The sequence below is a fragment of the Falco rusticolus genome, chromosome 12 (genome assembly GCF_015220075.1).
Source record: "Falco rusticolus isolate bFalRus1 chromosome 12, bFalRus1.pri, whole genome shotgun sequence".
Classification (NCBI taxonomy): domain Eukaryota; kingdom Metazoa; phylum Chordata; class Aves; order Falconiformes; family Falconidae; genus Falco; species Falco rusticolus.
Genome location: NC_051198.1, coordinates 9,168,835 through 9,312,201, shown reverse-complemented (window position 1 = coordinate 9,312,201; position 143,367 = coordinate 9,168,835). Strand labels below are relative to the sequence as shown.

General features: G+C 43.0%; 3 protein-coding genes across 5 annotated transcripts; 2 read left to right on the top strand and 1 right to left on the bottom strand.

Annotated features, from left to right (window-relative positions):
* The first annotated feature begins 27,330 nt into the window (after positions 1-27,330).
* Positions 27,331-55,353, top strand: SRD5A2 (steroid 5 alpha-reductase 2). The gene is made up of 5 exons (XM_037406001.1): positions 27,331-27,650; positions 49,639-49,802; positions 52,230-52,331; positions 53,348-53,498; positions 54,069-55,353. Exons 1-5 carry the CDS (start codon positions 27,367-27,369, stop codon positions 54,133-54,135), a joined length of 768 nt encoding a protein of 255 aa, XP_037261898.1. The 5' UTR covers positions 27,331-27,366; the 3' UTR covers positions 54,136-55,353.
* A 21,221-nt stretch (positions 55,354-76,574) lies between these two features.
* On the top strand, positions 76,575-119,158 carry AHCTF1 (AT-hook containing transcription factor 1). 3 transcript variants are annotated; one of them, XM_037405233.1, is made up of 36 exons: positions 76,575-76,661; positions 81,067-81,193; positions 82,290-82,543; positions 86,703-86,883; positions 87,441-87,648; positions 88,704-88,820; positions 89,121-89,205; positions 89,763-89,913; positions 91,070-91,202; positions 91,295-91,476; positions 91,912-91,973; positions 92,965-93,093; positions 94,975-95,065; positions 95,153-95,242; positions 95,405-95,545; positions 96,300-96,404; positions 97,148-97,241; positions 98,491-98,614; positions 98,728-98,784; positions 99,940-100,086; positions 100,833-101,020; positions 101,192-101,336; positions 101,429-101,560; positions 102,748-102,895; positions 102,976-103,126; positions 103,646-103,753; positions 104,236-104,431; positions 105,713-105,910; positions 107,183-107,612; positions 109,325-109,427; positions 110,328-110,434; positions 111,619-111,803; positions 113,852-115,667; positions 116,433-116,566; positions 117,026-117,132; positions 117,772-119,158. In XM_037405233.1, exons 2-36 carry the CDS (start codon positions 81,073-81,075, stop codon positions 117,953-117,955), a joined length of 6,804 nt encoding a protein of 2,267 aa, XP_037261130.1. In that variant the 5' UTR covers positions 76,575-76,661; positions 81,067-81,072; the 3' UTR covers positions 117,956-119,158. The 3 variants fall into 3 exon arrangements, with proteins under 3 accessions (XP_037261130.1, XP_037261129.1, XP_037261131.1); XM_037405232.1 differs by lacking the exon at positions 76,575-76,661 and adding an exon at positions 76,668-76,801; XM_037405234.1 differs by lacking the exon at positions 76,575-76,661 and adding an exon at positions 77,419-77,538.
* A 6,872-nt stretch (positions 119,159-126,030) lies between these two features.
* LOC119156395 (prokineticin receptor 2) lies at positions 126,031-134,672 on the bottom strand. The gene is made up of 3 exons (XM_037406081.1): positions 134,513-134,672; positions 132,328-132,986; positions 126,031-128,363 (listed from the first exon to the last, which is right to left on the bottom strand). Exons 2-3 carry the CDS (start codon positions 132,822-132,824, stop codon positions 127,667-127,669), a joined length of 1,194 nt encoding a protein of 397 aa, XP_037261978.1. The 5' UTR covers positions 132,825-132,986; positions 134,513-134,672; the 3' UTR covers positions 126,031-127,666.
* Between the last annotated feature and the right edge of the window lie 8,695 nt (positions 134,673-143,367).

The following is a 143,367-nucleotide window of genomic DNA, read 5'->3' as shown; positions in this document are numbered from 1 at the left end:
CAATTCTGCGACTAGTACTATGCCGCATGTGCCAGGCCAGTCAGTGTGGTCCTCACCTTATACACATTTTAGAAATCAGGACCGTGATGTCTATTTGTCAGTCAAACCTCCCCCGATTTGGCTGCACTGGATCTGTTTCAGATGTGCTGCTGGGCACTAGTTAGTATTCGCATCGCGGCATCTGATGCTTACCTGTGGTGCCTCTAGCTATAGAAAGGAACCCTTTCCCAGGGGCAGCGCTCACAGTCAGGCTCATCAGCATAGGGGCCTGATGTTCATAGCACCGCAGGGCATTTTTAGGCTCAGTTCATTCCTGTAGTTGAAGCCTTTGAAATCTTTGGAAAAACTGCCCCCAAACAAGGTATAGGTAAAGGAGAAGCTGCCCAAGTAACAGCTGAACTTCTGTCTTAAGCATTCCACACTGACAGGAACTATTTCAGATAGGCTATAAGTAGCACTTCATAGAAATAATGGTTTTCCCATGACAACAGGATTTTTGTACTATCCTTAAGCTTTGCAAGACTTGACATACAGATGGGGAAAGCAACAGGAAAGTAACAGAGCAACCAGAGCCCTCCGTACTCATCCGTCTTACTCCTAATTCTAAAAGGAGTAGTCGAGACTTGTTTTCTCTTCCCTCCCCGTTTCTTCCTTCGTGTAGAGAAAGTGAGTTGACTGAGCCAGTCTGATCGTGGAGCAGCTAGGAAAAAAAAGGGGAAAGTTCATAAAAACTGAATGCATGCTTCTCTCCCTTATAGAAAAGAAATGGATTCAGAGAGTTACATATTCATGATTCTAAATGTGAGAAAATAACCAGTTCTCTGACCTGGGAAGCTCATTCCCCCTCTACCAATATTTCAGCCAGGAAGGCAGGTCTGTACCCTGCTGTTTGCCGTTATGTTTGTGTGTTACTTAGCTGGAAGGCTTGTGTCTTACGCTGTGACTATAGGGGAATCAAGCTTTCAGCCACAGAAACAAATTCTGAGGCTTGAACCCAAGCTCAGCTATTGTCAGTACAAAGTAACATTCAATTAACCTAGAAACTTCCTGAGGAGTTTGAGCAACAAATGATCAAAGATGATGTCTCTCCCCCATTTTGTTGGTCTGGTTTAACTCCCTACAGAGGGATGTTTTGCACTTTGAGCGTGGAGTGTGGATGTCCTTCTTTGAAGTTGTTTTCAAGTGCTTTTGGCAAAGCTGGTAAGAAGTGTGATGTTTTCTATCTCCTTCTCTTTGCAATAAAATTACCAGCTGCAGAGGCCAAAGCTTTTCCTTGAGAACTGCAGAAGAGTGCAAAAGGCTGCTCCTCTGGCAGGTGCTGAACCTCTTCCTGATAAACCTTCTCTGCTTTTATACTGGACTTTTTAGAAGCCAGTTGCAGAAGCTCAAGCACAGCAAGTGCTGGATCAAAGGACATGTTGCCCAAGGGGTCTGCAGTGAGCTGGGGCCAGGAACCGGGACCAGAGCTGAGCCTAAGCTGTGGTTTTGACGTTTTGCTGTTGGCAGCACTTTCAGCCCCAGCCAAACCTGAAAGGTTGCTGAGCTGGAGCTTTTGAAGCTCAGCGCCCTGCTTAGCACACTGTTCCCAGAGTGAAAGACAACAGGTTTTAAATGGCATTGTGAGTGCCGTATATTTTTACTGAGTTAGTTCTCTGTTTCCTGATCCAGAAGGAAGGAGCAGCAGCAGGGAGAAAAGACAAGACACCCTCTTCAGCGGTGGCACAGACTAATGAAAGTGATTAAAGTCACACTGCAGCCATGACCTTAGAGGACCTGCAGCAAAGACACAGCTCTTGATTCAGTCCTGAGCAGTGCACATGGTTCGATAGGTAACTATTTAAGCAGTACTCCATACAAGGGATCGTAATGTATTCAATCCAGCCTTCCAGCAGGAAGAGAGAAGAGAAAGGCACATACAAACCCTACAATAATGACTTAAATATTTTTTTAAAAAAAATATGCAAGTAAAAATGAATAAACCGTTCAGTAAGAAATTAAAAGGAAACTGGGGATAATATGCTTATAGGCATCACAGAGGTTGCTTAAGGACAGAATTTTAGAAGTTGAGAGTAAATGTGTTTCTCTAATGAATAAAACCTCTTAAAACCTCCTGATAGGCCAAAGAAGTCAGTGTGGTTAAACAGCAGAAGCTAAAAAAAAGTTTACCAAAAAAAAAAAAAAGAAAAAGAGATAGGTTATTTCAAGCAAGGTATAAAACATGACATCTGTCAACTTAAATGTGAAAACAAAAAAAAGTTGGACCAGATAAAAATTTTAAAGAGCAAGTCACTAAAGGCAAAAACTAATATTAAATGTTTTTAAACACATCAGAGGCGGGAAATTGTTAGATTATGTAATAAAAGCTCCTCTGCACACCCACAAAGGGGCACAGAGATAGGGGGTCCATCCAACACGCTGCCCGGCTCCCGCAGCCCATCACAGGGGCCAGCAGCCCACCAAAGGCCCATCTCCACGTGCCAGAGGAGCGCAGAGGCACAAGCGGAACACAGGGTAAGGATCCCGAAGGAAAGGATACCCCATCCAGGCCCCTCCCAGGCCCGTCCCAGGAAGGCCACAGCCTGTGTCCAGTCTTGACACCATCACAAGGTGTCATCGGAAGCAGCTCTCCAGATCTGCTCTGAGAGTCACTGCTTGGAGCTGTAGCACACACTATGAGGTGCTGGGGAAGTGTGGTTTGGAATGGCTTGTGACTTATTACGAGATGTTTAGAAGAGGAACCAGAGGTGGGAAAAGGCAGGGATTTAGGTGACTTGGGGTGCTCTGTATGCAGGTACCTTACTGGGAACACCTTTGCAGCCTCTCTACTGGTTTGACCTGGGGCATGGAGCTGTGGCAGCCTCACTTCTCTTGAGCGGTCAGATCCAGCAGGACGGATTTTCCTCTAGCAGAAACCAGCCAGAGGTCTGTGGGACTGATACGATATCATGGAGTAAAAGGAGCAAGCAAGACAGGTAACAGGCTGTGTCAATAAGGTTAGCAGAAAAGCTCTGGTGTCCACTGCATTGGAATTTAGCCTTTCTTTATGGCAAAAAAACTTCCTAAAACTAAAGAATGAATAAATGAGACTTCAGAGATCGTAATATGAATAATGGCTGGCTGGCAGGGCCAGAGGGTGTTCACACCAGAGTTCTGAATATAGCTAGAACTCAGATATAAAGTCGTGAAACTACTACTTGGATATATAATCCATCCTGACATAATACCTCAGCTGTGGTGCCACAGGAATGGAAGATGACAGATGTGACACTGATTTTTAATTCAGGAAACAGATCAGCAATCCTGATTTCCAATCAGGGACATGGCACAGGCTACGACTAGAAGTAGTCACAGAGCTAAATGGGGGGTGTTGGGAAAGGTCCCACGCTGTGTCGAGAAAAGTCATGATGTGTTGGATTTCTTTGAAGCTTTTCAAAAATAATGAAATTGCCAGGAGGTTAGAAAGAAGATAATTTTATGTATTAAAAACTGGTTGAATAACAGAAAACAAAGTTTTCTCAATGGGGAAAGGTCATTAGTGGAATGCCTCAGGAATTGGTGGTAGGGCCTGTGCTCTTCAGCATATACACAAACAACCAGAAGTGTGTGAGGAGTGAGGCAGCCCAGTTTGGTGATTGTAGGAGCTATTCACATGCACTATGCCTATTTGAGTTCAGTCCAGGTTTTCAAGGCACATAATGATTTACAAGCAGATCCTTAACAGTAAAAATGCGCAAAGCACTAAAAAATTCAAGGCATAACTGAAATATAACCCGGGTGCAAAACAAATAGCAGCTACAATCTGGATTTATAAATAGTCTCATCTACATCATTTTCAAGTAAATCATATACAAACCTGATTTTAGTACTATAAATCAGTATTATAAAGAATGCTTGCTGTAAGTTATCCTGTCTCTTTAAACTGGGGACAGTTGGCCACACAGGCTGGCTGAAATCCGCTATCAGATGTTATCTTAGCTTAAACTGGACAACTTCACAGGCTCCTAGAAATAAATGCTGTAAAGGGACTTTTGAGAACAGTCAGTCCACTGCCCTAAGGCGACGTCATGTGTACTTGAGCCTTTCATGACAGTCATGTTTCAAAGACCTGCAGCACGGGAGAACCCAAAGGCTACACTTTGTAACCCTTAATATCGTAATGTTCCCTTTAATGCTTATCTTGAATACCCTTTGCAATAACTTCAGCCTATTATTTTGCATTGTGAATATGGGAAACAGGTTATTCCTTTCCTTTGTACAGCAACCTTATACGTATTTAAGGACATAAAAGATCTTCCTGACTTCTTCAGTTGTCTTTTCCTTTGGCCTGAAAACTCTGCTCATTCAATCTTTCTTCTTAAATCATATTTTCTAGATCACTAGTCATTTATGATGCTCTTCTCTTGACTTTCTCCATCTGCAGGGATGTAAGCCAAACCAGCACAGGCAATATTCCAGCTGAGTTGTTACCAAGCTCTGAGTAGAGCAGAATGGTCATTTCTTATGTCTTGCAGTCTATAGCCTTGCTTTTACAAGAACAATATTTGCTTTATTGCCACCAGAACAACACTGTAGATACGGGTTCAGCTTCTTCAATCAGCTTATTAATCCTCTCACATTGTTTTCTGGAGAATGCTTCATAGCATTCCCAGCTACGATTTGTGACTCTAGAGTCCTATGTACTTTTGGTTCATTACCTAGTGGCAGAGCAAACCTAGAAGAGATTCCAAAGAAACCACCTCTGTATGTTTTACATTTTAGTAGCGGACCACCAGCAGCTACTGTAGTCATGTGTGCAACCAGTTGTGTACTGACCCTATGGTTTTGTGTAGAACAGTGATTTTGAAATTATTGTGTTTAGGCTTTGATCTGGAGTACCTTTAAGGGGTTTCTGAAATGTAGCAAAGGGAAATACGCATATTTTCAGTAATTAAATTTTACTATGAAGGACTGTGGGCTTCCTCATGGATCTATATTAGAAAACCATTCATCTAAACCATGCTTCCCTAAATTATAATGAGAATATCAAATGAAACAGCACTAAGGAGGGTCTGGCTAGAATCATGGAATGTGGAAATTCTTGTTTTTTCCCTTTACACAAGACATGCTATCCCTGTTACAGAAGGAAAGCAAACTGGCTTAACATTATATACTTGACAAACCTATCTTAGCCGACACTTGTCTTCTTTGTCTACCACATACAGTTTGTTCAATTCTTTCTATCGAGACTTTTTCAGTGAAAATTTCCTTTGGTCAGTTGATAATTTCCCATCTCCATTCTACATTTGTTAAAGTTTTCCACTACATTTTCCATTTTCTCATCCTCAGGCCACCTTGTTTTCCCTCTGTGGGTTTGCAGAGGTTGCATCATTCTGAGATTACTTTCACCAGGTCTTTGGGATCTCAGGCTGAAGTTTATCAGCCCTAGTCCACTTGAAAACATCTGGATTATCTAAATTATCTGTATAATTTCTAACTTATACTTTGCCTGTTTTAGAGTGAAAACTTTCTCCTTTGCAGCTGACACTAATTTTTTCAGATACCTGCTTCAGATACTTTCACTCATGCAGATGCAGCTTAAAAATGAGAAGGCCAGAAAGGCGATTTCACAATATTCGTAACCAAGACTCAGCTAAAAAGAGATGATAATCAGTGAGGGCCAAGCCCTGTCACATTTCCTAGTTATTATACAATAACGAACACAGGAGACAAATGCAGCCTTTACTCCAAAAGCACCTGGAATACAGGAATCAACCCTCTATCCTCATAACCAAAATACATCCACCATCAACAGAAATCAACCCAGTGGAAGAACCACGTGTGATTTAGGCAAAAGTTGCGTGCTCCAGAGAGAAAACCCAACTGAGAACAAAAGAGGAATGATGAGGTTTCATAGCCAAGCTACACAGTTTGCAGTCTATTTGCCAAATTCTTCAACTAAAACATGACAGCCAGAGAAGGAACAAAACCCTTCACCGCTTCATTCCCTAGAGGTTCCTCTATCTTGCCTTAAGCCTCAGGATAAAGGCCTGGTGATAACTAAGTGGCAAAACATTTCCCCAAGTCTCTTTCATAAGGCCTGAAAAAAGACACTAACAGATCTTGTGAAACTCAAGTGGCAAACCACTAGCGCTGGTGCCATCCTGGGAACATAGCTGCTTGAGTCAAGGGTCAATGTGGAGAGAGTCAACTCCAATCCGATCCTTTCAGGTCCAAAGCTGAGATAATGTGAGGATCTTGAAGAAATCTGGTGAGTCACCAGTGGATACAGTTCTGCGAAATGTAGGTCCACAAAGAATGGATCCCCTAAGGCCCGTGACACTGCCAATTGCCTTCTGTGTCCCACACTTTAGCCCAGAGCAAGGCAGAAGGGAGCTGGTGCAGAAATCTGGGGGGCTCAGGAGCCAAGCCCAGACCATCTGACCCAAACTTTGTCACCCCACACCTCCTATAAGATTTTTTTTTTTTGCTATTTTGTACTTTTGGTAGTGTCTAAGGTTAGTTACATCAGAAAGGGGTTTTGTTAGCTCTGTGGATCCCAGAACTTTTCCCACAAGATGGCAAAGATCCAGGGCTGTCTAGTCCATGTGTTGCTTGCAGAAAATTAATATTCTCTTTCCTACTTCCCAGCACTGCTTAAATTGAGGAAAAGCCATCCCTCAAAGTGAATCCATCTCTTGAAGAGAAAACCCAGCAGTACCACAATTCCATGTTTTCTATAATGTGACTCTTAGAAGGTCATGGGTGGAAAAGGTTTAAAAGAAGTCATGAGCTATGAAGTATAATTTCAAACTCTGATCTACAGCTCTGTTAGAGTCAATAAAGATAGAAAATAAATTATCTATCCTTGCATTAAAACCTGTCCAATGGGCCACAAAGAGATTGGCACTAAAACACTGAGTTATACTGTCTTTCCTCCGTGTGGAGATGTCACCAAACATCAGCCAAGACTAAATCACTGAGCAGAGAGGATGCAGTTCCAAATGTTTTCCATGTAACATCTAGTTAAGAGTGTCTCAAATCAGTCCCCCAGAATAAAAGGTCGGTCATTAAACAATTTGCCAAAAGAACAAATTATCCCTATGGAAAAACCATAAACATTAATTAAAGAAAAGATTATGTTGATCAAAAGAGGAACTCAAAACACCAATAAACAACCTGGAATAACTTCCTGAACAGAAATCAAATCAAACCGGAGCTGCAAGCTCTGCACCACAACTAAGAAAAACTCCCTTTCCCTACTCAGTAAACCTGTCAGTGTAACTGTCTTTACCCAGCTGCACCTCTGGCACAAAACATACATCTATCATCTCTTGGAACATGCCCTATGAAAAGAGGCGTCTCTCTGAGAAGACATATCTGCAGAGACCCACACTTTGAATTATTCAGAAGACACTTTGTACAGAGACTAAAAAGGAGCCAGCTGCCAAGCCTCAGACAAGCTGCTGAAACTAAACCAGCTGATAGTCACTAATCCCCAGCATCACCACTGGTCCGACTCACACAGCAACTACCGTTCTCTTTTAGCCTATATCATTTCCAGTTGCCAGGCTTCAGGTGTAGAGACATGTCCCACAATTCATTGGTTGGACAAGCAAAACAAGGTGAAATCCAGAAACAAGTATCACCCCTATCCCATCTACAGATCCATCCAAAAAATTAACAGCATATCCTCCTCAGTGCATGGTGAGACCAAAAGCATCCCTGATTCCCTGCTCCCAGGCTTGGAGCTGTAACCCTCTGCCAAGATAGCTGTCACTCAGACAGCTCACAACTCATACAGAAATTAGACACGGAGTGGATACATGTGGAGAATATTTCATTCACATTAATCACAAGAGAAGTGTCTAAAGCAGCATCCTTGGGCTTTGTTGAGGGCTAAGTGGGGCTTTATGATACAGCAAGGTCTCCATCGTAGCTCTGGCTGTGCCTGCTGTCTCAGACTTACAGACAGGGACAAGACCTGCTGTGGGGACATCACAGCTAGGGATACCTCTGTGTGTGATTTCCTAGGATATTAAAGTGGCTAAGGCATCCTTTGTTGCACCTGCCTTGCATCCTCTTTTTACTCTGTTATCCTGGAGGAAATAAGTGATGAGATGTGAGCTCCCGTGCATAGGTGGATCTCCAAGAAATGAGACTAGGCAAGAAGGGCACGGAGTGACCTGTGCCACTAGTTTCAGTACCTGGGAGGTACTGAATATAGGGTTTCACATCGTTAGGAAAGGCTGAAATTGGTGACGAGCTATAACTGCACTCCATCTGCCTGGAGACACATGGGCCCTCACTTAGAGCTCCTCAGCATGGCAGATGGGTACTGACCCAGGTTCAGGCAGCCTGAGATGAAGATAGTGCATCTGTCTGGAGATGGAGATGAACTGCAGTCAGTTCTTTGGAATCCCATGTGTGATAGAAGACCTGTTGCTGAGATGATTCAGCTGTGAACAAATTCTGAGCTGCTAATGAAGAAAGGAATTCAACAGCAAGATGAATTCTTGTATTTTGAATCTTGTTTTCATTCTAATTTAGGATGAAAAGACAACATTTAAATGAATAAAGAAAATCTAGAATAAAAATTTGGAAGGAAAGAGAAAAATATATCCAGACATAGAAACCACCTTATAACAGCATTTCTGACATTACAAACATTGCAATGTAACAATGAAAGGGAAATGAGAAGGCTGAAAATAAATGGAGAGAGCTGGGTTGCAATCTCCCGTTTTAATTTTAAGTCATTCCAGTGTTATTCTTTTGAAATTTTGCATCAGAATTGATACATTCCCATTAAAAAAAATGAAATTTCAGTGAAATTAATTTTCCATCTCTTTTGAAAATAGTGGAGGAAATCACAGCCTTTAGTTAGTAATAAGTGATAACAAAGAGTTCTTACCAATCTGGCCATCAAACTTGCATTTAAAAATATTGCGTGGATAAACCAAACTCTTTGGAAGTAATTGATTTTCATTGAGCAAATTCCTGTTCTTGCCAGCTGAAGCCATAATTTGGGTCAGATGTCTGGGCAATTCACAGCTAGGAATAGATGAAGGATTGTTAAGATCTGCTTTGAAACACATGATGGGGTGAATTTCAATTGTCAAAATTCTTGTAAAGTTGAAACAGGGTAGGTTCCTGCTGACTAGATATTCATGAAAAACAGCTAGCAGCAGCAGAATGGAAAAAAATATTGGCAAAATGCAAACCAGGGAACATAACAAAAGCCTGAACAGGAAGCCCAGTCCTTGAGTAACATTTTGACACCCGGAGTATGAACCTATCTTCAGTGGGATCTGTTGTCCCCACATTGCAGGCCATGGGCGCTTTCAGAGCAGCCAGGGTTTTACTTTGTAATGCACCAGGAACGTGTCATTGTTCCTTGAAGCAGCACTGTTCCCATGCTAAAAAGAGAGACATGACTTGTTAGAGACAGTCTGGAGCCTGCAAATGAGAGACGTACAGCCTTTGTCGGAATATGCGATGACAGCTGAGTGTTGCTTGATTTCGGACTTGTCTGGGATTTTACAAGGCACCTCGAGTGGTTAGGTACCCGCTTCCCACTGGCATCCATTGGGACTATGGTGTGTTGCTTTCCTGCTCTCCTTTCAACATTTTTAATAGTGATGACCAGAAAGAGCCAGTTCTTTTTTTTTCTTGGGGGTTGGGGGGGGGAACCTGTTTCCTTCTGACATGGGAAGGAATATTGACTTTAAAATATTCTTATCAAAGGTGGGTAAAGCCACATGGGTCTAGGACAGTTTGGCTGCCAGGATGCCCTAGATCCAGGAGTCCCCAGTGTCTGCTGGTCAGCGTGGAGGGCTGTGGTCAGTTCGTTATCCCGTGTCTGTCCCTGCGCCTCTGGCCTGGGCAGCCCTGGGACCCCACGTCCCCCTGGAAAGGCCACGCACTGAGAGGCTCACGGGGAGGGAGTCAGCAGGGTTCCACAGGAGCCAGCACGTTGTAGTTACATGTATTTCATGAGTCAGTACTCCACACAACAGAAATACAAAGCTGAAGTACACCAGTGCATCCTCCCACATAGGTATTCCTGCTGAACTCAGGGCAGGCTTTCTCAGAGTTTTCTAAGAATCTGAAAGAAAATACTTTTAAAAGCACTGTGATTTCAGAAACAAACAAAAGAGGTAAGGTTATCCTGCATTTAATGTCTGCTAGAGCTAGGAAGCCTTCCCAAACCTTACTTCAGCATCCTACTGTACACATCACAGAAGTTACTGCAATTAGAAAAATCAAACTTCTGTGTGGAGAAGGAGTTTGTTTAACATTTGACTTGTAACACTGACTGTTATATGCCAGTCTCTCAAGAAATGACAATTTCTTTGACACTTTTCAAATGAGTGAAGAGCATGGAAAACTACGAAAGGAAACACTTTTCAGTGCCTACTGACAGTGCTATGGTAAGGAAAAAAAAAAGTCTTCACAAACCTGAAGTAAACCCAGGTTTATTTTTCCAAAGTAAAACTCACTATTACTAGCCACTGTTACACAAAGCAAAGAAATTCTGCTCTGAAATGGCATTTAAATTTAAAACACATTTGAAATGTGAAATAAAACGTATTTAGATTATTTTTTTGGCACAATGACAGCCCTGGTTTTCATCCAGCTCTTATTATCTTGTGAACATTTCTGCTGCAACATTCCTTTGCTGCTAAATCTGCTTTTCCTTCTTCCATAAAGAAAAATGTAAGAATGTGGTGATGCTTCAACTGATTGTGCTGCTGGCAGAAATGGAAATTCAGTGACACCATGGCTGAATGTATGTATAACTTGGCCCTTAGGAAACGAAGACAAAGCTTTGAATGTAATTGTGCTAACAAACAAAACACAACAGGTGCTTAGATCTACTACCATTTGTTCTGATTAAGTTTTGCACCATGAAAGAGAAAATGATCATTTGCCAACTGATCCACATTTTAAAATTCATAAATCAATGGTAATACTTTTATCCCTACTATGTCTAGTGTACTTTTGTCACCTCTCAAAAGCTCATAATATAAAATTAACAGCCTATACTAGCTGAAGTTATTCAATACAATAACATCTTATAGAATAGGCTGCTGTGTTTCTAAAACTTGGTTTTGGTAATGTAGAATTAATTTTCAATGTCAACTTTTATGTTTCTTTTTTACACAAAATTCTGGGTCAGAAACTGTTGTTAAAGAACATACCTGAGAATGTTATCTCGGCTGTTCAAGCAAACAAAACCACACACCTATATAAAATATCTTCTTATCTTTCACTGTTAGATTCAAAGTAAAAAAATTCAATTTTTTTTATCTAAAAAGAAAGGTGCAGAACGAGATGGAGATAATAAGATGGAGTGTATGAAAGCACAAAAAAGGTGTTAAGACTGAAATCAAGAGAACAGGAAATGTCATACAGCAGCCAGCCTCAGACAGAGCTGTACAACTAATTGCTTAGTGGCTTTTCTTTTTCAATAAAACAAAACCTAGGCAAAATATAATTATTTTTTTTTAAATTTGAATGATATATTAGTTATGCTTTGTAGGTTTTAGCAGCTTTAGTACTCAATACTATTTCTTCAGATTTTAAATGAAAACATTATTTTCAAATGCGTAATTGATTTATATTGACTATTTTTCCCCTTCATTTGCTTCTCTTTTGTTGAAATGTTGAACTGAACCTGAAAACATGTTTCCATATTTCTCTCCCTGAATTGCTTTAAGTGACATGGTCTACAAAGTACTGGAGTAGTCTCTGGTGCCAAGTTGTTTCAAAACTTCTTTGGTTGCATAAATATTGCATCCCCCCCACTTTCCACAGCCCCATATTTTAGACATTAAATGTTATGTTAATAGTACTGTTATTTTGAGAACACTGATTTTATCTGTTCTCAGGGTGACTGGCTTTTCAGTAAGTGGAAATCTGAGAAAACATATCTTCTGAGCTACAGTACCAGCGTTTGAAGAATGACCATGAATTCTGGAAGAGGGAAAGAAGAATGGAAACTCGTCAGGGCATGGCTTGAAGCATTTGAGAAATTTCTGCCTTGTGTTACCAATGCATATTGTGTTTCAGAAGTTTCTAAAGGCAAATGCCTACTCAGTGGGTGGCAGAGTAGCAGAAAGCTCTTTCTAGCAGAGTGCAGGAGAGAAGGAGAGGTGACTGCTGAGTTTCTCTGTCAGCTGGGCAAGCGTGTAGAGACACTTATCTTCAAAAGCAGGGTTCAGGGGCACTAAATGTGACCTGGTACTTCTTCGCGCATCAATTTACAAAAAGCTTCCAACCTCTAATGAACGTTAATAGATTATTATGGCACATTATCAATTTTAAAGCTGCTGTACATGTGTTATTAATATGCTATGGTATTTATAATTGAACATGACCTCCTGTGACATTAAAAATTTGACTGTCTGTCCCAAAAGACATCCACATGTTTTATGAAGGATGAGTGTGCTTCACTAAACCTTTTAACCAAGAACATGTGCTCAATAAACAAAAAGCCTTTATTGATTTCATAAATAGCAAGACAATGTCAACCCTGAGCCAAGCAAACTATTGCACAGCTTACTGAAGTGCTATGGTACGTGTGTAATGGAGAATGGTAGTTACATGCCAGGGGGACCATTACTGGTCTCCTTGTCTTGGGGCTGGGACCAGTGAGACAGCTGTCTCTCCTCTCAGCTCTACATGGGATTGCAAAGGATTCCCTGCATGGGAACAACAGCTATGGAGGAACAGGAGCAAAAAGGTGCTGCAATTGTGTTCTGCATCTTCCTTCACACCCTTTTCCTTGCAGAGTCACTGCATAGATATTTTCTTGACGGCTTTTCAATCATCCTCCAGTCCTTTTGGTTCTCATCCTGTGGCGTGTGTCTTGTCTTCCCATCTTTTAGTCATGTTTGCCATCTCCTGGGAATGACTCATGAGATCAACAAGCATTTCTATATAGGCCATGCTCAGGCAGGGGTTACCAGAACAGAGAAACCACATAGTTACATGGCATAACAATGTTAGACAACTGCCAGCATAGCTAAAATGTTATTTTCCCTTAATTTTTTTCAGTTTTGGAATTTAATTTCTTTTTGCTTTTGCCATTGTGGGGAGTGCCTGAAAATGGAAAGGCATTTTTCCAGTTAAATCTCCTGGCAAACTTCTTGTACCATTGTTATGTGTCCTAATTTAACACTCCTTTGTCAGATGAGTTCTACTGGAGACGTTCTAATGATGGTGATTAGACGATATTATCCTTATTTTTTTGTACAGACTTAATGCTCTTCACTGGTTTTGTCACAGCACCTGCTGTATTTCAGGAGCGGGTTTTTTTCCCACATAGGGTTTATATGCTTTTGATATATTTCAGCATTCTACGATTGCTGGGAGGAAGCCAATGGGGAGGCACATCTCCATGGAAAGACCCCTCAACAAGTTGTTATGATAGAGCCTGATCATCCGTAAGTTCCTCCGTGAGCTCTTTGGTATATGCCAGTAACATTCTGAGAAAACTGGGACATTCAGCCCAGGCTGCGCCAGAACAATGTGGTTAGGCTGGCCAAGCCTAGCACAAACTAAGGCCTTGCGGGATGGCAGAGGCAGGAATAACCGCAGCAGCAGTTGCTCAAGCTTGGATATACATCAACATGACATTTTTACATATTTTGCTTTAAAATAACTCTTAAGAAAGCAGCAAAGTTCTTTCCAATTATTTTGAGAAAAAATATGGGTTAAGTTGGAAAAAAAGGGATAGTATCAATAAAAGGTTTTGTGGCTGGTTGTTTGTTTTCTTAAAAAAAAATATTTCCCTACAGGAAAAAATAATCCACAGTTACTCCTGTGTTCCTTTTCAGTTGCCTATAATGTTTTGGCAGTATCTCTTCTCCATCCAAATGTTCACGTTATAACATAGATGAAGAAAACTGATTTGCCTAAGTAAAGTAAGATAAGCATACTGGAAAAGGGGATAAATAGACTCAGCTTGTTTCCACTGTTCCAGAAGCCATGGATAAGCAGCACCAACAATAATACCTCTGCTTAAGGTTGCTGACACTTTACTATTTTCTTCCTTCCTGTATTTTCCCTTCTTGGTGTCTGCCTAAGACTGGCTAAAAGAAAAGGTGAAATGTTCGGCACTTCTGGGGACATCACTCATATGGGAAAACCAACACATTTCCCTCTGGTTTTAGGAAAACAAAAATATTTTAGCTAAAATATGGTAATTTACAGTAAAATCATTCAAAAATTCAATCTGAAGAAGATATGAGCCTTTCTGAGGATGAGGTGAAGGGAAAACAAGTGTCTTTTCCCTCATAGAAAATTCTTAAAACTTGTTTGTTAAATGGAAAAAAAACCTCCATGTTTTACAGCTGGCAGTTTTCACTTGGCAGTGATTTATCCTGGTGCCAATCCCCACTGAAATATAGTGAGATGTGTCCCAGTTTCACACGTTAGATGACTTGTATGCTTTTTGGAAACTTTTCAAAATTTTCCAGCTAATTCTCCAAGCACCTGCCTGTCATGAGTACGGCCCAGTGCCTCCCAGCAGGCTGAACGTATTTGGTCTCCACTAAATGGCCAAACAGCCTCCATGAAAACTGTAGGATTTTTCTCAGCCTTCTCATGGAGTTTCCTGAACACCTTTGTTGTGTGACAGCAGTGTGGGTGCCTCCATCCCTCCTCAGCAGGCAGCAGGTCAACACGAAAAGGAACCTGCTACTTGTAACATCAGTTCCATCAACTCAAGCGACAAAGGCACCTTCATTTACCATGGCTTAATTGTGCTGATTGCCTTTGTGGCAGCTCAGTTAGTTCCACACAAAAATGTTTGTCTTTTTCCAGTGTTCAGGCTAGAATGTGATGTTTAAACCATGTCTTTTTCCCAAAGGCTTCCAATCGCAGCGTTTGATTCCAGAGTAATGAACTGATTCCAGTTCATGTTCTGTCCCGTGTGCAGATCAGTTCTCATTCAGTTCTTCGTGCAACCAGCAGCTATCTATTAGCTACATGCATCAACTAAACTACAGCTGACATACATAGTCAGGCAGCTGGCTGGTGACTGAACAGCCAGTCTGTGCCTGTCCAAGAAAGGTGGATGTTTCTCTGTCCAGTTCTGTCTTACAGCAAGGAAAAGGCATGGTTTCGTACTGAGTAAACGCAGCAAGCCCACCAGTCAGTCAGCCACTCGCCTGGTAACAGTGAACAATTAGATACATTCAACAGGACTGGTGGGATTTATATTAAAAGCATCGTGTAGAAACACATATTTACAATTCCATATATGTTGAATTGCCTGCATATTTGTAAAAATACATGCTACTTTGATATACAATACAGGAATTCAGAACGTATTCCTAAGAGAACTTAAAATTTGTCCCAGATTGTTCCTGGATGTGCACTAGTTTAAGTGCTCATTTTAGTTTTAGATATTTAATTTTAGTCCATTTGAATTCATATCCCACTTGTTATTACAATCAGACATTTTTGGAGTTTCTATAAAGCTGTAAGTAAGCATTTGCTAAGTTTTAAAAGCCTCTGAGTTCTGTACGCTTGCCAATATATAGAACTTCTAAGTTACGGGATTTGGCATATGGCTTAATGCAGGCAAGGTTGCTTCTCTCCTGTCAATGACACTAAGTGAAAATGTTCTCAGTTTGTTCTTCTTCTTTATGCAGGTCAGCACTTCAGCTATAGTCGTCCTCTAGTTCCGCCAGAATCATGTTGATCTTATTCTAATTCTCCTAATGAAGGCTAGAAACTGTGATTTTAGCTGTAGTTAATGATAACAACACTTCTAACTTGAATAAACATATGTGGCTCTCCAGGAGAATGGCAAATGCCACATTTCTGAAACGGAGCCTAGATTCAAGTACTCCCAAATAGCAAGTCCCTGACTCCAGCTATGGAGGAGATACAACTTGAAGAAGATCTTGCCAGAATACCCCCCAGAAGAGGTCATGTCCTTTCTCTTCCCATAGCCCATGCCAAGTCTCAGTGTGCTTTTGAGCTGTGTCGATTTTGGACCAGGCTTGTAAGCTCACTGTGAGGGATAGGGACGTGATGGAGGAAAGCCACAGATCCTGTCACTGTGACCCAAGAGGAGGCTTGGCAGCAAGGGCCTCCCTGCTCTGCTCTGGCGTTCAGGCTCAGCCAAGCCTCTGGGGATAGCTGTTGGCAATCCTGTTTTGCACAGGAGGAAATCCGCTTACAGGGAACAATGTGACTTTAAAGCTACTACTGCAGAGATGCAATTTTTGGTTCACATGCTTCCTCCCTCCTGTTCCTTTCACTCGCCCCACCTTTGCTACATGTCCTTGGGGTTTAGTGAAAGGAATCGGGCAGTGAACGTTACCCAGGGCTCTGCAACACGGCTGCCCAGAGTATGGAATGGCGATGCTGAGTAGAAGGGCCCCTGCAAGAGCTGGGACAGTCTGTGGTTCCCAAATGGACAGCAGGATGGGTGGCATCACTGGGCACCCTCATAAGACACATCAGGAGCACATTAAATAAAATAACAATCTAAACAGTCAGTGTAAGCTTGACACATCCCTTAGCCAATCCTTTAGGCAGGCGTGCTCAGCAGCTCTAGAAAGGAAGCAACCAGAAAGCAATCAAAGGCTTGAATTACTGAACACAGAGATTTCTCCTTCCTGTACAGCAGTCAGAGCAGCTTGGCAAAACAGAGGCAAACACTATCACAGCCCCTCCGTTACCGCTTCTTGTATACCAGGCTTACAAGGACACAAAAGGGAAATGCTGAAACAGAAGAACAACTAAAGCTGCTTACTATGTAAATAAGAAAAACGACAAACTATTCCTAAAAGACTAAGGCCAGGGGTAAAATAAAAGAATTGCGTTTCAATAGCAGAGTCATAAAATCAGTGTGGCCCATGTTTTTTAAGGCTGTGCCAGGAATACGTCAGCCTCACAGACGATGAAGTCAGAGATGCTTGACCACCAGTACCAATAGCAAGTAGCTCGTAGTATCGTAGTATTCAAAAAACTCATAGTCCTGAACACGCTAGCCTTCTTACAAACCAGGGAACTATGACTTACTAGAGTGGTATAATTGACATTTCACAAACCAGGGACTGAGGGAAAAAGTGACAGAATAACTTGCTCAAAACTACTTGGGGAGCTTCTGGCAGATCTAAGAAGTGAATGTAGATCTCCCAAGTGCTGGATAAAATGCTGAACCACTCTTTCTCCTGCTAAACTGCTATTGTCTGCTCAAGCGTATACTTAGGGCAACAGCAAAGTCTGAAGAAACAATATGAGGAAACACATGCCCCCAGGGTCTCCTCTCGTATGGTACTGATTAAATCTAATACAAAATGGTAGCCAATGACTAGTATAATATTGCCTTGAATTCTAAGGAAAGGCCACATCCAACCTTTCTTCATGTATGATGAATTTACAGGGGCAGGGAGGAAGCACGTAGCAAACAGAGATTAAGTGCATGCTAAACAGATGGTATGCTGATTAAAATATGAAAATGACAGATATGTAAATTTCAAAAAGCCATAGTGTTTGGTGCTAGTTTACAGTTAAGAAAACAGTCCTTTCGGCTGCATCATGTAACTGGTAACCCTGTACTGAGCACCCCATACCAGTTACTTCACACATTCTGCTTGAATCCACAAACATATTTAATCATATGTTCAGTACACAGATGCTCTGGCCCTACATCACACACCTTTCCTTCCTCACATTTACCCCCTGCAGACCTAGCAGCCACTGCTCTCTGCTCAGTCCACGACCAACCCTCCCTGGGTCTCCCCTCCAGTTCCTGCTGGCACTTCAGGTACTGGACAGTAGTTCTTTAGCTGTAATAACAGAAATCTAATTGCATTTCCAGATCTTTGTATAAAAGTAACACAAGAGTCTGGGTGCCTTTTATTATCCAGATGGTGGGTTACCGTAACTGCCAGACACAATTGATTCTTATTCTGCATGATACTTTCATGAGGGTCTACCCATTGCTTATATTGACAGAAGTGAAAGTTAGTAGGAATTGGCAAATAGTGATTCTCCAGCCAGGCTTTGAGAAGTCACAACACAAGCGACATGTGGTGTCCTGTTACTAGATCAGTGCCAAATAGTAAATGAGCAAAATTAAAACAAACTGTGAGGATAAGAAAACACACCAATAAACAACCAGAGGCCTAATCAAGGATATCAGCTTCCAGCAGGCCAAGTCAAATGAGACTGTTTTTCCAGCCTCTGCATTACACAGTCTTTACTGTCACCACTGCCTTATTTAAACACACTCCATTATTTACAAGCAGTAAATAATCATAAGCATGGAACAATCCACTTGAATACTCAATCACATAAACTTTCTTAAAAATTCTAATATCGTATTACCTTTACTGTTGCTGCGACTCTAACTGAACCACCTAATGCAGTATGTGAGAAGCTGAACTCCACAGGCTAGGCTGGTAAGCGCACGTGCTGCTAGTTCCCTTGGTGGCTTTGTGCCTCTGCTCACTTTCTCCATCTTCTGCTGGAGAAACTCATCCATGCTCCATGTGACAGGTGGAGTTGGCTGGGTACTGTTAGCACATCACACTGCTCTGGAGTGCACTTCATTTCTAGGCTGTATCCTGACTTCTTCAATGGCCACAAAAGTGAACAATGTTTCTGACTGAGCAGTACTGCTTTATAATGTGCATACCCAGAACAGAAGTGGATTTAATAGATCCAGCAGCAGCTTCTTCTTGCTTCTCATAAACTCACTCATTTCAAGGCCAGAAGGAACCTAATTCACCTTATCTGGTACCCAACAGAGGCCAGCAGCCACTCATGTATTGAACTCAGTAATTATAGTCACCTGAAGTATACCTCCTGGAAATGCAGCCAGCCTTACTTGGAAAGCCTTAAGCAATGGAGAATCAACTGCTGCTTCTCTTTGAAAGTTTGTTCTATGTTAGTCACCTCCAGCTTTAAAAATACATGACTTTTTTATTGAAGTTGGCTGGGTTTTAATTCCAGGTACTGGGTTTTGTTACACATTTTTCTGATGAGCTAGAGTCCTTTAACACCACATACTTTATCTCTATGAAGGTACCTTCACACGTATAAGGTCACCCCTCAATCATAAAAGACAAGTAACCTTAAAATATTTCTGTATGATTTTTTTGCAGTCCTAGAGTTATTTTATAGCTTATTTCAGCACTTTCGGAAACATTCTTTATGATAATGTTAATAGCAGATTTGGAAACAGAATTCCCCTTGTAACTGGCACCATCACTTGTAAATACCATATGGATCTAAAAGTATCCAAAATATCTCAGAGGAGGGTGGAAGGGTTGAGAGGGTGAAAACAGAACTCTGCTCTTTTTCACCTGAGGTCGGAAAGGAAGGTCCTCATGTTACAAGGTATCCCATTAGGTCTCACCAATGAGAAAGCAAATTTGAAACAGTTGTTCACATTTGCTTGTAGAGAAACAAGTGAGGTGCTGATCTAATGTAGTTTGTGAAGATCAAACTTGCAAAAGATGATAGGAAGCCAAAAATCAGGAAGGAGCTATCCTGCCAGGTAGAAGAGAGGATATCCAGATTCCACGAATCAACAGATGGGGCCTCGGTGCCTCCACAAAAGTTGAGGCTGAAAGGAAAGACACCCATGATTACCTTCTTGCTCAGATAAATGGTTCAAGCAGAAATTTCTCTTTCACTATTTGCACTCTGTTGATTTCATTTATTAAATTGTCAATTGTTCTGCCTCTTTAAAAACATAACAAACAATAACATGTTGATTTTGTGACTATCAGATTTGTTTTAGAAACTGTTAATGGCTTCAGACTGATGTAGAGGAATCTAGTCTTTCATTAAAAATAAATACGTTCTGGCAACCTTTGGCTGCACCTACTCCACTGAACTGGACAATGCCATGCATGGTACTAGAGGGCAACTGTTCAATTGCTAGAATGATCCTCAGCACAGTTTTGGGCTAAACCAAATAACTCTCAGCTGGGATTACGATGCATGCTTTGGCAGTTAGTGTCAGCAAGGGTCTGTTCCCTATAGACAGCTTGCATGCAAAATAGGTCCAGGAGTCTGCAGACTGCCTGGAGTATCACCACTGAAAGACAGGATCTGCTCCATTCCTTCCAATGGGCCAATACTCCAAGCTATACTTTGAGATTGCAATTCACATGCCAGTTTTCTCAGCTGCTTCACTAATGGTTGTTTCAGTTCTGATTCACATGAGGCTTATGCACTCACCCAAATCAAACAAGTTATATATGAGCGATACAGCATTATCATCTTAATTTTATCGCAACTTTTACTTTAACTGAGGTTTGTCGGAGTGCCTTAAATATTAGGATCAAGAGATTACATGAAAATGTTAGCTTCAAGTCTTGTACTTTTGGCAGAGTAAACAATTGGAATGTAAAGACCAGCAATCTTTATGTACAATTGTGGCTATATATACTGTGATTATACTCACAAAATCTGCAGTAAAATGAAAATGCACTGGAAGCACAAACAGATCCATCCAGTTACTGAAATAAATGTGTTAGCAACATTCAAATAGTAAATGGTTCACCTGGCAACTTCCCTACCTCAGTTTAAAAGAAATTGCCACAGAATTTGACAGAGTCACAGAACAGTTGAGGTTGGAAGGGACCTGTGGAGGTACTCTGGTCCAATCCCCTTTCTCAAGCAAGGTCACCTAGAGCAGGCTGCCCGGGACCATGTCCAGGCCGCTTTGGAGTATCTATCTCCAAGGACAGATGTATCCACAAACTTTCTGGACAACCTGTGCCAGTGCTTGGTCACCCTCACAGTGAAAAAGTCTTTCTTGATGTTCAGATGGATCCTCTGATATTTCAGTGCGTGCCCATTGCCTCTGGTCCTGTCACTGGGCGCCACTGGAAAGTACCCGACTCTGTCTTCTTTACATCCTCCCTTCAGATATTATAGGCATTGATGAGATCCCCCTGAGCCTTCTCTTCTTCAGGCTGAACAATCCCAGCTCTCTTGTCCTTGCTCCAGCCCCTTAACCATCTTCGTGGCCCCTTGTGGGACTCTCTGCAGTGACTCCATCTCTCTATGACGCTGGGGAGCCCAGACCTGGACACAGCACTCCAGATGTGGCCTCACCAGTGCTGAGAAAAGGGAAGGGATCACCCCCCTCCAGCTACTGGCAACGCTCCTCCTCGAGCAGCCCAGGATACACACCATCAGCCTTCTTTGCAACAAGGGCCCAGTTTAGAGCTGACATGCCATAAAATACAGACAGAACACTAATGCTGCTGTGCTATCACAGTTCTGAGTGTTCAAGATACTGCGTAATGCAAAACGGATAATCATGCAGAGATATTCATGACAGTGGTCTTGCGCATTGCACTGAACTATCCCAAGCAGCCCATTCTGGCTTTCTGTGGGTAAGGGCTCGGGCTACCCTGGTTTGCCGCAGGCTACCTGCAGTTTTCTAGCATGAGGGTTGCCGCAGTTCAGACTGTGGAGTCTCCTTAGATATGGAGAGCCTTCAGGAGGTTATCTGGATACTGGAGTGGCTCAGAGAAGACAAAGTGGGACTGCTGCCTCAGCGCAGAGCAAAAAAGCAGAATGAAACAGCACAGCCGGCTAGGAAGGTGGGTGTTTGTTGGTGAGAAAACTTTCCATGCCTCCCAGTTACATAAAACAACTGCTAGATGTTTAGAGAACTGCAGACCTAAAGTATTCACCAAATTTCCTGTTTCTGAACTTGCTAACCATCACAAGAGCTCAGAACCCAAACCCTCTCTAATTTACGTGGTTGGAAACAGACCCTACACAGGCAACTGAGGCATAACATGTATCTGCAGGACTTGGGTACTCGGGATTTACTACCCAGCCAACTCTACACAAGGATGCCAACCTTATTCTGTCCAGGTCCTGTCCCCTTCCTGGACTCTCCATCATTGCCATGGAGAAGAGACCCAGCTGCATCAGCTGGGAGCTGTGGCACGCTCCAGGCAGATCCCCGATTTTAACAAGAAAGGGCCGAGGACCTCCACAGGGTGCTGCGCCCTGGCTTAGACCACCCAAGCCACTGAGCCACAGGCTGGGCAGGCAACAACAGTGGTACAGCGGCAACCCCTGCTGCTGGGATTCAGGTGGGGAAATGCAGCAGCAGAAGGGCTACTCTGCCCATTTGTTGCTTCCACACAGGGCAGGTAGGGGGGAAAAATACCAAAAATCATTAACGATGCCTGGCATTTCCCTATGATAGGCCCTGTCCTATGTTGTTTACAACTTTGCCAACTCTAACCATACAGTCTGCAGTTTCCCAAGTCTGGTGCCTTCTCAAAGTTTTTGGAAAAGGCCAGCCAACAATTCAACTGCTTCTGAAAAGAAAGTAACTAACCACGTTTAAAAAAAAGTGATGTTTTCTTTGAGCTGCTCTAGTACCCCCAAGCTTTGGAGTGTTCACAAGAAACTTGTCAGGAGGTGGCCTTCCCATCTGGGACATGCCAACCAAGAAGTCTTTGAAAATCTGTGGTTTACAACGATCAGGAGAAACATGTTAGAGTTTATAGCTAATTTCCCAGGAGAAACTGTCTGCAACGACAATGTCCCAGCTTCTGGTGAGCACAGAAACTGCAGTTTTGGGCTGTGTGGACTCAGTGCTTTACACCAGATCCCAGATGAGGAAGATTCTCTTGTGCTCCTCAAGCTCCCCCTGCTTTTCATTCTGTGATTCTCTGGCTCAGCTTCAATGAGCCAGACAGTTAATTTGAGTGTGTTTCTTCATCTTCTTGTAACATTCAGTGGCTAAGATGTTTTAGTGCTAGCAAACTGGAATAGGTGGGGCAGTGTGGGTGTAAAGGTATCTTCTCTGCTGAAAGAACTGTGTTCTCAGAGATCAGAAGGTGAAAACTAGACAACACAGCAATAACGTCACTAGGTAAAATAAGATGAATTAGAGAACTGGGGGTCAGATTCTGATCTCGTGGCTGATTTATATAGATGCTGTTCAAGAAAATCTGAAGTAAAAGGAAAGCCAGCCTTGAAATACTATGCCTCTCTATTGTTTGTGGGCTTTTGTTTGTCATAGTTTTTATATTCGTCCCAGTAATGATGCAGACACACTATTAAAAATAACTTGCTGCAAAACTGTGTGCACTAGGTTAAAGTTAATCCTGGAAGAGATTTATTCCTCCTTATGCTGGAGTAATCTGCCCTGACTTCCTAAAACATATTCTTACACTTCCATCAGTGTTAGGAGTACCAAAAAAAGCAGCAGCTTATTTATTAATTTTCACAAGCCAATTTAATACTAATTTCTGCAGGTCTAATTGCTTTTTTATAGCTGCTTGCTCAAGTTACAGAGCAGGTCTTTAAAACTGTAGTTTTACTAGCCACATGATGTTTGGTTCCTACTCTTTCTATGCACCAACATCTTTGACTGAAGGAAAATGAAAAGAATGTTCTCTTTTTTTAAACATTTTAAATTTTACCTGCTGGCTCTATATGTGATACAAAGTGACAGTCATGCAGCTTCTTATTGCAGTAGATGACAATTCCTGACAAGTATTAAAAGAGTACTTGTGACTGAGAGAGAAATGCCTATATTAGATCATTAACTCTGTGCTCTTGCAGCATTATAATATATGAGGATAGCACATCAGGAAATGAACTGTGAGGAAATTAACAGCTTCTTATTCAGCACAGGACACGTATGATATAAAACAAAGTGTTAACGGCAGCTGATGTCTCCCAATGTTTCTTAACTTCAGTCTAGCTACATTCATGTCAGCACTGGAAAGAGATTTGTTCAAAACTGCACCAGCGCACACGTAACTTCTGGGAGATCTAAGGAACTACCTTACGCAACTGTTCATTTTACTGAGTGTTCTCATTCAGACCTTAATCCTGCAGCCCTTCCTAAAGATTACATATGTGCAGCTGCAAAGACTGCACATCTCATGGCACTTTCTTACACTCAAGCTCCAGCTCCTTTTAGTAAAAGTGACAGAGCACTTCTTACTTTCACTGTGCTCTGATTCTGGCTTATGGGAGCTCTCTCGGATTAGAAGCTTCTCTGGATCATGGAAAGGCGATCAAACAGAACCTTTCTGTTATCAGCCAGAGCCACCAGAACAGGGACATCCACCATGGGATCAGAGGAGGCACAGGTGTGTCAGAAGGCAGCAGGCTGTGCTTTGGGAATGCTGCACCCCAGCCATTCTGGGATTCTGCAGTGGGCCATACTGTCTCTCGGCTACCTCCTAAACTCAGGGAAGAGACCTGCAGTAGCACAAAACCACCTTGATTTCAATCTATAATTTTCTGTTTACATCTATAATTTTCTTCTGAAAAGTCTTGTAAATCCACAGGCCTCTAGATTTATAAATGACCCGCAGTTTTCCTCCATATGATTCCTATCTATACATTTATACCTCTGACATACCTTGTCTTGTACCGCCTGCACATTTTGTACAATTCAGTTCTTCAGAAGAGTTGGATTTTTCTCTTCAAGGAAAGATAATAACTCAAAGTAAGGGTTCTGAAGTCTTATCAGATGTGCAAACAGGGCTTGGACTGTATGATTTTCCCCTCTCCCTTCAAATTCAGCAGGCCTGCAAACACTTTACTGCTGAGGTATTTTTTTCCAACAAATACTCCTACTGAATTATTTACTGTTGAGATATAAAAAAGCATTCAGAATATCTGCAATTTACTGGAGGAGAAAAAAGTCTGAATTAAATGGTCTGTGTTTTGTAGCTTGATCATGCTGGCTCAAGATGATTTCAGAGCAAGATTCGTTACTGCCTGGTGCTCCTCTGGGCTGGTGAAATGAACATCCATATATGCACACATGGGAAAAACAAAGTTTGGCTTAAAATAAAGTTTTGGTAATCCTATACAAACCACACCCTTTCAGCACTGCACCTTGCCACCTCAAAAACCACTGATGTATATACAAAGAGTGTTTCTTCAGCACTGCTTTCACCTTTCTCTTCGCAACCCCTGATATGGTGCTTAGGCAAGAGGAAGGAATTCTCAGGGGAAGATTTATCTAGTGGTTGAATGTGATGAATAATGATGCAGTGTTTGTTTCCAACAACGAATAGAAATGTCGCAGAGCTCCAGCTTACAGAGTAAGAGTGGGATTTAGTTCTCCTGACACATTTGTCTAAACGTCTTTTAGAGCCAACAGAGAGAAACAGGCTTTTTGACGTTATGATTCATTTATCCATTTTATTACCTCTTTTAATGAAATGAATCTCACCTTAAAAGTGCCTCCTCCTCTCCGTGGACTGGAAATGGTTTCTGTGTGACTAGTTCACTGTTTTAAACATCAGAAGAATTCACACCCCTCTTGCCTTCCCCTGTGAATGAGTACAACTAGGCCCCTTCAGCTTGAATCGAATCCAACCAACCTGGATGATGAGCAGGGGACTACCTGAAGCTACCAGTGCTGTGTTTGAGATCACAGCCCCCCGTAGTTTTTATGCTGTGCCTCTTCTAGAGTTTTAGTTTGAATCCAAAGCATACTTTTGAAGCGATTGCCATCATCATCTCCAGCTAACTACTGAGCTTTGGTTTGCTTCGTGGAACGGTCTGAGTCCTTCACTGATTCTCCTTTGGATGAAACCAAGCCAGAAAATGCACTCCATGAGTGCCCCTAATGTGCCTCTATCGCTAACATGTGTTCCATTCATGGGATCAGACTAGAGGTAGTTTGAAGCAATTCCCCACAAAACTTGGGTATTATGGATGCTGGGTCTTCATATCCAGCTGCATCGCTGCAGAGCCATTTCTTTTGGATTCTACTTCTTCCTAATTCAGATGCAGCCTTAGATTGCTAAAATATTTCCTACAGGCACCTTCCTCCACTGATGCTACACAGCCAGGAACTGTTGCTTGAGCACAGGTGCCGATGCCACGAGCCTGCTATCACCTGTGCTGTTTTATGGCTTGCATACCTGGCACAGTTCTGGTCCAGCCCAGCTCACCTTGTTTTATACACAGCTGGGAGATGGCATGTGCCAGACTGTCTCCAGCAGGCAGCCTGGAGGCAGAGAGGCATCTTCTGTGGGGGGAAGAGTGCTCTGGCTGGCAGTCATAGTATGCCACATGACTCTGAGGCCAGAAAAGCCTTGACTTGTTTGACTTGCTGCAGCAAACATGACCTTAGTGACTACAGCACTCTGCAAGGGTAAGGGAGAAACTCTCCATGGCTGACAGAGCTCAGCTCTGGGTAACCACCCCACAGAGCCACCAGCGGAACAGCCAAGCGCCTCCTGGACGAGAGGCGAGCTGCAGCGGGGTGGTGTGCTTGGCCTCCGCAGAAAGAGGATCCTCTCAAACAGAGGCGGCGAGGGAGCCCAAGCCTCCCACGTCCTAGACCACCACTCAGACCTCCAAAGCCACCCCCCCGAGCACCACCTCTGCTCCAGGAAAGCGTGCTGCGTGGCACCCTGTCCTTGACCTTCACGGGGCTCTTGGGGACCTGCAGAGCAACAGGGCCGCGCTGCGCCTCAGGGCCCCGAGGCACGGGGCGGCGCAGGGTGCCACGCTCCCGCAGCCCTCCTGCCATTCCCCACAGCCCCCGTGGCAGTGACGCTCCCTGGGGACACGGGCCAAGGGCAGCCCTCTCCCTGGACTGCACTTTTAGGCAAACTGTTGTCCAAACCGCTTCACGGGACTGAGACCGAAGGGCTCCTGGGCACGCCCCGAGGCCAGCACTCACACCAGGGCCATCTTGGGAACTTGGGGCGCTCCAGAAGTTGAAGGCACGGTCCGGGGGTGCTGGATGGCGGCGGGAGCTGTCGGGCCGGCAGCGCTTGGGCTGCGCTGGCGTCGGCGTCTGCCAGTTCTCACCTGGGCCTCAGCCGCCCACCGCCGCCACCGCACACGTGGGGCTGCGTGCAGGGCTGCGCGGCCGGGGCACCGCCGGCCGCCCTCACGGCTCGGCCCGGCTCGGTTCGGCCCGGCCCGGCTCGGTTCGGCGCGGCTCGGCGGGCGGCCGCGGTGGCCGCAGCGCTGCAGGCCCCGTCAGGGCGGCGCGTCCCGCCAGCGCTCCCCGGCCCGGCGGTCCCGTAGCGCGCCGAGCCCCGCAGCACCTGCCCGGGGCGCGGGAAGGCAGCGCCGCCGCTCCCGCCGTACCGGGAGCAGCCGCCTCCCGCCGGGGATCGCCCGCCCGCCCCCGCGAGCTGCGCCTGGGCTCCCGAACCGACCGCCCGCGGGCTGCGCGGCCGAACCGGGCCGGGCGAGGGAGGGGCGGAGGGGGCGCCGCGGGGGGCAGCTCCCCTCGGGGCGGGCTGGGGGGGCTGCGCCCTCTGACGGGCCCGGGCGATGGGAGGCAGCGCGGCGGGGCGGGGTGACGGCCGGGCTCTAATAAGGCCGGGGCCGGCGCCGGCCGAGGGCTGTTCGCCTGGGTGCCCCCGCCCGCCCCCGAGCATGCAGTGCTTCCCCAGCCTGGTGCTGGCGCTCAGCTCGCTGCTGGGCGCCCTGGCGCTGCTGCAGCTCTCGCTGTACCTGCGGGTGCCGTCCCGCTACGGGAAGCACGAGGAGCGGCTGTGCCGGCCGCGGGGCCGGCTGCCGGCGCGCTGCGCCTGGTTCCTGCAGGAGCTGCCCTCCTTCCTGGTGCCCGCGCTGCTGCTGGCGCTGCGCAGCCCGCCCCGCCTCGAGCCGCTCGGCTGCCGTCTCCTCTGCTGCCTCTTCTGCTGGCACTACTTCTACAGGTACGGCGGCCGGGCACGGCTCCCGCCCCCGCCGGCCCGCGGCGCTCCGGGGCCAGCGGCGGCTGCCGGGAGCTGCGGCCGCCCGGCGGGCAGCGGGGGGCAGCGGCGGTGGAGCGGGAGGGCGGCGGGCAGGGGCGCAGGCGGCGCCGGGCGGGCGGGGGGCTGGGGCCGGGCTGGGTTGCGGCACCGCTGCCCTCCGTGCCGGGCGGCGCCTCAGGGCGGCCGCGCTCGCGGTGCCGGGGCCGCTGCGAGCGGCGTCTCTGCGGGGAGGGAGCAGGCGGGGGGGGCGTACGCTTGGCATTGCAATCTTACAGGAAAAAAAAAAATAGAACGAGGTTGCGATAAGACGGAGCAAAGTTTTGGATGGCACTACCCCAGGCACGCTGCGGCGGAGCGGGCGGGGCGCTCGTTGCGGACGGGAGAAGCGGGACACGCGTGGGACAAGCGCGGCACGCGCAGGAGCCCGCCGCGGGGCACGCGCGGCCCGGACCGCACGGGCGGGGCGGGGGGGGGCGGTCCCGGGCGGGGAGGGGGCGCCCAGCGCTGCTGCGCGGTTCGCGCAGGGGGAGCCGAAGCCCCCGCAGGCTTCGCTGTACCCCCGCGCCAGCGCCGGTTCTCCGTGCTCGACTCATCACGCCCGCCTCACACCAGAGTACCCAGTTTATCTTTTCTTCCCTGTGTTATGTTTTTTCTTTTTTAGAAACTTGGTCGTATCCGCTGTCACTAATGCCTTAACTCTAATTGACTCTGTATTTCCTAATCGGAAGCTCAAAGCACGAGTAGAGTTTTGAGGCGCTGTTGGTGATGGCTCTGGAGTGACACAGCTCTCCAAGTGGTTCTGCAGCCGGCGGGAGCTGGCTCTGCATGGCACCGCCGGGATGGATGTACCTCCTGGCATATTGCACTGGGCCTGTTTCATCCCCTGCTCCGCTTCCATTTCCTATGGAGTTCTTTCGCGAGGAGTTTGACTTGCAGTTCTCTGTTCGTGGCAAACAATGGCTTTTCACAAATGGCAAAAGCGCGTGTGACAGCGTTATGCCATTACCCAGTAACGAGCCCTCTAGCCTGCAAAACTTCTTCTGACTTGGTTTGCCGTTTTTTACCTCAATTCCTATTTCCATTTTTTGATTTGCTTCATAGGAACAGAAAACATTCATGTAATAATTGATCAGAAATTATTATTTGCAGCTCAACCAAAATCAGCGTGTTGAAAATCCAGCTGCAGTATCTCTACTGACAGTTTAGGGCTAGAAACGCTGGGCTGTTGTGGAGAAACTTAAAGCAGGGAATGGTTTAAAATCCTAAATCGCTATGTTAGAGACATAGTAGTTACCGCTAACGTTGTCTTCTTGTCTTTGCTGCACTGTCAGCCGGAGGGCACTACCTGTAACACAAATGGCTCCCAGAAAGCTAGATGTATTCGTTATATGTAGTTACACTAAATTTAACATAATGCATTCTGCTATTCTCAAGAGTCTTTGATTGTTTCAGAAACCCAGAAATCAACAAGCACCACTAGACAACTGAAAGAAACGTTACCCTGCCGGTATGCATACAGCTTTTGAGTCAGTGGCTTCTTCTTCGGCATTTCTGCTAGGCTTAGGCAGGAGCACTGTGTTTTCATACGTTTTCTTTTTCAGATAATTTGGGGATCTTCTCATCTGTGGCTGGAGTATACTTTTTCCCTTGTAAACATAAAAGACCTCATTTTAACCAAGTCTGTATAAACAAACAATTTTGTTTCTAATACTGCATGTTACTCCAGCACTGTTCTTGCAGTGTGCAGTCTCTTCTCATGCAAGCTGTTCTGAGATTTTACTGAATCGAACGATGTTTGAAATGTTGTATGAAATAGTAACTGCCCTATTGGTATGTAAAAAAGCATCAAACATTGCAAATTAGGAGTTTTTCTGGGTGTCACCTGAGGCTACGGGGACAGTCAGGTTCTTTGAGGGATCTTTGGTAAAATGACCAACAGCCACAGCATTGTGGTTATAAATAGAGCTTTATTATTGCATAAACATTTAAACAGTCAGCATAGCTTATTGTTATCTGCAATTTCTAGCAGTTAGCATAGCTTATTGTTACACAGAACTTTTAGCAATTAGCATCACTTACAGTTACACAGGATTTATAATAATTTGCGTAGCTTTCTTATTATCTAGAAGTTTTATTTACCTAGACGTTTTAGTCACCTGGACCCTCCGCAGATCGGGTCAAATTCTCAGTAATTGGCACGTGATACACTAATTAATCTAGACTTGGACCTTACCTAAAGGAACATGAGTTCCTCGCCCAGTCTTCAGAGGAGGAAGACTAGGATGGTGGAGGCATCCCTGCCCACCAGGGGATCGCAGGGTTTGCCATCCAGCAGCAGTTCCCATCTAAGTCCACTTGCAGCTGCTGCATTTCGTAGGCAGCATCTCATGTGCTGTTACACTTCCCTGTTCTATAGCGGGTCCCACCACGTCCTGGCGACAATGCCGGTGGGCAAGTGATCTTACCACAACGTTGAAAAGGGGGTAGAAAGAAGGGGGGGTGATACGTGGTCACCACGCTTAGGTGTTATGGCAGTTTGCTTTATAAATCGACATTGGTTATGCTAACCGTGTTTCCAGGGGTGAGGAGCAGGGGGTACTCGTCACAATGGGCTAGGGCATTTCATCGGCACAGAGTGTTTGAAAAGAAGTTCAGTACTTTGATATAATAGCCAGACTTTATCTTGATATTCTTTCAACTTATCTTTACTAGAAATAATCTAACACCTTTAAATACTTTTGTGATTAAACTTGGCTGCCAGTATAACAAGTAAAACACACAGGTGATTAATAATAAAATCGCATTTACTTAATGGCTGTAGCCTACTGCAGTTTTTCTGACTTTAAAATTTTGAAGTGAATAAAGCTGTTCCACTTTTAATAATAAACATATTATGTCAGTCTACTTCTACTTTCGCTAGTGATGATCTGACATCTGTAGTTAAATGTTTCCTGATGTTTGTATGGAACAGAGAAAAGCTTCTTCCTATATCATTGCATAATTTAGTGACTTCTTTCTCTCCACAGGGAAGCTTTTATCATTCCTAATCTTGTCTCTTCTATTATACCAAACATGCATATGGGAGGGAAGCTCTGATTAGAGGTATGCTCAAAAGGACAATATAGTCCTGGTATAGTTTTACCAGACCGCTCTGCTAGCAGTTCTGCCTTCCTATACGTTAGGACCGGCTGTGCTGCCCCAGTAGCTTGTGTTTGACTGAAGCATGTATTTCGGAGTGACTTCAAGTCTTGATCTGAAGGCACCAGAAGATGAAGAATCCATCATTTTCTATGGAGAATCCACTATGTCCTTTGGTAGGGTAGTCTTCTGAACTCTTTTACTATCACTGAAACAATGTGTTTAAAATGTCCTGCCTGAATGAGGCTAGCCTTGATTTTCTCCCAGAAGGGCTTGCTATTTTTTGCTCTGTGTTGACTTAAAGCACTCCTTAGTATCCTTTAGTATTTTCTTACCATGATATCACTTATACAGGAATCAGATCATCTTTCAATTTGCCTGTTACAGAGCTGTCAGGTCCTCCACCTGCACCCGTGTGATCCAGATAATGTAGGCACACGTGATCATGTTTCTGATGAGTTAGCTGCTGCACGTGATACAGTGTACATGCTGAATTTATGTTTTTGTGGTGGATTTATGCCAGCTACAGGGGAGCAGACATTACCTGATCTGACATAGAGTTAGAGCGGTGCCGACACATGATACTTTGTCCCGCACAGAGTTGGTCAGGATAAAATTACCTTTTCATAAATTTAGGAACAGGTTTAAACCAGAACAATGAATTTGTCCTGCTTTTGGGCATGGTGTCAGGTAGCTGCAACATTTCTTATTTGATCTGAGGCTTCCTAAAGCAGATTTATAATGTCACTGAACCGCAGCTGAAGGCCCTCGATGCAAGACACCTTTTGCCCTCAGTGCAAGACATTTTTTTCCCCTCAGCGCTCAGATGATTTCTGTGGCTTTTTTCTCCTCTTTTCCTATATCCTTTTTAACATGAAGGCATCAGTGTTGGATGCAGAATACAATAGAGACTTGTAGTAGCGTATCTAGAGAAAACATCACCTCCCTGTTTGCATATACTACTCTGATGCTTACGGATCGAAGGAGTACTTTTTGTTCTGGAGTCACACCAGGAAGCCCTGTATTTCCAGGCTACTTTGAACACCCTGGAGCTGGTGTAACCTTGAGTTTAGCCAAGATTACAATCTACCACTCCTGAGGCATGGCTTGTGTTTATATGGCTGTATTTCTTTGATTTTAAAGTAACTTCTCTGCTTGGGCTTAGTGCTCAGTAATGCTGTCCTACCCATCCTGATACTCACCAGCTGTCTAGAATTTTTGCCATGTGCCACTTTTCTCAGGGGTAACTTTGTATTTGTTGTTAGGTTGTTGAAGAATACACCAGAGTGTTGTAAGGACCACTCTGATCTTCTTCTGGAAACTCCCTGGGTTAATGCCGACGGCTCCTCATTGACAAGGACCTTGTAAGACCTCTCTGCTTGCCCAGTGAGCCAGCTCTGGCTGGTGGGGTGCTCCCATCCAGCCCACCGCTGGAAGAGAAAGGCCAGGGTCATCTGGGTACCAGCTGCTGCCCAGGGAGCCATCCCTCCCCTAGCGTGGTCCAGTACGGAGATTCTTGCCCGAGAGGGTGCAAGAGGGAGGCGGATGGAACCAGGAGACCTTCCCAGCTTGGCCCAGGAGCAGCAGTCCAGCGGGCTTGTGGTGAACCGTGACAGCAGTACGTTCTCCATCTTTCTCTGCCACCACTAGGCAGCAGCCTCTCTCTTCGTGGCAAGCACAAGACGGTGTGTCCCTGAGGCATTCAGGGAGGGCTGAGGGCAGGCTGCTGCTGCTGGGGAAGGGAGGGGAGGGAAGGAAGGAATCCCCAATCCCACCCCCTACCTCTGCCACCCTGGCTGAGATAATAAAGTGTCTCAATGTGCACTTTATTACCACAACATGGTGTGAATTTAATCAAATCCAAATGCTTTGTGGTGCTACGGCAAGCATCCTATAAAATTCTGAATTTATCACATCTATTTTAGGTAAGCTCATAGAGCTTCTTTGCTTTCATAAGGTAGGGCCTGCAATGGTAGGGCCCCCAAAACTGGTGGGGTGGGAAGGCAGAGAAAATGAGGAAGAAAGCGAGAAAAGCACTGAATGCCAAGCCTGCCATCTGTGTATGCAATCCCTGTGAGGAGCTGGCCATGAGCTGAAAATGATGAGTGGCGTAAGATAAATGTACAGGAATACGTCTTGTGACAAATGACTTGCAAAGGATTTTGCATTGAAATGTCATTTCTGATACAGCCTTTCTTGCTGGAGGGGCCGTGCTGGTCAGGGACTACACTGAGAATACCAGCTGGAGCCCTCTGGGAGAAGCCTGTTTGCTGCAACCCATTTTGCATTCCAGCTTCCCCCCCAACATTTTGCAGTCCAGCTTCTAAAACCAGAGGTGAGAAATAAAGTAGAAGGTAATGAGAGGAAGCCATCACAATTGAATTCCATATAGACCTTAATGCTGCGTTTCTCTTAGAAGTGAGAAAGAAAGAGTGGCGAGGGAGCAGAGGAGATGCCCCCGTGCACAGTGGCGGGGGGAAGGTCTTGTCTCACTGACCTACGAAGCTGATCCTGAGGTACTGCTGTCAAAACCGGGGTGCTGCCTTGCCCCCCCCATTCTGCTGCCCATAGTAGCCCAGGCACCAGTAGTTTCAAGAGGTGTGTCAGTTTCAACTACCACCTAGAATTACATCTAGTTATTTATTTTCTTCTCTTGCAACTTTGTTTCCGAGCAAAAGCATAATCTTCTACTCTGCTAGTGTAAGTATCTAGGTTAAAAAAAATTGTTTTCATTTCTGAAGTGCATTCAGATGCATGTGCCAGACATCAAGTAGGCTGCTCTTCCAGACACACCTGGATCCCCAAACCCCTTTGGTTGCAGGTGACCCATTTGGTGTGCCTGTGGTTGGGTTTTCTCCAAATTGACATCTTTCTAAAAAGACTGAGGAAAGCAGGCTTTCATGGGAAAAGAATGGGCAACCAAGAGCATTTGAAAACATTATCCCTGCATAATCCTTTCATGCTTCTTTTGGCTAGTTCCCTTCTTCCCAAAACTAAGTTGGGAGGAGAAAAAGACACTTCCTCTCCCCAGGCTCTGCAGAACATGGCACATGTCATCCCTTTCTAAGCCGATCTGTGCTGCCTGGGTGGGCAGGCAGGTGCAGCATTTACCTGGACATGCTGGTCATTTTTCCATGTAGGTGTGCCTGCTTGCGATCAGTACCAAAGCCAGCTCAAGCCTCCAGAGAGATGCAGGCAGATGCAGACCGCAAATGAGTAAGTCATTTACAAATTAATTTGCTCATGATGTATAGGAGTATATTTTGTTAGTTCGTAAGGAGTTTTAGTTGTGTTTTTTGAAACATGAAGTGGATAAACAGAGATTAGATTGAGTTTGAAGTATATCTATATATTTCTAGGTGGTACTCTCCTTGCGAATAGTGAATATAATAGACTCATACAATAACCACCAGACTCAATCTGGAGATTAATTTTTTCTTTATCAAAATAGTTATTTTATCCTTTTGTCTTAGAAAGTCACCATCATTAAATGCCAATAACTAAAGACCTTCTTGTTAATGGCCTCATGAAACCTTTATCATTCACCTCCCGATACACAACATGCAGTTGTTTCACAAGTAACAAATCTTACTCTCTGATTTGCTTCACCTTGATGCTTTGCAATAGAACATAACCAGATTCCTTTTGGCCTTCACCAGCCACACAGCAATACATTTGCGTCCCCTCTTCTGCTGTTTGGACTTACCAGTAACTGGATCTGGCAGTGATATCCCTAACAGAGGCTGGCCGTTCGCTCTGCCTCTTTCATGTGTTCCTTGCTCCCAAGTCAACAAGTTTAACTTTTTGCAATTCAACCCAGTGTGTTTCAGTAATGCTAATACCTAATTTATTCTCTTCAGTGAAGATAATAGATTCAGTGCTATTTTTAGCCAGGTTCCTCAAGTTAATGTATGAATAATCAACAAAAATATCTCTTTGTACGCTTTGCCACAGATGCGTAAAATTTTCATGTACCCAGTGCTGGTATGGAGTTTGCTTCTTTGCAGTCTCCTCTAGCGTTATTAAATACCTTCCCAATTATGTTCTCAAAATAGCATACTAGCTGATTGCCTTCCTAACTGTTAGCACAAATGATCTTATCTATACATTCCTTGCCCATTGGAAAGTAGGCTAACATTACAAAAACCTATAGGTTTTGCCCAGCCCAAACTGTATCCACATTATTTTTCCTTTTATCTGTTGGACTGGAAGAATTTCTGCAGAGATAACTCAAGACATACCGTTCTTCACTTCTTTTCAAGACAACATGCCTGTTGACAGTATATTGCTATCTGGTGTCACTTAATTTGTGCCATTTTGTCTACCAGGCAGCTTTACAATCCTCTATGGTTTTGTATTTATGCCCCAGGTTTTCCTCCCAGACAGACATTATTGCGTGCCGTGCTCTTGCTGTCCATTCCCCATCATACCCACCTGCTCCTACTGTGCCACCTGGGGCCATAATTCCCTAATCTGGTTGTTCAAGAAGTTTTTGTGTGCTGCATGGTATTGCAATTTATGATTCCAGACCATTGGTTTTGCAGTCAGTCCACTGGCCTGAGCTCCAGCCACAGGGTGTCTATCCTGTTCTCCAGAAGCAGAGGGAAGCATGGTGCATGCAGAGCAGGTCACAGAAGTTTTTTCTCTTCATCCCGTCTCCACTACCTGGAGCGGGGCCATAGCTAAAGCAGTATTCATGTTGGCTCTGAAACTTCTTTGTCACTCCTGTCACTGCTAAAGGCACAAAGACTTGGTTGGGTGCTCGGTACCAGCTGCGCTGCAGAGACCGGTTCAGATTGCAGTCCTAGAGCAGGGACCTGAGGTCCCAGCCACGAGGCTGTCACCAAGGCACAAGCAGGACCCTCTGATCTCACCTGTGTGTGGGTTGATATCTTTTGATATCACCTGATATCCTGGGAGTTTAAAGTCTTATAGGAAGATATATTCTGAGCACCAAACTCCACTGAGCTTTGTTAACACCGATGGGGATGTAAAGATCTGGATTTGCATTACTGGATTCCTGCTGTTGGTATTGGAAAAGCAGGGTTATAAAGGACTATACTAAGACAGAGAGAGAAAAAAAAGATTAAATTATACACAGGAGTTTCAGTAAATGTTTTTACTCAGAAATAATAACGCTTTTACCAAAGAAGGAAGTTACTTGTTTTAATCATGGGATGCCTGTAGTATTCCCTTATGGGGGCTACTCTTTTAAGTAGGAAATAAAAAGCAAGGGAAAAGTGTTAAGGTTCATTCCAAATGCACAGTGGGAAATTTATTATGGACGTTGCTCTCTCAAGGTCCACAAGTGTGGTGTTTTTATTTCTTACCGTAAGAGAGGCAGCCATTGCAGGGGGGAGACTGGGGTCAGGTAGTACTTTTTTACTGAGTCAATAAATATGGTTTGGCACAAGGACAGTTTTTCACAAGCCCCTTTGCGTTTTGAAAAGCCAATACAATTAGGTCATTTCCCAGTTTTGGGTAGCTCAGTTAAGAATAAAAAATTATTAAATAACCTCCTAGTAGTGTTTATAAATAAATGTCCATCCCAGACACTGGACCTATTTCCCTTGGAGTAAGTCATATTCTCTGTATCTTCTTCAAAATTAAAGTAATTTTAGAAGAGAAGAATTATGATAAAGAAATACTTTTAAACTATAAATCAAGAGAGTATTCTTAAGTTACACACCTTGAAGTGTCGTCTTCTTCTAGATGTTGATTTAAATGTGGCAGGCGAGTTGATCAGTAGGGTGATTCTTACTGAAATAATTAGATCGATGTACTTCTACACCTCTTTGAGCATAAGAGCTGTGTTAATCTTTGCTGACCACTCAGCTGACATTATAATTATTTTTGGAACATCTCATAGATACAGCAATAGCAATGAAATTATTTTGTAAAAAAAAAAAAATTAATACTAAAACCGGGTTAAAATATTTGGTGCAGGAAGATGGGAAAAGTCAACTGATAAGAAGAAACATGTATATATTTTTCTATGGATCCAAACTCATTTTAAGACCCAGCTAAATTCTATCTAGCTGTGAACTTTTGAAACATCAATTGCTACCATACTAATACCTAAGGATGGGCAGAAAGTTTCACCAATCCTAGAAATGTGACCTGCAATAGCAATGAAACAAGGTCACATCTGAATGAAGTTGATTTTGAGCTCCTCCTTCGTTATCACTCTTTATAAACATGTAACAGAGCAGCAACACCACAGTCAACTTTGGCCATATATAAGACACCATTTTGCTTATGTGCTAGAATTCACCGACTTAATCTAACACTTTCCATGCTGGGAGACTGTCTCCCAGAAATGTCTTTGGAGAATGTCACTGTTATCAGGGTTGTCTGCAAAGAGATTGTTGTCTACTAGAGAAAGAGGGTTTGCATGAAGGAACAGATCGATTCCCTGGCAGGACTATGCTGGAGCAGGTCCTGGGGCAGAGTGACACCCTGCAGCACTTTGATGTGCTGGTAAAGATGGGCGTCTTTCCTAGAAAGCCAAATCCCCTTGGGATAGCCCTTCATGTCGTCGTTTGGTGCAGGGTGGGAAGGCTCACAGGAGCTCTGAATAAGCTAGCTGGGCTACTCAAAGCAGTCTAATCACACTAGCGTGGTCTCCTGCTAGAGATGCATGTGAAAATACCTCTGGACGGTGTGGTCCTAAGCAATTCTTTCAGTGACTCCTGTCACATGTCTGGGCCAGGAGAATGCATATATCTATACAACTTTGGCTGCTCCTGAGAACAATGAAGAAGAGGAAAAAACCCCTTGTATTTACTTCATGCTATTGAGTTCTCTGTGTGTGTTTGCTTCTTTTTAGAACCTTTTTTTTTTTTTAAAAAAAAAAAAAAGCATCATTAAAGCATTCATGTTGGCAAACCTGGCCTGGGTTAAGGTTACTGATGTGTAGAGATGCATCTCTGGTTGTTCCCAGGAAAAGCAATTTAGACTCAGCGGAGCTGTTTCTGAGAAATGCATTTGTATTTGTTCAAACATAAAGTTTGTCAGCTAACATCTTGAGAGTCTGCCCGTGCAGAACAGTTTCTCTGGTTCATGTGAGGCTATAAGCAGGATCACCATGTGTGAGCCTGCAACCCAGCCAAGTATTGTCCTGGCCGGCGCTGCAGGGCCAGGGCAGGACTGCTCATGCCGTTCTGGCTGGCAGGGTACTCAACAGGGCAGAAGGGCTCTCCTAGCTGGAATCCTGGCAGCATGGACTAGAAAAATACAAGTTGTCTTAAATGCAGAGAAAATAAAAAACGTTGTGTGGCTTACAGTCAGGGCTAGAAGGTGGGAAGAGATAAAAAGGTCAGGTGAAAGAGAGTAGCACTGGAAGGGACAAGTAGAAGAATTGTTAAAAACAGCTAGGGCAGGAGGTGGGGCGGGGGTGAGGAGAAATGGAAGGAAAAAGGAGATGATGTGAGAGGGCAGTATCCAGGTGTCAAGACACTTTAATACTGATACTGTCTATGTGCTGAGTGTTTCACTTAGCAACTTGCAGTGTTAGGAAATCTTTTGACATGTTTTGAGAGGGAGCAAAGATGACTGTGACTCAGAGTCAGCCTGTGGTATTGCTTTGCCTCAGGAAAAAAAAGGGAATATTAAGTCCTCTGATCATTTTAATGTGGGCGTAAACTCAGGACTTAACCTGACCATTTCAAATTTTGTTCCTCTTTGTGTGTATGCACTGCCATGGATGCCACGAGGTCATACAGGTTCAGGAGAAATTTGGAATACTGTCTTTCTAAATGTAAGACATTTCAACCAGTGTTCTTCAGAACAGCCTAAGGATTTAGAAGTTATTATTTTCAGCTTTAACATTTTTTCACTGTTTTGGAAAAAAATCTCTGCAGTGTTTCTGGCCATTTCAATTATGAAGAGGGCTTTCCCAACGCACCACAGGCCTAAACTTCTGTAGAGATTTATTGCTGAAACTTTCAGTTTCTTAGAGCATGTCTTTGTGTAGTAACAAACGAGGAGGAAGATGACCCTGTGGTGCACTTCTGAACTCTCTGGACTGCGGTGAAATGGTCAAAAGTCTTCCTAGCATTACCTTGCTGCACGGTGAAACAAGCCTCTCAGCAGAGACAGGACTTAGAACAGTTTTTGACAGAGGCATCTATAAAACAGACCTAAAAAGAAAGAAATGTAGCTGACAACCTGGTTTTCTCACAGCTTTTTTTTTTTTTTTTTTTTTTTTTTAACAACATACATCTTACAATCTCAAACTACCTCATGTAGCAGAACAAACAACCCAGATGTGTCAAGTCTCATGTGCTGAGGATGAGACTTCTGCAGCTGCCTGTCACCTCGTGCACCCATGTCCTTAGGTGTGTATGGCAGCCTCCTGTAGCCCCAAAGCATCGCTCCTGCTCTGTTCCCCCCCCTCTGCCAGCAATGGCTGCGTGGGCTGAGCAGCGAAGCAAGCCAGCAGCCTGCTCGCTGTGCGCGGGAGCAGTGAGCATGCTGCCTCTGACCCTCAACACGTGCTCACAGGTCCTCGCGGGTGGACATGCTCCCCAGCTACGTACCAGCACTGGAAACCCTCCACCACCTGTTATTTTTATTATATTATGTATTACCTGGCCTGTTCCTCCCTCACACAAACCAATTGCATGGGGACTTGGGAGAGAAGAAACCCAGGAGTTCTGCATCTCCCCTGACGTCCACAAGTGCCCAGCGTTGCTCTGGAACAAACAGCCAGCTTCTGTTACAGCAACTGTGTAAATTGATGCTGTTACATGTCCCAATTATGCGAAGAGTTTGTGGTTTATTGAAACGTGACACAACGGAGGCAGTGCAAAGCCAACAGAATGGGGAATTAAATGGTACAGGAAGCATGATGCATTTTCATGTACAGGTCAACATAATCCATACTAATAATCCATTGTCGTTGCTGAGGCCTTTCCAGGTACAGGATCCAGAAAAGCTGCTGTAGAGGGAACAAAGACCTGTTAGGAAGCCCAAGAGGAGCAATCCTATTGCTAAAGATACCCAGTGATAACTGCAAAGGGAGAGGGACACAGGTGAAAGCACTACCATGAAAGACAGGCAGAGTGCAGTGGTAGGGCAGCAAAAGGGACAAAAAGCACACAAAGAGCCATAAAGGAAGGGAGAATCTGAAGAAGGAAAGACAAAGAAAGGCAGACAGGAAGGCTGGAAGAACAAAATGGAGACAGAGCAGGAGTTTAGGCGTAAAAGAGGAAAAGAAGGAATTTAGTACTAGAGTGGAAAAAGCCAGTTAAGAGTATTTTAAAGGCTATTAGCAATGCGTCTTGTTGGGTACAGTCTCACCAAGATGTAGATCTGGAGAAGGATAGGTTACCACGTGCCTGGCTTCCTTTGGTCATTTCTCAGCCCCACATGGACCATTTATGGGAAATAATTATACTTTCTCTGAAAGTGCAGTTGTAAGAGCACAGGTCTGTGCATCCTTGGATTTTGTATCTTTTCATGTAGCTGCGTCCTTTTGTTCCGCTCACGCTCTCAGCCTCTGTGAACACTTGGAGCTCTCTGCTCCAGTGGAGCAGGGAGCTTTTTCAAGTGCATAGTGTAGCGTCTGGTTAAGTTACTCTGGCACATGTTGCAGGCTTTTGGCAGACACCCACAGTTTAGCAATAGGAACAAAGTGATCTGTCTTCATAAATACCAAGTGGTTATTTCTGGAGAAGAGAGATACCTTGCTGAAATACATGCTTTGGCTGGGTAAGCCTTTGACACACCGTTGCTTAGATAAAACAACAAGCATTTTCATGATCTTTTAAGTACTGCTACACTTTAGGTAATCACGAAGCACTGTGACATCTGCACATTTGTCATCACCACAATCCATCGAGTCATGTTGACCCTGGTTCTGTTCTCTAATCCTCATACAAGTATAAATCTGGATCAAGTTTAGTTAGGGTTTCAGCTGAGAGCGCTGGCCAGGCATTGGGTTCAGTCTGCAGCCTAAGAAAAGGTTTTGCTCATGCTAGTTTTTGTGCTCAGCTAATTCCAGATCTCATCCCTGCGCCCCAGCTTCTTGTCAGAACCTCTGTCTCGCCAAGATAGCGCCAAGTTCTCATTCCCAGGCAGTTCCTGGCCACATATAGTCCTCAAATTTTCTTCTCATTCCTGATGGACGTTTGTCTGGCCTGTCCTTAACACTTGCCATTGGTGAAGTTTCCTCCAGCCCTTCAGGTGGTAAGTTCCAGAGCTCCTCTGTCCTTCCCTGACGGCTGCGCTGCATTTTTCATATAGCTGTCTAGGCCTGCTAGGTCTTGCTGTGTTCCTGGTAGACCAGGAGAATGTTTTACTCCTTTCTTCTTTGCAGCAACTTTTCATACAGTTGTACATTGTTATAATGTCTTCCGCTGGTTTTCTCTTAGAGTGAAGGACTCGGGGTTGTTTAAACTTTCTACACGTCACATTTCCTACACCACAGTTGTTTTTCTCTGGGCAGCTTCCACTTTGTCCTTGTCTTTTGTGAAGTGCAGAGTTCAGCTGGACGCAGTATAATTTAAGTTCCTACTAACACCATGCAAAGGGGAAAGATTTCTGCCGGTGTCTACAACAGCACTCCCGTTTCCACATTACATTTTAACATTTGCCTTTCTCACAGCAGCCTGCTACCATCAGCTCATGCGCCACTTGCTACCTACCAGCACTCCCTCTGCTATCCAGCCCGTTCTCCGGCTGGTCTTTTACATTTGGTCAGCCTTACCCAAGTGTAGTATTTTGCCATAGTCTTTATTGAACCAAATCTAATGTTTTCAGGTTATGAAACCAGTATTTCAGGTTTACTGGAAACTCTAGCTCTCACTTTTGGTGCGCTCAGCATGTTCCAGAGTTGTGCTGGCCACAAACATTAGGAATATTATTTTTCCCCCCAGAGACATATCATTCATGAAAAAAACCCTGAGTAGTACCAGAGCAGTCTTTTACAGAACCTCTCTCAAAATACTTTAGTAGTTTGATAGTGATGAACAGTTGCTAACTACTCCATGATACAATATATCAATCAGTTTTGCAGCCACTTAAAATAACATCCTCTAAACCAGGAAACCCCAAGTTACTTTTAAGATTGACATGTAAGTCAGTGTCAAAAAACTTTCTAAGACATGGGACACCTGCTGCTGCTACCATCCCTCTCCTACAATATATCCGATTTATGTCAATTCCATCACTCAAAACTATTTTAGGAAAATTGGATTGCCTAAGTTAAATAGAGAAACGAATCCTGCCTCCTGCTGCTGTGGATATATAGGACCCCCAGTCCAGGAGGCTGTTACAAGTGTTAGTGTTTGGCCTTTTAGACAGACAGTCCGTTATGCCATACATCCCAGACTCCAGTACTTGGCTGTGTCGTGTCTAGGGACAAACTGCGGTTCTGTCTGGGGTGGTATTGATTTCAACAGGGATCTGTACGGGGGACACATTTCCTTTGCTCTGTTAGCTTCACTTTACCTTCTTTGGCTATAAAAGAGCAAATTATTTGAAGAACAGATCCCCATCTTTCCAATTAATTTGCCCAGTTTGGCAGGAGATGGTGAGAAGGATATTAAGAGTCGGTTCTAGGCTCTTGCTTCAGTTGCCTTTCGTTATGGGCGTTCAATCAACTTTCCCCAGTGTTTTGTTCAGCTCTCATTCGGGTCTCCTTTCTGCATTACAAACAAAAAGGAAGAAATAAGGGTGGTTAGCTAATAACAAATATAAATAAAATAATATTTCATAATTAAGGGTATGTAAAACTTGTTTGGTGTTTGTACACCAAAATGGAAACATTTGAGAAACAAATATACCAATATAAGCGTATACTGAGAGTAACTTGCTGGTGGCTTGTGACTTGCTGGTGTAGCTTGTTAATGCACCAGCCCCAACAACGTTGTTCTTGGTTTCCCTTCAGAAAATGCTTAGTAATTGAAGTATAGGTTTTTTTCCTGTACCTGCTAGAGCCAGTAGGAAAGATCAATGCTTTTCATGATTCAATGCCTCTTTTACCTGTGACATGGAAGAATTCTCCTTTGTTGGTTCTAACTGGATGCTGGTAATCACTGGGAGAGACCGGATTTTTCCAGTGGCAGTTTCAAAAATAATGGAAGGAGAACAAGAGGATTAAGGAATTAATTTATAAACAGACTTGCAAAACACTTTTGGAACTTGGCTGGAAGAGCAAGAATTTTTTCCTTGGAGTTGAGCCTACATGGTTCTTCTTTACTAATTAAACCCAAATAACCATTCTTAATTCCTGTTCCTTTCCTTTTCCTTCCTTTTTTCAACCATTTATATTTTATTAACTTACATTGCTTTATAGAACATTTAATAATTTCTATATCAATTTGAAGAGGAATCAGTTTTATCCCTGAACTGTATTTGTCCTTCTTACTTTGCTAACTGTATAATAGCACGCCTAAAATTTGTAGCAATGAGGCACTACTGACTGCTGCTAGATGGTCAGAATGACTGACTTCAGGTGTTTATAGTGTTGGAAGTGGGTGTTACATAGTTCAGATGCCTTAAATTTATCCAAGATCAAATGCATCATGGTTTTTTTTTTCAGTAATGATTAACAGTAATAAAGAAGCAACATTCTATTTTTAGCCGTTTACATCGGATACACATGCTTTTGCAAATATGTGTTTGTTTTTTCCTGTAATCCCACTTTATTCACATGCAGTTGTAAGCTACTGAGCTTTTCTGACCTGGCCCCAAGGATTCAACCTGAAGTGTGTGTTTAGTTGTGTGGCCAGAAGTCAAGCGCAGTTGCTGATTCCCTTTGACTGTCAGTCTTTGATGAAGTTGGCTTCTGCAAGTGCTGTCACCCATGGTGTCAGCCTTCCTGGCACAGTATCACTCTGGAGCTTCACTCGTAAATGCTGGTGTTAAGCAATAGCTTATCTGTTCTAGGGAGTTTACTGTAGGGTTTTTGACTTGTTCCGTTTGTGTATAATGTTAGATGAGCCGTGAGACATTATGGAACCTTGTAGTTATCATACGGGATTAGAGCTTCACGGTCAGCACTCTGCCTTGCCAGAAGACAATATCGGATCGTTCAAAAGAAAGTGCAGTAAACGGCAGTCAGTTGCCCAGGACAGCTGCCACCTTCTGCCTCTCTTAAATTGTATGTGATTTATCCCCTGAAATATGAAAATGAATATGCATTCCAAACCTTTAGACTTTTTCCTCTCTCTTTTAAAGGACCTGCCTCTGTCTTTAACCTGTGGTTATCCCCCTTTTCTCAGTCCTACCAAGCTCTTCACTTCAGTGTTGTTTCTGTATTACATTTAACAGAAATTTCTTTTCATTGCATTCAAACTTACTTCTTTCATTATCATGAAACTCTGGGTCATAGCTATTCAGCTTTCCCAAAGAAATTATTTTCTAATATTGTATGTTATATTTTATCTCTAATATGTCTCTTATTAATCCCCAGTCCAAATTCAGCAGTCCCAATAGTTCAGTGTGGCAGTCTCTTCCACACCTCTTCTTATTTTGGCACTGAATCCTGCTGCAGTTCTGCTGTCTTTGCCTTAAATCAGTGCTGTCCAGACTTTATGCTCTCATCGTCCTTCTTCTCAAGAACTCCTCAAACCCAAGCATGGTGCCATCTGACTCAGAGATTCCTCAGGCCTTCTTGTATCCCTCTATCAGATGTGTGCCTGCATCTCTTGCACAGGAAAGACGAGTCTGCTCCTGCCAGAAATCTTCATCCAGCCCTGAACTTGCTACTGAGAGACCACAAAGAAAGAGTGTCCCTACAAACAGGCTTCAAGTTGGATGAATTTCATAAGTGAGCCACCAACAGCCTAAGGATGGTAGATTGAGCAAATTTTTTTGGGCAGAATACTTGGAAATGAACCTGCCATGGCAGGTTTACTATTGTTTTATACAACTGAATTGTAGGCTTTTTAGTAATACATCTGTCTTGTTCCCTAAATTATAGCCATCAAAAGTTTTTCCAAAGATCTTTGGAGGAACATGGAAGTAGGATGGTTTGCATGAGGCTTGGAAAGGAGACCTAATTCTGATTCTGTGTTAGTCATAACTAGATATGTAAATCTGCACAATTAAAATTTTTATTCTTGTTCTTTTGCTCCCAAGAGTCACTGGACAATGATTTAAGGCGAGTTCACAAACTGGGCCACGGCCCAGCAAGTGATTGCAGTTATCTGATGGTCTCACACAGTCCCGGTGATGCAGGAACTGGGCAGGGAGCAGCCCCCAGCCCCGGCGAGGGACCCCTGCCCTGCAGCAGGCAGCCACCCCCTGGCACCCCCTGCCGCTGCCCACCCTCGCGCCGGTGGGCTCCGCAGGCAGCTGCAGCTGCACATCAGCTTCACCAAAACAGGCTCAGCTCCTGAACTTACAGCCTTCCTTACACCAGGGATGAGATCCAACCGCAGTACAGCAGTCAAGGGATCTCCCGTCTGTCCTGCACCTGCAGTGGGTATTGCCAGAGGCTTAACAGCCAGTCTGGCATTCCTGCCTGCTGGCATTGCTGGTATGTGTGTGACCTGGGTCATTGCTCAGATTTTGTTCCTGAGGCTGTGCCAGAGCATGTCTCACTGTGAACACCTTCTTAGCAAAAGGGACAAGGTCCACCCTGTGCAGTACAAGTGACTGCTAATAGCCTGCTTGTTCTCCTTGTTTAAATATTCCTGACATGTTGACCTTTTCAGGCTGCTGCAGAGTCCGTAAGAGTTAAGTGGGAAAGGACAAAGTATCTCCGAGCAGGATGTTTGAGGAGAGGTATACGAGGGGATTCTAGATGGTTTGTGATGCCAGGGCACCTGTAGGTGTCAGGAGGAAGAAGGGGGGTTAAAATGCTTCATTTAACTTTTTAAAGTATTTTGGGGTATTTTGTTTTACTTGCCTTTTGAACTGATAGCAAGATTGCCTGCTGCTTTGGAACTGACATTTTAACTGTTTGTTTAAACCCAGTCTGGGATAGCTGAAAAATTTTTAATTGGGCACAGGAAAATTAGGTGCCGGACCGTGCCCTGATGTTGACTACACATGGAGAATAGACTTAACAGTCTTCTCCTGCAAGTATTCAATGAGCATCAGTGTAACACAATTCAAAACCAGTAAAAGTTAAAAAATTACCTCAGAGTGCAATCCACAAATAACCTACAGGACTGGGCTCAAAAAGAGAATGTATATGCAGATTTTAGCACAGACTCTTCAGCAGCAGATGTCTTTGGGACATGACATTTGACATCTGTATGTCTCCAAAATAATTAGAGGCTTTTTGCAGGACATCACAGATACCATGGGTAGAAGTCCATCGTGTTTGTGAACATCTTGAGCCTTCACCCAAGTGGGAAGGTATGTCAAGGGTGCCAGCAGCTCCCTGGCAATGCGATTCCAGTGGCAACCTGTGACAAAGACTCCTATGCTGTTAAATGTCGGTGCAAATAAAACTGGTTTGAGGTCGGTGCGATCTCCCCAGGTTTGGATGCTAACCTTTCCAACCTGTGCACAATACAGATGGAAGAGAACTCCACTGTTTCATAGCAGGGAAGTCCTTTCAGGTCTGACTGGTTTGTAGTTAGTGTAACAGACAGCACGGCCAGGGTTGGAAGGGAGCTCTGGAGACCATCTAGTCCAACCCCCTGCTAAGGCAGGGTCACCTGCAGCAGGTTGCACAGAGTCATGTCCAGGCAGGTTTTGAACATCTCCAGAGAAGGAGACCCCACAGCCTCTCTGGGCAGCCTGTGCCAGGGCTTTGTCACTCTCAAGATAGAGAAGTTTGTCCTCATATTCAGAAGTAACTTCTTGTGCTTCAGTTTGTGCCCGTTGCCCCTTGTCCCGTCGTTGGGCACCTCTGGGAAGAACCTGACCCCATCCTCCTGGCACTCGCACCTTGAGTTTCCAGACTCGTGTCTGGAAAATGTGAACTGCTGACTGACCTATTGCATCTGGGCCCTGAGGAGGAGAAGACAGAGCAGCAGCATAAACATCTCCAATTAAAAAGGAGGAGGACTAAGAGCCCACTCTTAGTGGATTATGGTAATGTTTGTGAACAGATTTCCATCTTTTGTGGAAAGAAGAGCAAATCTGTAGTTTCCCCCCATTTGGGTGAGGGTCTCTGGAGTTTTCAAGGAGCTGGACTAATACCTTTAAGATGAAATTTGATGCAATGTGAAATGCTTTTCTCTTCAAAAGCTGTTCTTCTGGAAAATAAATGATGGAGAAGAAGATGAATAATTTATTATTCACTCATTTAAAAAGAAGCTCTTGGCAATGGTTTAGTCAGATGCAATGCCTTTGGCCAGTAAGGATAATAAAGGAATAAAGGATTAGTCACCAATACTGCACTGAAAGAAAAAGGTCAAGTTTGTCATTGGTCTAAATCCAAAAGGCCAGGTTTTGTTATTGCAAAATGGTGGCCTTCAGTCCCCCTTTGAATTTCATTCTGTAAAATAATTCCAGCAGAGATGCAGATTCTTCCATGGAATATTTAAACCTATAACATGTCCTCGCTTTGTCTCTGTTGCTTTTTTGAAACCCATCAGGAATAGTTTGTACACCCCCAAGTAGCTATGTCATGCGAGCCAACAAGTGCTGTATTAAAACAGAGACTTAGGACATTGTTCAGATACAGAGAACCAAATCTGGCCTCTGGATTTACAGACCCAAGGAGATTTCTGTGGAGAAGTTGCTCCGCAACAAAGATTCTTGGAAGAAATCCTGCCTTGGATTTTCAAAACTGCTGCGAGGTGGGATTTCAGCAATGCCAGGTTTTCATTCCCTCAACAAAGAAAAAGCTGATGCTTCCTGGCTCCCCTGCTATTGCACTTCTGCTTTGCATGCAGGTTCTTCCTGTCCTGCATCCACCGCATCCACAGCTGATAGATCTATGACTGATTTTTGCCCTTCTGTTACTGCAGGATAAGCCACCTCTCAAGGGCCTGTAACCTTTATCCTGCATCGAGAAACACCTTGGCAACAGTTAACTTCGCTGGGAGCTGAGAAATGCCAGCTTGTGCTAGGAACTTTTGTTTGCATCAGCTGTAAAAATTAAGAGACTCTCAAACAGGACTGATTTTGACAAAGGATGAACCAATGCAAGTCCCACTCCGATCTGCTGTATAAATTCCCTTCCTAAATTCACTTTGTGTGGTTTGATATACTCTTCTATACGATTCACCTTCTCTGAGTTCCATTTGCAAGTTTCCCACTTTTTTCTCATAGCTGTTCAGGTTTAATTCATCCATAGGACTTCAACAGGCAGGTTGGATTGCTAAAGCTGGCCTCGCCTGCTCCTAACTCCAGCATCCCATTCCCAAAGGGCAAACCCAATGAGTATTGGTAACATTATTCCAAAGAGCATTTCTTTCCACACTAATAAATATGACAAATGTGATACCACTGTCTGAAAAATATTTTCCATGCCTATTTGGTTTCACTATATTTAGAAATATTTAGCACTTCTGCATCACAACTGTCTTGATTGCTGGAAATCTGTCTTAGCTTGCTTTGGAAAGCAGTGAATGCATGAGCATGTTGTTGCTTGTACTCTGCTTACTCACTTTCAGACATGCTCAGTATGATTTACTCTCCATCTATAACGTTATGACATTTTATGCCTCAGCTTGTTTAAGTTGATAGTGGCAGCCTGGGAACTGGATTAAGTAATCAGCAGTGTTTATATACTGGTGTGATCAGCACCGTCCAAAGCCTGAGGGCAAAAGAAAAAAATTAAGTGTAGATTTTATCACATACAGAACTTGATTGGCCAGGTAAGAAAATACCTAACAAATATGAATATAACGTCTCCATTTCACTCTCCCAAGGATGATATGGGTTGTCCAAAGTGTCAAGAGGCGTACACCCACCTGAACCAAAGATATATATGAAATTTAAAACTATGCAAGCACAAAGTATTTGCTCCTACACATTAACGCTAGCGCTGGCACAGCTTTTTTCTGAGGAGGACCTAGGTGCTGAAGCTGTATGGAAATCTTGGAGCTTAGCAAATTCAACTTAGGGGTTTAGCTTTTCTTATCTTAAAGAAGAGTTTGGAGGCATGGAGGAAAGGCAGGGACTGGAGGCAAAGCAGTCCCCCAGGCAGCCAACAGCATTGCTCTGCCTCTGCGTCGAAGTGTCCGAGCCGAGCATGACAGAGCTGCTGTGTGTTGGAGATGAGCGGAGGTCTCCGAGTGGAGCGGCTGGGAATGGGATTACAGCTTAGGCTATATACTACAGGGGGTGAGAGAGCTAAAGGGGTCTTGACACTGCCTTCAACTCCAGCTGCCACCATGGGCTAAAGCCCCCAGGGATCTGCCCACATAGTGGCATCAAGAATGTCTTCTTGATAACAAAGCTCCTCCACCGTGCTTGTGGCGTAGTAACATTCATTTGGGAAATCAATATTGTAACTGGTGCTGCCCCTCGCTACTTTGGTTTGAACATCAGTGTGTTCATGTGCTTCCACAGCATCCTTTGCTCACCCCCCTGCAGCATTACAGCAAGGTCTTAAAACGAAAATGCTGTTTGTGGGCACAAGTTTCTTATTTCACCAACAAGGGAGAAGGAAGGCAGAGACACGTTCCCAAGGTGGCAGTGAATCTGGATGAGATCGCTGGCCTCCCACCTTGTGTGCAGTCCTGAAGGACCAGGAAAATATGGGTATCTGCAGTATTTCTTGTTCCCATTAATTGCTGATCTTATTTTGTTGCAGTTGTTTTCCATTTTTTTCTCTTTATTGACCACTTTTATATTTCATGTTTTGTTAAAGTGGTTTTTGCTACGGCAGAGAAATTGCAAATACAATGTTATCATGAGTAATGCGCTGACTTTATTTTCTTATCTACCTTAGGACATTTATTTACCCCTTCTTCACTAGAGGCAGACCTTTCCCACTGCAATTGCTTTTCTTTGGCACGTTATTCTGTATCTATAATGGCTTCCTCCAGGGGTACTACCTGATTTACTGCGCTGAATATCCAAATGATTGGTGCACCGACATCAGATTTACATCAGGTAATTACAGCTTCAGGATTCCCAAGATCTAATCTCCAAGCAATTTGTAAGCATTTTGAATTATGCCCTAATCTTCACTGAACATGTGAGTCAAATCAGTTGTGATGGAAATCAGCATAAAACCTGCCTGCTGGCCCAGATAAAACAAATAAATGTGCAGTGAGTTTTTTTTTTCCCTGCTAGGCAGCCACCTTTGAAGGCATACGATGTTCTGTGTTAGTCTCAAATCAGCAGCTTTGTTTTACTGACACTGCTCCAGAGCCTCCCGCTGCTGTGGGCTGTGGAGGTGCAAGCTCAGACCTCAGCTGCAGGTGGATGCGCCCTGGCTCAGCCAGAAGTGTCCACCCAGCAGCAACTGTGTGCAAGTGCAAACTGTGGCTTTCTCTTCCCTGCCAGGGAGCTTTGCACTTGATGCAGCTATTCCGGCTGAGAGAGAAAAGAAGGGCAAAACCCCGGCATAAATGAGGCGTTAGAGACAAAGGGCTCTTTTTTTCTCATGTAAGGCACATGGGAAGATTAGTGATCACACACAGCCTGGTTGCATGTTAATATGTTTCCTTTATATTCCATAACTTAATAGCCTAGATTAATTTCACCCTGTAAAATCCCTGCAAGAACAACTGAGCAAGAGCAGCTAGGTGGCATTGCACATTTGGTGCTGCACAGAGGATGTTTTGTAATGCACGCATAGAAGTGAAGATTAACATGGAGGTCTGAGGAAATGTTTGGGATATGACAAACGCAAAATAACCAAGGTACTTTTTGTACCCTGTTTCAGGCTGTGGATGCAAGTTCAGCCTTTTCAGACAGCATCACACATCAAAAATCCTGGACGTTGTCTAGTAAGAGCTCCCACACCCAACAAAGAAAACACCACATCACATAATATGCACGATAAATAAAATATGCATTTAACGAAGGGGAAAAAAAGGGAAATTGGCATTAGCAGTGTTTGAAATATTAAATAAAAAACAAACAGTGTATTCTTCCCCTACAGACTCTTACCAACTCTCTGTTGCTACTGGAAATGTTGAGGTTTTATCAGTGCTTAGTCCTTTTTCTATACTTCGTAGCACACACCACCTCTATTTCTTTCCTTGCTTCTCAATCATTGTCAGAGGTGGTTTCCTCAGTGTCTAATGTGGCATGAAATGTAGGGCACGTCACCTGCAGAGTTTCTCAATCAGATGCCCCTAGTTTTTCAGCTAGACGGATGAATCAGCTGATGAATCATTCTGGAAGCTGTCGGCATCCTTCAGCGAGTAACTGCTCCATGTGCATGCCCATAGCTCTGTCCAAGCAGCCTCGCTGGTGGTGGACTGAGCTGTGCTGAGATGTAGGTCTCTTCCTGGCTCCAGTGATGTGTTTTTTGTGCTTCTTTTTCCCCATCTGTAAAACAAGAGCAGTGGTACTTGCCTACAGCTCTGTGGTTACCCTGCAGTAATGTCCACAGCTGTGGCTGGCTGCCACCAGCCAGCGGTGTCAGCTGGGTGCTTTGTGTCCTTCCTTGGTGTTCAATAAACGGTGACCATGGCCGGCTGGGAACTTCAGCTTTTTCTGACACCAAGTGAATGTGCTCTGGTTTGGTACTGCATTCAGCTCTGGGGCCCCCACCATAAGAAGGACATGGACCTGTTGTAGCAAGCCCAGAGGAGGGTCATGAAGATGATCAGCGGGCTGGAGCTCCTCTCCTCTGAAGACAGGCTGGGAGAGTTGGGGTTGTTCAGCCTGGAGGAGAGCTCTGGGGAGACCTTCGAGCAGCTTCCAGTACCTAAAGGGGCCCTCAGAAAAGGTGGAGAGGGACTTTTACAAGGGCCTGTAGTGATAGGACAAGGGGGAATGGCCTTAAACTGGAAGAGGGTAGGTTTAGATTAGGTATTAGGAAGAAATTCTTTACTGTGAGGGTGGTGAGGCACCGGCACAGGTTGCCCAGAGAAGCTGTGGCTGCCCCATCCCTGGCAGCGTTCAAGGCCAGGCTGGATGGGGCTGGGAGCAGCCTGGGCTGGTGGAAGGTGTCCCTGCCCCTGGCAGGGGGGGTGGAACTAGGTGATCTTTAAGGTCCTTTCCAACCCAAACCATTCTATGATTCTATGGTTTTGTGGTCTCACCAACAAGGTGGTGTGCTCAGGATGGTCATTGTTCTGTCCACAGTTGCTCTCCACGCTGAAGCTATCCAATGTAGGTGATCCCAAGTGGACAGTGATCCCAGAACTGCCACAGAGATACAGAGTTATTTGTCGCCAGTCACTGATGCTTCTGCTGAGTAGCCTTCTCAGAAGCAGTGCATCTTTTGACTTGGAAAAGAATCCAGTCACCTCACATTAGGTCTCCTGTCTGCCTGCTCCAAAGATAAACCTCACATATGGGCTTCAGTCAGGATAACCAGGCAGAGCTGTCTTTCTAATACACTTCTTGTTTGTTTCTTAGGCCTCCTCTTATTTCTGCTGGGAATGGGAATCAACATTCACAGTGACCTTCTGCTGCGCCAGCTGAGGAAACCTGGGGAAGTGACTTACAAGATTCCTCAAGGTATATTCTTATCCTGCCCCTCCTTGGAGAAAGCAGGGCGGCAGGAGAGGTAACATTTTTCAACTGAATTCACAGCAAAGCAGCAGTAATAGCAGAGATGCCAGTATCACACTGGGACTTGGTTGAGGTGCCCCTCGGAGCTGCTGGGATCAGCGTGAGCTGGCTGCAGACAGTCCATGGGAAGCAACAAGAGTATCCAGAAAACATGAGCTGTGAGGAGACTGTTTAGGCAATGGTCTGGGTAATTCAGAGAAGATTGAGGTAGGACATAGGAAGAGGACTTAAGCCTTGTAAAAGGCAACTGCAAAGAAGGAAATATTTTTCTCCATGCCCAGGAAGAAGTAGTGGACTTCTTGCACTGCAGAAGGGAGATTTAGGGGAAGAAATAACACCAAGGATGCAACATGCAGAATTTCCTTTCCGTTTTCTTCAAGGTGGGGCTAGGTGAGGAAGAGTGGCTGTGGGCCAGAACGGTGAACCAGGAGATGTCTAGTTCCGTAGAGCAATATGGATGGGGAGCCAGGATTTTCCTGGTTTTGGTCTTGACTCCTTCTGCTGGCTTGTTATGGATGGTGATATGTCTCTTCCAGACTTTCTCACCTGCAATACTTACCTGCCTCTTGTAGATGTTGTGATCAGCTAAGATGCAAAAGCGACACCCAGAGTTTGCATTCCCCAAAAGTAGTGGAGCTGCAAAATATTTTCAGGGCCTGAAGGGAACTGACTAATTTTAATCATTTAAACTTAAATCTAATAATGGGCTTTCTTAAGTCCTTTGCCAAATGAAAATAAATCATTGTGAAAGTGCTGGAAGTCTCTGGGTGAGAATCCACTCTGATTCCTGTACAAGAGCCTTGTACAAGATCCTCCTGTGGCATGGCTCCACTGGCTTCATAGGTTGCTGTTATGGGCTCTGAATGAGAAAAGTGGTGTATTCTGCTGCTGACTTTACAGGAAAGAACTTTCCATGTGCATGAGTTGACTGTAAAAATTCCGTATTTTGCTTGTCAATGCAGGGGGACTGTTCACCTACGTTTCTGGAGCCAACTACTTTGGAGAAATTGTGGAATGGTTTGGTTTTGCCATAGCAACCTGGTCCCTACCAGCCTTCGCCTTTGCCTTTTTTACCCTTTGCTGCATTGGGCCACGCGCTTATCACCATCACAGGTACCAAACTATTTCTTGCCGTGTGCTGCTGCTTGCTCTCAGAGTGCAGTTTGCAAAATGCCAGGGAGAAGCAGAGGAACAGGGCCAGGAGTCAAGATAAAATTGAAATTGAATACTATGTGCAAGAAGGTTTTGTGATGGGGTGAAAGTAAGGCAGTCGGCTGGAGTCCCTGTTGGGTGAAGTGGGCCTGACAGTCATTTAACCCGACATGAGTTACACCGCTGCATCCGCTGTGTTACAACCTCTTTTTAGTAAGCCTTGTAAATGCAAACCTTTCCTAAGGGTTCCCTTGCAACCTTTGCAGTGCTTTGGAGCAGGTATGTTCTCCTGCTCTGAATTCCTAAAGTTTCTACTTTAGGTCTGTTAGAATCTTGACAGTATTATTGTCTTTTGCTTAATTAAATAACCTGGTGTGAAGAGTTTTGGGACGCTCTTTTGCAGAGTAACACGCAGAGGGTACAAAGCAAGGCAGTTTGGAGGAGTTTTAAGGTTCCTCAGCTGAGCTGTATTGAAACTGTGCGGTTTCCTCAGGTGTATGCAGGTTCACTCTCTCGCTTATTTTCTTTCAGGTACTATCTCAAGACATTTACGGACTATCCAAAATCAAGGAAAGCCTTGATTCCTTTTGTTTTTTAATGATTGAAATATGGACTCTGTGTTCTGTTTTTATAGGGCTTTTTTCAATTTCTGGTTTTAATGTTAGGTCTGACTGTAATTAATTGTACAAATGATAACCTGGGGTTGTAACAGACAAAAAGGTAATTCGGAACTGAAGTTCTTGTTTTTAACAGGGGAAATTGCAGACAGTTGTGGGCAAAGGGAGTCCCCAGACAATGTATGTGTTTGTTAGTGAAGTTCTGCCTATGGGAAATGGATATATAACTGCACTGGCATCAGAGAAAAAGCTTTGGCTATAAACTGGTGCAGAAAAGTGGAAAGTAAGCCCATGACTTCAGAGGAGGTCTTCAGCAGCCACTACAATTCATAGCACTCCTGCAGCTGCTTCTGCAGCTGGCACTGCCCAAGGTGTTGCCACACACCAGAGTAGGGGTCTCCTTTGCCAGGAAAATTACTCAGCCCATTATTTTTCATCTAAAAGCCAGCTTAGCTCCCAGAAGCATAATGCAACAAGAGGATACTTGTGCCAACACAAGGCTGGGAGCAGTGTGCCATGGCACAGAGGCGATGCGAACTACACGGAGATGGGAGTATCTTCTGCTGGCACTCACAAGCACGATGTCTGTGTTCCTTCCTTAAGCAATACTCTCCTTACTGTCAGATGATTAATTGTCAGCCATCAGTTTGGGTTTTTTTAATGTATTTTGTTAAAGCAATTGCAGCTCCGTTAGAATTTTTTTTCTCTTGCAAATCCAGAGCTCTTTTCAGAATAAAAATTTATCTACTCAAAACCACTCAATTGTTATTCATAAAAAGACTTGAGATGATGATGTAAGACAAAAAGTACAACAAATAAAAAGCTCTGTGTTGAAGAAAATGTTCCGCAACACTGGCAGTACATTTTGTCTACGGAGAACATTTTCAGATACTCATATTAGGAAATAATACAGAGATATTACTGAATTTTGACAAAAAACATGATGTCTCTTCTTAATTGCAGCATATAGTTGGGAATTTTCCCAAAAATGTCATTATCCCCAATAGGAAGAGACGTCCCCATGGATGCTGACAGTTTTAGTTACCCTTTAAAGCATAAAATCCTGCAAAGAATTATGCTGAATAGCTGGAAAGAAAAAGACCAGACCACACATACTAAACATACCACCTGCTGCTGAAGTAACCTGATTGACTGTACACAATTTTCTCCAAAACACAATAAAATTTATGTAAAACACAGAGCTGTGCTAGCCTGGAACTTACTGTTTGCAGAAGCAAGTCTCCGTGATGTTGCTTACCAAGTCCTGCTCACACTGGCTTCCTCCTTCATGGCAAACCCTTCATTCTTTGCTCTTATTATTAATTGTCTTCATTACCGTAGAGCAGAGCAGCCAGCTGGGGCTGGGTCCCATTGCACCGGCCCCTGCACAGCGCATGGGAGAGCCGGACCCTTTGCCATGCGTGGGCAAAGGTAAGGGGGGGATGAAATAAGGTGCAAGCAGAATCGTCACTGCACGTGCCGCTAGTTCACATCAGCACTACAAACATCTTTTCCTTTTGTTTCCTTATTTAAATCCTCCATGTGGAAACACGCTGGGAAGGGGGTTGCTGGGTGTGAGGTCAGGGACAGAAAGGCTGGAGGCGGCACAGACGGCACGGACAGCGTGTGGGAGGTGATGGCCCCTTCCCTAGGGAGTGGATGCTGAGCGTGAGCAGCAGCCGTGCTCCCCAGAGCTCCCTGCCTCAGCAGCCTCTCCTTGACTATTCCTCCTTGTGCTTTTTTCTCCCCGAAGCATTCCAAGTGATGAGAGAGCATATAGCCTGTGGGTGCCAGAGTTCCCAGCTGCTGTCTCCTCCATCTATTTCCGAGCCAGGGGTAGAGCAGGGACCAAGGTCTGCCTGCCCCTTTGGACCAGAATAGGGCTTGTGCAGACTTCTCTGGCCCTTCTACCTACTCGTCCCATCAGAACGGGACTATTCCCTGCATTTATTTTATCTTGCTTAATGTTTGCACCAGCTGGACCGTTATTGCCACTGGCAGTCGCAGGCCTGGATATCCACTGCAAGAAGCCAGAGATCAGGGCAGGAGAACTGGTGCTGGCCCAAAGTGGGGTTGGCCTGCCTGCGGGCTGGGAGCCCCCAGCCTGACACCCCTGTGCTGGCTGAGCACAGGGTGTCTTGAGGTGCTGGATGCCTTGTGGGAGCAACTCCGTCCTCTCCGTCATGGGCCTCGGACATGTCACATGGAAAAGGGCGGCAGGCAGGAAAGGAACCCGTCTTCCTTCTTCCCCCTCCTGTGGCATTTTTGGAGAGCAGGAATGACACATGTCTGCTTTAAGCCCTCTATGAGCAACAACTACAGTTAATGGTGATGTAGAGGAGACACAGGCTCTCCCCTTGTCAAGTTCCCTCGTGGGGCTGGTGGCTGCTGCCCTCCCTGCAGGGACACCAGCCTGCCCTGCTGTGCACAGGAATGCCCCAGGGCAGCACACCTGGGGCCACAGTGCTCTTGAGAAATTTCTTTCATCACCCCTTATTTTTATAAGGAAAAATATGTTCGCTTTGTCCTGGGAGAAAAAACACAGCGGATATTTGCATATCCCTCTGCTCAAGCCTCTGGAGGCTATGTACACATATGATTTCAGAGTGGACTGAAAAATGTTTTGAAAATCAGCACTTTTCTGACTTTCTTTGCAACATCCTTTTGTCCTGCCAAAATCTAACAGAAGTGTCCTCTGCTGGTAATAATTTAAAATAGTAGCTTATTCCTTTTCTCCCCGTTTTGCAATACTGTTTTTCTGTTTGGTTTCCTCCCATCACTCACATTTTAGTTTTCGTTTATCTTTGAGGAACATTGATGCTTGGTGCTGTTCCCCTGGAAAGGGCGTCCTCCAGACAGCTCTCAGTGTCACTGCTCTGCTAGAAAGACCTCTCTTATATGCAGCTGATAACTCAGCCTTCATCCCCCCTGGCAGCCTGCTGGGAAAATTAATCCTTTATCCCCAGGACTCTTGTTAATTTAATTATTTTTGTATTGTTTGAGTGCTTCTTCCAAAAGCTGACTTTCCATAAACATGGGCTATACCACTGTGGTAGTACACAAATGGCTTAATCATGCATCCAACAGTTTCTTCTGTGAAACGTGTTTTCTGCACCTAAGTGATCAGACAGACCACTTACTGATATCAGAATTCAGATATCTAATCTCTTCTGACAACCGAAAGCAGAATTAAATGCTGGGAGGCAATGGGGAGAACAATGGCACTTGCCAGCCCTCATTCCCATCTCTGTGTGCCACACACGCTCCAGCCTCTGCCTGGCTTTAGTCCATGCTTCAGATGAGATGTCACTCAAGACAGTAGAAAACCAGCTCCAGGCAATGTTGGGCATTTGTAGCTATTGTTTTAAAGTACATATTTTACATAATATATTTACACAAAAGGCAAAAAAAACCCCCTGAATTTTGGCCCTTGAGTGACTATCTTTAGGAAAAACACTCGTTTGGGACCTGCACTCCTGCTCCCATTGCCTACCTAGGGAGAGTTCCTTCGTGTTTGTTGTTCCAGGACACGCCGTGGTTTGGCATTTCTGGAGAAACATTCAGAGCTCCTGGCCAAGCATAAGAGGTTTTGTGTTCCAGGAGAGCAGAGTGCTCTAATGGCTTGGCCTCAAGAATATCTGTTTTGTTCTCGTGATGGTGTCACTGACTGACCAACGAACTTCAGGTTACTCACCACTTTGGGTTGTTTTTTTTTTTCCCTTTGTATTGCTTTTCTCTGGAAATGGTCTTGAAGGCCAGGATTTGTTTTCACAGTACTTGGCAAAGCAGCCCCAAGCTCAGCTGAGGCCTGTAGATACCACTATAACACAAATAAGGTACAGCCTGTTGCATATTCTCGGGAGGCAGGGTTGTTGTAATATTGCCAAATACTCTAAAGATGTATAAGATATCCAAAGGCACTGAAATGCACCCTAAGGAGATATTTCTGTGAGATTTCATCACAGAAAAAGGCTAATACATGTCACCCGCTGAACTTTAGGATCATTTCCTGACCACTGAGGGATTACCTGTTTGCATTTGATTCACTTGTTGAATTAACAAAATTCTTTTTAATGCAAATCAGCATAGGGTCTTATTTCAACCCAAGCATTGCCCTGGAAGCCTGATATCCTCTCTCCTGCCACCTCTGGGGTCCTCTTGAACCAACCTAATTTCTCAGACATCTCTCAAACCCACACACTCCCTGAAGGAGTGATGTGATCTAGAAAACACAAACAACTGATACTAATTCAGGGCCAGGGCCTGCTGGTTCCCCCTACCATACTCTGTGAGTAAAGGCACTGATGGCCACTGAGCTGCTGAAGAATATGCCGTTATTCACTACAGAGGCAGCAAGTCTGGTCTCCATGGGAGCACAGTTGGTGGGCAGACACTGAGTGCGTAATGGTAACACCTAGAAAAGTGAAAGAAGACGTTCAGATCTGGTTCTCCCAGAATCACAGCACGGCCAGGGTTGGAAGGGAGCTGTGGAGACTATCTAGTCCAACCCCCTGCTAAGGCAGGGTCACCTGCAGCAGGTTGCACAGTCATGTCCAGGTGGGTTTTGAATGTCTCCAGAGGAGACTCCACAGCCTCTCTGGGCAGCCTGCGCCAGGATTTTGTCACCCTCAAGATGGAGAAGTTTGTCCTCATATTCAGAAGGAAGTTCCTGTGCTTCCTGTGCCTGTTGCCCCTTGTCCTGTCGCTGGGCACCGCTGGGAAGAGTCTGGTCCTGTCCTCCGGGCACTCGCCCTTCAGATATTCTGGTTTATGTTACCGCATGCTACAAGTGCCTTTCCAATGAACAGTTCTTTAGTGCTGTTAAGTCTAAAAGGTAAAAGAAAAAGATACAGTTTCCAGAAGTTCATTACGTTAGTTCCTTTGCATATTCAGAAGAGAACAGACTGAGCTGAACTGATGCAAAGTGTGGAGTAATCCCATCATGCCTTTCTGCTGGGTGCCAAGGCCTCTCCCCCGCAGCAGAGTCAGTGGAGACGTTAGCTCCTCCAGGCAGTGATTCACAGCACTCAAGCTAGAAGCCTACAATCCCGCACAGGAGGCAGGGATGCTAGCAGTACACCCGTGAGCCCCCAGCCATCCATTAAGGGCCCCTGCACTGCTTATGGCCAGGCAGGAGGCAGCTGTGTTTGGGCACTCGGACCTGCAGGGTCATTCCCAGATCCTCCGTTATCCTACCCAAACACTTCTCAACGTTATCCTACTCAAACCAGCTCCAGCACCGCAGGCACCTGCCGGGTTGCTTTCCAGTCTTGTTGCCTACTTTTCCCAAGTTGTGGGATTACACGTGACATTGTCAAAGCCACACTTCCCTACCATACCAAATGCACCACGTCTGCTCGGGCTGGACGTTTTTTCAGCCTGCAGCATTGCCGCAAGGAAAGGCCTTTCACACACATTACGGGGATGTGCTGCGTTTTTACACTGTGTGGTAAAAGATGAGGAGGCTGCTGAGGTCTTAATGGGCTGACAGCAGCCTTGCTCAGGCCTGAGCTGGGTCTGGATGGAGGGGGTTTCCCCTGCCTGGCTGAGCGGTGAGCGGGAGAGCTGCTCCACGAGGCCCTGGTGCTGCCATGCTGTGCCCACCAGCCCTGGGGAGTGGGCCATGGGCTGCCCCTGCTCACAGGGTGCTGGGTATCACACCCAGAGAAGGGGAACTCAGCTCTCCTGCCACTCCAGGAGAGCTCCCCCCCCCCAATCCTTTCCATCCTCATCTTCCTCATCCTCGTCTCCCCTAGCAGGGGACCGCCACAGCTCAGGATGTTACACCAAAGTCCTCCTTGCCCAGTGTGGCCAGGTACACACGCAGCCCTGAGTGGATCTGGTTTTGGTGATGGAAACTCCGGAAATGACTCCTGTCTCCCCGGCAAGAGAGCAGCTCACAGATGATTTGGAAATCTGCCTCTGCCAAAATAGTCCCTCTGCTGTTTGACCAGAAAATCTGTGTTTCAGACCTCCACAGGAGCAGAAAAGCTGCCCCTTCACCAGTGACAGCCTCAGAAGGAATGCAAGCAGAGGAAAGCAAGGAAATGTTCACAGCGGATTTCTAGAGATGTGGGAAGCTGGCTCCGGCAGGCCTGCAATTTCAAAATACCGGCAAACATCACTCTTGGGATAAAAAACTAGTTTGGAGGAATTAAAATACATTTGCATTAACTGAGCTGCCAGATCTAAATCCTCTCTTCCCACTGCTGGGAATTTATGACTGGCACTCTGGTAGTAAATAGGAAAATGTGTATTTCAGCACTGAATGCACTAATCCTGCTTTCCACGCGGTGGGGTGAAACCTTGCCCCCGCGCGTCCTGGCAGCCTCGCACACCGAGAAACGAGAAACGCATCTGGAGGTGTTCACTGAGCTATGTCATGTCAGGCGGTCCCCTTCGTGTGACACAGCTCCAGCTTCACTGCCAGCGAGCCGGTGCCCCAGCCCCAGTGCTCATCAGCATATCTGTAGACAGTCAGACACAGCAAAGCAGTGGCTGTCCCAGAACTGAGACGGGTGCCCTGAAGCATTGGGCTGAACTCAGGCTTGGCACTGGTTCTTCGCAGCACGTGAAATGGCAACATTCTCCCTGACTTCAGCGAGGCTCTGGTTTCACCCGTGTCTTCTCTGTTCAGATGTGTCAGTGGCCTGTAGCCAGTGATTTCCAGCGCTGTTCCTACTCAGCATCCAGCCACGTGTTAGCCATAGCAACTCAGGCAAGCTTCTTTTCATAAAGCACTATTTGCCATTTTCCCTCATTTCTGACAGAGATGCTGTTTCACAGGTATTTCAAAAGTTCTTCTCTCCCTAGGTCTTGGGCTTTCGATGTGTTACTACAAGGGAGAGTAGACTAGACGGAGTTTGTACCACTATGCCTTTCCCTTTTTTTGTGGTTATCAGAGTAAGACTTTCCGCCTGGTTTAGCCACGAGCTCAGGTAGACACTGCCACTCCTGCAGGCCAGCTGGGTGTATCTGCCCTTCTGGCTGGCTGGAGGCCAACCCACACAGCTCTTCCTCTCATAGCATCCCGTGATGGCAAAACCTCGTGCCAGTTGGTCCCAGGAGGGTAACGAGCCTGTGATGGTTTCTGATGAGAGCACCACATTTCTACCCAAAGGCTTTTGCCTGGAGTTTTCTGCTGTGCTTAAATTCTGAGAGGAGGAACAGCCAAGGAGGGATGAGTCACGGCCATGCTGCAGACCAGGCGCTGACTCAGAGGTGGAGCTGGCTCCCAAGCCCGCTGCAGCTTGTATCACAGGGCTGGCGTGGCTGACTCAGGCAGTGGTGGGGCTGGAGAGGCTCCCAGCACACTCTCCTCACTAGCAGCCCTGACAAAAGATGCAGTGACTTCTTCTTGGCACCTCTTAGCACATTCTGTGCCAAAAAATGTCCGAAATGTTCACCTGCTTCAATCTGACTTAATCTTTCCTGAACATGAGTGACCAGGCTTAGTCACAGGGTTGCAGGCAAGGGCTCAGCCTCTGCCTTTATGCAACAGCACCAGAGCCTAGCAAATGCCTGGCCTAATGCATCCGACAGCTACATTTAACTTGTTTCATACTGGTATGGCACTGGGGACTCATCACAGTCCTGTGGTTGATTAATGCACCATGATGACCACCCATGACACCTGCTCAAAGGATCTCTGTGGCACTTGAAAGGACCTTCTGTGGAGGCTTCATCCAGCTCGGAGAACTGCTCAGCTTTCACAGCTGATCCTTGCAAGAAGTAGCTCTTGGTACCACCCTCCAGCCAGGGCTGTCGCAGGGAAGCTGTTGTGTGAGCCAGCTGCATGCTCACTCTCCTGGGCTGGATGCAACACCCTCCCCATCCTGCTGGAGACAGTCCTTCTGCATGAAAACCAGTTGCCCAGCTGCTATCCTGGGAAATGGCAGGAAGGGCTAAGAAACATATTCAGAAGGGTTTAAAGAGTGAAGAGGACCCCTTCCCCTGGAAAAAAAAAATATGCACCCAAGGTAGGACATGGATTTATTTCCCTCCTGCCTCTTCCTTGAGTTAAGGGTAACAGAGGTAATGACGGAGTGGAAATGGCAACAGCAAAGGTGCTTTGGGGCCATTCCTCTCTGAGCAGCAAGGAGCGAGGGCGGCAGGTGGCTGGGGGAGCAGCTCATCGACAGCACATTGGTGAGCTGGCCCAGGTGCTGCGTGTTGCCTGCTCTTGATGCTGGGTTTGAAACCCTTTGGCTGCCTTTTATTTCTCTTTGCCGGAAGGATTTCTCAATTGCAGCGAAGTGTGTTTTGCTGATGTTTTTGTCCCTCAGCCTGAGGAGATGTCGACAGTCTCGCTTCCTACCAACTGCAGCGCTGCAATTGCTTAATGCAGAGTGCTGTCAGGTTCGTAGTTTCTCAGACAGAGCATCACAAGTTTCTAACCTCTTGTTCAAATGATTTGATGAAAATATCATGATTGTTTTATTGCTATAGCCATGAACATCAGATGTTGCACAAGTTTCAGTCCAAACAGCTTAAAACTCCATTTACTTCAATAAAGTTACCATGGCTAATTTGTATCTTTCCATTTGAGAATGTGTTCACACATGTAGAGAATTAACTACTTTCAGATAAAATTACTTATTACCAGTAAAAGACTATTATTTTGACTTGCACTAACAGTTGCTAATAATGCAAGATGAGGAGGGAGAGGAGCACGTGTCGTACCAGCTGTTATTTCAATCTTATCCAAAAAGCATGAAGTTGTTGTTGGCAGTCATCACAAAAAGATTTTCTTTCTTCTTCTTCAAGCACAAGTATAAACAGCTGTTGCCTCTGGCAAGTATAATTTTTGCCCTATTGATGCTCATCCCATACAGAATTTTATAACAGACCAAACAAAAAAACTGCCACCAAAATGGTAAAAGTTGTGCAATTAATTGAATTAATTTCCCATGGCTGGCACCCAAATAAGAAAGGAGAATAATGTGACCACATGCAGATGTGATGGCCCTGAAACCAGACCTGTCCCTTTCACTAACCTAGGAAGAAGGGCAGCAGCAGAAGAAATTATCACCGCTTGTCACTCGGTGGGGCACTGCCTCACATTTCCTACAAGTGCCTTTTCTGTTGCTGTATCAACAACTGCAATCCTTCTCCTTCTTGGTAGCAAGTTGCTTTCTTGATAAAAACTTGATTTATTTCTTCTACATTGAGCCATGAGAAAATGCCCACCTTGTGACAACTAAATGGCACGGCAGGGCTCCCCTGCGTGTGGCTGCTCACCTGCTCTGCTCTCTGCTGCTGGCAGGCACTTGCGAGCCCTGTCTGGTTCAGAAATATGACGCCTCCTTACCCGAGCTGATGAAGTAGATGGAAACACATCATTTTGGTGGTTCACAGCTTTTTCTTATAATTATCCATTGTTGTGGCCACAAGAACAGTTTTCTCAGGGGAAGCTCTGTCAAGGCAGCCTGGTTGTACAGCAACCGGCAACCCATACAGCCCTAGCCCTACAGTGAGCTAAACCTTTGCCAAGCAAACCCAATCCCTATTATTATGTATCATAGGAAAAAAAAAAATCACCTCAGTACAGGCAACCCCTGAGTTCTGATTTTAATTCTTTGCAGCCAAGCAGTTACTGCCTTCAGCACCACTGCTGACTTCCCTCAGTTGGTTGGTTGGGGGGGGGGGGGTTAACATTGTATGTAACCTCCCCAGTTCAGTTCCTTGTTTCTCTCCTTTTCATTCTGAGGACCTCACCTTTGTCCCTCTGTCTGTCTCACTGGTACGTTGCACTAGATCCTAGTACTGTCCAAGTACATCTTCAGGTGGAGGTGAAACTATTTCGATCAGCTAGCTGCAAAATAGTCTTGAAAGAGATTGACCAGTATGAGGGACTTTGAATTCCCTTATTGAAAATCCAGCGGGTTAACCACAACAAAACTCTTAAGTACATAATTTTAAGCACATGCCCAGGAATCCAGCATATCAATCTCCAGGGTTATGTTTCTTGAGTTACAGCAGTACTTTTTTCCTGGCAGACCTAATGGGCAACACAATCAAAAGCAAATTCTAGACCTAATCCTACTTCACAGAGAGCTGATGTTGATTAATAAACGAGAAGGTGCAGAGCAGCTAGAATCTGTCACATATGCAAGGAGCTGGAATAATTTGTGATGCTTTGGGACAAACCACATTCACTCAGAAGGGCAGGGGGCTGGCAAGGAGGACCACTGATCCCACAGTTTAATTCCAGCTGAAGCAAGAGGTGCTCAGCTAGCAAGCATACTATAGCAGTATAATTTGTCATTTGACTAAAAATCACAATCTTGATGTGGAAATGACTAGGTAAAATCCAGTGATTTGTTTTCATGCAGAAAGAGGAATTAGAATACTGAATTAGCCTCTTGGAGCTTGAAGAGTCTATACATCTTTACTCTCCAAAGCCAGGGCAAACTCACAGTGATTATTTTTAGGTAGAGTTCTCTGTTGAAATGAAGGGCAAATGTGGACTAGAAGTCAATGGTGCCATCTGGCCCTTCAGTGGGTCCTTGTATGCTGTTAGCTTTGCAAAATGCAAGGAAGGTGATGTTAATCATCCAGCACAAGCAGCTGCTGCTGGAGCTGTTCCTTGGCTGAAGTGCTGCTCAGCCAGGGGCCAGCAATTCCTCCAAAGCATATTTAATTTAGCAGTGTAATTTTCTGAGCATGTTTCTTAAGAGGCAGCAGCCACTGGTATGAATAAATACACAGATCCACCTGCTACCCTGTCTGGAGCAGGCCTGCTTGAACAAGTGGTGGCAGGAACTGGGATACCTGGCTAACCTTTCTGGCTCAGCATTCAACCTGGTGCATGAATTTTGGCAAGGCATCTCTCATTATAATTGTTTCCGTTCCAGTCTGTCAAGTTGCAAGCACTTTGTGAGACAGGCTGAGTATAATGTTGTCTTTATACGAAGCCTAGTGAAACAGGACTTTGATCTCTGCCAGCGCACCTAGATCAAACCTGTTGAACTTAGTTCTTTTAGCTAGGTACATTAAAAAACCCAAACCGCAAAACCAGAAGGGCTCAGCAGCCTGTTTGTCAGCAGCAGCAGAGCCAGGGCAACATTGGAGTGACTGGGAGACTGCAAAGAAATCTGGGATCTCCTCTAGGACTGTAGGACCATTCACATAGTGAAACCAAGCAAAACTTGCCTTCAGCAAGATCCTGGACTGGAGTCCTCTCCCTGACTGGTGTTGGTTTAGATGCTGCTGTAATATAAATGATTGTAAGTGAAATCATACAACTTGCTCACAATTGGTTGTGGATCACGCAGGCGGTGACACTTCTAACAGGACACCCGTACTGGCTTTGTACTTCCTTGCTCTAGAAACCCCTGCTAGCCTTTACATGTTCACTCCTCTTCTGAATCCTGTGAAACTCTGGATGGAAATCACCCTCCACGGGAGGAAGCTAAATACTGTAGTTAGCTGGCAGCAGGGTGCCAGGCAGGGTGCTGGGGCACAGCCAGCCCCATGCAGATGTGCGGTGGCACCCAGGAGGAGGAGCTGGCTCTGCTGGAGGCGCTGGCGGCAAGGAGGCAGCACCCTGCCCTGAGTGCCTGTTGAGCTATTGAAATAATTCTTAGATTCATCCACTGTTTGAGGCTTAGAGTGCAAGGAGAGGGCAAAGAAACAAGAAAATAAATTACTTCTTTGCCAGCGTTTTTTTAGGGAACGCCACGTTTTTCCCACTGGCTGATGCTGAAAGCCATACAATCTGTAGCAGAAACGTTTGCTAGCAGAAAGGAGAAAACAGTAAATACACCTGTTTGTTTTTCTCACTTAAAAGAAATTCTTAGAATCAGCAAAGGAACAGCAACACAAGTTGGCAAACAAACGCATTTTCAATGCTCCTTGTAGGACATCAACATTCATTTTGCTCCTGAAAGCTGCACTGACCTGTTTAATTGGCATGGTACAAGCTGCTGGGGCAGTTTCTAGTGGAGATAATCCAGCTGATCCCTGCTTCAGGTGATGTGTTTCAGCGGAGCTGGTGCCACACACAAGCAGGGCAAAGACCCCTCCCCAGAAAGGCTCCGAGAGCCCCAGGCAAAGGAGCGAAGCCTGATGCAGGTCAGGTAGTGCCAGTGCTGGAGCTGCCCCTGCTGTGCCAGGGACATGAACACAGCACAAAGCAACCCACGCATGCGGGCCGGAGGGTGAAGCGTGGGGTACTGAGCTCCACAGCCTCCCTCGGAGCCCTGCTGGGCACTGCCCCGTGCCTGAGGCTGCTTGGGGACACCCTCAAGCCGGTGGCACTCAGTTCACTTCCATGATGCCACTTTCAGAAAAATATATTCTAGCTTTGAAATGGAGGAGTAGGAGAAGCTAAAAGGACTATTTATTCACAGGGAATCTTTGTTCCAGCAGCTAATGAGCAGATTCAGCAGACTGAGTGATGTCTCCTCCTCTAAATTGCTCACACCAGAGGTCACAGTGGCTCTTTCAAGGGCACCGGCTTTGTGTTCGCTGTCTCTGTACACAAGACGATGGATAACCTTTATTTTTCAGTGCTCCTTGGTTAAACCCAACAAGGCGCTGATCACTTTCTGCAAGGCACCAAGCACCCATTGACAAATGACACATCTTAGCACCTCTCAGGAGGTGATCAGCATCTGGCAGAATAAAAGGCTGCAGGGCTGAGCTACCCAGACAGCCCACACAGCAATAAATTAGACATCACACTTGCTGTGCTGGCAAATGTATTAGTCACTCACACTCAGCAGTGCTTCTCACACAGCTAGGCATGTTGACATTAAACCTTACCTGCACAGGGAAATGACTCTTTCTTTCAAATATTTTCAAGACCTGGTCTGTTGCAGATGGTTTGAACAAACCTGGATACCCTGCGCTCCCCTGCACATGGCTGTGAGGAACTTCTATAATTTGCTTTGTCTGCTTAGAGAGGAACTGCCGGGTACTGCACGCTTTTTAAAAATATGTACGTGACAGTCGCTTCAACATATATGACCACATTCCCTATGAAAAGAAGCCAGTCTGGTTTATGTTCCTTTTTCACGTTGTATTTTCCAGCATTCAGGTTGCCACTACATAACTTCAGATTTGATTGCCTCCAAGTTTTCTAGTCCACACCTTTTGGTATTTCGACCCAAGTTTACACATGGAGACTACAACCACCAAAGAAAGTGCCTAATACCAACAATCTCAAATTGATCCCTTCCCAGCTCAAGCTGTGTTAAATTAGGGCATTCCAAATTTGAGCATGGTATAAAACACCTTACACATGCAGTATTTGCACAGTGGTAATGAACTGTAATCAGCAGAGTGATTTTGATGCCAGTGAAACAACCCCCATCTTATTTATTGGAGTGTTTTTATTTTAGACCTCAGAAAGCATCTGCAGGCTAATTTGCAGCACCTCAGCAAAGCAACACACTTCTCGGTTCCACCGCACCTCCTGTTCCTATTGTACTGCATAAACTGAGCTAAAAAATCCCGCTGCACCAGAAATCACAGGGAACCTGTATTTCAATGTTAGATTTTAAGATCTTACTCTTAACAATTAATTTCTTTCTATCCAAATGTGCAAACCCATTATTCCTTTGTTTCAATACAATGGGGGGTTGTCAGAGCCCTAAGAGAGACCAAAAATGAAACCTCAGATTTGAATAGATTCTCTTTTTTTATTTTGTGCGAAAAGCTTGATTTTGGACTAATGACCATTGAGATTTATCCGCAAAACCGTAGGCATAAAAACCATCACGCTTGAACAGCACAGTTAATCCAGCCACATGGCACGTGCTGTGCAGGGATTTCTATTCCTTTCCTATGTAAAGGTGTATATCTGTTGTTTACACCTCAAGTACAAATCCCAGTTTGCTCCAGATTTGCAATGCAGACCAAGTGCTACTACTGGAATGTGAACGTTCCGCTTTGTTGAGTGGTGGGTACTTTTGTGGTCTGACCTTCGCGTTGCACAGTGAGGGACATCAGTTATCAGAGAGGCTGAGCAAGGAAATGCTGCTGGAGAAATTGGGAATTTCTTGTGTGATCAGCTAACAAAAAACAGAAAAGAAAGAAACTGCCTGCTCTGAAGTAACCGGTGTGAGGTATACCCACGTTACCCCTCGTTTGTTTTGGTATGTTGGTCATTTTAGATGCATTGAAACAACCACCTACCTTTACCTTCAAGAGTCTAAAAACAAAGAAGGAAGGGTAAGAAAATGTGGGCCATGAACTTCCCTATCAAGAGCTGTGATATATAATTAGAGACTCCTGCGCCTGGGGAGTTATTTTGCCTTTCATTTCATGATCTTTGTGGATAATTGGAAAGTCTTAGAGCAGTCTAACAAGTGCAACATATGGGAGAAGCTCGCTTTAAGGAGATTTAATTGGCTACACGTTAAACAAGGTGTAGCAGCAGCAGCTTCTCAACCCTTGATGAACAGAGTGATTCCTCCCAGCCATCAGGAGCTATCTAAAAGTGGAACACCCTTCCCTGCAATCTGTCTAGGTTCCCTCTAATGTGAGAGGGAGACCCAGGCACCCCAGTGGGACATTCCTGCTGACCCACCTTGGTGCCTCTCTTGTGATGGACAAACAAGGTCTCCTGAAGTGCATACTCTTTTCCTCAGCTCCAGAAGGAGTCCAAAGGACTCTCATTTGTTGGCAGTGGTGCTGTAGGTGGGAGGGTGTAAGGCCCAGGGCACTGCAGGGCTGTAAGTGAGGGAAATCTGGCTTATGGATCAGTCAGCATAGCTGAAGAAAAACAGCCTTTTGGGCACACGTAAACTAGATACTCATCTTTCATACAGCTGAAGTCAGATGAGATAAACCCTGTTACAATGACCAGTTTGTTTCTAGAAGCAATCATCTCCTTGAAGGTACATCTGCATTCCTTCTCAGCCTTGCTATTGACAGAACGATATTAATTTTTGGTTAACATGAAGATTATTGCATTGTGAAGAAATGCATGTGCTTGAGGAGAAAAGACCTGCTTATGTGGGCAGTGTAAAATATTTGAAATCCCTCATTTCCTCACTTCTAAAAGACTGCTATTTGTAGATTTTAAGTAGATGAAATGGTGTCCCTAAATTATGAAACTAAAAGCCTAAATGGCATCAGTCAAGCTACTAATATTACACAGAGCTTCCCACCTCCCTGAGGCCAGACCTTACAGCATTTGTCTTCTCTGCTGTTCATTTAGGGGCACGTGTATGCAAACAGTGTTAGAGCAAAGACAGGTCTTTTCAGCGCCACAGCTCCCACCACACCTGCTGCCCACGGTACCCCCTCAGCTGCCGTGCACAGCGCAGGGGTGACAGAGCATCAGACCCCAAACCCACCTTCCTGTCCCAACTCGATTTAGAGGAAGAAAAGTAACATTTTAAATCAGCAAGAGAAAGATGTCTAGGTTTCAAACAATTACCCCAATGGGAAAAAAGAAAAAAGGAAAAAATACCCCAAACTTTGTAATATATAACTTTGTAATGCATAAAATGCAGCTGGGAGTAGCTCTGACAATCAAGCTGTAACATTTTCTACAGATGAAATTGAGATGCGACCAATACAATGTGCTGCTCAAGAAAGCAGTTTCCAGGGTCTCCTAAGGTCCCTTTTTCTGCTTGAACTGAAATGTGGATACTTTTTTGCCTCTTTTTTTTTTTGTTTGTGTTTTTTTTTTTTAATGGCTGCATGACTCTCCAGCAACTCCAGCTCCAACCACCATTTAATTTTCTCTTTCTCTGGGAAATTGTGGAGTGCCTCTCTTTATATTAAATTATTGCCGCTCTAGTGGAGAATAGAAAAGATCCTGTTATACTATTTTTGGTTCATTAAGTTTCTAATTACATTGGGTTTGATATTGAGAAGCACTAATTAAAGCTTTCAATGTGTAATATTAGTAATGCCCTACAACAGAATGAATACCATTTTAAAGGAAAAATAGGAAATATTTATTCCAAGTGAAATATATAATAGAATTAAAGGTTGATAATATTTTTAAAATACTTGAGTAAAAAATGTATAGAACTAATTGCCAGTATCTCATAACCAGGCATTATGAATCTAGAAAATTAATTAAGATCAGTCTTTTAAAAACCACAAAACAGACTCAATAAAAAATTCTCAGTTGAAAGAATTCACAATGAAACCTCTCAAACAGCCCAAACTCCTGTCTGTTGTGTTTGAGGCTTTTTAATATTTGGCTTTAAAGACATCGCATATGTCTTCCAAATAGATTCCTCCCATGTAATTACTGAAAGGCAGTATTTAATTCTTGTTTTTAAACTTGTATCCTTGTAATTATACATTTGGATAAGTATAAGCACATCTCTGAGCATCCTGTTTTTATAAACCGTCCTGTGCTTGAAAATAATTATTATACCACTACAATGTTTTCTTTTTTGCTTCACCTTTAAGTCCCTGATATATGCTTACAGTCTGAACTTCACTTTAACAGAGGGCTTTCTTCGTCTAAGGATTTGCTTAATTTTCGTACAGCTTACCAAAAATTTCAGACTGTGAGCACCAGCTAAGAAGTGCTTGTAAAGGATACTACTTTGTGCTTTTCACAATGATTTGAAAAAAATATTATCAAACATGCATCACTTTCCATTTTAGCTTTTCGAGGCAGATTTGCAGCTGCTCGAGTGCAACACAAAGGCAAAAGTGGATGCCAGCTGGATACACTGGAGCGATAGCCACACCACAGTGCCAGGGCGGCACACAGCAGCAGACAGTGCTAGTGAGTCTCATCCGTAATTAGATATTGACTTGGAAGCAAGGTTGTGCTCTCCAGGACACCAGCAGGGAGCCTGAGCCCCACCTCCAGCTCCCTGTAATTCAAAAACCACTTTGGGGCTCTTCCCCCAGCTCTCCCAGAGGAGAAGGTCTACCTCAGTAGGGAAGGCTTTGACTGTTTTGACTTTGGATCCCCTGCCCCTGACTGTCTCACATCCGCTTCCATCCACTAGCAATCTCTCTCCAGTTCTGTGCTGGTGCTATAGATGCAGAGCTGTCTCCCTTGGTTTTGTCCTCTCGATCTTCTGCTTGCTCCTGGTTCCACTTACTCTCATCTCCTTAACTGCCTCATTCTCATTTTATCTCTAATTGTTCACCCTTCTCTGACTCTTTATCATTGCAATGAATGCATCTGTTAATCCTCTTACTGTTTACAACCAACCAACCCCCACCCCAGCCCCTCACCCCCCAATAACTAGTTTTTATACTTCTGTCTTTCTTTTAAACAACATTGCAGTGGGCTGACCCTGGCTGGACGCAGGTGCTGCCACAGCCGCTCTGCCACTGCCCGCCCCAGCTGGGCAGGGGAGAGAAAACATGAGGAAAGGCCGGTGGGCCGAGATAGGGACAGGGAGAGATCACTCGCCAGTTACCGTCACGGGCAACACAGACTCGACTTGGGAAAGCAGTTTAATTTCTTGCCAGTCAGATCCCTGCCCCCTCCCCAGCATGGCGCAGGGGGACGGCGATGGGGCTGCGCTCGGTCCCTCACACGTTGTTTCCACCGCTTCTCCCTCCCCAGGGGAAGGACTCACAGTGCCTCACTCCTCTCTCCAGCTGCAGTTGCACAGAGACTTTTTCCCTTTCTTAAAACGCCATCCCTGAGGCGCTGCCGCTGTCACTGCTGGGCTCGGCCTTGGCCAGCAGCGGGTCCCCCTTGGAGCGGCCGGCGTTGGCTCTGTCAGGCATCGGGGAGCTGCTCGCAGCCTCACACAGAAGCCACCCCTGTAGCCCCCCGCTACCAAAACCTGGCCATGCAAACCCCATACAAACATGCAACTCAGTTCTCTTTGCTTTGTAAGCTCAGTGAGAGCCTGGAGTCCTTCTCTTGCGGCTCTTTCTCCCTCACCTAGCCTCTGCCCCCGCATTCAGTCAGCATTTCTTTTGTGGGAGCCTTGGATGACCTCCTCTTAGGCAGCTCCAGCTCTCCCCTACATCTCCATCGGCACTTGGCACAAGTCACTGAGCTTCTCTCCCTGAAAGGTTATTCCCTCTGTCTTTTGCAGCTCTGCCCTCTCTTTTCACTTTCCTCACTCAACCAGCATGGTTTTTGGAGGTTCCTCTTTATCTCACGTGCCAGACTCCAGCATGGGCAGTGTAAAGCTCTGTCGTTGTCTTTTTTTTTTCTCTTCTAGGTTTTATCACTGGGTAATCCCAATCGCAAACACAAATTCAACTTCTGAGCAACTTAAAGATCCAGTGCTCTGTTCAGATCAGTCCCTCAAGGTGAGATCAACCTGACCAAAAATAAAAGGGTACAGTGTAGGTGTTTCCAACAGCAACACCGTCTGTACTCCCTTTACAGCTAATCCTATAGGAGGTATCTAAAGCAGGTCAGATTAACAGCACCGCACAAAAACCTGTTTCCCTCCCCTACCTAGGAAGAGAGCCCAGCTTAGTGGCTCTGATGCTGATGACTGCACTGTAAACACTTAAAACTGGGCAAGATGAATCGCAGACCTTCTTTCCAAACACAGCCCTGGCCACCTCTCTGATGCCTGCTCCAATCAGCCTCACTGCCAGTTCAAGCTCAAGCTTGGCTAAACCAGACCAGTTCATCATGCTGCTCCTCGGTTGCTGTTTAGGCCGGTGTTCATGTATGTCTACAACTGGGGGGACATCTTCAGTCCAGACCTCTCCCTGAGTCCTTATTCAGGCCATGTCTGAGCTTCGCAAGGTTTGTTCTATAAATATTCCTGACAGAAGCCTTTCTGCCTTCATCCATACAGCTAAGGTTCTCATCCAAGTTGTTGCTACTTTCATTTGTGCTTTCTGCCAAAGTGCTTGTCCTGCCCTTAATAAATGCAGCCCTGTCCTGCACATAGTCGATCTAAACGCCTCAGCAAAGTGTATGACACTAGTCGGTCCCCCGGTGCTGCCATGCCTATCTTTGCATTTCTCCCCTAGCTTCCTGCTCTCTGTCACATCAGATGAGAGCCGCTTGTCCTCACTTTCAAGACCTTCTGTAGCCCACCCCAGCTCTGCCTGTCTCAGGGAAAGCCTTTCACGCCTAACAGAGTCAGCCCTGCCATCACCCATCAGCTGCTGGTATCACCCGCTTGGTACATTCTCACACGTAGCCCTGAGGGTGTCACGCTGCCCAGCTTGTCTGGGAGGAGCTGCCTGCACACAGCTGCAAAACTAATGCACCTTCAAAATTCCCCTTTTCCTCAAAAGAAACACTTGACAGGGGTTAGGCTTCCTTTTGCACAGGCAAATACTGTCTCACCGATGCCTCATGACTGTGTGCACAACCTCCCCCGTCAGGTGAGGACCTGGGCTGTCCCATGCGACTTCATTGCCTGGCACGGTGGGCTCCTTGTCCATGACAGTGCTCTTACCTGCTACAAATTAGTAGGTCTCAAATGGCAGCAGCAGCCACTGAGTCATGATCAACATTTGCATAATAACATGACGAATAGTAGACTTAACCTGAAGAGGCACAGCTGGTTAATTTAGAGATAATGTATGCTGTTAATGGTGCTGGGAGACATTGAATGTTTTTGTCACTGCTTTGATGATCCTGCCATTTCTTAGAAACATCGGATTTGTTTATTAATATCTTAAAATGTCTGTTTTAAAGACAAAGAGTGTTTTGACTGTGTTACAATAAATGCACTAAAAGGGGTAGCATTAGACCTGCATTTTTAACTTCACACTTACTTTCTCTCCTTTAAGTGACTAATGGTGTAACCCTAATTTTATGTTAACTGTGTTGGCTTTTTATATATGCCTTTCTATAAAAAATAAGAAGAAAACTGCATCTAGATAGCATACCCCTTTAAAATCCAGAGGGACTGGAGGGGCACGAGGCAAGCAGTTATCAGACAAGTTTGGGATATGGCAGCAGTTCCTCTCCTGGGAAAGAGGAGGTGAAGAAAGGGGTGGGTGCCTGCTAGTCATCTTTGAATCACGCACCTTAGGTGGTTTGGTTAGAGTATATTCTAGAGTGTTCAGTTAGAATGTTTTCTGTTATGGGTTTTTTCTTCTGAATTTTGTTTTGAATAAATTTGTGCCCTTAAAGAAACTCTGAGTCTAGCAGGGAGTCCTTGCTGTGATGGGAAACAGATTAGTCCTTACTTACAAGAAGCTATTGTTCTAGAAGAGTATACGGGAATCTCAAGTGGGATCATTTAGTGTTATTATCTGGTTCATTTTTTTTCTCAGTAAACATGTTTGAGCACGTATTACTGTGTTGTGGGTTTAAACATTCATCTCAAAGTTTAGCTGCCTTGCTTCCAAAATCAATTAAATTCATTATGGATGTGCTGAAGAGATCTGGAATGCAAAAACTGGCTTGTATTCTGATTTTCACTCTTACTGTTTGTAGGGTATTTTAGGACAATACAATGTGGGAGTGTGAGACAAAAGGTAGGTATTAAAATGATGGAGTGACACTTAATAGCTCTGGCATTTTCTGGACAATTTGTAAATCGTAATGAAAATTATCTTGAATGCAATGTGCAATGAATCTTTGTGAAGGATACTATGTGGGCTGGAAAAAAAAACAGCATGAAAGTGAAAATTCTGCTACAATGTCAAAGACCAAAATTCTCTCCTTTTGTTTTTGAAGTTGAAAAGAGAAGACTTAGTTCCTTAATTTAAACTGAGGGATGACAAGAAATTATGCTGCAAGCACTACTGTAGGTTCAGTGAGCTTTACTTAACTTGTGGCAACAGCAAAACACTCACATAAAAGAAATTAGGTGGCTGCCTCTCAAGTGTGTTAGTGGCTGCATTATGCTCTGGTGAGGTTGGGCTAATGGATTTCTTTTATTTAAGGTAAGTATAAAAGAAATGGAGCTTTTTTGGTAGCTGAAATAAAAGGAGTACCATAGTCTGAACAGGCTTATGCAGATTGATTATGCATGTTGATGGACATTTGAATACACATGGTAAAAAAGAACAAAATGCTTAGTTCTTGGCTACCTGGAGAAAGAGCTGGGGTCCTAGCAGCAACTGTCAGGTGGAAAGGGGGGTAGAAATACCTTGTGTCATCTAATTCTTGCTCTGTACAAGAAAGCGGGACTTTGCTTGTTCTCTGTATGTAAAAAGTGTTGCACAAGAGGTACATCAGTCTGTTATCACCATCTCATCCTAACTGAAACATCCAGAACATCAAAAGTAATGAACTAGGTTTCAACGAACAGTGATTCACAAGCACAGCGATACTTCTCTCTCCTAACGTTGTTGATGTTCTACCCACAAGAGGCAAAACCTGAAAGGGTAAGCACCTTGCCAAGGTGATGGTGACAGGTCCTTTGTGTTGGTCACAACTCAGTTTCGCAAATCGACACAAAGAGCTATGATCATGACAGTTGTAAAGAATGTTTTTGTACAGGTAAGTGCCTTCAGCTGCCCTCTCTTCAGTGGTGAATGCGTGTGATAGTCATGGTCTCTGTTGGCAAAGAAATGCTTATTTATGCTGCCACACTGGGTATATTTTTAGTCTGAAATTTTATCTACCATCTAGAGCTAACCTATTATAAGTATTTTTAGTTGCCAGCATTATTTCATTAAAGTCTAGCTATGTTTCTGTGTCCTTGCTGTTTAGACCTTCGCAGCACATAGGAACAACTGCAATAGAGACCAGGAATCAAGCACGCCTGGAAATATGTACATTTGTAGAATGTTCAAAGACCTCTTCTCATTGGCACTTAGTGTATTTTACGATCAAATGCTGCTGGCATACACTCCATTTGGAGTGCTGAAGGACGTTAATACAGAACCACTGCCTTGACAGACACCTCACACCAAACACGGTTGCATCTTCCATGTTTTCACTGCCACTGCCAAATCGCTAGTTGTTCCTGAAACAGCTGCACTGGCAAGAGTCGGTAATGAGGTGTGAAAAATGCCACAAACGAAGCCTGCAGACGACTAGTGAGGAGGGTGGCTTCCAGGCTAAGCTTGCTAGGGGTGAGGTGCCGGGGGAGGGATGTGGCTCCTGCCAGCGTGGCCTCACGCCTGGGGAAGGCCAGGCTCCTTCGAGACCCATGTGCCCCAGGGAGGGCAGGGGGCTCCGGCGATCAGCGGGACACGCGTAGGCTGCGCTGGCACAAGGAGGCCAGGCAGTTCCCGCGGTGACAGGGACCCCGCACGGGCTGGAGCCGGCCTGAGAGGGCCGCTCCCCACTGCGCTGGTTCCCCCGGGGCAGGCCGGGTGCGGTGGGCCCAGAGCTGGTTCTGCACGCCGGGTGGTTTTGCCGTGGGTGGGAGGGCACCGTGGGCTCTGCTACCACCCTCATCCCAGGCCGCCCGGCGCGGACGCTGGGGCCCGAGCCAGAACGGGGCCGGCCCCGCACCCCGCCGGCAAGGAACTACAGCTCCCGGCGTGCACCGCGCGAGCCCGGCCCGCACCGGAAGGCGGCGGCGCCGCGCGGCGCGCTGGGACGCGTAGTCCAGCGCCAGCCGCCGGCCGCGGCCCTGTCCCGCCAATTTGAAAATTCCCGCGGTGGCGGCGGCAGCTCTCGCGAGAACTGTGCCCCGCCCCGCCCCCCGCGCACGGCGGGTGAGCGAGCGAGGTGGGTGCCGCGGGTGGGGGGAGGGGAACGGCTCGGCTCGGCCCGGCCCGGCCGCAGGGAGCAGTGCGTGTGGCGGCAGCGCAGCCGCGGGCAGGCGGAGGCCGCTGTAGTCGCTGCGGGAGATGTCGCCGCCCTCATCGGCACGTACGGGGGAAAACGGGGCAGGGACGGGCGGGCGGCGGGGAGGCGGCGGCGCGGGGGGCAGGCGGCGGAGACGGCGGCGGCTGATCGCGGCCCGCCCGCCCGGGCGCCCTCCGCCGCGCCGGCAGGCACCGGGCGCTCCCGAGGCGGCTAGGCCGGCACCGCCGCCGTTGGCGCAGCGCGGGCCCGGCGGGGGCCCTGGGCGGGCCCGGCCGCGTCGCCCGGCCCCTTATGTAAGTGACCCCCGGGGCTGCGGCGCCGTGCCCCGCCACACGTGGCCCGGCCGCGGCGGGGCGGCCGGCCGCGCGGCCTGGGCAGCGCACATGGGGGGCGACGGCGCCGTGCGAGGCTCCGCGGCCGGGAGGCGGTCGTCAAGGGCCGGGGGGCGTGGGAGCTGCGGCGGCCGCCGCCGGGAGCGCTCCCTCCCGGCCGGCCGGCCCTGCTTGGCGGGGTTCTCTGGCCTTTTTTTCTAACAGTGCCCCCCCCCCCCCCCCCCCCTCCCCTCCCCTCCGGTGCCGTTTCTCGTTGCCCGGGCCGGCGGCGGCGGGCGGGGGGCTGGGGGCGGCCGGGGCGCGGAGCGCTGCAGCACCCCCGCGCAGCTAGTGCGGGGTCTCTTGCCCTTTGCATGAGGCGTGCGGCAGACAGCAAAGTTGCTGACTTACACAAAAGCGCCTGCTTTCTCCCGTAATAATCTGTGATTCCAGGTCTGGAACTTCTGCCGGTAGAAAGCAGCGTGGTGAGTCATTCGGGTCTAGTAATTGCTTCCTGATCAGGTTTGGCCAAATTATGGGTAATGTAGGGGCTTGATGCCGTTGGGGGTGCCGAAGGCCTTTGGGGGTGCCGGCTGTGTGTGGCGGTTCAGGTGATGCCTTGGGCCCGGCAGCCGGGCTGGCGGTGTGGGTCTGGGCTGTCTGCTGTCACATGCGCTTGGGCACACAGTGCCGGCCCCTGTTCTGCTGAGGACAGCTCCTCATTTGCTTACTGCATCAGTTGCAGTTTTCCTGCATTGATTTGCCTGGGATTTGCTTTTCTGAGTCAGTGAAATGAACTTCATCGGACTTCTATTAATTTTGTGTTTTCTACCTAGTAAGCTGGCGGGTGTAGTTTTGGAGAAATAACAGTGATGAGCCTTTGCTGGTGTGGTATGGTTTTGCTTGCGTGGTGGAGAGAATACTTAAATGGGTAGGAGAGAGCCACCAAAACCCTGGGGCCTGGTGCATGTGTCACAAATGTTTTTGCAGCTCAGCACATCAGGCTGCTATGTGTGTGAAAGACCGTTCCAGACTTAGATATTCCAAAGCCGCCTGGATGTGTTCCTGGGCAGCCAGCTATAGGTGACCCTGCTTGATGATTTCCAGTGATTTGGATCGTCTTTGGAGTTTGTGGCCTATCGGTGTGGTATGCTGGTAATGAAGTGTTAACAACTGTAAAAGTAAGGGTTTTTTAGCTCTCCTTGCAAACTGAGTGTGTAGTTTCATGCATGTATGAGCTAACGTAACGGCTCGCTGCCACAAAATGGAGACAGACGAGTGCCCTCTCCTTCTTCCCAATGCGTTGTCCTGTCTCCTTCCTTGTGCCAGCTTTTATGCTTGCTGGTTCTCTCTGCAAGCCAGTTTAGCTCTCTAACCTGCTGGAAAACAATCTACTTTTCTGGATTAGTTTCCTGTTGGCATAGACAGTGTTCTCCCTTCAAGCCGGATTGACCAGCTGAACATTTTAAAATAGGCTGCTTTTGGGGGGGTGTGTGTGTTGATCGTTCAGTGTTTTCATTAATGATCTGGATGATGGGGCAGAGTGTACCCTCAGCAAGCTGACAGATGATGCAGGAGCAGGAAGAGTGGCTCATGCTGCCATCCAGAGAGTCTTCAACAGGCTAGAGAAATGGGCTGACAGGACCCTTGTGCAGTTCAGCAAGGGGAAGTGATGGGTCCTGCACCTGGGAAGGATCAGCCCTGTGCACCAGTATATGCAGGGGCTGCCCAGCTTCCGGAAAGCAGCTGGACAGAAAAGACTGGGCATCCTGGTGGACACGTTGACCGCTAGCCAGCAGTGTGCCTGTGTGGTGAAGGTGGCTGATGGTATGGTGGGCTGTGTGAGGAGCCTTGCCAGCAGGTGGAGGGAGGTGATCCTTCCTTGAATGGCAGTGGTGAGGCCACACCTGGAGTGTTCTGTGCAGGTCTAGGCTCCCTGCTCTCAAAAGAGAGAGATGGAGGTACTGAAGAATGTGTAGCCAAGGGCCACAAAGGTGGTTAGAGGGGGCTGGTGTACCAGTTCTCTGAGGCAGGGCTGCGAGAGCTGGGACTGTTCAGCCTGGAGAAGAGGAGGCTCAGGGGGAATCTCATCAATGCATATAAATACCTGAAGGGAGGGGGAAGAGAGGACAAAGCCAGGCACTTCCCAGTGGTGCCCGGCAACCGGCACGCACTGAAACATGTGAAAGGTGCTGTTCACCGACCCAATGTGTCTATATTAGAAGATGGTATGATGGGTTACTCATAAAACATATTCATGAGATCGTTGCAGTTAAACTAAGCCAGAATGCTGGTCAGTTTGTGGGGCTTATTACTCCGGAGCCTTTGGATGCAGTGCAAAACCTCATCCTGCTGTCACTTTGAAATGATGACAAGTACCAAAAAGCAAACACAACAAAACTACTGCAGATACCTTGTCCCACTTGGAACTTGATTGGTGCTGGTCATGAACACTGGCAGAGTGGTCAGCCTGGCCAGCTGCAGCAGCATTCTGCAATTCTGGCTTTGCATCGGCAACATATTTTTCAAAACATTGATTTATGCTTAGTGCAGGACCCTGACTTATACTTGCTGTGTTTCACATGCTCGTTTGCATGCTGGCAGAAGCTACTGGAACGTGTTCACAAATTGAGCGCTTGTGACTTGAACTGTAGTAGTTCCAGTGCCCAGGTTTTACAGCGTAATCTGTCTCCACAGTAGTAACAATTCATATAGATTGCATTTATGTATAAACATTTCCCTTTAATAACTAGGTGTTGCTCCCATAGCCTAGTCTTCAAAACTCGCTGTAACCTCCTGTGCTGTAAGGAAAAGAGGTTATTAGCGCACGCTGGACAAAACTGGGATACAACATTACTTACAGGAGAACCTGTATGGTGCATTTAATGCAGTAGTCTGTGTGCTTTTAAGTGGCTGCTGTACTGGTTTGTAGCATAGGGTGAGGGTTCTGTTTGATGCCTGAGTTGATCAGCATGTGTAACATCCAGGAATAGTGAACTGTGTAGAGTATCTTCCTTTTGAAACCATGAGGAAAGCAGTGCTGTTTGAACGAAGTAGTTTGATCTCGTCTTCTGGAGGCTTTTTCAATAACCTATAGAGCTTGCAAAACATAGTTACTTAAAGCAGTTTGTATTTCCATGTGTGTGAACACCTTTTTTCAGCACCTCTTCAATCTTGTAAATCGCTTCGGCTCTTCAGTTTTTCCACAAAAACATCTATCTTGACATAGTGAAATATGAACTCTTTGTGGAGCACCTACAGAAGTGTGGAAGCTGTCTGAGAGGTCTAGATGTTTTTGTAAAATACTGCAGAGATGTGAAAAGAACGGGTAATAGGAAGGAAGGGACTGGAATAAGGAATGTAAGGATTTAAGTACAGAAAAAACCCCAATGTTTTGAAGTGCTGTCTAATACTTGCATCCTAAGTGTATGGAAAACTGCTTTCTCATTGATGAGCTATGAAAGTCTGTATTGCTGCTTCTGTGAAAATATCAACAGTACATTTTCTGGAAGAATTGGAGAATGAGGGTGGTTAAGAACTTAGTATTCCTTAATGCTCAAAATAAACATGCAAAAAGTGAACAAGACGTAAACTATGTGTGAAATCTACTAGAAGACAATTGACAATAAATAATAAGGGAGAGGACAAATGGAAACTTATACCTCTTACTGAGAAGCTTTTCAACATGATTTTTCTCAGGTTACATCTTACTAACTTATGTGAGTAGACTTGAACTCAGTGTATTGTTTTTTTTTTCCTGTTATTCATCTTGTCGATACCTCTGTGTCTCTTTTTGTTGGTGACCTCAGAAAAGCAAAGGATTCTCTTTTTGCTCTGCTGTGAGATCAAAAACTGTCTTGAGTGCCATTGTTTTTCAAAGGAAAAGGGCTACAGGCTATGTATAGGAGATTTTTTTTTTCACTGTCTACTGCTGAAACTTCTGTCACTCTCAAAAATATTTATGGTTGATGTGAGTTTTTTTGCCTTTTTTTTTTTCCTTTCTTTATTTACAGTGAAGAATGCGAGACCTAACGGCTCAAGTAACGAGCAGTCTACTGCAGTTTCCAGAGGTGACTGTTCAGGCTCTTGGGGAAGATGAGATAACCCTAGATTCTGTGCTGTGCGGGAAGTTTTCTGGAGGTGAGCATTTTCCTTTATATTTGGCCTTGGTATAAAGTTGTTACTCCCAGGAGCTTACCTGAAACACAGGGTCATAGTACAACAACCTGCACCAATCTTGTGCTATTAAAATAATTTCCTTAAGCTTCCTGCGTTAGTGAGCCCTCCTCAATTTTTAAAGAAAGAAAAGGCAGCTTTCAAGAAAGTAGTAGTGTTGTTTTGGGCTGTACTTCCTTGTACCAGCTCAAGCTCTGTGACCACTATAATGTTATGTGCAGAAAGAATTCTTCTACAGTGTTACAGAGGCAACCCCCCCTGCTTATTTCTTAGTCTGAATAAAAACAGAAGGAAGAGGGATAGCACTGTTAAGCACTGCAGCCATAGTTCCAAAGTATTTAATAGGCTGCCAATGAGTACCCAGTGAGAGTTGCTGAAAGTGGCTAAGCAGATTAGGTAGTTGACTCTCTGGGTGATCTGCAAGTAGAGCTGGGTGCTTTCCTGGTTGTCTGGGCTTCTCTTAAGACCAGGTAGAATTTATCTGCCTGACTGTAAGTGCAGTAATTGAGCTAATTCTTCCTTTGAACTTGAAGTAGTTCAGTGAAATAAAATGTGTTAAATTCTTTCTGTGATCAGCACATGTAAAAGTTTAAATTTGCACATGCAGTGCCTGTTTCAAGATAATTTCTTGTTCAAGTCCAAATCCCTGCCCAAAGTAGGCAATTAAAGTAAAATTAATAACTAGAAATGAATTGGTTTATACTTGAAGCGTGCTGCAAGACTTAACGTTTCCTGTATGTATTTTGATGATTTCTGTCAATACCAAGCTGAACCAGGGTATGAAGACTCTAGCTTAACATATATAGTCTTTATCACACACAAGCGAAATTCTTCAGTGCATGAATGACAAGTAAAATTGCAAAATAAGAATGTTGTTACTTTTAAGAGGTATTGTTTAAGGATTTCAGTGGGTGATTTTAAATAACAGACCAGAATTAAAAGTCAGTCTTTGTCTATTAGGTACTTCTCTTGAAGGAAGGGGGTAACAACAGTGACTGTTCAGTTGTTTTCAGTCTTCTGTTGAAAACTCGCTTTGGTCAGCTTTCTTTTTCTCTCACAGGGAGAAATGGCCTGGCGTGGTTGGCATGTGGTCCTCAACTTGAGGTAGTGAACTCTGTGACAGGAGAGCGGCTCTCTGCTTATCGTTTCAATGGAGTAAATGAACAGCCTCCCACTGTTCGCACGGTAAAGGAGTTTTCCTGGCAGAAGAGAACTGGACTGCTGGTTGGGTTGGAAGAAGCAGAGGGAAGTGTTCTCTGTCTGTACGACCTTGGAACATCGAGAGTGGTTAAAGCAGTTGTTCTTCCAGGAAGGGTATGTACCTCTTAATTGGAGGGATGAAGGTTTTGTATTGTTAGGTGCCGCATAATCCTGTTTCAGGAAAAGCTTTGGAGCATCTTGTTGTAGGAGGTAGTTTTCCTGTTTTGCATTAACATCCTGTGGCTTCAGAGGGTCCACTCAGTCCAAGCCTTGTAAGCTCTTGGGCTTAACGGTACCATTACCTTTTGAGTTTACTGATAGTAAAACAAGTTGTGTTGTTTTATTGTAGAATACATAGTTACGTAATTCTCCACTTCCACAAAAAGGCATTAAAAAATAATTTTTTTTGGCCAGAGTGAAAAACACCCCACTCTTTAAAATGTCTGGAACATCACACATTTCCTAAATGGCTGATTTATGTCAGTATACTGTCTTTAAAATATCTACAGCTTCTATAGTTGTGCTGTCAATGACTTGGACATATTCCCATGAATCTCAGATTAGCAAGTGGTGTGGTTTAACCCTGGCTGGTAACTAAGTACCACACAGCCGCTTGCTCACTCCCCTCTCACCCAGAGGGATGGGGAGGAGAGTTGGAAAGGAATGTAAAACTCAAGAGCTGAGATAAGAACAACTTAATAATTGAAATAGAATAAAAATGAAAGAACAATAATAATTATGACAATAACAGTTATAATGAAAAGGAGGAGGGAAAGAATAGAATCCAGAGGGAAAGGAAGAAAGATACGTGGTGCACAATGCAACTGCTCACCACCCAGCGGCTGATGCCCAGCCAGCCCTGAGCAGATCTGCCCCTCCCCAGCCAACCCCCAGGTGTATATACCAGGCCTGACATCCCATGGTATGGAATACTGCTGTGGCTAGTTTGGCTCAGCTGCCCTGGCTGTGCCCTCTCCTAATTCCTTGTGCCCCTCCAGCCTTTTTGCTCACAAGTCCTGAGAAACTTAGAAGTCTCACATCAAAGCCAAAACACAGCACTGTACTAGCTTCTAAAAGATAATTAACTCCATCCCAGCTGAAACCAGGACAGCAAGCAGGTGACTTTTGAGCAGAACACATTTTCGTCATGACCTAGGGTAGGAAAAAAGTTAATCTGACAGGTGGTTGAAAGGATGGCTTTCGATCTGCAGTCCTTGAATCTCTCTGCTCATTGAATACTCTGTTTGTGTAGATGGGATACGCTGGTATGATGTCACTAATTTTTCCTGTCTTCCATAACCCATAAACTCAAATGATGTAGTGTCCCCTAGTCTCATTATCTTAATGTAAGTGAGGATCAGCATAAATTAATAGAACATCAAGATTCACTGTATTTTTATCATCTTAGAATCTGCAAAAAATAAATGCTTACTTATTAGTCAGCTTTCTGTAATGGGATTTGGTTTGACTTGGTAGAATGCAGGTGGCTTTTTGTTTTTGAAATGCTACAGAGGGATTACTGGTAGAAAGCATTTGTATTGTGGTAATTTCTGAAGAAATGATTCAGGTTAGTGCTCCACTCTTAGTTTACCTGTCATCTTGATAAATCTTACGAGTTTTAGATAGAAAGACAAGCTGTGTGCTGATATAAGTGTATAATCAATGGGTAAATTATATTTGTGAAAAATAACGTAACTTTGTTAAGTTTTATTTATTAAATCTGTGTAAGCTGGAATAGGAAAAGGAAGGTTAAGAAGAGTCATTTCACATCAAATCTGTGTTTACAGAAGTGTTTTGACATAGAATGTAGTTTTAAACATCAGTTATTAGGGTGTTTTTCTATATCACAAAAAAGAAAAGGTTCAAGAGAAAATAGGAAGCCTTGGGGGGGAGAACTTGGCTGAGTGATGAAGGTTATGAATTTTGGAATGAAGCCAAAGCTTATCTGAATTTTTACTCTTATGTCCTGAATACTCTTGCTTACAAGCATGTTTGGCCTGTTGCTTTCATTTTGCTTTCTGTCTTTTTGCTGTCAGATTAGTTAGATCAGCATAGACAGGACATGGGTATTGCTCATGAGTTGAGAGGGAGAGTAAGGGTAAGCAAAACCAAGTAGATAAAGCTTGCACTTGGCCACTCACCATATGTTCTGAATTTATTCTGTAATTCATACTTGCATATTATGTAGTGTATAACTTGGGGTTTTTTTAATCTTCCTGAATGTTTCTCTGATTTTCACACTGATTAGTTTTAAAAGTAAAATGTGAATCTGTTCTTAACATCATTTTCTGTAGTTTTTGTCGTTATTGGCTTAGGGCTTTAATAAGCACCTTAATTTATGGATTATTTTCTGTGTTAGTATATCTTTTGTGGACAACAAGTTGTACAAGTTAACACTCACTTAGAGTAATTCACATCCAAGGTGTCAAGCCATTAGTGTGTTAATACAGGGTATTTACAGTGACTGTGCGACTGCCTTTTAGTGTAATAGATGTGTAGTCATTCAGAGAGCAGAAGAATGAGTCAAAAAAACCAAACTCAGAAGCTTAGAAAGAATTTTGGCATAATTTTTATTTTTTGTGGGAGCATCTCTCATTGTCCTCTAGGTATACATGTGAAATGCAGCAGAAAACATAAAACATTAATGGAGTATTATTTGAATTGGGTTCTAGTAAAAGCAAATCTGAGTTAAAAACATTAATTATATTAAATTGCTGTATAATGGTTGTATGTTTCAGAACTATTCAACGGTGTTTTCACAAATTTTCCTGGTTTGTATGAGGCAGAAGGGTAGCATTCAGATTCAGTGAGCTGAGAAAAGTTTTCTTTGTTCATTCCCAGAATGAGTTGGCAGTAGTCTAGGAGAATATGAAAAGTCAGTGCATAGTGCAGTGGAAAAATACACATTTTCAGGAGCTTCTGCATGGAAAATTGAAGTGTTAAGAGTGGGAAACATTTTACGAAGACCGTGCAAAAATGGAAAATACTAATTTGGAGCCAGTTGTACAATGAAAAAAAATTAAAAGAAAAGGAATTTAGCAGCAACGCTTGAACTTTGGCGTTTTCTGCTGCAAGATATGTACAGTATTTCTGCTTTCCTCATAACGGTCATCAAGACTTGGGGCAGCAAGAATTTGAATAATCAAAACACTTTTGATAGTCCTTTGAGTAGCAGAGAAGATTAGAAATTTATAGGAAATATGAATCATGATAGAGTTGTCTAAATTATCATAGGCACTTTTAAGGTTAGAATTCTTGTGACCAAGGTGAAAGGTAAATTCTATAATAGACTGCCAGTCAGTATAGTCATAGAATGGTTTGGGTTGGAAGGGACCTTAAAGATTATCTAGTTCCAACCCCTTTGCCATGGGCAGGGATACCTTCCACTAAACCAGGTTGCTCAAAGCCACATCCAACCTGGCTTGATATGGCAGAGGAGAAAACTTCCGGGCTTATGGATTTGGTTATTTTTTGGACACCTCTGGGAGTAAAAAAAGCCCAGCTAAATAACAAAATGGACTACCTTGTGATGCTCACTGGTTTATTTACGTGTAAAACTTTGTTATTGATGGAAAGCTTCCTGTTCATTGTGTTGCATTTTGTAAGAAGGCTAAAAGGCAGCCTATGCTCTTTTGCATGGTTTTAATGCAGGAGTCTTCAAGTGCTTCTGTCTGTGCTGTAGCAGTCAGCATTGTCCCTGGGATGTGTGGCCGGTGCTGAAAGGTCTGTCTTCACCTTGTAATAAAGTCGCATGCAGACTGCTTCACATGTTAAAGAGCAGTATGCACTTCTTCCTTTGTTGGAGTTAGCTTTTTATCCAACAAGCTGCTGGGTTTTGCCCTTGTTTTGGGCTGGCTTTTATAATTTTTTTTACGTTCATAAAAGTGCTGGTGTGCATTTAAAACTTTTTTTTATTGATGTAAATATTGATGTAGTTTCTTGCATATAACAGATTTTCTATGTTTTCTTAGTTAATGATTTCTAAGTAGGAAATGGAAATTGGTAAGCTGCAATAATAGAATGCACCATTTTTAAGTTGAAGTTAATTCAGCTAAATAGCTGCAGGAAATAAAGTAAATGAAAGGCAGTAACAGATTTTGTACAGGGATTTTTTTTTCCTCCTTGTTACAATTGGAAACAATGCTTTGTTCTTAAGTTTTATGATCCTGTATTTACTTACTTGTTTCTGATGGGCTAATTCTGGCTTCACTTTTGCGTGATTTCTCTTTCACTCGTCAAACCACTTAAGTATTAACTTGTAGTTTTCCTGTAGGTAACTGCTATAGAACCCATAACTAATCATGGAGGAGCCAGTGTGAGCACTCAGCACCTCCATCCAAGTCTGCGATGGCTCTTTGGAGTGGCAGCAGTGGCTACAGATGTTGGTCATCTGCTTCTGGTTGACCTTTGTTTGGATGATTTATCTTGCAGTCAGAATGAGCTAGAAGCATCAGGTAAGCTTGCTGTTTTAAAACTTGAATTTAAACGTAAGAAAATTGTCTTTTCAATAAACCATATGCATCGCACTTTGAAGATACAAGTATGCAGACATTGATGACTGCTGGTTACAGGTGGCGGTTTGACATCATACAGTCCTGAACTGATTAAAAATGGGAGTGATTTAATACTCCCTAATGTTATAAATGCCCCTCTGCCACCAAGATCCCTGTGACACTAGGATTCTTGCCAGTGAGTTGTAATGATTTTACCATCTGAGTCAGTGCAACTGCCAGATTTACCCTATTTACTCCTGATTTACTGAGGCCAAGAAAATTTGTCTATGAAGGTTACACTTTTACTTGGTTTTGAAATACAAGTAAGAATACCCTACCCAATCAGAGAGTTCTTAGGTTCTTGAATATGTGTACAAAATAGAAATAGCAAAAACCAAGTTGCATTAGTATTTTTCCTAGGATGGTAGAATTAGATTGTACATGCTGTCATGTCAGTGTTTAAAATGCAACCTCAGTGGAATAACACATGGATTTATTGTGTGGTTTTGTGTGTGTAGATCTAGAAGTTGTCACTAGAATTCCAGCTGAAGTTCCACAACGAAGAGAAACTGTGACCAGAGAAGGGAGGCATCTCTGTTTTCAATTTCAAAATCCTTCAGGAACTGCAATAACAACCCTGTGCTACATAAGCAGAAGCAATCAGCTCGTTGTGGGTTTTTCTGATGGCTACCTGTCGCTATGGAATATGAAAACTTTGAAGAGGGAGTAAGTAGGCCTTAGCACTTGGCGTGTAGGGGTCTCAATTTTTGGCTTAAGGACGTATGTTAATTTAAAGAGAATTTTTTCAGGGACTGAAATACTTTTGAGTATAATCCTGGAATGTTTAGAGATCTTTTTCTGAAATAACTGTCAAGTCATACGTGGATTAAGTGGACCACCTTCTCCCAGTGGGCTGGGATTATTTTCCTTTTTTTTTTTTTTTTTTTTTTAATTATTATATTTCCTTATTATTATTTCCACAGTGCCTGTGGATTGTGGAATTTTGGAGAGTATGCTTCTGTGGGTTATGTCAGATAGTTAGGGTGTGATAGAGCTGTTTTTTTTGAGACAGTTTGTTCTTTCAGAAGTACAAGTTTGCTTGGAAGACTTGGAGATGAGAATAAGGGACATGTAATTTAGAAGTAATAGAAAAATTAAGACACTTTTTAAATATGTCAAAGAACAACCTCACTTGAAATGTTTGACCAAATTGAGATAGGAATTCAGTTAAGCAAATCTGGAGTGATTGACCAGCAACTATTAGATGTTTTATAGACAGCGGAGGAATAATTAAGTGGGAAGAAGAGATTGTGAAGTTACAGATAAGGTTCAGAAGTCTGGAAGAAAAATTCTTTACGTAGTCCAAGTAAAGAAACGAGAAACTACTATTTGGTGCTGCTTTAAATTTGTTCAGATGATACGCTGCATTTTATGTTCAATGTTGAAGTAGGCTACAAGACTAGGAACAATCTTTTGCTTGGCAGCTGAGGTAAGGATTTTGTTTCCTCCTCCTCAGGCAGAGGAGGATATAAGCCTGGGTTACTGCGTATGAAGGACAGTAATTTCCTCACCTCTTGACTGTTGTGTAAGTAGTCGTCACTTCCTGGACTCCCTTGCTGGAGATGGAAGTATGACCTTCTCTGCTTTGAGGATAAGTATGTCAGGTGTTCTTTTCTCAGGAGATGCTTCTACCCGTCTGCAAAGAGTTAGGGCCAGTAATCTTACCTTTTTCCTTTTTTTTTTGTTTTTGATTTTTGTTTGTTTTTTTTATAAACCTGTAGGCACCACTCTCAGCTTGAAGGAGGAAGGATTCCTGTCTATGCTGTTACTTTTCAAGAGCCTGAGAATGATCCTCGCAATTGTTGCTACTTGTGGGCTGTTCAGTCTACACAACAAAGGTGAATAAAAACTTACCATAAGCCACTGATTTTTTTTTTTTTTATATAAATATATTAGTTCACATGCAGTTGATACATATATATTTGTTTTATTTATTTAGCTGTGCAGGAGATTCTCTCAGGTATGGAAGGTGTTAAGCTTACAATGCAAATTTTACAGGCTTTAACAGACGTGAAGAGGAACCTGCTAGTTCCTACCTGGTGTTTCTTGATGGCTGCTTCAGTCTGGATCTAATAAAATGATACTGAGGACTCTAAAGCAGCTTTGTAATCAAATTTCATAATTTATACCTTTTTCAGTGAAGGTGATGTTGTGAGTTTACATCTGTTGCAGTTAGCGTTTGGTGACAGAAAACGCTTGGCATCAGGACGAGTCATGTATGAGGTAAGATATGCATGTACGTGAAAAGATGAAAATGGTTATTTTCTCTTCAGTAAGCATCAGTTAAGTTGGCAGGCCTAATATTTACCATCAAACTGCAGAGATGACCAGAAAAAAAAATGTTTTGCTGAGTCTTCTTGGGCATGGCCCTTGTCGATACTTTTTGAAAACTTGTCATGCAGTTCTGTGCTGCAGTGTTGCATGTTCCACCTACATTTATCTGCAGAGAGCCTGTATAAATTCAGTTCCTCAAGAGGAAGCAGCTTTTACAAATATGAAACAGTATGGACTGTTCATGCTTCAGAGCAAATTATAGCTAGGGAAATGCTAGTTTTTGAAAATGTGCAGAGCATTTACAACCAAACTTGTCTGTTTACAATTTTGACACTTAATTCTCTTGCATGTCAGATGTAGTTTCTATTTGCCATCCGAAATAAGCTCATGGGAAATATACAGTATAATATGTATATTATGTTAGATACAGACATTCTTTCATATTTACATATAACATATGTTATTATCTCAGAATAACCTTTCTTATCTTCCTTTTTTTTCCTCAGGGTTTGGAATACTGTGATGAAAGGTACAGTTTAGATCTCACAGGTGGAATCTTTCCTTTGAGAGGGCAGACCAGCAATACTAAATTACTCAGCTGTCAGACTGTAGAAAAATTTCACAACCACGTTGACAGAGAGGATAGCATTAATGAAGGTTTGTTCTGATATCTCTGTTTGGTTATTCTAAAATACAGTATTGTGGGGTCATCTGTGTAATGCTGGTCAGTCGTTTTATTACTCCAGCTGCCTCCTTTGAACAGTAAGATCCTTCTCTCCATTGCTTAGGAATGTTACCTGAATTATTTTTTTCCCCTGTTCAAAGCTATGACTGTATTGGCATCCAGCTGGCGGCCGGTCACCAGTGGTGTTCCCCAGGGCCCAGTACTGGGGCCAGTTCTGTTTATCGCTGATGAGGGGATCGAGCGCACCCTCAGCCAGTTCCCAGCTGCCACCAGGCTGGGGGAGCGCTGACCTGCTGGGGGGCAGGAGGCTCTGCAGGGGGGTCTGGGCAGGCCGGGCCGATGGGGTGAGGTTCCACAGGGCTCAGTGCCGGGCCCTGCCCGAGGGTCACACCAGCCCCCCGCAGCTGCAGGCTGGGGCAGGGGCTGGGAACTGCCCGGCGGGGAAGGGCCTGGGGGCTGGTCAGAGCCGGCTGGGCATGAGCCAGCTGTGTGCCCAGGGGCCGAGGGAGCCACCAGCTCCGGGCTGGTGTCACAAACTCTGTGGCCAGCAGGACTAGGGAAGCAGAGTATAACATTGTCAATGTTTTATGTCAAAATCTTTATTCCTATTTCCTGTTGGGTTTGGGGGTTTTGAATTAATTTATTTTGTGTGATGATATGTTCTTTCATTCTGAGTATGCTGGAAAGCAGCTATTCTTAAAACTTGTAATTGAGTCGAATTTGGAAAGTAATAATGCCTACTGAGTGATACAAGTGTATATGATAAATATTTGTATGCTTTCTAAAAGTAGCAATGTATGTGTTCCTAGCATATTACTTTTTTTCCTAAGCTATTCACCTAGTTCAGTGTCTTGAACAACTCCTAATGTGTGGGAAACTTAATTAGCTAATAATTGTCTAGTTGATTTGACTTAGAACTGATAACATTTGAACAAGAAAAAGGGGCAGTGTGATTGAAACCTGTCATAGAGATGTTTGCTATTCTGTACGTTTTCTTTATTATTCTGAGTAAGTGTTGTTTTTCATTAGCAATATAACAAGGTGACGCCAAAATAGAAAGTGGTGTTTTAAAAAGATCAGACATACCATATTTTCTACAAATAAGAAACAATTTCTTGTCTCTTACAGTAATATCTCCTGACACCAGTGTATCGATCTTCAGTTGGCAAGTGAATACATACGGTCAGGGAAAGCCATCTACTTATTTGGGTGTATTTGACATTAATCGCTGGTATCATGCTCAAATGCCAGATTCACTAAGGTAGATTGATTTTTTTTTAAGTTCTTTTCAATATCCCTACAAATAATTCATCTGAAAGTCGGTGTTTAGCTTATGCACTTGTTTTCTTTAAGGCCAGAAGAATTCCTTCATGATTGCCCCTATTTTGCATTGTGGTCACTGGATACTGTAGTAAGCATGACTTCTCCAAACCTCATCTTGGATATTTTGGTACATGAGAGGAGTCTGAGTCGAGGAGTTCCTCCTTCTTATCCACCACCTGAGCAGTTTTTTAATCCAAGCACCTATAGCTTTGGTAGGTATTTCACTGCTTTTGATAGTGATAAGCCTAAACTGAGGTCAAATACCATTTCTTGGTTCTCTTGTTCATTGTTTGTTACTTAAAAACTAAATGAAACCCCTGCAAACCCTACTCGGGTTGTGTTGTACTAACAAGGTGTTTAATATTGTGAAACATACCTGACAGTTGCTGAGTTTTGGTGCTCTTGCAATGTAGCCTGTGAAGTGGTGATGGTTATAAAATGAAATTACTTTGAACTGGAGCCAAAGCACAGCACCTTGGTAGCGTTAGAGGTGAAATTTCTACATTCAGTAATTATTTAAAAAAAAACAACTTAAAGCGAAGAACGCGGGAACTGTTAGAAATTTCCAGATGCCACTGCTTAAACAATATAAACTGCTCATAACTGTGAGAGTGTGGACTATTGTTAAATGTTCATTGTTTCTGCAGATGGTACGTGCTTGCTGAACTCCGGAGTTGTTCACATGACTTGCACTGGCTTCCAGAAGGAGGTGATCTTTTACTGTATTTTTGTGGAGAATGTCAAGAGAGATACCTTTTTGAAGTTGCACTGCTTTCAGTGTCAGAGACCATTTTATACTCATTCTGCTCATCCACATGCATAATTGCAATTATATCCCGCCACTTCTGTGTAAATGGTAATGTTTTAGGTCCACTCTTGGGACTGTAAATCTACCATTGTCTCCTGCGTAAGGCATAATCAGTGATTGAATGTCTAGAAAGTTACACAGCAGTGGTCTTGGAGCAAGAACAAAAATATACGAGTCAGGAAAAGCTGTTACTACTTTATTGCTCTCCAGTCAAACTGCCTACATAGTCTGGAGTTAGGGTTTTGATCCCTGATTAACTTGAAAAAGGAGGACAGAATGGAGAAAATGAAAAGCTATTTATCTGTTTCAGAAGAAATGGATTTTTTTTTCTCCCAAACTTGGCAAAATTGTAACTTCTGAGGCACTGTGCAGCTTGTGACAAATAATGTTGACTTAAGTTTCAGCTCTCTAAATATTTCCCATGTAAATCAGCTTCTGCACAAACAAGTGGAGAAAGGATCTTCCAGAGTGTGTCATTTCAAGTTGTGTCTTAGTGTTAGCTTATATAGGATGTGTTTTGTATTGGTATTCGGGGGAAAAGGAAGGCCTGTGTCTTGACAGAGAATTATAAACTGTAACTGTTAGTTTGGCTGCCATCTTTATGTCTTTACTATGACTTTACTCTGTCTTTACTATAAACTATACTATAGCTACTATAGTATCTATATTAATGTATATATAATATGTAGAATACTATAGACTTCACTAAAGGTTTTCCGTAGTCTTTACTGTGACTCTACGTAGTAATGCTTACTCGGCTTGCTAACATAAAGCATGTTACTGATGCTTTCTGACAGTTTAAGGGAACATTTAGATTATTGCTCTTAGTGATTATCCTTTGTGATTGAATAATAATGCTGTCTTAATCTGTCATTTCTGACTGATGTTTCAGACCTTGAATTTTTTAAGGAAGTCTGGTCCTTCAATAAGCGAAGCCATTCATGACAGCTACAACAGGTGTCTTGTAGCTGGCTTGCTGTCTCCAAGACTAGTTGACGTCCAGCCATCCAGTTTGAGTCAGGTGGGTTTATATCGGGGAATGAAGGGGGAAAGACATCTGTGTTGTCTGACAGGTCCGTAGAGGCTACAAGACACAATAATCATCTGATTTTCTTATTATTTGCAAGTTGCATTAAAATGTAGGTGTTGGCTTTAGTTAGCAGAAGTAGTAGTGTTTTTAGATCCGAACTACTGAGTTTGATTGGTAACAGCCCTAACAGAGCTGTCTTTAGAGACACATTCTCTTATTTCTCTGCTACAGATATGCACAAGGAAGTGTCGGTCAGTGCTGGTCACGTGTAACGTAAAGCATCTTTCCCTCAGAACAACCTTTGTCCCTGTCAGTTTCTCAGGGCGTGAGGTTCCATGCAGTAGCTGACGATGGGTGCATCTTGCTTGGATGTGAGCTATTGCAAACACCAGCTTGCTGCACCGTACATGATCATTTGCTTCCAAGGAAGTGGGCTCTGGTAACAGTTACCATTGCTAGCTCTACCTGACAGTTTCATCACTGCTTCCCCTCATTTTCCCTTCATCAGTAGGGTCTTCTGCATCCTCTCATAGCAGATCTTCACCTCTGTAGCCTTTGTGTTGTGCTACAGTAGCCCAATTTACTGCTCTTAGTCTGCCCTCTTGTTGCTGCAAGACCTTTATCACCTTTATCTGATGAAGTCCACCACCTGCTATCTGCTTTATCCCACAATAGTGATGTCACCTGCCTGTTACAGGTTTTCCATTTGCAGTGCACCAACCTTTCTCTCTCCGAAGGGTTTCATGAGAGATGGAGCCTTTGTGATGAGCAGCCCATCTTCACCTGGGCAGGATCTAAGCTAAGTTGTCAGCTAGTCATCATACAGCAGAGCAATTAGGAGGAAGGGGAGAGCAGTCTTCCCACTGCCCTCATCTTCCCATCTACTGGATTTTTCACCAGATTTGTGGAAGCGCGTTAGGGCAAACAACAGTTCTGCACAGTGTGGTAGCTAAAATACATTTCTTGGCAAGTTGACCTAGCTGGTAGACTGCTTATTTTGCAAGCCTGGGGTAGACTCTTGCATTCAAATTTGATGTTCTGCTGTCAACTCCAGCTTGGAAATAATTTGGGAAATCAAGAAATTTTTTAATAACCTTTGGTGAATTGTGACCATATCGTTCAGAGACTTCCTATCCATTTGAGCAGAGATTTCTTTCAAATGTTATGAAGGCAAATTTCAGTATTAGGAGCAAGAAGCTTAGTTTGGTTTTGTTTGCCACAGTAAGTAGTATTTGGTGCGTTTCCTTGTCTGAGACCTGTTCTCAGAAAAAGATGGAAATAGCACACCTGTATTCTGATATGTAAAAATGGCTTTGAATGTAATGATTTTATTTAGAAGGGAAAGATACTTTTGAATGTGTTTAAAAAGCCAACCAACAAACAAAAAAAAAACCAAAAAGAAAAAAAGTAAAATTTTACGAAGGATCAGCTCATTTGAGAGAACTATCAGAACACTGGCTGAAATAAGCTACTACTTAACTATCACCTGCCTGTGCATACCTGTTTGTTATCCTTCTCAAGGACTGCTGCTGCACTGGAAAACAGTGTTGGAACAACTTAAAATTTAAACCTGTTAGAATTTAAATGTTTCACTTCTTTTCTGTTTTTTTAGAAAGTTATAACTTCATGTTTTGGGTGTCAGAACTGCTTCATGTCTTCATAGTCCAGAAAGGTGCTTGACCTTAGCTTCACTGTTTCCACACAAACAGGGGATTAATTCGGTCCCTTTCATACGTTGCTGGTGGCAGACGCCCATGCACAAAACGCAGAGAGGGTGTTAGCAGAGGGTGTTACTGCAAATAGTTACTTGCACACACTTTTCCAAGTTCCAATTATGTAAGATTCTCATTTTATTTTGTCTGTTACGTTTAGGAGGAGCAGCTAGAAGCAGTATTGTCAGCTGCTGTCCAGTCAGGTTCTTTAGAACTTCTGACTGGATGCATTAAGCATTGGACATCTGAAGGTAATCCTGCTTACATTGGTTTTGTGTTATATGTTTTTTAGTTTGAAACTGTTGATTCATTTATTTTTTGTTTCCTTTTTTTTAAAGAGCAGCCAAGTTCTGCTGCTAATTTACGGTTTGTTCTTGAGTGGACATGGAACAAAGTGATCCATACAAAAGAGGAATTTGACCAGATATGTGAGTACTGGTGTAGTCATTCAGCAAACATAAAATTGTTCTTTCTAATTGAGCTTATCCAGTAATCTGCTGGTATACAACCTTGCACGCAGTTCTTTAAGTATACTTCGAAAATCTGAAATTTCTCTGCAGGCTGGTGATTTTGTATTTGTTCTTGAACAGGTATTCCACTGTTTGATGGCTCTTGCAACTTCATTGACCCGCAGACACTACAGTCCTTACAGCACTGCCAGTTGCTTTTGAGCAACCTTAGTACAGTCTTAACCTGTTTTCTAACAGAAGCACAAGAGCTTACTGAGAAAGGTTTGTAATAGTATTACTAAGTCTTTGGTATGTTTCATTAAGATTTGGGGTTATGCTTAGGTTTTAAGTGTGGAAACGTGAGCTTTTGTTATTTTTGATTATTAGAAGACAGTCAAATTTAGCTGGGAGAAGGGGCTTAAATCTGCAAGGTTGGGTTCAGGGAAGTAGTTTGTTGTGGAGTTCTCGCAAGTGGGCAGGGGAGGCTGCATTCTGCAAGAAGCTATGTAGGCAACTGGGTTGAAATTACAGCAATCGAATGCGGTGATGCTGAACGCTATTCTTTTTAATTTTTATCTAGCAATTTTTAATCACATGGAAATATTGTATTGCAAATTAGTAGAAATTATAAAGGAAGCATAAATGAGTACCTTGTAAAGTTACTTGAGTTTCTATATATTTTTAAATTATAAATTGTTCTTAGCATATTGAGGAAAAAAATTACTACTTTGTTATAGTAAAAATCTCTACTACGTGAAAAACAAATATCTTACTCATTAGTGTATTTAATAGTTCAGTCTTTATTTTTTCCTTATTATTTTAACCTTTAGTGAATCTGGCTCTTTGGAGAGGTTGGTTTTAGTTCTGATGGTGACTCTGAGTTTTTTGTTCAAATAAGAAAGTGATACAGAGTGAAAAATAGAAAGTATAAAAATAACATGGTAGAAATCTTTGTCTTTACATTTAGTCTGAGGTAGGGAGTTCTGTAAAAATGAAAGGAGTTGCATTACCAAAATAATCCTGTGCCTTTTTTCAGGTTTTGCAGACTTGACAAATAAGCAGGTGGTAACTAGCCTCATTTCTTTGTATGCCCAAGTGGTCATCTGGTTCTGTCGATCCAGTCTCCTTCCAGAGGGTTTAGGTAAGCGTAAACTGTTAATACATGTGTAACAAGGAGACTGTCCGGTAAGTGATTCCTGTGTACACATGCTTAGACAGTAAGTCGTGTGGGTTCAGTGACAATATGTGCTGAAGTTCTGTTGGTGAAACTGGGATTTTACTGTTTTTTCAAATGGTGTAGAATAATGCAAGCAGTTTTTCTTGGATGTTTTTTAGAAGGAACAATAAGCCTCTTGACTTCAAGGAGTTGCTTGTGTCCCCAGCACAAGTATATTTGTGATTTTGATCAAATAACTGTTAAAAAATCAATACTGGAGTGCTTGTTTTTACAATAAAAGCATTACCTGCATGTTTTGTTGAACTTCTTGTTTATTGCTTGAGGAAGAAATACACCTTGGAAATTCTTCTTTATTTGGGTGGATTATAAATTCTGTTGTCAGCCGTAATTGTCTTACAGATGCTTACATGACATGTTGAAAAAAACATTCCCTTTGAGAATTGTTAAGGTTTTTTTATAGTGAACTTCAGCTTACACTACATGTTCTGAATGCTACATCAACTGTAAACTTGAAAGGGTGCTCAAGGCAAGAAGATATTGAGTCTTGTGTCTTACATCTCTTAGCAAAGGCAGAAATGGGGTTGGCTTCTTTCAGAGTCTGAGGCTTCTTGATGCTTAGCTTGTATGATTTCTGTCTTTTTAGTCAAGAGTTTTAGTTTAAAATGTGATATTACTTCTTTAACTTGCTTTTACTTTTTTGCCTGTAGATGATGCTATGCATTTGTCTAGACCTTTCTACAATTATCCTCTGATTCAGAGCTACTATACTGGTCATCGACAGAAACTTGAGCGTTTCTCAAGGTAAGCCTTACAGGAAAACTCTAGAACACTTCCACTGTAAATTTAGCAGAACTGTATGGCTTTTTTTATCAGTAATAAAGTGTTTGCTGTGCTTAATGCATTTTCTGGTAGTACTCCTGAGTGATGCATGTGTTCTCTTGAACACAGAGGTTACTTTCCTATGTTAAAATGTATATATATACTTCTACTTAGTACCATTAGTTGATATCATTTTTTTGGTAGCGTCCTTAATTTACTGGCTAATTGGTATAATTTGTTACCACTGAAAAAGATCATGTGATTAACATTAAAGTCCCTTCCAGATGAACGCACTCTCTACAGGGCTAGCTTACCAGCATAGAGGTGATATGCCCTGGATTAAATGATAATAGTTTTTTCTTTGGAAATTATACTGAAAACTAAATAAAGACTTGAAGAAGCTTAGGCTATGGCACTGTGAGCAAGGTGAAGGTGGAAGCTGCAGTGTATTATATATTGACTTTAAAGTTCATCTTGCATAGCTTGCCTCTCAAGTAACTTACTTAGAGGCTTGTGTGTTGCGTAGAAGCATACAACCTCTGGTGTGCTTGTTCTGCTTTTTATCATCGTATTAAAGGGTAGCGTCACAGCAGAAGACTGTGATGGACTTCTGAAGAAAGTTCAGCCAGCCGTAATTGTACTGTATGTGTACAGAAACGTGAATGCCGCTGAAGGAGGATACTGAAATTTACCTGTATGCTCATCTTTCTGAAAACAACTTTTCAGGAACAAAAGTGAGATGCTGAGAACAAAATCTGAAATTTCCATTATGTTGTCTCAGAGCTGTGTATTGAAACACTCCAATTTGAGGCTTTAGATTCATGATAAAGAATAGACCTGCTGTTTTGAGAATGTTAGGTTTCCTCTGTTAGGCAGTATGAGAGTGGTTATTTCTGACACTTAAAACATTTGTTTACGCTTCCTTGTTATTACAACAAAAAACAAAATCTGGAAACGAAAGGGTCATTGCAACTTTTCCTTTAGTAAGAGAGCTTTCAGGATTTCTGTTTTGAAGTCCTTTAATAATGTGATCTAACTAACTTCTTTCATCTGACTCAAATTTCCTTTTTGTGCATTCCAAGTCATAATCATGCCTTTGTATGTGTGTTACTTTCTTTGACTCATGGGAGCTTTTTTTTTTTTTTTCGTTTTGACTGGAGGAAATCTGTTTCCCTGAGAGGCTGGAATTAGTGTTTTACTCTGTCCCAATCCTTGCTACCTTTTGTTCCAGAGGAAAATGGGATTCTGACTGCTTGATGATTGATGGAATGGTTTCCCAGTTAGGAGACCAGGTTGAGAAGTTGTGGCGGAGGGATGAAGGAGGAACAGGGAAATACCCACCTGCTAGTTTACATGTGAGTGTTATGGTCACTGAAAACAACAGCAGAATTCCACAAAACCCCACCCAAAAGCTAGTGATTTGTGAAAGACTGGAGTTTTTAAAAAAAATCTAAATTTTTCATTTCAGGCACTGCTGGATCTCTATTTGCTAGAAAGCATTGAAGAAAGCTACAAACATGCGATTGTATCCTTTCTAGTTGTTTTTATTACACCTTCAGTGTACGAACATAAATATTCTTAAATGTTTGTCACCTGTGTGTTTAATAGCCTCCTTTAATTTATGCTTCAAACACAATGCAAGCCACAGCATTTAATTTAGAATGAAGTTGTAGACAGAAGCATTGTTTTATTTTCGTACTGTGGATTTGTTATGATTTCTTGTTTATGTTTTGTTGCAGTCCTTTCTGATATTTGAAAACAGATTTACTAATAAATGTTAAATATAAAGAACATTCTTAATTTTTCTCAAAATCTAACACTGTTTTAAATTTTTTTAAAGCACCTATATCTGTAGGTACACTAAAATGCTCTGCTTCAGAGCAAAAGGGTTTCTAACAGTGGTTCACCAGTACCTGATCTTTGCCGAAACCATCCATTTTCCAGAACAGCTAACAGTGCTTGCTTTTGTTTTGTAAAAATGCAGGCACACAATTAATAAACACAGAAGTCATTGGGCAGAAACTTAATTTTTAAGCTGCTGAAATATACGGAAGTGCTTTGGTTGGTTGTTGCCTTACCCCAGAGGGGAGCCTGGAGAGCAAGTGGTTTTAAAACTGTTGTACCCCAGAGCTGTATTCCGAGAGCATGTCCCTAAAAATGGGTGTCAAGAGAAAATGACACTACCAATGAGTGGTCTGCATACTGTTTTGAGTCTGGTCTTAGTGATTCAGAGCTAAGTTGTATTGTAAGGACACCATGATTGATGTTGTTTTGGAAATTGACATGTTCTGGAAATGAGGAAAAAAACCAAGTGTAGAATTTGGTTGCTTTAATAATTAAGCATTGGATGCTCAAATCTTTTGAGTGTCCAACTGGTAGCTCCACTGACCAAAGTGGGAACCTGAGTTTATAACTGAAGTGTTTCGATAGGTAAAATTAACCTTTTTGAGTGCCTTACACAAATCAAGTATCTGTAATCTGGCTTTTTATTCAGAATGCAATATTGTGGTTAGGGTCCGACTGTCTTCAGGTTATAGTAGCTTAAAATGGCAAGACTAGTAAATTCATATTTCCCGCTTCCTACCATTTTTATATTCTTTCATTGTGTTTTTCTACAGATTAAGTGATAAATTTTTGGTCTTACAAATTTATTAGCCTTAATTAGATACTTTGATATCAGACAATTTACCTGCTGCTAGACATCATGCATTCCTTTCCGAATAAAACAGAAACTTCAATTGACTCCTTCCCAACAGCCTTTGCCATCCCTTGGGGTCTTGTTAAGCTTATTCAAGGTTTCTGGCTTCTAGATCACAATGATTATGAAGTAAGTATGTTGCAGTTAGACTTAGATTACAGTACAAAGCTGTAATCTGTAAAATGATTTAATAAAATCAGTGCTTGTATAACGGGTGCTAAAAAATTCAAAGCTTTTTTGTGATGCTGCCGCAACATCTTCAGCAGTAAGTTATGATTTGAAATTTTGATTTAATTATTTTGAAAGGAAATTGATTAAAACAAAGGAGAAATCTATGTTAATAATGCTTGATATTTGAGTTTTCAAAGCTATCAGTTTATGTTGTTTCAGCAGACCGCTTGAGCACTTTCTCAAAACCAGTGTTTTAGGAACTTTTAATATTAAAACTATGATCATAGCAGCAAGATTTGAGATCGAAGACTGCAAAAGGGATTTTCAACCTAATTCATGCTCTTTTTGATGCTGAAGGTTGTTCTTTGCCTATCACGATGTTAATATAATGTAATTGGGAGAGCAACTTTTATTTAGTAATGGATTTATAAAAAGTGTTGTTTGTATACCAGCATGTGCTTCACCTAGAAAAGTGAATTACTCCTTTTCAAACGCTCACTTTAGTCTGTATGGCTAATGGATTTTTTTTCTCTGCAAACACTTAAGATTTTTTATTTATATGTCCTGTACAGAGTATTTCATTAGGTAGTCATATCAGTTTATTTAACACACATTCACCCTTACTTAAGAAACTTTGGAATATTTATTTTTTTCACATGTGTGTATGTATATGTCGTAATAAACCTGATCTCTAACTTCTACAGAACGCACTGGCCCTGCTCTTTCATCCAGCTACAATGAAAACTGCATCGTGGCAACACATGAGAATTATTCAATGCCTCATGTGCCAAGGAGAGCATAGGCGAGCCCTCACATACATACAGATGATGAAGCCATCAATGTCAAGCAGTAGTGAAGTGCGGCTTTTCCTCACGGTGTTGTTGTCCAATAGGTAAAGAAATATATTCCACCATTTTGGAATTCAAATATTGCAAAAAGTGGAGAACAAATAATACAAAACACGATCCCCTAAATTTCCTTTAAACTTTGCCTGCAATGATTTGGGGGCATCTTTTTGCATATACTGTTAATATTCCTTTACATCTCAAAAAATTGATCACAGGTGCATGGTGGAGGCTTGGGGTCTGTTGCAGCAACACACCACCAAGTTAAACATGGAAGAGCTGTTAAAACACATGTATGAAATCTGTCAGGAGATGGGGCTCATGGAAGACTTGCTGAAGCTACCTTTCACAGACACTGAACAAGTAAGTGTGGACAAGAATAACTCATACTTGTCTCTTTGAAAAGAGAAGAGGCAGAATCATAACAGCTTTTGGAAATGTGTTACTTCTCACAGGAGTGTTTGGAGAAGTTTTTAAAGACCAATGCTGGCGTTCAAAATCATGAATATCTTTTGGTCCACCACCTGCAGCGTGCCAACTATATCCCAGCACTGCAGCTGAATCAGTCAATGAATGTTAATCTTCCGGTAAGTGTAAAAATTCTGTCCAGTGTGCAAGTTTCTGTTAGGTGTTACTAACTGGTTTTGATAGTGCTCAATGAAAAGCCTGCTTTGTTTTTCATACTAGTTTTTGAAATACTAGAATAAGTTTCTATACCTTAAGTTACAGCTGAACTTGAAAGTTGAACAAAATATTTCGCTACTCCAAAGCTACTCTGAGAAGTTATAAATTACGTGTTACAGACCATTGTGAACTCCGCTTCAGAGCATTTGTTTGCATCTGAGGAATAAATCTGTATCTTTTCTATCAGCCAGTATTAACATTCAGTTATTCAGATACATATGTTATGTTTGCTTTAGACTGTTGAAAGTTGTATCACTCGTTTCCGTGGAACGAAGAGTATGTTGTATGTCCTCTCTTTATCTTGCATGCAAGTATATTTTTCTAGGTGAGAGCAGTCTGGATGCCAGTCCACAGGTAAAATTTGTGTGGTGCTTTGGTTGGGTTTTTTTCATTTATTTATTTCCTCACATTACAGCCTGAGCTCTGCAGTTCCACAACTTTTCCTTTTACCACTTCTATGACAGAAGTTCTTGTCTAACTTCCATTTCTCAAAGTAGCCAGATGAAATTTTGTGTTAGGTGAACTTCTGTTACAAATCTGCGATACATTTGTTGTTTTCCAGAGTGATAGTTTTCCAGTGAATCAAACTTAAAAGGTGGTCTTGAAAGTTTTAGGTCCTGCATATGTCTGTAGGCAGCTTTTTCTTATACATTTTAATATTCACAAATTACGTGTTTTGTGCAACGTAATTTGGAGTTGTCCTGTATATTCAGTCATCTCGGACGTTGGTGTTTTATGCAAAACAAGGGAAGGCCTGCTAATTTGTAAACCATTTGGAAGTTGCAGGTGATAACAGGTGTATTAGCTTACAGTGCTTCAGAGTGCCAGAACTGTTTTAACTTATAACTTGCGAGTTCTATTATCTAGTCTTCCTTCCACTTTGCTAAAAATATCAAGTTGAATTGGTACGTGCTGATGGGTAGAGCTGTCTGCAGTTCTGGGTAGCACTTTCTGCAGTTCTGTGCAGTGGACGTATCTTACTATACCTGTAGAGGAAATTTATTCGCTAATTAGAAATAGCACAGATTGTTCTGCACAATGAACTTCTTATAAATAGTTAACTTTTTGTTTTACGCTTTTCATTTGTCAGAATGATCGTGATCCTTGCTTGAGAGAGAGAGCAGTTGCCAGAAATTCTATATTAGATCAATATGGCAAGATCCTTCCTAGAGTTCAAAGGAAGCTGGCTGCAGAGAGAGCCAGGCCTTACCATTTGCCTTCATCGGTCTTCAGAGAAGGTAATTTTTAGAGTGCCATGGACAACTAACCATCACTTTGATTACACAAGGCTTATATTTCTTCCCCTCTTGCTTTACAGTCTCAAGACCAAAGCCATTATCAACAGTAGCAAAACAAGCTAATGCAGGAAATGTACTTACAAGAGCAACTTTCATCAGTAATGTATTGTCCAAAATTGGAGAAGTGTGGGTAGAAAATCAGCAGAAACCCAGTTTCTCACAATATGATAGGTAAGCAGCCTTTTAAACAAAGTTTAGTCTTGAGCTGCATGTTTTCAGGGAAGAGACAGAGAGAAATCCATTTGAATTATGTTAGTGTTTCGGAGGGAAGGTGACATAAATAAAGCTTTGGCTTTTTTGTACATATGATTCTTAAGTGTTATATAAGTAATATTTGGACAGAGATTTTCTGCTGTGGTAATCTTATTTATGCAAAGACATATTTACATGAGGGTAAATGTGTTTACAGAACTTAATATTGCTGAAACTAAAACTGTGATTACCACCAAGCTGTTGGTGTACAGATTTTGATAGACTTGATTGTGTGATCAAATAGTAATCTTATTCCACTTCCTGCCCAGTTTCTTCCGCCTTTGCTTTAAAATAGGCAGAACTATAAAGAGCAGAAAAGAGGCTAGTGGTTATCAGATGATTTCTCTACAGGTGGTATGGTCACATAGACTTGAGTTCTGGTATGTTTGGCCTTCAGGAGAGTGGAAGTCAGACTTATATTTTCCTTTTTAATTCTAGTCCTAGAGTTACAGAACCACTGGTCATAACGCACCGTCTCCCTGAGGCAGAGTTGCCTGATGCATTTGTTGGGACACCAGTTATAAAATCTTCACACAAATGTTCCAGGTACAGTATATCTACAGAAGGAGTATTTCAAAAACATGCTGCTTCTTCTAGTATATGTATGTATACAGTATATATATGTATGTGAGTGCATATACTGTCTGTGTTTGCAGAGTGTTCGGTTTGCATTTAGGTTAAAGGTTGTTAGGGTGCAAAGAAGTGGAGAATTTGAAACGGTGTCAGCATTGAAATGTAGATGAAATTTCTTCTGGTATGAAAATTACATCACTTGTGCCACTTAGAATTGGATTACTCTTGCCTCAGAGGCAGTGATCTAGGAAATAGTGACATGTAAAGAAACAACTAAAAATTAAGAAATGCCTCTAACTCGTTTGTGGGCCTGATACATCGCCCCAACAGTGAGGGTACACCTATATTTCTTGTTCATTGAATCTTTTTGATATGAATCATCTCAGATTTCTTGAATGCAACATGATTTTTTAAATGTATTTATTTCTTGTATTTTAAATTGTGTATCTTAACAGATTGCTGGATTTGGTGGTTCGTCCTCTTCCTTCATGTTCTGTGGCTCAGGGGGATAGCTGGCAGTCACCATGCAGAGCTTCTACTTCATTTGTGGCATCCAGCCCGCTGCAATCAAATATACATGGTTCCACCTCACAAAAGAATTTTTTAGGAGCATCAGGGCTGAATTTACTAGAGACTCCTCTTGTGGTTAAGGTTTGTATTTTAAAAAAAACAGTACCAACCAACAAAACCAAAAGCCTGGAAACTTTGTTTAAAACAAAACCACCAAAGTATTTAGCACAAACACTGTTGCATTCAAATTGTGGAGTATTTTCAGTATGCGTGTGGTTATTGTATATGCAGTCCTTTTGGAAGCAGTATGTTGGGAACAGTCTCAGAGAGGAAAAGTTTAGTTCTAAGTTAATTGCCGTGTTCATGTTGTCCCATAGCTTTGTGAAATACACTTGTTTTTATTGCATGGAACCAAGGAAGTTAAAATTGGACTTTTCAATATCCTTAGATACCTAAAGATGCAATTTGTAGCTTAACCGTCATGTTGAGAGCTCAGTAGCTCTGTGTAGTTTGACTTGCGTACCTACCAGCAAGGTGTATATGCTTCAGTTTCTTAATCTGGTTGAGTGAATGATGACAACGACAAAAATGGTTGAGAGAAACGACACTAATTTAATGTCAGTTAAGTGATGTCAGTCTGTGTTGAATTCAGTGATGACTTTTGCAGTAGTTTATCAATTATGTTAAACTGTATTTCCATTCACGGCCATCAAATTCTTATAATGCAAGGGAATAACAGTTGACTTGCTTACCTGAACAAAATAGTTGTGATCTCTCTGAATTACAACCTTTTTCTTATTTGATATTGTCCATATCGTTAAGCTAGTTCCATTATCTTCCTTTTAAACCCTTTCAGTACTGTAAAATCTTTTCTGAGCTGAGGTAAGCAGACCTGAATACTTCTAGATGAAGATGTGCAGGTATTTTTACGGCAGTGCCACTTAATTTAGTCTAGTGTGTGGATTGATTAATTAGTGAAAAACTAAGCTATCGCTGTTGCTTTGCTGATTGCCGTTTTGCATGGCAGTGTTTTCAGTCACTGTATCTGGGGTAACATTTGAAGCTGCAGGTATTTTAAAAGAGCAGTGTCAAAATTGCAGAAATTATCTAGATAACACTGCAGACAAGAATTCTATATCCTTGTTTCTTCAGGAAATTAATTTGAAAAATAATGTTTTCTGTTTCATCACAAAAACCCCAAACCAACAACAACAACAAAAACCCCACCAAAAGAGTCATAAAAAGCATCGTTTTTTTATCATTAAGGTTTTTGTACGTTTGGAAAAAGAGCAGAGGCTAAACTTTGTCCTCTCTGCTTGTACAAATCCAGTTCGTAATTTAAACTAATAGCTTTGACAAGTGCAGCCTTCTGTTTTGAAGGTTTAACTGGTTTTAAATGAAATTTTTTATTTCTTTTCATAGCGAGCTAAGATTTTGGCCTCAGCTCCTTCTGGTTTTCCTGGGTTTACTCCTCAGTCTATTCTCAGATCCAGCCTTCGCACCACACCTCTAGCAACTCCCTCTGCGTCACCAGGGCGATCGGTTACTCCTCCTCTACGAGCAAAGGAGCCTAGAATATCTTTCAGGGAAGAGAACTCGAATGCAAAATGGACTGCTGGGGTAAGCTGGGTTGAAGGTAGTGATTTTTACATTTAAAAGGCTTTATAGACTGTGATTTAGATTTTTTTAAAAAGTTTTCAAAAACTCCTTATATTGAGAATTTGAATTGCAAATCAGAATGGCAGACTTGAATTTGGACAAGAAAGATTATGGTAGACCTTCTGTAAAATCATATGCCTGCAGGAACATGTTCATAAATAAAAGTCAGTGACCTTGGTGGTTGTTACTCAGGTGTTGTTAGGAGCTGTGTGCTAGCTTCCTGCTATACCTTTTCAAATGGCGGTGTGGCAGGAAGGTAAAGAACATAGGTTGAGCCAGTTGTTTGGGTTTGTTAAGCTTTGTGAATTAAGTATTTTTGAAAGCAATAAAACTCATGAGCTGCATTTACTTTCGGTCTCTGTTTGCAAGGCTAGGTTTACTTAAATTGTGGTAAAAGCAAGACTTCTGATGGAGAGAGCTGTGTTCTCTAGCCATAAAGTTCTGAGTTTTGCTTCTCACCTTGCACCAGGGATAGCATTCGTATAGTTGTCAAATTAAGTTGGTCCATGTAAAAGTTGCCTCTATCTACTCCTTTTGTTCTGTCAGTTGGATTCCCTGATTCAGCTCATCGTGCAGTTGCTGAATCAATGTACCAAAATCAGAGGCAGAGCAGGGCCATGCAGTAGTATCTACATGCACTATATATGTATATACATGCACTAGTATCTACATCTCCATATATGAAACTAAGAAATCTGGATTTATGATACCTTTTATTGTCCGTTATAAAGAACTACTCAATTGTAACAAGACACTCACTCTTATATGAAGTTCTTAATAATAATGCAGTTGCGGCCAGATTAACTTACTTGTTCCATGCTACAGGCATAGTGAACACTAAATATTTTAGTAGTGCAGGCAAGTTGAAACGGCAAGCATAAAAAAAGAGTAAAACCCTGAGTTATGATTTTAGGTATGCAGAGCTCCTTCTTGAAAACACAGTAGTGAACCCAATGAAGAGCCTTGAGATGACAGTATAAGCAAGCGCTTACAAGACCCACTTCATCTGAATTCCTCAAGGTCGTTGAAACTCAGTAGGCAGTCAAAAGCGTGATTAATTTTTACACTCAACTTTAAAAGTGAAGATGTGAATTAATTTTGTAGCACCTTGCTTAAGGTGACACTCGTAAAACTTACAAAATACTGCTATGTGTTCTTTTTTTGGTGTCTTGTTTTGACAAAAAGCATATGCATGTTATTGATTGTGAACTTTTTCTTTTTTTAAAAAAAAAGGTAACAGAAGATGATAAACCGTTGCCCGGAGCTTCATCTGAGCATCATTGTGGAGTAGTGGAGGGTGCCTGGTCTGAAAGTAGAGATAAAACAACTCTGTTTACTCTGAGCTATCCTGAGGATCATCATGCTGAAATGGAAGAGTCTTTAGAAAGCATATCTGGAGATGGTCTGGAGAAAATGGATGTCAGCAAAGAAAATAGTAACTTCTCTGTTGTATCAGACCATACTACTTTGGAGTATCATGATGCAAAATCACCTGGTGATTTTGAAGATGATGTCATCTTTATAGCTGCTAAACCAGCTAATTCTTCCGCTGAAGAAACTGGCGATTTTCAAGAACTGGAGAAGGAGGAAGACAGTGACATTATTGAAAATAAACCTTCCCAGATAGAACAACCAGACTCATCAGAACTAAGAAAAGAAGCTGGTGTGTTTCATCCTATGATAACCTAAGTTTCTGAATTTTTCAAATATCTTCAAAGGTTAAATAGATGAGGAGTGCAGCATTTTAATGATGAGCGTTCTTGAGTGTCCTAGGCACTTCTTTGTCCTAGGCTTTTAAAATCGCTACTGTGTTTGAGTCCTCCTTTAGATATCCTGGGCATTATGAATATATACTGGGTTTGGCTGGCTGTAATTGTAGCTGAGAGGCAGCAGTGACTTGTGGGAGTTTTGAGAGGGATGCAAGTTGAAAACTTATGCTTCTGGTTGTGTTTTGCAGGTATACCTTAGGCTGCAGGGTTTTTTACAGCAAGTTTACTGTATGGCTTGGTTTGACTAGATAGATTTATTTTTCTTTGGTTTTTTAACCACCTTATTAGTGCTCAGTTAAATAGTTTTCTTCTGGAAGTGAGTCTGCTTGTCTGCCTGCCTCTCGTTACAGCTTTCCTTGCTCATTTTGCTGGCTCAACAGCTTCTGCAGCCTTGTCCAAACCTAGTTCGGTTGGTCCTTGGTTATTCAGCTCTGTTCAACTCATTCAAGCCAATCCAGCTGCCGAGGATTCGTATGAGCAGGTCTGCTGGCAGATTAGAAGAGATGTAGCTCACTAGCTGTTAAGCAGTGATGAGCTGGGAATGAAAGTAGTGCAGGCACAGCTACGGAGTCACTATTTGCCAAACAAAGCTCAGTCTGTTCAGCTCTTTAAAAAGAGTTTGTTATTCCTGGGACAGGTATGCACATGCCAGAGTTCTTTGTCTGAGGTCTCGAAACAGTTTGTAGCAGTGAGTGTGTACTCCAGTGTCAGTGCCTCGTATGCATCCTGACTCAATCTGAAGTCTGAGGTGATTTTTAAGGATCCTGGAGAGTGGTTGTTGTATACTGAAGTTCTTCAGGTCTTTTTTTCTTTTTAAATAATGGGAGTGCCTAAATGCCTTACCTATTTTAGCTGCCTTGTATTTGGACAAGAAATTAAAGCTGCTTTTTATTTAAAATAATAAGGTACTAATTATTAAAGAATAAGCTTATAAAGAAGCTTCCTTATTGCTGGACTACGGTACAAACAGTTCTGTACAATTTCAGTAGTTTGGAGGCATTAGAGGGCAGTCAGTATAGCTCTTATTTGGCTGGAGCTAGTGAAATTATCCCAGTCCTGCATACTGTCTGCAAAGGTGATCTCTGGAGCTGGAGGAAGCAGGTAGTAGAAACAAAGGAAAGGAGGATGTTTCTAAAATTGAACCTGTTGAGACAACAAGTTAGCAAACAGTTGGGTTTCAACACCACCAGTTGACCATTAGAGGAAAGAATAAGGAAAGACCTTAGATGCATTCTTGTAGAACAGGGGAAATGGAGTCAAGAAAAGAAAGAAGCATTGCTGGAATGTGATAAATACCCAAAGAGAAAAAAAGAGAACTTCCTACCCAATTTTAAGGAGGGATATTTTCTGAATGTTTTATGTATTAGATTGGTAATGTACCAAATCTAGTGTGTAAACAGAGTATCGATGGTCATTTTGTTTTCTTGACTGAAATTATGCGTCAGACTTCTTGTTTATTTCAGACCTTCTGTGCCTGGTAGCATTGTTTTGTTAGATCACTATCCTAGGTGAAATGTATAAAGGCTGACTTTGAAAATACATGAGTGTTTTAAAAGAAGTGATGTTAAGTGCAACAGGGAAGTCATACATCTGTCTTTTTTTGTAGGATTTGTGGAAGAATCAAATGCTGAATGTCTTATTCTTCATGAGGATCGTAAATCGGTGGTTAAAGCTGCTGAGGCTGCTACTTTTGGAACTGCAAGTGAAGGGTGAGTTTATAAAATAGATACATTTTTGGGTTCATACAACATGTAACTTCTGGCTTTCCTGTCTTTGAAAACCATGGTTTTTGGTTCTTTCCTGTGTTCTTATGTATAATGCTTTTTCTATTCCTTTCTGTCTGTGAACAGAATTAATTTGGCATAAATGTAAATCAAATTGACTAACTGTTGGTTTGAGCCTTTTTTCTCAAATTATTGCAGACCCCAAAGTGTAATGATGATAAAGACTTCATTCAACAGATGATACAAACTTTTTTAGATTGAGGGTTACTAAGCAGATACTGTGAACATAAACCCTTTTTTTGCCTGAAAATTGTGTAGCTAAAAACCACGCCTGAGCTTCCTGTAACTTCAGCAGGTTTATTTTGGGCTTTGAATACTTTCTGGCAGTATTTTGTACACTTAATTTCTGTTTTCTGTGTGTGTGTTCAATTAGCATCTATTTATTTATGGAAAGGGAAGCAGTTTTCTCACCAGGTTCTTTAAAAGCTGCAACTGCATAGTAATAAAGACAGAATGTTAGCAATGAAATAACCCTGAGTTTCAAGTGGTGACTTAACACTGGTACAAACTTTTCATCAGTTTGTTCTAAACCTCCAGTATAGCAGTTGCACTCTTCCTGCGAAAGAGAAATCAGTTATTATTCTTTAATACAACTCTGTTGTTGTGTTATTATTTACTATTAGATAGCTGGGAATGTAGTTAAGTACCTGTGACTCATTTTTTGCAATGAATTGAATGTAGATATGTCTGTAAGGGAGTTTCTCACTGTAAAATCTTCAAGTTACAGAACAGAAAAAATTAAGATAAATTAGAAAGTAATTTGTAAAGCTCTTCAACGTTTGTTTTGAAGCTTTGTGATTAATTTCTCTCTTTCTGTTCATGAAGCGAAACAAACCACCAGGAGTCCAAAACATCCTCTTCATCAGAAGAAAAAGCCATACCAGTTGCAATAAATCCACAGCTTTCTGAGTTGCCGGAGGCAGACAGAGAATGTATGTACAGTATGTTGGAGATGTTAATGTGAGTTAAGGTAGCTGAACTCTTGAAGTAAAACATGTAGCTTGCCATACCAGTGTCTCCGAATGCAGTAGTACTAGCGTGTTTCTGCTTTCATTAAACTATAGAGAGAATTCCCTCCTCAGAGTCCTTCTAGGAAATGCATGGTGAGTGGTCTTGTTCTTGATAAAGATATTCAGAAAACTGGTAGAATTTAAAATACTAGGAGAGATCAGTATTTATTTTAATGTTGTGCACTACTACTGATTTGTGTACTGTAGGATCTGCTGTTTGAGTTACTATTTCAAAAGATGATGCATCCTCAGTATTCGGGCTGCAAAGAACAAGTAGTATCAGTGTCTTTCCAGCCTTTCCTCTGCTGTTCTTGTTCTTTATGGACTTGCCAGCTGGTATTCCCCTTCCTCTTTTCGTATTTTACTGTGGGGCTGCCTCCTTTGCCATATAGTTGTCATGGTTTAAACCACACAGCTGCTTGCTTACTCTCCCCTTGGTGGGATGGCAGGGAAAATTGGAAGGGGAAAAGTGGGAAGACTCTTGGGTTGAGGTAAAAACAGTTTAATAGTTTGCCTGTGCAGCTTTTGCTTTACCTAAGGGATTCATTTATTACTTTCCATCAGCAGGCAGGTGTTCGGCCATCCCCAGGAGAGCAGGGCTCTGTCAGTCATAATGGTTACTTGGGAAGGCAACCACCATAACTCTAAACATCCTCCTGCCTCCTCCTCCTTCCCCCAGCTTTGTGCTGAGCATGACATCATGTGATATGGAATATCCCCTTGGTCAGCTGGGGTCAGCTGTCCCAGCTGTGTCCCCTCCAGCTTCTTCTGCCCCCAGGCCACTCGCTGGTGGGGTGGGGTGAGAAGCAGAAAAGGCCTCTGCTTTGTGTAAGCCCTGCTCAGCAATAACAAAAACATTCTTGTATTATCAACACTTTTCAGCACAAATCCCAAGCATAGTCCCATACCAGCTACTCTGAAGAAAATTATCTCATTCCCAGCCAAAACCAGCACGGTAATTTTGGCTTCTGGGTTTTGGAGAAAGCTTGATATATGCGGCAGGATGGAGAACTGTATTGTTGGCTCCTGTTCCCGCTCTTACTCTGTTGCTTAAACCTGTGTCATTTATATAGCAGTTAAGTTAAAATTACATAAATCTCTTCCAGCTGTGATAAGTATTCTTGACAGTGAGGATGTGGTCAGTACTCATTCAGAAAATCACCTTGAGGGAAAGTGTGTGGATTTCTCTAAAGAACATAACCTAGAAGCGGCTGAAGTTGAAGCTGAAGCTCCTTTGCTGCAGGAAGAAACAGCTGTTTCTAACAATGCTCATAAAGCTGAGGAAATGAATGTAAGTAAACTATTTTCCCATTTTCTACAAAATAGAACACACTTTGCAGATTGAGGGCAGTCCTGTTGTACTGACAGTTTACGCACACACAAAAACACAAGTTAAAACCTCAATACCTAAGGGCAGCTAGGTTTTTCTCTTAGGCATTTTTTGTATCTGTGACACAAAATAGAACCTGTCAAGACTTGGGCCTTTGAGAGCTGTAGTAGTACAAAAAAATGTCTGAAGTATTTTTTTTAAATAACTGTGCATTCATTTGGTTTACTACAACTTAATGTTTCTTACTTGAATTTAAAAATAAATAGTTTTAATGTTAAAGATAATATGAAAAGTTGGGGAACGCAGCTTTTCAGTACTGGGGGCCATTTACCAGATGATGAGATCATGTGGGAACCAAGCTCATTTCCAGAATGATTTAGGTGCTTAGAGCCTTTACTGTTTGTTCCTAACTAACATAAACCACATTCCAGGTAAAGAGTTAATTTCAGTATCAAGGTACTTCCAGCTACTTAAAACTTATTTGTAAAACATGTGTTTTTTTAACATCTAAACGTTGTAAAATATGTATTCTAAAAGGCTGTTCACATGGACTGAAAATCGGAACTAGAGATTGTCTGGTTGTCCCAGGTTTTCCCCGTGTTGTTCTTCAACAGGGGCTGATGAGTTATTTGGATTCATTGTGGATGTCCTCTAAGTACCGTAGAGAGTATACTGTCAATTTCCTGTAGGGTTATACTCACAGGAATTAATAATGGAGTGAAATACAAACTGAAAGGTAGGCCTACCACAAACAGATGGGTCTTAAGTAATAGGCGATGCTTTTCCGTGTCCCAGATTGCAGGTGAAGTTAAATAGACAGTTACTGCTTTAGCTTGTCTCAGCTTTGGGATTTAGGGCAACACTGTAGAGAAGATGATTTTAGGCTTGGGAATACATCAGTCACTTGGGGGAGTAAATGGAAAATCTGTGACAGGAAAAAGGGAGCAGGTACATGAGACAATCCCAAAGCTTCTGCAGTCATTCATGTAGCAGTACAGTGAAGGGTTTTCTGCTTTTGTTATGACTGGTTCTTACAGATTTATAGTAAACATCTGGGTTTGGCTTGTCTGCTTTCACTGAATTTAGGATAAACTACTTCCTGCTTTCTTGTTCGTAGATTTGTAAGCATAAAGGGAAAGTTTATGCAGATAGTTTTTCGTAAATTTCATTTTGAAGCGTGACATGCTGCTATAATGTGATGCTTTAGCAACTTGTTACAAGACAGGAGGCAAAAAAATAAGCAGATTCTATGGAGACTCCCGTTGAGTGGCTTCTTCCTTCTGCCATCGTTGGCACTACAACTTAGAGGGCTGGGCAGAGGTCTTTTATTCATTGGTTAAATTATCTTGACCATCTGAGTCACTTGAAATATGTAACAGATACTACTTCTGTTCTCGACATAAAAGCTTGAGTGTCTCGTGTGGATCTAGAAGGAAAGAGTGGTTGCTACAGCAAAACATGAGCTGTAGGTACTTAGAATATAGGTGTTGTCTCACACAATCCAAGTGATCCCTTAAATGTGCAGCGTTGAGTTGTTGGATGTGATACCTGGCTGGTTTGACTGTGTTGCAGTCACAGCTGTCGTGACTGAAACTTTAAACTCTGGGGACAGGATTGTGTTTTACCTTGTCAGATGCAGAGTTCGCCAGTCAGTGTGGATTTGTAGCCAGTCGGGCAAGTACTGCCATGTGATGGTTACTGCCAGTTGTGTATATGTTTTGTTTTGCAAAACGGCTCACTTTGTTCATGGGTGGTAGCAGATCCTTAGTCATGAACAGATCAGAAATGGAGCATGTGATTGCATACACAGAATACTCTGTTCTCTGTCCCTTAAATGCATAAACTTTTTATCTGTAGTACATTGAGAGAATACATTGTATGTTTCTAACTTCGCATTTAGTGGTGATCTGAAAGGAAAAGCAGCATTTCACTGTCCTCAGTTTCATCTAGCTCATTTTGAAGTTAGTTGGGTAATTAATCATGCATTAACAGACATTTTTTAACTTTAGGTTATTGACGATAGTGCGGTTAAGGCACAGATCTCCGAAGATGCACCTGAAACGTCACCAGATAGTGAACTACATCCATCAGGCAATCTTCAATACAGCTACAATACTGCAGAACAACAGTTTATATGTGATTTGCCTGATAATAGAGATGGTGAATGTGATGCAGCTGAGGGAGAGCTTTTTATATCTGAGAGTAATTTTAGTTTAGTCTTGGAAGGAGAAGAAGGTGAAGCAGAGATGGGAGACCCTGTGTTAGTGGATGCTTCTAAACCAGGTGGTACCACAACAGAGGAGAAACCTGTGAACAATTTAGGAAATACTGAAAACCAAGAACATGTTACAAACTCAGTGTCCACTGTAACTAGTGATCAGGAGTCTCAAAATGTTACAGAGTCGCTCCCATATGTGCCTGAACCCATTAAAGTGGCTATTGCTGAGAACTTACTGGATGTAATCAAAGACACAAGAAGTAAAGAATTCACATCTGAAGTTGTAGAACAGTCTATTCATGAAACCATAGGTAAAAAGGTAACTAGATTCCAGAAGGCAAAATCTGCCTTAACTGTGCCAGAAGTAGTGGAAGATGAAACCAGCAAACATCCTGTAGAGTATGTCATCACTCCTAGAACACGTGCAAGGGGACAACTGAGTAGAAATCTAAGGATTCCATCGGCAGGTGATCAGCAGCTGCTGAAGACGGATGATCCAGTTCTGTTTGGGTTGTCTCCTAGAAGAAGTACCAGGCGAAAGAAAGAAGCAGCTGAGACTTCTCATCTTCAAACAGAAGAAAATGCTCAAGCTGAGGAAATACCTGTGACTCCTAGGCGAGGCAGGAAGCCGAAACATACTAACGTAGAAAAAACAGAAGATGGCCATTCTGATGGACAAACATTGTCCGTCAGTACGCAGTCTATCGCTGTTACTCCAAGAAGAGGCTTAAGGAGAGCAAAGGAAGCTGCATCTGAACCCTTGGAAGAGGCTAATGAGGAAAGATCTCTTGCTGAAGGTGGTAGTGTTACTGTTTCTGCTACTTCCAAAAGGAATAGAGGACGAAAGGAAACTGGCCAGAGTGACCCAGGTCATAAGACAAAACTGGCAGCCAGTCCCAGTAGAAGTGCAAGAAAACAGAAAAGCACTCATTTAGAATTTACTGAAAATGTTGTCAAGAGTCAAGAGGTGCAGCCTAGTGACCAACTACTTTTACCTGTGCCAACTAAAAGAGGCAGAAGAAAAAAGATCAATTCATTGGAAGTTTCAGAAAATTCTGACCTTGACCTCTCTAAGTCATTGCTTTCTCAAACGGAGCTTAAACTTCCTGTCACTCCTGTCACTCCTAGAAGAAGTGCTAGGAAGGTGGCACAAAATCTCCTGGCAGCTGCAGAATCTCTCTCTACTCAGGAAGACATACATTCAGGTAGGGAAGTGGAGATCCTTGATACTCCTAGGAGAAGAGTGAGAAGAGTTCTACATGCTAAACCAGAAAAAGCAGATACTCGTGGGCAAACACCTGCACAGCCAAATGAGGAACCAAGCACACCCGGGACTCCAGGAAGGACAGGGCGTCGGGGCAGGAAGAAGCAGTCAGTATTGGAGAAGAGCACAGGGGAGGAGGCCTCCCCCAAAGGACCTGATGGCAGCCCTTTGTTGCTTGAAGACGTAAACCCATCAGAACGTGATGAAATATCAAGAACTTTAACAGATTCTGTAACAAGAACCAGGTCCCGCAAAACTCCCATGCATCAGAAACTGTCTGTTGAGGAAAATGAGTCCTTCCTTTTCTCTCCTCCTCTCACAAAACTGGCAAAGAAATTTAAAGGCAAGTGCGCTGTGTTTATATACAAAATAGGGGGTGTTCCTGTTTTGTAAACCATAGAAAACAGACTGTGAGGCTGGCTTTAAGTATTGTGAAGAATGTAACCATGCAAAATAACAAATTTGGAAAGAGGCATTTCATCTTCTTTCTGAACTCTACATGACTGGCTGACTAGTTGTGGTGGGAATAGATGAGGAGGCTGATCTGAGTGAAAAGAAATTTAAGGTGAATTTTTGTCATGAGCTTAATTTCTGTCAGTTTTGAAAACTGGAGGGTATCTGTTAATATGCAATTGCTATCTCTTCCTCCCAATGGAGAAATAAAGGAGACGTGCTTCCAAATTCTGTTCAGTTTTTAACTGCAACTGAGCTGCTCCATCTTGCAGCAAACTATACAGCTGTTTAATTATGTGGTTGTTTTTCATGGGCATATATTTTTTTATTTAAGTTACTTTTTATTAGTGTACATGATAAATTTTTTCTTTTTTGAGATGCGTAGGGACTCTTGATGCCTCTTGAGCATAATACCTCTGATTATGTAAGTGCAGGTAAAACCACTACACTGGCTTGGTTTTGTTTCACAATTTGCTGAAAAAGAATGGATCCCAAGAGGCAGTTACTGGGGGAAAGACACCTCCACACTGAGTATTTATAAGCCTGACTGGAGCTTTTATTTCAGGAAGGTATTGTGCTCTTAATTATGAGCTGTAATTTAATGTCACTGTCCTTTGTAATGTACGTGCGTGTTAACAATGCATTGTCATTTTAGCTGGAAAAGCAGACCATCCTGTGCAGCTTAAGGATTTAGACCCAGACTTGTCTTCTCAATTTGTCTTTTCACCACCTCTTTTGAGGTCAAGAAGAAAAAATGTATCTAGCGTTTCCCAAATTATGAAAGAACCAGTAAGTAAAAACCCTGGATGTATCATGTTCTTGACTTTTGCTCTGTACTGCTTTTTCAAATCATACTTTGCAATGCCTTGCCTTTTTTCTTGAAAGTACGTCTAAAAAGAAAGCTTTAAATTAAGCAGCTAGACAATTTGTGGGTTTTTCCTTCATGAAAACTAGCTACAAAAGTCAGTTTTGAGTCTATGTAAGTCAAGAACTAGTAAGTATTGCTTTGCCTTTAACAAAAGGCACAGTGGCTTTCTTTAAACTTAATTGGTGTGTTATTTTTTAATTTTCAGAATTTGAACTGTTAAGATGGTACAGTAATTTCAGATGAAAGGTTTGTTTTGCTGAGAGAAACTGTAATGCTTTTGGAAAAAACTTTGGCATGACTGCATGAAAGAAAGACTGATTTGTATTCTGTAGAAGTGTAAGAACTTGTGTGTGAGTAATATTTTTGTTGCCTTAATATAGGAGCTTCCAACTAAAGAGGAAGAGGATACCGAATCCTTAGAGTCTCTGGGAAAGCAAAAATTGAAGAGAGGTAGAACTGCAAAATCAAAAATGAGGAAAGCAACCAAGTATGAAATTATTTTTGAACACTTATTTGCATTCCTTTATTATGTTTTCACAAGTTCAGCTGTTTGCCACCCAATTTCTTCTGCTCGCTTGGCTGAGCAGTTCTGCTCTGACCTTACGAACCTGTCCAGCTTGCTGGTCTAACAGGCACCTTTTCCCCCACTTAATGGTTTAGTTTTCTAACAGAAATGGGAGAGGGAGGGGATAGCAAAGGAATGGATACCAATCTTTGCAGTGATGGTGGGCTCCTACATTGTCGTATTCCACCTTTATGAAACCACACTCACTTTTAACAGTCTTTAGTTGCCCATACAAGGCAGGAGGGGGTCAGTGAACAGAGGGAACTTCTTGTTTCTGGACATGTTTCCTGGTTCATTCTGGAAAACTGTTTGAGGATATCTGCCTCTTAAAAGCTGGGCTAGGGTGCTCTAAAGGCTCATATGACCAGTGACTGAGAATACTTGGTACAATCTGGTAAGGAATGAAAGCAAAAGAAAGCTGATTTGTGTACCTTTTTTGCCTTGATCCTGCCTACAAAGAAGCCCATAAATAAGTTCTTCGGCATTAATTTTGTAATTTTTCCCTCCACTGAAAGCTGTTGGTAAGAAAAAATAAATTTTGGTACTTCTCTTTCTTTTCAGAACCACAAGAAGAGAAGGTTCTTGGTCACCTCCACCAGTGGAAATAAAATTCATCTCTCCTTTTGGAAGTCCAGTGGATGGAACAAAGAAAGAAACTGCAGACATGGCAGAGAAGACTCTACGAAAGAACAAAAAAAGACTGTCTAATTTTCCAAAGCCAGTTGTGCGCCGGAAGATGCTGTAACTGTTTTTAAAGTTTATAATATACACCACTGTTTGCAAAGTCATCAAAATTGTGTGGATTAGTAAAAAGAAAAAATTATCTAATTTGGAAGAGATAATTTATATAAATTATTGTAAAATTTCATAAACAAATGGTCTTCAATAAGTAACTCCATATGGAGTGTGATTTCCTCAGTCAATGCAGTTTTCTATTTTATATTAAGACTTCATACATTTATATAATATGTAAATACAGCTTATTTTAGGAATGTTAAATAAAAATGTATACTTCACAATATGCTTACTGTCTGATAGCTTTTTGAGGGAATAGTGGGTTGAATGGCCTGTATTGCTCAGAAATGTTAATGTTGGTTTGCAGGAGTTGTTGACCCTCAAAAGTGAGGCCTAAAGCTTTTTAAGCTTTTTAAAAGTTTACTTAGAATTCCTATAACAAGTAAACGTTCGAAACATACTAGTTTGACTTTTCTAAATGACATTTGACCTTCTGGCACAAATAATTGGGCTCACAGTATAAACCAGTGATTCCTTACATTCACGGTTAACTTGTACCGTATCGAAATCAGAATGTAAACAATTGTATTTTAAGGTGTGCAATATTTTTTTTGTATTTGTCTTAAACTTTGGGAAAGCTGCTCTTTAGTTCATAAAACTAGTTCACATCTCAGATGTTTCACTATTTTTTACAGTTTGTTGTCAGCAAAAAATTGACTGTATAGAGGATGTGATACTTACAATAGCATATCGGGTTTAAAGGGATGTTACCCATATACTTGGAAATTTGAGCCAAAATTATTTTCATAAGGTTAATAGCAATGTTACTATAATTGAAGTAATTATTGTCTGTAAACATATTTTGCAGTGTTTGAAGCCTGCATATCACAGCACTGAAAACCTGATGGTAAAGCTAACATAGTAGTCTGAAAAAGGTACAAAAATGTACAGAAATCTTAGTTACAAACCATATTTTTTAATAATTGTTTCATTAATAATCTTGGGTTATGGAGTAAATGTCCCTATAAAGCTTCAATTTGTAAAAATAAATTCAACAAATATTCTTTTAAAAGCAGACATGGAAATACTATTTTGATGTGCAGTCTTTTAGACAATGGATTATTTTTATGTATGTTAATTTATATATGGATGCAACTTTGAAGACTACAGAATGGTGGAACCTGACATTAAACTTTTCAATTAGTAAAAACTAGTACAGTTACTCTAAGAAATAATTTATTGGTTAACTAATACCTTGTACATAGTGGGTGAATGTATTAATAACAGACTAAGCTTGTAAAAGAAGTTTCTTCTGGGGCCATGATTTTTCTATCTTGGAACAGGTCATTCTAGAGAAGCAGTTGCATGCAGTAGGGTATTTTTCTCCTTGGGATTATTCATCACTGAATGAAAGCTTAAAAAAAATGCCAAATGTTGAAAGTGTCAGTTTGAGTGAGACCTTTCAGTCAGGTTAATAATTCATTCTGAATATTTTGTATTTGAACTACAATATAAATATCGTCAAAGAGGGGGAGGGGGGGAAGTTCTAGCAATATTTTTTTAAATTCTTGTTGTACAGAAATGCAGCAAAGAGCTCAGAATATGGGGTAAAATACAAACTTTCAAAACCGGAATAGAAAATGGATGTCAAATCTGAATATATGTTGTGTGTAGTGCACAAGAGTATTTATAAAATGTTCCGATTCCTGATCAAATAGACTTGAGTGGTGAAGTGCTAGTGAAGATTACCTCGTAGGGTTTTAACGTGTTTCTGTCATTTGTACTTACAATATATTTTTTTGGTATGAAAACCCATTAGAACAAATGATAACATGGTATTAGCTAATTTTATTAATAATTTGTAGATTTGTAGTGATTTTTAGCCTCTTTATTTTATAACCAGCTCAGCTGAATTACCGTCATTTGGAAGTGCTTTGGAGGAAAAAAGAAAGCAGTAGTAACAACAAAATTGGCATGAGATTCAATAACCTCCTAAAGGTTTGGAATAGTCTTGTGATTTTTTACTTTAAAGGAGTTTTAATCCAATTGTATGTTAAAATGTTTTCCTCTTTTTTTTTTTTTTTTTTTTTGTTTTGTTTTGTTTTGTTCCCCCCCCAGTTAAATTCAGTGCATAGTTCTTGGGTGCTGACCAGTTTCCCCAGGGAGAAGTTTAAAAAGGAGTGTAAGCATAATGTGTAACGAGGAGTGGGTTTTCAGGAAGTTGAAGGACATAGAAGGAAACGGAGGCGCAAACAGGCACTATGAATTATTATTTAGAGCCTGAGAAAAGGAAAAGAAGCTAGCTAAGAGTGTTACGATGGCAGCTTAAGGATGGGTTTATATTGAAGTGGAGAAAATAGATTTTTACATGGGTGTTCTTTTGTGTAGCCTTGCTACAAACGTGTGAAGGATGGAGTGGAAAAGATGATTTCAGCAAGGGTGGGAAGGATCCAGTGCATGGGCATGCTGCTTAAGCGGATGAATTGGGGAAGGAGCCTGCCTTTTTAAAAGATTAAAATGGCTTCGGGGTGAGTGGCTGAGCTGGCTGGGAGTCTTAATAGGATTGCAGGTGTTTGCACATGTATCTGAGAGGAAGATGATAATCCTGGTGCCAGAGAAGGGGACAAGGGGCCGTGAAAGAGGGGGGGATGCATTGTAGTGGATGCATGTGTAAGGCTATAGGGGCATAGAGCTGCAATTCTCTTGTGACCGAGATGTGAATTTCCCAGGAGCTACTCGGTATAGTTCATCACTAAATAGAGCAATTTTGAAGTTTTTCTATAGGAAATTTAGTTGCTTGAGGGGTGTGTGTTTTTCTCCCCCTAAAGAAAAGCTGGAATTTCTCAGGAGTGTTTTGATGCATCTGCTTTGATCTAATGTTAGACAGCTAAAAGCTGAAGCTAAATTGCACATTTGTACCTTTCGGGGCTGTAATCCCAGGGGAGATTCCACTGGAAGGTTGACTGCCTTGGGATAGCAGACACTCACCTTTCAGAAAGAACAAAAATAGGCATAATGGCAGATTTTATTTCCCGGAAACATAGTAGGAGATATTAGTGGAGGGAGAATGAATATTAATAAGATTAAGGGCTGTTGTTAGAAGGGAATTTGTCAAGAGAATGAACGTTTTAGTAGAAATGGTTCCCTGAGTTACTCAGAGAGTTAATGCAAATATTCCTAAGGCTTTTTCTTCAAATGTTTAGAAGCCAAGGCTGATGTAAGTGTTCATTCCAGGTTATAACATGAAGGAGGATTAAAGCGAATCTATTCTACTTCAGATAGCTACTTGGTGCTTAAAGTGTTAACTGATTCATGTTGACTTGGTTTATTTGCCTTAATATTTGTACATGCCCAGTGTGCAAATAAGGCTGCAGATAACTAATGTAATCCCCCATCAGAACTTCCTCTTGTGGAAGACTACTCTCAGGGCTGTCAGCACAATAGATTCATTTGCTGCAATTTCATCAGTTCCCATGTAACTAATCATAAATAGCTTGCTTGTTGATTTCTGATGGGGAAAATCAAGATAGAGGCAGAAGCCAAATCATAGTTTCTTGTGAGTTGTTAGGCAATGCTTGTGACCTATTAGTCTAGGCCAATCCGAAACTACTACGAAATAACAGAATTCTAATCTTTTGTACTGTTTGTCTTCTGTGCAAAACTTCCAGGTTTCCATTCCAGAAATGCATTTTTTCACCAAATTAGTCAAGATAATGAGTCTCTTTGATATGCTTGGAGATAAATGTACTGTGTTTCATTTTGAATGAAAGCTGTTCCTAAAATAAAATACATTTTTCCAGTGCACTGTGCTGTGTGGATGACCAATATGTGAGGTAGAGGGGAAAAATACATGTAATGGTTACTGATGTGTCCGTTTGTTCAGGCCCCTCCTTGGCTGCGTGTCACCTAATGCGATCTGAGAGCAGGCTTATCCCACAGCAGTCATTGGTTGGCCATGCATTGCTGTTGAACTTGGTTTAAATCCAGACCAAAAATGAATTATTAGTAAATGACTGATTGCTTGTATTTTGATAGCACAATTGTAATTTTAATACACAGAGAGAAGGATGCAGGAAGTAGGGTGTGATTTCTGTGAACGCCAACAGCGCAGATATCTATGACCTTAGGAATCCAGGGCATGGGAAGACCTTTACTTTTGATCTGGCCTGTCGGTCTCACAGTGGCTTCTTAAAGGACGAGAATGGTATCCTTATCTCAGCAGGATCCAAGAGGTACACAGGCCAGGTAAGATTTTCTTCGAAGAATCAACTAAAAGCAGTTTTAGCTAATAGACAATTGTAGACTGGTCGGTTCATTTATCTCCCATTATTAACGTTTATGTAATTGTAATGCAAATGACTGGCATTTCAGTTCACTGGTTTGAAGCATGTAGACTTCATCTACATTTCTGTCATCCTGGAACTCAGTATTACTCGTAAGTGTGTTTGCAAATCTTGATCGCAAATTGAAACTATTAGTGGGGACACTCCAACTGAACAGCAGTGCTTGTGTATGCATTTGCTTGCTTATCCATGAACAGGATGCACTTGGCTGTTTTCTGGGGAGAGGTCTCACGATCTTGGTAAAAGAGTGCTGGAGAATGCCTGGCAAGTACTTTGCTGGTGTATGGTCAGATCAGCTCAGAGAAGAGTTATTTAATGATGAGATACTGTGCAGAGGCTTGGTGATCCTTGTGTGCAAAGAATCCCTCAAAGCCGCCTGGAACAGGGAGAAGGAGAAGCCGTACCAGGTGGGATTAGTGTGAAGTGTCATTTACCTCCAAGATCTTTCCAGGTTGTATGTTAAAATACTCAATTTTAAATCAGTATATAATAGAAACCATGAGTATACGGAGCAACTTACAGTACAAGCCATAGTGGTTCCTATAAAATAGCGTTGAATAAAAAAATCTATGTAGTACAGCTTGGTTTACAGATAAACTCTTAACAAGATAATTTGTCACAAGTGTAATTAATGTCTTACATAAGAACCAAAAATGTTATGTTTTAGTAAACCTTTTTTTAACAGCTGTTCAGATGCTGATCTTCCTTTACCTACCGTACAGTGAGCTGACCTTTAATCTTTGTTATGCTTCCTAACTTCACCCTTGCACATGGTATTCATGAGGAAGTCTTCAGGACCTCAGTAAAGAAAATTAATGCTTTCTTCCATACACCTTTTATAGGGTACTGAATGTTTATAGCACCATACCTCTCCTATAAAGCAGGAGCGATGTACAGCTTCTGTAGCTGCTGGATGCTCCCACTCCATCGGCACCTTTCTGTAGCCCAGTGGATTCCAGCACTGCTGTAAGCTGCTGGCATCACTCCCCGCTGTAGTGCTTTCTGTCTGCAAACACACCGCCTCGTTACTGAAGGCTTCTTGTGATTTACTCCTGTGTCACTTCCCTTAAGGAAGAGCACTTTGTTTTTCTTAACGCGTCCCTCCAGCTCCGTGCAGGCAGAACTGCCATTTGTGACCACGTTTCCGTTTCCCTTCGACATCACCCGCTGCTGCTGCTGCTGCTGCTGGCGGGAGCGCGGGGGCCGTGCCGTGCCGGGCCGTGCCGTGCCGTGCCGTGCCGGCAGCTGGAGGGTACTGCTGCCACAGGAAAGGCTGCCGGGCTCCAGGGAGGAGCGTGAAGTCTGGGCTCCTGACTGGGCAGGCGTTCCTCAGGGAAAATTCATGCCCAGGCTATCGTGACCCACCCTGGCCTGGGTCTTGCAGGCACTCCTTTCGTAGCGGGGCAATGCCTGGAGTTTCTTTTCCTGCTGTTGCTTTATTAAAATAAGTGCTTTGTTTTCTTAGTGCCCCTTGCTGAGAATGACTGCTTTTACTTCTCTTAATTCCTCTCATAGCCACGTGGGGTCACCATTTTATTTTTTATTTACGCCTGTGTTTGGTGGGTTTTTTTCAGAGAGCCAGCGTGTGGGAGCAGAGACTGGATTTTACCTCCAGTTATCCCTGGAGGATATCCAGGATATCCAGGGGGAAACGAGCCTCTGGCTTTGGGAGCTGTGCTGCGGCGGACAGCTGAACAGGAATCCAGCACCAGAGCACGACATTTTTGGTTTTGGCTATAGAAATCGGAGCCAGCCACAACGGAGACACGGTGGCATCTGGCTTATTTGCTGTGTGGTTATCCAAACCCTGTTACCAGCTCTTAGAAGGGTGCTTCACCTCAGGCATCCCTCATCCTTGGCATAGCCCGTATGGCTGCCATGTCCTGGAGCCCACCGTGGGCAGCCGGGGGGCTCGCTGTGCTCTGCTGGGTAACAGCTTGTGTGGGAAGGGGCTGCCTGTCCTCCATGACAGCTGCTGCCTTCCTCCCGGCCTGTGCTCCCCTTTCTGTGTTTAAGCACGGCTCTTGCAAGCAAAGCACCAGGCAGGTGCAGTCCCCATTGGCTTCCCTCACCACACGGCTCTGTGTAGGTGAGGGTGTTCCTGCAGGGAAGGGCTGGGCAGGAGGCAGCTGGGCAGCCCCAGAGCACCTGTTGGAATGCACACTCCCTAGCCTCAGCTGTGTGGCTACAAAAAAACCTTTCTGTCTTTCTTTTTCCCCTTGCGCAACTCCCTTAAGCTACAGGGAGCGTGGGGTCTCGCCCTCTCCCTTGGCTGCTCTGGTCAGACCATGGCCTGCCTGCTCCCCCGGCCTGAGGGAACTGCGGCCTGAACTGCGGCCTGCCTGCTCCCCCGGCCTGAGGGAACTGCGGCCTGAACTGCGGCCTGCCTGCTCCCCTGGCCTGAGGGAGCCGCTTGGCCCAGGGCCTGTCATGGCCGCATGCTGCTGTGCTTCAAGGGAGCTTTGATGTGACTTTATGAGTCTTAAATTCTACATTGAAGTGCAGCCAGGGGTGGGAGGCAGGCCCTGGTTGATGGAGGGGCTGTACCCTCTCGCTCCCTAGATGAAATGAGCTCTGTGGGGTCAAGAAAGCTCAGTGGGCTTCTGTCGCCAGGCCAGGCCGGTGGGCTTGCTGCCCTGGGCCCCTGGGCACTGCAGCTCGGTTAGGAGCAGACATTGGTCCCTGAAAGTGGAACCTGTGACCAGTTTTGGGGTGTTTGGAGCTGGACACAAACTAAGGGGGCTGTGACTGCTCAGCTGCTCCCATCAGGGAAGCGTTGTCCTTCCGCAGTGGGAATCCCCCTCTTTCTGGGGATGCTGTTCACAACAAATGCAGTGGGGGGCAAAGCACAGCCTTTTCTCCAGCCCTATCCAGTGGTTCAGGCTGGAACACTGCTTGGCAGCTGGAAAAACCTCAAAATGTCAAAATGCAGCAATGTTGCAGACTCCAAAACCTAAATCCACAGCAGGGGCTGTGGCAGCTGCTGCTTTGCTGCCCCTCACAGGGAGAGGGATGTGGTGGTGGCCTAGAACACTCTGCAGGCTGGGCCAGAAGAGCTCTTCTTGAAGCTCTTAAAGTGATTTCTAGAATTTGAAAGCAATTCTTTCCCCTAGCTTTTGCTTGGTACTATATCACTTGGTGGGGGTTGAGCTTTGTTTTTTCGATAACTCAGCCTGAGGTGGATTTCCAGGTGTGGAAAGTTGTTGGTTGTTTGGGTCTGTTGCACCAAGAGAAGTCTAGTAATAATAGATGGAAGGAGCATCAGGGCACTTGGATAACAAGTAGGATTGCTAGCTAATCTCCAGTAACTAGTACAGGTTTCAGGAGATAAATATGGGTGCATAGTTTCAGAAGAAACCGTGAGATTTCAGGAGAAATTACAGGATTAAGCCTCTTGATAAAATACTGCAACTCTCCAGTCCTTTAAACTTCTTTGGCAGGCTGGGAAACAAATAGATTTAGTACTTATCCCTATTAAAAAACATAATTTTGAAGAATGATTTCAGTAATTGTTTTGCCTAACAGAGCAAATTATGAGATCCTCTCCAATGTGTATTTTTTAAGAGCAGCTAATGATGAGAGCATTTAAGCACTTTAATGGATTTGAATATCCTTTTGCCATTAAATTTAATTGGTCAGCTTGGTAGTTTTTCTGTAGCAGAAATGGGATAATTCACATTAGTCACTTGTGTAGGAAAATTATGGTTAAGGGAAGAATATAAAAAATAATTCACAATGCTGGTACTGACTCCATATTTACTGTTTTATTAGCAGGATTTGCTGCTCACTTTAAATTCACAAATAGACATTATTTACAAAAGCTGTTTACTCCAAAACTGGGTGGTACTACATACTTTAAAACAGAAAGAAGCATTTGTCATCACAATAGAAAAGACTTTATTTCAATACACAAAAGAATACACAAAAGTTCATGTTATCTTATGTGTAGTTTAAATGAGTAGGTATTACTGCTACATCACCTGCTTTATCATGCGTATCAGTTACGAAAACACCTGTCCTGGAGTTGCACAAAATCAGAACAGTAAAAACAGCACTGTTGGAGGCAATGCAGAATTCATCTTGAGTTGTTGCCTCACATTTGACCAGATAACGACCTACTCAACTCAAACAGTGACTGGCTCGCTGCAGCCATGAGTCTGTCTCTCCACTGCTTGCAGAAAGACAGATTGTCTCAAGATCCTTATGCTAATTTGGCCCTATTTGTATTTTATTTTGAAGGTGTATACAGACTTGGTAAGATGTCTAGGCCTGGTTCAGCAGAGTGGATTTTTTCCCACTAACATGCTATAATTTTACTTGGGTCCCACTGAAAAACAGGTTGAAACACATGGAATTCTGTCTGAACATAAGAAAACACTTTTTTTACTGTGAGCGCTGTTGAACACTGGAACAGGTGGTCCAGTGAGCCTGTGCAGTCTCCATCCCTGGAGTCAGTCAAAGCCCAGCTAGACACTATCCTGGGCAACATGTTCTAGTTGACCCTGCTTGATCAGAGGGGTGAACTAGATAATCTGGAAATGTTGCCCACCTCTATGATTTAGTGATTGATTCTGTGAAGAGCTCCGTGACTCAAAGCAGCAGAATATGGCCACAGGGTGCCTGGAGATAAGAGAAGGGACCAGCTCCCTTCAATATGTAGCTGTGACATTTCCAAATACAATAAACAGAGTACCATTCTACATAAAACTACAGAGTGGAATGTTGATAAAATACTCTTAAACAAGGTGTCACAGGAAGAGACTTGAGGTTTTCACTAGATTGTGAAGCAGTATTTAGCTTTGTAGAGAATGTGTCTTTCTTTCAAAAGAGCATGCTGCACATTGTACAATAGAAAGCTGGTAGTCTGTAGACTTCAAGGAGCTTCATCATGAGGAGTAAACTGAGAGGATGAAGTGTGACACGAAGGAAAATGGGCATTTTTGCCATCCTGCATCTTGTGAGCAGAAGGAAAAGGACACGGAATAGCTTAAAGGTACAAATGATAATATCAAAGAAATTCCTTTTAAGAAGAAACAAAGCATCATCATTTTTAGGATCAGCAATCAATTCTTCCATCACTGTAATATATTTTAATGCATTCACAGACTTTTTTGTTCATCTTAAATTTTAAACAACTCCAAAATGAGAGTCTACATCCCATATTTACATATTGTGACCTGAAGCACAGCATCGGTCTGAGTTATGGGATTATACAGCAGTCCAGTGAAAAGAGTTTTGATGGAAACATGTAGTAGGCTGCTTTTCAAGGACTCTGCCCAGTGGTGGATATTCCTATAGACAAGGGAGAAGCTTATGAGGAGGCATTATTTCCTCTTTACCCCCTTTCCAAAATACGTGAGATTAGAACTTCAGAAAATTTATTTCAGTTTTATGCAGTCTACCTCCTCTGTGACTGGCATTGCACTTGTTCTCAGGTCTAAATCTGTGCTAGATTTGCTTCCGTTATATGTTGATCTCCATCTGAGCAACATGATCTTCTTGAAATACTTCATGGTGTTGTTTTTTACAGTTACAAAACACATGGTGTTTATCATGCTGTTGCTCATAGCAATACATTCAACTATGTAAAAAGCAGTAAGATAATGCTTCTCTTTCACAAAGATGGTGGGGAAAAAGTCACGGACAATTGTGAACCCATAGAAAGGTGACCAGCAGAGAACATAGGCAGTCAGGATGCACATCAGTACCATAACAGTTTTTCTTCTGCATCGAAGCCTCTTCCTGATCTGTTCCGTTTGAAATCCTGGTACAGTTTTAAACCAAAGTTCCCGAGAGATCCTGGCATAACACAAGGCCATCGTAACAACAGGGGCAACAAATTCGATGCCAAAGATGAAGAGAAAATACGATCTGTAGTACATCTGCTGGTCAACTGGCCAAATTTGACCACAGAAAATTTTTTCCTGGTTCTTCACTATGAATAACACTGTTTCAGTAGTAAAGTAGGCAGATGGGATAGCTACAAGTATGGAGATGATCCAGACCAAGGCGATTAGGAAGGTTGCTGTTTGATAATTCATTCGTGGTTTCAGTGGATGAACAATGGCCAGGTACCTGGAACAGATAAATTCATTTAAAATGAAGTCTGAAAACACTCTTAGTCAGAACGCACTTCAAAACAGAAGTGGACAGAATTAGGCAGAAGGAAACTGCTGTCATTCTTAAGGAGAAAGCCTGACAAATTTGCCTGTGAGGAGAGTTAAGAAAATTTTCAGATGTGGCAGCCTAAAGCAAAGTTCTTATGTCTAAGAATCAGTTCCTGGTTCTAGAAACTCTGGAGCCAGTGGCTGAGTGGTTTGTTAGGACAGTGGGTACCTGACAATCTGAAAATCTCAGTGTATGTTAGGGTGTCTGAGGATGGTTTTAAGACTTGAGTCTTAAAACTCCTACCTGTTCACAAGATTAGAAAGAGCTGCAATTTTTTATCACAAACTTTCCTTTTTAACACGGATTACATATCTGGGAGTTATGGAAAAGATAGGAAGAGGAGAAAGAGAGGGAATATTCCTATTACTGACAAATATGTTTGCAGGACCTAGCACAATACACAGGTGATGTCATACTCAGGACATACCATGATATAGTACATGGGGACTCTTTGCTGGATAGTGCATGTTCAAGCAGGAGTTTGAAACATGCAATAATATATGCCTAGTCAGGTGCGGGTAAAAAGGCAAACATGCAGAAGCAGGAAAAAGGTTTCCCTGGGCATAGAACTATTTAAATACACATATTTTTACCAAGAAGGTCAAATATATGTAACAATGTTTTTATTATTTTCATATTTTTTCCATGGGATACAAAAAGTTGAAGCTGATGCTAATGAATGGTTACAGGTGAGCATGTTTTCAAGCCACCAACAAAGGGCTGTGTATCCATTTTCTGTCCATGCAAATTTTTGTGTCTTCTGCTGGAGGTGACTATTGCTAATTAATCTTAAATATGCTGTGTTAAGTAACGTGCCAAACCATAAAACCTGAGTTAGGTGTTGCACTCCTTATGACTGTAAAGCTGCAAGGTGTACTGCAGTGTTTCACAAAGAAGTGTGGAGAAATGGAAGTACATTACTTGCAAGGTTCATCAATTGCCCTCAAATCAGTTAAAAAGGAGCTAGGACAATGGCATTCACTCTGGGGTATTTTTTTGGTTGGAATTTGGGGGTGTTGATTTTTTAAGAAGCTATAGATGTAAGAAGAGCTTACGTTAGAGTACACTGTCCCAGAAAGATTATGATATTTCTCTTAAAAGGAGATTTTTATCAAAGACTCTCCAGAGTTGCCAGTACAATTATATTTGACACAAAGGATTGTTACAGAAAAATGGAATTTCTCATTCATTTAAAGGCTTTTCTATCTGTATATATTCTATACATAGATAGCATCCACAGGATATATTAATTCTAAAATAAAATGGAAAATCAGCGGCACATTTCATCAGCCAGATCTTGGAAGCAGATGAATTGTTCATCGCTCTTAACAGTGCAGGCTGGATGTCAAGGGACAGCAGAATTATATCAGCCTCATTGTGGAGCTGATAAATGAATATTTTTAGATTGGGTCCTATGGAAACAAGGTTGTGGGATAATGTATGTGTATGCATTCGTAAGTATGCCTGTCTGCTCAGCAAAACATTTGGCTGCATGGTGTAAATCTCTACAAGAGAGTCAGGAGGGAGTTTTTGTGCTGGATTTCCTGATTGTCATTGCTTACCACACTTGGGCTGTGACTGCGGAGTGGTCCTGGAGCTCACGAACAGAGTTCAGATGAAGCTGCCCTGGAAGGTACGCTCCAAAAGTGTACATAGAACACACCAAGTGCTCGTGGGCGTTCAGTTCAGGGGACCCAACTAAAGCTAAAGCCCCTGGAATATTTGCAGCATGAATATTGGGCCCTTAGCATGAACTTTTGCTCTTCAGATCCTCTCCTTTCACATTGCATTATTTTCTACTGTAGATGTGGCCTTAAATGTGTGAAATCCCTAATTTCATGTGAATGGACATCAAGGAAGATGGAAGAGAACCCTATTACACAAGTGAGCCCTTTTAAATGAACTAAACATGGGAAGCTGTTGCTAGGAGCCTATTCTTTTTTAGAGACAGAAGTCAACAACCTACATGACATAACCAACATGGAATTGTTGATTGTTAAATGAATGAGATTTTTCTCTGTGTACTAAATCAAAAGCTCACAAAAAAACCCCACAAACCAACAACCAAAACTCAGTGAACCCAAAACACTGTGTTCTTACAACAAACTTCAGTGGTTAATTGTTTCCAGGATTGTTTTTAAAAACGCCTGAGGAAATATGCTAGGAATCTTCTGATTTCTTAGCAGGCATAAGAGCTCACTGACCCATGTTACTTCATCAACCTGGGACGTACTAGCAGAGCTTTCCAAGAAAGTTTTTTAGAAGTTGAAAAAGTAATAGAAAATGGTAATGCATACATGATGGTGTTATATGCTTAACCCTGAATCTTCAGTTGCTGCTTAAAGGTTATTTGTTAGATACTTGTTAAGGAGTTGTTTCATAGGAGGTGTTTGTCCTTTCCCTACACCAGGCACCATCTCTGAACTTCCCCAGAGTCTTTCCACAGACTTCTGTTGACATCAATCACAGCTGAAGCAGCTGTGCATGGAGCTGTTACCTATACAACCATCAGCAGGGTTGACTGCTCCTGAGCTGCCTTTTGGATCAGGTACCAAAAACTACGCAACATTAGACTGGAGCGTAAAATGGCACATGAAGAAACTGGGAAAAAAGGGGAAGAGGGAGTGGGAATCATACAGTGTGTATATGCAGGGGGTGTTTGTACACAAAGGACAATTTCTTGTGATGGTCTTTCTATAGTTTACTCTGCGGGTCTCTGGCTTTTTGTGAGTTAGTTGTGTCAGACTTATGTCAGCATGAAGCTGATCCTCAGTGCCTAGGTCCGTCAGAGTCTGTGGTGCACAAGGCTAAGAGACCAGGAGTCTTAAGAAAGCATATAATTAAACTATATTGTTAAAATTCCTGGGGTGAGAGGCAGCCATAGAAATATCTCAGGACTGCAGTATAAAGCAGGTAGAATAACAGGTGGGTATCATTATGTTCTGCTTACCCCATTATGAAGGCTGTAGGAAAATCTCAGCTAAACTGGGTTGGTGTAGCATTTTATCATTTTCTGGACAGTGTCATAAATATGGGTGCCATAAATGACCTGTGGCTTTTTCCTGGCTTGCAGCTGTGCCATCCTCAGAGAGGCATATAAAGAGAGAGGAAAGTATAAGAGAGCATCTTAATGAAGAGTGCTGGCCATGCTCGCTGAGCATCCACTTCTGGACTGGAGCATCCAGCTACGATGTCGGTACTCTCAAATGGTTAATTTAATAATTGTTGGGTTTTCTCAGTACAGCATGACAGAGAGTAAGAATTCTCCTTTGCAGAAGTCTTATCTTTTACTCTCACACCAAAATAAAAACTGAGGAAAATACCTTAGAGGCAGAAATAAATATCCTCCTTGTTGGAAACTCACCTGTCAAATTCTATATCATTAATCAACTATTTCTGTTGCTGAAGGGTATTTCACTGTTTATAGAAAAGGTTAGATTCAGAAAAGCTGTGTAGGCTAGTAGTGAAAGTTCCTTAGAGATGTATGGTTTGGATCACAGTTATATAGTGCTGATGAACACCCTCATGTCTGGGTGTTTCTGATTTGTCTCTCTCTTTCGCCTCTTTCCCTTATTTCATAAATCCTCTCCTACACTTTTTTTTTATGAGAAAAAAAATTGTTCTAATAAATCAACATACTTTCCACCTGAAAAATCCAATCAAGACATTTCCACTGAGTTTTCTCTGGGGTAAAGTCGTGACCTCACGTGATTAAATTTTTTATGAAACAAGATACCCAGGTCTGCGTAGTACCTACCTGGACATCAGCAAATCCTGCAGAACAGCTGAGTATGTTCAAAACCTAGAGATCTGGACAGCCAGCCTCAGAAGCTCTGGCCATCTACTTGTGTAGTCATAGCACCCTACTTACCTGTCAACAGCTATAGCCAGGAGAGCATTGGTAGAAACATAGAGGGAGACGGTCCGAAGGTAGTTGACGGAGGCACAGAGGACGTGGCCGTGCTCCCAGGACAGCTGCCGCACCACATAGTAGTCCATCTCAAAGGGGCAGCACACAATGGCCACGATGAAGTCTGAGATGGCCAGGTTGGCAATCAGCAGGTTGGTGAGGTTTCGCAGCTTCTTGTAGCGGGTGAGAGCAGCAATGAAGATGAAATTGCCGATGCCACAAACCAACATGATGCCAACCAGAGCCACCCCAATCACAATCTTGGCTGCAAAGAAGGTGCGGGTTTTGGTCACGTCATCTTCACTGTCCAGTGGCAGGTCATAATCGCTGTAACTGAAATTGAAAGGGAAAGAGAAGTTTCGCAAGAAAGTTAAATCCCCATCGTGGAGATTGTAAATTGCTGCGAAGTTGAGGTTGACAGTAGCATTTGTTTTATGTTCAGCTTGCTCCATGGTCATGTCTGTCTTGTTTTGACACGTGGCTTGGCTGGCCCTTGGTTTCGTGTTAGAATTACAAGGCGTGGCAGGCGAGAGACCTCATCTAAAGCTTCCTTCTGAGCGGTGAGTCACCTTGTCTTTGTCCCCATAATATTATAGAGCAACAGCCTCATTTATCTCCTTCTGTGGGAACAAAAAGAGGAGAATATTTCTGGAGAGGAAATAACAGAAAAAATAATGTGCTTGAGGGAAAGCAATAGCCACCTTACTGCCCCACAGCTCTATAGCTGGCTGTGCACAGTGGGAAGAAATGCACTGTGAAAGGATGCTTCTGTTATCATAAAATCCCTTGAGTTGCATAATACACTGGTTGTTACACCCAGCAGTTTTATTTACCAGTGATGAAATTTTGTTTTCAGCACACAGCGAAGTGACAGTCTAGGAGGGGTGTAAAATCCAGTTTAAACCTTTGCCAGCCTTCAGGCCCACAGGCTGTCATGCTTATGCAAGGTAAAAAAACTAAAATGAGATGACACCTCAATTTGCTGAAAAGTACCTGATGTGCCTTTTGGACAAAGTTTTTGCTTTATTCTAGGTGTCTCGGTCAGAGCGATGTGATAGGTGAGAATGAAAAGACAACTGATGTCCTGGCTTCTAAGTACATTTCTTAATTAAGCAAGAGTTGCCAAGACCCAAGAAAACAGTGAAGCCAGCACTTTCCTTTTGGCAGCCATTAACTGAGTAGGGGGATGAAATCTTCAGCCAGCTTCATCTATTATTGTTTCTCTTAAACCAGTGGAGCTCTGACAATTTGCATAGGCAAGATTTTGCCCCGTGACCCAGCTTGTAGGGCTTTGCGGTGAAGGCAGATCTGCCATTCACAAGGAGAATGCTTCAACAAACAAGCTCTTGAGGTGAAAGGGAAAATCTTCCTTAGGCAAGGCAAAGCGCCATGCATTTTTGAGAATGAGGAGAAGCAGGTTCCCCTCTTTGTACTGCCGGTTGTACCAAATGTTAAAAATTGATTTATTTTCCACACTGAGGAAAGAAAAAGATCTAATCTACTCCCTAATTTTGCCTCTACTTTGTATCAAAATGCTGGGAGGGCTAACTTCTTGGATCTTCCCATGCCACATTTGGGAATCCTCACACCAGAATCCCAGCTGTCGGGACAGTCCCACCCCATCCCAGAAGGGAATTACGGGGCGTTATGACTTTTTCTGCTTTGAGACAGTGGGTCTTCCGGGTGTCAAATGCTATTGAACAACGCCCATCATGGCTACAAAGGACAATCTGCATAGTGGAGCTATTGCATCCTTCTTTCCCTGGAGCCACCCTCAGCCCCTGATGTACCAACACTTAATACATTTCTGAGAGAAACTCTCTTGTACAACTTCTGTCTCCACATTGCTTTTCAAACTGAGAGTTGCAGAACAACAGAATAATAGAAAGCCAAAGCCTGAAACTCAGTAACAGTTCAAACAATTGACTGCCTTACAAGGCATCCCCACAGCTGCCTGGAAATGTGAACATTCATTTAAGAGAAGTACTAAATAAATACTTGGATGCAAAATCTATATGTTGGTCAAAGCAAGGTGCAGCATCTGTTTCAGACAGGTTTCCCTGCAAAATACCAAGAGAGAGCTTTAAAATAAATACAGACAACACAACCATCTACAAATTGACACAACACTATCAGCTAACTGTACCTGCAGTTGCTCTCATCTTCTTGGAGGTCTCAGGCACCCTGGGGATAGCCACCAAGTTTCTCCCCTGCAAATGTGCTGCTGTGACCAGAGCAGAGAAAGGCTCACTGAAAGCAGCCAGAGGGCTTTGCTGAATGATCATTTCTCTCCCAAGCAGGTTTGCCCTGCTGCTCAGGGGAGGATGGCTCTGCTGTCTCTGTGCATGCATCTAAAGCCTTTTCTTAGTGGGAGGCACCTTGAAGCTGTCCATGCATTTCTGATTTTAAAGAGGCAGTGCAATACGGAGACAATAGAGCACAGCCTTTTTCTCTTTTTTTCTGCTTTAAACCCCCTGAATGCATCAAACTGGCGGAGCGGCTTTGTTACCAAGTCGGAGCATGGAAGGTATAAAAACCCAAGTCTGCACTTGTTCTTTGAGTTTTGTCTGTGCTGGGCAGCAGCTACCTACACCTGATGTGACACAGAAGCAAAACACAAACCTCCCAGAGGAGAGAAGGGGGAGGAAGGAGGTTGAACTACTTTCCCAGGAACCTTTCTCCATAGATCTCTCCCCGGCTATTGTGTTTAGGACTGCAGCTGTGGCAGCTCCTGCAGAAAGAGGGTCAAACGTTGAATAGCCATAAATCAGAGGACCCATGACAGCCTTCCTTGCCCTCTCAGGGAATTACTCAGAGTGGAAAAGCGGTAGTGAATCCTTAAGGACTTTGTGTCCTTTGCTAATGCGGCTTCCTTATTGCTCTGAAGCACTCGCACTGCAGGGAGCAGTTCTCCTGCTTCCCAGCTCTCCAGAAGGAAGGAAACACACAGCAGATCCCCTGTCCTCTTCTGCACCTCCAGCCTTATTCACATTAGCTGACATTTTCCAAGATGCATAGTTAAGACACATTAAGTGGATGAGACCGTAGGAGGCTGTAGAAGGTCATGAAGAGTGTAGAAGTTTTGCAGAAAATTTTAAATACGTGCCCTACAATGCACACTCACAAGACTCAGCTTTCATGAGCTTATGAGCACTTACCTCTGGAAAAAGGAGATAATGAAAGAAATCTGTTAATGTGAAATACGTCTGGGGTAAAGAGGCCACTACTGAAAACTTGTAGAAAGCTAGAGAGTCCCCACTGTCTGGATCCAGCAGACAGCATTAAGAATTTCATGGCAAATACTTTTCTTGGCTTTATTTTTAACAGTCAGTGTAATAGGTGAAAAGCCATTAATGGATTTTTAATATCCTGAAATGGTGCAACTAAATGAACAACGAGGAAATCAGATACAGTCCATTTGTTGATTTCCGTCACAAAAAATGTAAATATAGTAAGTATAGGGAAAGACAAAGTTAACTTATGGTGTACATCAGAACCACATCTCAAAGATCCCTAAAATGAGCCACATAAACCTTAAATGTCCCTTAAGAAAAGCTAGTACACTAAAGGGAGCTTTTGCAAGCTTTACATTAGGAATGTGCATGATCTCTTTAAGACTTTGCTCAGCTGTCTCACATTAAGTTATCTAGTGAGTTAATCAAGCAACATGATATCCAAATATTTATAATCCTTTAGGCCCAAACTGCAGCTGCTGCAGAACTGTCTGTCCCTGCTGATTCAAGGCAAGTTGGCACTGGATCCCTGATAACCAAACTACAGCCCCTCTGGATCTGCATTTCATGCTTGGGACGTAGGTTCCGAACAGCACTTGTTCACCTGCCATGCTCCAAGCAATTCTGTTATATGTGTCAAACTGTTTCTCAGAGAATACTAGTAAATACTGTGAAACGGTGTGATCTGCGTGTGCTGTGCAAGGCAGTGGTTTGTAGTTGCTGAATAGAAGCTTTTGAATAGAAGTTGTTGAATAGACAATGAAACCAATGGTGCTGAGAGCTACCTTTACAACCAAACGGGGAGAATGAAAGTTAAAAGGTGGGTCTAGAGCCTAAATAACTGTTCTGGTAACCTGCCTTGCTATAACAAGAGCTGGGGCAATAGTGGAAGGGTTCTAAAGCCATGGGGTATATGCAGGAGATTTTCCCAGCTGCAGATACTGTATAAGAAGTTCCAAAGGCTGCCTTCAAAAACCGTAGTCTCTTGTGACTTCTGGTGTAAATGTGATGAAAGAGCGGCTCCCTTGGGCAGCCGGGCTGTGGTATGGCTGTCCTTCTGTGCACAACTGGGATTTTTGTGGTCCCAGATTGCCCAGTCCAGGAGCTTTGCAGCCTACAGGTCTCCTCTTCCTAGAACCAGGCACTGGGAGGCTTGCAGACACTGAGAAATCCATCCCCACAGCACATATATGACATACGTTTGTCACATGATTACACTCTATTACATTGTATTTCAAAGTCCCTGTTATTTTCTAGAGAGCGCATGATTCTGATGTTGGATTTCTGCATAGGACCAGGTTTCTCCTTTACAGCATTTATTGGTGGTTCCCTGATGGTGTCACAACATTTAACAGTGTCACAATGCATTTCCTGAGACCAGTGCCACCAGTTTGACTAATTCAGGCTGAGAAAGAGAAGCTGATACTGAAAACTATCATGTAAACAATTTACTTCCTTTTTGTTAGTTTTTGTGGGTTTTTTTCATTAGTATGCTCACAGTTTGAAGAGGGAAGTTATTTGCAGGCTAAATGATGCAAAAAAGATTGCAACGTAAAGTACTTGTTTAGAGACTTTCAAATAATGAATTTCTAAAACTAGTATTTAGCTTGGGAACAGACCTAAGGACTTTGGCCTTTCATTTCAAAACAGCAAACTCACCAGCTACTGTCTAATTTTTCCTAATTGCTAAATAAATTGGACTCTGAGGGAGGTAATTAATCCCAGGGGATTTACGTAAGCTTTGCATAAAGTATAGCTGGAGTTTTACAAAGGTTGCTAATACAAATCAGTTGGTGAAATGTGACAAAAGCATCAGACATCCTGTGATTTTCTGGAAAAACAAACAAAAGGTAGCAGCACTCATGGGTTACAGCCATGTGTATTTCTGCTCACTGTTCCAACCAGACATTCAGCTCAGGGGCTTTACTAAATCTGAGAGTGTGTAACTGACATTAATGTTCAAGAGGGCACTAGACTTGCTTACATAAAGAGTTAGGTGTATTTTTCTAATACATGAAAAGAGGCCTTGTGGTACTAGAGAAAAGTGACTTTTGCATGGAGCTTGGCAAAAATGTGCACACAGGAGTAATCCCACCATACTCAGCTGTTCCAATGGTGACTTGGGCTGTGGAATAGTCCTGGGAAGGAGAGAGCAGAGAGGTGTTTGCCTTTATTCATGGATTATGTCATCCTGCTACACACCTCTTACCACCTCTTTCTGCTTCCTTCCTGAGTGATCATTTCTTGGCTTAGAAAGAGGGGCAAAGCATCTGAAGGAGCAGCAAGAGCAGGCTGTCAGCAACCACAGTAACACTCTGCAAACTTGGTGGTCAGTGCTGTTGGAAAAGCAAAGAAAAGCCTTTTTTCTTTCAGAGCTGCACAGGTTTCTGTGGACACTGGCATTCAGGCAGATGTCACAGCCAAATGACGCAAGGTTTAGCAGAACTGCACAGAGCTCACTTAATGTGCAAGGTGACCCAGGGGCATTCAGCAACTTCAAAGTAGAAGACATTTTCTTTCTCTTTACTTGTCTCTTTTTTCCCAGTTATTTCTTTTCCTGTTTTGTTCATCATTTTGTGATTGTGTAAGAAAATGGTGTTTATTTTGCTCAGCTCAACTTAACAAGGCAATCTTCTGTGAGAATCACACCCCTGCCCTCAACAACGGTCTATGAAATATGTAGAAATAGCTATAAGAAGCTTCTGTTCCTAACTAGCACTTACCACCCTTACTGGAGAAGCCCATCTTACCTAAAGCAAAAGTGGAAGTATTTGGGGCAGTGCAGGAAAGCAGGAACCAGCACTGGGAATGTGCACAAGTTTTGATGCCACAGTAGTATAACATGAATGATCACAAAGAAAACATTTCAGTCTTTAAACAGTCAACATTTTATTTAATTATTAAATATTACTTTTTTTTCCTCCTCTCATTTGAATGTGTTTGTTGTGCTTTGTGGCTTTTTTGTAACTCAGCTTTCCTTAGAGCAAATGTTTGTTACCACAAACCCTTCTCTTGAGCAGAAGGCCTCTGAAAGGCCAGTGTCAAGTGCTTTTCTTCCCAAACTGTGCCTGGGCACACTCATAGTTTGGTGGATACTAATGTGCCGGTCATGGGCAGTGGCAGTGTGCAGCAACGTATCTCCTCGCTGTGGCAGAGGCAGAAGATTGCTGAGCCCACCTTCTTTGCCCCACTCACCAGCTTTATTCTCGGCCAAGACTCTTCGCTGCCACAACAGTCCCAGTCAGCTGTTAGGGACTGCTTAGTTTTAGACTAAGACTGCCAAGCCCATTACCAGAGATTCCCAAAAAGCCACGTCACTGTAAGTTCTGTCTCTCCTGTGCTAGACATGTGGAATAGCAAAGATCCGTGCTTGGAAACTTTTGCCAATTGGAGATAAAGATCAGTTTAGCCAGTTGAAATGTTCTGTCTTAGTATCAGCCTCTAATGAATCTTACTACAATTACTTTGAATTTCTAGGAATGCCTTTTCAAACTCAAAACCTGGAGGTTTTACCCGGAAATTGGAAATTTTCCTTTTCTTCTGCCTTTGTTTCATTATAGAGAAGAACACTTACAAGGTAAGGTTTACAATTGCAGAAGGTGGACAGTTTGTCTTTATTTCTGAACATTATTCTAAGAGAATTAAGATAAAATAATGTATAGCTCATATAGAACAACATTTTGAAAAGAGATCTCAGGATTATCATCTGATCTGTACTGCTGTTCCTGGGCTGTGTTATATATACCCAAACAATTTATAACAAATGCTTTCCTGGACTGTTGGTGAAGAAATTTTGTAATGTAGAGCTCACATCTTCTGTATGAGACTGTTAAGTGTTTCTTAGCTGTACCAGATAGAACTTAAATGGTCCTAGTTTAAATTCCTCATTTTAATATCTCTGATCCAGATCTGAAGTCTGCATCTGGCCTCTTCAAGAACTGGTTTACTCACAGCCCATATTCAAACCCCTTTGAATTTAGAAAGATCTAAAAGGATCTTAATATGTCCTGTATCTCAGCCAGGCTTGTCACTTCTTTGGATTTTAAGAGACAGTCTTGTTTATTTTGGATCTTACTCAAAGATACACTTAGTACATTTTCTCTTTCAGTGGGTGCTGTGAGCTGCAGAATGCTTTTGGAAATGAAGCAGCTTTTTAATTGAAGTGCCTCAGTAGGAGATACAGCCTTCCAAAAACCTGCCGAATTCTTTGTAAGTCTAAGTGGGAGAAGTTGTATGCTGCATTTCTTAAAAAATTTAACCATCATCCATTACAGCTACAGTCTCAAATTTAAGCTAAATTGTCAGCAATCTCCTTTGCTATTACTATTTTCTGTTGAGAAAGCCCTTTGATTTGTATCATCATTTGCCACAGACAGAATCCTGCTCCTTCATGTCTCCTCTTTTGAGTATTGTGGTGGTTTTGCCATTGCCATTTCATTGGCAATTTGGCCTTTCACCCTGTATTTATATGTCAGGCAGAACTGTTCCAAAAATTTCCCTCTGCATAAATTTCCCATTATCCCGCTTTCACTTAAAAGACACCCCCCTTTTCCTTATTTCTACCACCTCAGCATAAACATGCAGACCAGAGCATGCCACTCACTCTGAAGCCCTTGTATGTCAAGCAGTGCGAATCACGGAGGTCTGGCTTGCCTAGGCACATGCAGAGAGGCGTCTTATCTATTCCATGTCCCCAGTTTCTCCCTGTAGCAAGATGTGAGGTATTTAAAGCACATGCCCCATTCCACTGCCTGAGATATTTTTTTTTTTGATGATTCATTAAAAGTTAATAGTTCTCTTTTTCTCAGAAGTTATTGGAGATTTAAAAGGCTGACAGAGTTCAGTATCTACCTGAGAAAGGGATTAGTATACTGTGAAAGCCTTATTGCAGATATTATATATACTGCTTGTTATTTCTGCACACATTGGAAATGAATTCTAACCCAGCAGAGTAATGCCTAATGGTAGTTTCATTTGGAGTTACTCAAAGCATGAAACCACAATCTTGGCGTCGGGATGAGTCACAAAAAGATGCTATCACACCTTATTTCTGACTTTAAAAAAGGTTTTGTGGTTCTTCTGATGTGGTGTCAAAACTTCAGGGCCGGATCAGCCACCTTCTCATAATATTTTTGAAATCTGAGAGTAGCACTGTAGAAGTGACTGCTCTGACAGTAGTTGAAAGGTATGTCCGTGCTCCCCAAACTAGGTGGAGATGAAGAAAAGCCATCCCAGAAGGAGCACATCCATGTTTTAGGATGGTAGCTGTGCCCCTCTGGGCACCCCAGGGCTGACTGCTATGTGCATGGCTGTGAGTGTGGTGCAGCATGCATGCTGCTGCCTGTCCATGACTCTGTGGCTCCATCTTCAAAGGAGACAGATGCTGGTTTATCTGAGAGGGACAGCTCAGGGGCACGGATGTCAGAGCCCAGGGGTGCAGTATATCGATGGAGTTAAATACCACGGGCCAGGAGCCACAAAATGACTGAGAAAGGCACTTCTTTGCTATTTGGTGGTGGCAGGAAGGCAGACCTGCCCTTCTCTCTGCTGGTGGTCGCAGCGGTCCTAACAGGAAGACCATTGCCCATGGAGCAGTTAGTGATCCACAACCAGTTAACCTGAGTAAGTATAGAGTGTGCTGTGCTGCCCTGCGTCCCATGTATAACTTGGCTTTCATGCCTGTGTGGTGCTGTGCATATTCCCTGCTACAAGATAATCTTGGGTGGCTGATTGTAACAAAGGAGCCTGTGGGCAGCATCCCCTCAGTACTGGCTATTATACCACCTGTCCGTCCTTATCTTTAACTAAAAGCGCAGCAACAAGTTCTCATATAAACAACCTTTTTGTATGATAGTAGGAATGATGAACAGAATTGTTTGGGTTTTTTTTTTTCAGAAAACCCTGTTTAAGCTCAGAAGATCAAAGTGGGATCACCTTTCTATGGATGGCACCGGCATGGTGTGCGGCACCACGGTTGGAGACCCATTCAGTACTGCACAGCTTAGGGGTCCCTGTCTGAAGGGAGTGTCAGATCATCTTGTACTATCTTCTCTGTAGTGTTAGCTCTAATAAGTGGCATTTTAGGTGATAATTAACAGTCTGAGTGCCTTGCTGACTGGCATCACAACAAATTAGCACCTCCTGGTTCAAAACAGTGGTAGTCTGTTTTTCACAGAATATTTAGAAACCATGTGAACAAATTATAGGCAGTAGAAGAATGTGGCATGGCTACAGCTGGGTGGGAAGGGGCGGCCCTTGGTTCCAGAATTACAACTCCTTGAAGAATAAAACATAAGCAAAGTCCCAACCTTTTCTAAGGTTGTTATTGCTTCTATTTGGTAGAGACCAAAATTTGCAGGGAATGGTATTGCTTTGAAATTAAACCCCATTGATCATAAGCATCTTAAAAGACCTACTGTACAGGGGGTTATGACACAGTCACACCACCACAAAACTCAGGAAGAATGGGCTGTTCAGCCAAACCTGCCATCTCTCAGCTTCATGGATTAATCAGCTAGAATGCAATCTCTAGAAGTTTTTTAGGAAGAAATTGAGGTGTTCAGAGTTCATTTGAGCCTGTTGACTACTGTTACCAAGGTAAATTGGTAGAAGCTCACTGTGAAAAATACCATCCTGTGGCATATAGTGCACAAAGGCCAGCGTAGTGGATCTAATGCTGTTTGCGAATCAGAGCATAATTTAGCTTCTGTGAGATATCCTTTGGAGGAGCTTCTGTCCATGTGGCTGTAAGAGGGAGGCAGGGGAGAGAAGCCCTTGCAGGCTTGTGTGTTAGCTCCCGGGCTGGGGGATGTAGCAGGATGGCCTGCTGATGGACAGCCTGCTCTTTCCCACAGTATTCTTCTGAGCAAACTTGTATTTAAATGAACTTGAAATTTTAAGCCCAAAGTTTTCCCAGAAGAAATATTTCATATAAGCCCAGCTGGCCTTTTTCAAATGAAATTGTTTATTAACTGATTTGTTGTCATTAGCCACCAGGAAGCACCCATATAAAGATACTTTCAACTATATAAAAAATTCACAGTTTCCCAGTACCCTAATCTATGTAATTTTGCTGCAGGGAGTTCATTTTGAAGAGAAAAGGATGACAGATTAGATATTTGAGTACCATTCAGAAGGTTTTTTTAAGGGTAATTTCCCTTTCAGACTTACTAACCCTCTCTCAAATCATTGTCAGATTCTTTTCTATCCAGTACCTGAAACATTACCTTACCACTGCAGGTTTCTATCTTACTTTTGTACACCTTTTACTGTTTTTAGAGGTAGCTGCATATTCCAGCTCTCTAGCTGTCTGTTGAACCTGACACAGCCTTCAGCCAAAAAATACAATGAAAGAAGATAACTGGAAGTTGCCCCCTCCCTACTGCACAGGGACATTAAGCAATGTTCCTTCTGCTAGGGCAAATGGATTTTCCTGAGCTTTCTGTATTGGTTTCCTGGGCAGAGGAACATTTTTTGCTTGTGTTTTTATTCTGTTTGGCTGATTGAGTTAAGAGGTCATTTGCTAAAACACTCAGAAAACCAGACCATGTATAAATTTATTTCAGCCCCTTAGTGAGAAAGGCGCAGACACGATGGTGTGAAACATTGCGTGAAGGAGACCTGTGGGAGGCAAGGAGCCTACTCTATCCCCTGCTAAGGAAAAGCAATTTCAAAGTACACTTCGAAAGTCAAAGGACCAGTGCTCCCCAGAATACTTCAGCTGCCTGTTGTCTTCAGGGTATGCATTTTTCTACAGTGAGACATGGCA

Excerpts from the sequence above, each read along its gene's own strand:
- SRD5A2 (XM_037406001.1), top strand. The coding sequence starts at position 27,367 with ATGCAGTGCTTCCCCAGCCTGGTGCTGGCGCTCAGCTCGCTGCTGGGC. Across the intron at positions 49,803-52,229 it reads CGACATCAGATTTACATCAG|GCCTCCTCTTATTTCTGCTG; the intron begins GTAATTACAGCT and ends TTTGTTTCTTAG. Across the intron at positions 52,332-53,347 it reads GACTTACAAGATTCCTCAAG|GGGGACTGTTCACCTACGTT; the intron begins GTATATTCTTAT and ends TTGTCAATGCAG.
- AHCTF1 (XM_037405233.1), top strand. The coding sequence starts at position 81,073 with ATGCGAGACCTAACGGCTCAAGTAACGAGCAGTCTACTGCAGTTTCCA. Across the intron at positions 98,615-98,727 it reads ACCCACCTGCTAGTTTACAT|GCACTGCTGGATCTCTATTT; the intron begins GTGAGTGTTATG and ends TTTTCATTTCAG. Across the intron at positions 104,432-105,712 it reads AGACTCCTCTTGTGGTTAAG|CGAGCTAAGATTTTGGCCTC; the intron begins GTTTGTATTTTA and ends TTCTTTTCATAG.
- LOC119156395 (XM_037406081.1), bottom strand. The coding sequence starts at position 132,824 with ATGACCATGGAGCAAGCTGAACATAAAACAAATGCTACTGTCAACCTC. Across the intron at positions 128,364-132,327 it reads CTGGCTATAGCTGTTGACAG|GTACCTGGCCATTGTTCATC; the intron begins GTAAGTAGGGTG and ends TATCTGTTCCAG.